At 36.9% G+C, this 139,113-nt stretch overlaps 17 protein-coding genes, 2 long non-coding RNA genes and 4 pseudogenes across 28 annotated transcripts in view; 9 read left to right on the forward strand and 14 right to left on the reverse strand.

The window, feature by feature from the left end:
- Positions 1-3,084, forward strand: part of LOC137748674 (protein STRICTOSIDINE SYNTHASE-LIKE 5) — a 3,979-nt gene extending 895 nt beyond the window's left edge. Inside the window, exons 2-4 of the mRNA XM_068488843.2 lie at positions 1,931-2,238; positions 2,385-2,517; positions 2,638-3,084. Of these exons, the coding sequence (XP_068344944.2) occupies positions 1,931-2,238; positions 2,385-2,517; positions 2,638-2,919 (723 nt within the window). The 3' untranslated portion in view covers positions 2,920-3,084. The remainder of the gene's footprint in view (positions 1-1,930; positions 2,239-2,384; positions 2,518-2,637) is intronic.
- An 8,900-nt stretch (positions 3,085-11,984) lies between these two features.
- LOC137746409 (protein STRICTOSIDINE SYNTHASE-LIKE 5) lies at positions 11,985-14,207 on the forward strand. The gene is given in 5 exon segments (XM_068486431.2): positions 11,985-12,319; positions 12,322-12,491; positions 12,961-13,268; positions 13,470-13,602; positions 13,773-14,207. Coding segments are annotated over 5 exon segments (1,140 nt in total). The 5' UTR covers positions 11,985-12,042; the 3' UTR covers positions 14,025-14,207.
- Positions 14,208-14,872: 665 nt separating this feature from the next.
- On the forward strand, positions 14,873-19,004 carry LOC137748604 (uncharacterized). 5 transcript variants are annotated; one of them, XR_015957614.1, is made up of 6 exons: positions 14,873-15,020; positions 15,346-15,491; positions 15,613-15,675; positions 15,985-16,126; positions 18,007-18,051; positions 18,664-19,004. It is a non-coding gene; the product is annotated as an uncharacterized LOC137748604 (long non-coding RNA). The 5 variants fall into 5 exon arrangements; XR_015957613.1 differs by having other exon boundaries at positions 14,881-15,020; positions 15,325-15,491; positions 15,974-16,126; XR_015957612.1 differs by having other exon boundaries at positions 14,881-15,020; positions 15,325-15,491.
- A 317-nt stretch (positions 19,005-19,321) lies between these two features.
- LOC137747146 (protein STRICTOSIDINE SYNTHASE-LIKE 5) lies at positions 19,322-25,673 on the forward strand. Its single transcript, XM_068487175.2, has 4 exons — positions 19,322-20,051; positions 24,180-24,487; positions 24,686-24,818; positions 24,989-25,673. The coding sequence occupies exons 1-4, from the start codon at positions 19,599-19,601 to the stop codon at positions 25,268-25,270; spliced, it is 1,176 nt and encodes a 391-aa protein (XP_068343276.2). The 5' UTR covers positions 19,322-19,598; the 3' UTR covers positions 25,271-25,673.
- Positions 25,674-26,720: 1,047 nt separating this feature from the next.
- Positions 26,721-29,401, reverse strand: LOC137748901 (isocitrate dehydrogenase [NAD] regulatory subunit 1, mitochondrial-like). Of its 2 annotated transcripts, none has more exons than XM_088687392.1 (4): positions 28,784-29,401; positions 27,967-28,194; positions 27,377-27,455; positions 26,721-27,230 (listed from the first exon to the last, which is right to left on the reverse strand). In XM_088687392.1, exons 1-4 carry the CDS (start codon positions 29,306-29,308, stop codon positions 26,956-26,958), a joined length of 1,107 nt encoding a protein of 368 aa, XP_088543518.1. In that variant the 5' UTR covers positions 29,309-29,401; the 3' UTR covers positions 26,721-26,955. The 2 variants fall into 2 exon arrangements, with proteins under 2 accessions (XP_088543518.1, XP_068345194.2); XM_068489093.2 differs by having other exon boundaries at positions 27,967-28,206.
- A 5,401-nt stretch (positions 29,402-34,802) lies between these two features.
- LOC137747190 (serine acetyltransferase 2) lies at positions 34,803-38,322 on the forward strand. The gene is made up of 10 exons (XM_068487240.2): positions 34,803-35,478; positions 36,042-36,239; positions 36,341-36,400; positions 36,513-36,608; positions 36,707-36,731; positions 36,919-37,013; positions 37,105-37,271; positions 37,386-37,459; positions 37,628-37,687; positions 37,782-38,322. Exons 1-10 carry the CDS (start codon positions 35,215-35,217, stop codon positions 37,817-37,819), a joined length of 1,077 nt encoding a protein of 358 aa, XP_068343341.2. The 5' UTR covers positions 34,803-35,214; the 3' UTR covers positions 37,820-38,322.
- Positions 38,323-38,799: 477 nt separating this feature from the next.
- LOC137747291 (protein GRIP) lies at positions 38,800-45,464 on the forward strand. Its single transcript, XM_068487375.2, has 21 exons — positions 38,800-39,544; positions 39,667-39,782; positions 39,887-40,056; positions 40,178-40,271; positions 40,471-40,557; positions 40,673-40,753; positions 41,184-41,309; positions 41,541-41,649; positions 41,742-41,821; positions 42,251-42,379; positions 42,514-42,614; positions 42,995-43,128; positions 43,271-43,368; positions 43,451-43,570; positions 43,655-43,682; positions 43,828-43,886; positions 44,163-44,234; positions 44,308-44,355; positions 44,587-44,692; positions 44,839-44,897; positions 45,023-45,464. The coding sequence occupies exons 1-21, from the start codon at positions 39,139-39,141 to the stop codon at positions 45,131-45,133; spliced, it is 2,334 nt and encodes a 777-aa protein (XP_068343476.2). The 5' UTR covers positions 38,800-39,138; the 3' UTR covers positions 45,134-45,464.
- Positions 45,465-46,390: 926 nt separating this feature from the next.
- LOC137747122 (phosphoserine aminotransferase 1, chloroplastic) lies at positions 46,391-48,095 on the reverse strand. Its single transcript, XM_068487136.2, has one exon. It carries the CDS (start codon positions 47,888-47,890, stop codon positions 46,598-46,600), a length of 1,293 nt encoding a protein of 430 aa, XP_068343237.2. The 5' UTR covers positions 47,891-48,095; the 3' UTR covers positions 46,391-46,597.
- Positions 48,096-48,725: 630 nt separating this feature from the next.
- On the reverse strand, positions 48,726-52,252 carry LOC137748514 (G2/mitotic-specific cyclin-2). The gene is made up of 11 exons (XM_068488674.2): positions 51,844-52,252; positions 51,589-51,724; positions 51,426-51,482; positions 51,228-51,270; positions 50,945-51,136; positions 50,726-50,851; positions 50,104-50,193; positions 49,745-49,966; positions 49,527-49,625; positions 49,263-49,441; positions 48,726-49,161 (listed from the first exon to the last, which is right to left on the reverse strand). The coding sequence occupies exons 1-11, from the start codon at positions 51,896-51,898 to the stop codon at positions 49,014-49,016; spliced, it is 1,347 nt and encodes a 448-aa protein (XP_068344775.2). The 5' UTR covers positions 51,899-52,252; the 3' UTR covers positions 48,726-49,013.
- A 1,965-nt stretch (positions 52,253-54,217) lies between these two features.
- Positions 54,218-59,374, reverse strand: LOC137748229 (uncharacterized). Its single transcript, XM_068488344.2, has 15 exons — positions 59,127-59,374; positions 58,966-59,047; positions 58,735-58,845; positions 58,450-58,547; positions 58,261-58,344; positions 57,958-58,103; positions 57,758-57,830; positions 57,583-57,628; positions 57,365-57,474; positions 57,135-57,242; positions 56,943-57,005; positions 56,333-56,394; positions 55,761-56,073; positions 54,531-55,344; positions 54,218-54,441 (listed from the first exon to the last, which is right to left on the reverse strand). Exons 1-14 carry the CDS (start codon positions 59,196-59,198, stop codon positions 54,562-54,564), a joined length of 2,151 nt encoding a protein of 716 aa, XP_068344445.2. The 5' UTR covers positions 59,199-59,374; the 3' UTR covers positions 54,218-54,441; positions 54,531-54,561.
- Positions 59,375-61,082: 1,708 nt separating this feature from the next.
- On the forward strand, positions 61,083-63,747 carry LOC137747763 (ubiquitin domain-containing protein DSK2b-like; annotated as a pseudogene).
- A 9,703-nt stretch (positions 63,748-73,450) lies between these two features.
- On the reverse strand, positions 73,451-78,550 carry LOC137747762 (peroxidase 44 pseudogene; annotated as a pseudogene).
- A 1,933-nt stretch (positions 78,551-80,483) lies between these two features.
- LOC137747761 (peroxidase 15 pseudogene) lies at positions 80,484-82,367 on the reverse strand (annotated as a pseudogene).
- A 783-nt stretch (positions 82,368-83,150) lies between these two features.
- LOC148698749 (uncharacterized) lies at positions 83,151-84,645 on the forward strand. Its single transcript, XR_015957630.1, has 2 exons — positions 83,151-83,525; positions 84,089-84,645. It is a non-coding gene; the product is annotated as an uncharacterized LOC148698749 (long non-coding RNA).
- Positions 84,646-90,904: 6,259 nt separating this feature from the next.
- Positions 90,905-100,220, forward strand: LOC137748327 (phosphoinositide phosphatase SAC7). 2 transcript variants are annotated; one of them, XM_068488468.2, is made up of 21 exons: positions 90,905-91,252; positions 91,429-91,601; positions 91,714-91,797; positions 92,123-92,250; positions 92,386-92,477; positions 92,554-92,611; positions 92,753-92,809; positions 92,913-92,946; positions 93,130-93,210; positions 93,734-93,840; positions 93,973-94,059; positions 94,151-94,228; positions 94,474-94,544; positions 94,635-94,733; positions 95,267-95,366; positions 95,572-95,680; positions 95,830-95,902; positions 96,096-96,189; positions 96,293-96,385; positions 96,486-96,552; positions 96,736-97,187. In XM_068488468.2, the coding sequence occupies exons 2-21, from the start codon at positions 91,454-91,456 to the stop codon at positions 96,864-96,866; spliced, it is 1,791 nt and encodes a 596-aa protein (XP_068344569.2). In that variant the 5' UTR covers positions 90,905-91,252; positions 91,429-91,453; the 3' UTR covers positions 96,867-97,187. The 2 variants fall into 2 exon arrangements, with proteins under 2 accessions (XP_068344569.2, XP_088543552.1); XM_088687426.1 differs by lacking the exons at positions 96,293-96,385; positions 96,486-96,552; positions 96,736-97,187 and adding exons at positions 99,877-99,969; positions 100,070-100,220 and having other exon boundaries at positions 90,920-91,252.
- On the reverse strand, positions 97,178-97,924 carry LOC137748328 (dirigent protein 19-like). Its single transcript, XM_068488469.2, has one exon. The coding sequence runs from the start codon at positions 97,896-97,898 to the stop codon at positions 97,326-97,328; it is 573 nt and encodes a 190-aa protein (XP_068344570.2). The 5' UTR covers positions 97,899-97,924; the 3' UTR covers positions 97,178-97,325.
- Positions 98,465-99,473, reverse strand: LOC137746430 (dehydrodolichyl diphosphate synthase 6 pseudogene; annotated as a pseudogene).
- Positions 100,197-101,036, reverse strand: LOC137749051 (dirigent protein 19-like). The gene has a single exon (XM_068489236.2). The coding sequence runs from the start codon at positions 100,945-100,947 to the stop codon at positions 100,375-100,377; it is 573 nt and encodes a 190-aa protein (XP_068345337.2). The 5' UTR covers positions 100,948-101,036; the 3' UTR covers positions 100,197-100,374.
- Positions 101,037-101,417: 381 nt separating this feature from the next.
- Positions 101,418-104,408, reverse strand: LOC137748450 (dehydrodolichyl diphosphate synthase CPT3). Of its 2 annotated transcripts, none has more exons than XM_068488601.2 (2): positions 103,726-104,408; positions 101,418-102,598 (listed from the first exon to the last, which is right to left on the reverse strand). In XM_068488601.2, the coding sequence occupies exon 2, from the start codon at positions 102,587-102,589 to the stop codon at positions 101,591-101,593; it is 999 nt and encodes a 332-aa protein (XP_068344702.2). In that variant the 5' UTR covers positions 102,590-102,598; positions 103,726-104,408; the 3' UTR covers positions 101,418-101,590. The 2 variants fall into 2 exon arrangements, with proteins under 2 accessions (XP_068344702.2, XP_088543561.1); XM_088687435.1 differs by having other exon boundaries at positions 103,295-104,196.
- A 1,461-nt stretch (positions 104,409-105,869) lies between these two features.
- LOC137748567 (putative serine/threonine-protein kinase PIX13) lies at positions 105,870-109,451 on the reverse strand. The gene is made up of 6 exons (XM_068488738.2): positions 109,292-109,451; positions 108,706-109,055; positions 107,244-107,379; positions 107,016-107,158; positions 106,616-106,739; positions 105,870-106,494 (listed from the first exon to the last, which is right to left on the reverse strand). The coding sequence occupies exons 1-6, from the start codon at positions 109,350-109,352 to the stop codon at positions 106,073-106,075; spliced, it is 1,236 nt and encodes a 411-aa protein (XP_068344839.2). The 5' UTR covers positions 109,353-109,451; the 3' UTR covers positions 105,870-106,072.
- A 16,813-nt stretch (positions 109,452-126,264) lies between these two features.
- On the reverse strand, positions 126,265-129,477 carry LOC137747760 (protein RKD5-like). Its single transcript, XM_088687441.1, has 5 exons — positions 129,130-129,477; positions 128,742-128,991; positions 127,520-127,764; positions 126,944-127,158; positions 126,265-126,640 (listed from the first exon to the last, which is right to left on the reverse strand). The coding sequence occupies exons 1-5, from the start codon at positions 129,203-129,205 to the stop codon at positions 126,428-126,430; spliced, it is 999 nt and encodes a 332-aa protein (XP_088543567.1). The 5' UTR covers positions 129,206-129,477; the 3' UTR covers positions 126,265-126,427.
- A 1,419-nt stretch (positions 129,478-130,896) lies between these two features.
- LOC137748214 (rab escort protein 1) lies at positions 130,897-135,775 on the reverse strand. 2 transcript variants are annotated; one of them, XR_015957654.1, is made up of 10 exons: positions 135,553-135,684; positions 134,241-135,080; positions 133,706-133,828; positions 133,129-133,228; positions 132,570-132,608; positions 132,216-132,459; positions 132,050-132,130; positions 131,614-131,815; positions 131,423-131,503; positions 130,897-131,303 (listed from the first exon to the last, which is right to left on the reverse strand). XR_015957654.1 is itself a non-coding variant. In XM_068488326.2 (10 exons), the coding sequence occupies exons 2-10, from the start codon at positions 134,957-134,959 to the stop codon at positions 131,196-131,198; spliced, it is 1,701 nt and encodes a 566-aa protein (XP_068344427.2). In that variant the 5' UTR covers positions 134,960-135,080; positions 135,553-135,775; the 3' UTR covers positions 130,897-131,195. The 2 variants fall into 2 exon arrangements, 1 of the variants encoding a protein (XP_068344427.2); XM_068488326.2 differs by having other exon boundaries at positions 132,046-132,130; positions 135,553-135,775.
- Positions 135,776-137,568: 1,793 nt separating this feature from the next.
- Positions 137,569-139,113, reverse strand: part of LOC137747468 (uncharacterized) — a 1,857-nt gene continuing 312 nt past the window's right edge. Inside the window, exon 2 of one of the 2 annotated variants that reach the window (XM_068487580.2) lies at positions 137,569-138,507. In XM_068487580.2, the coding sequence (XP_068343681.2) occupies positions 137,736-138,507 (772 nt within the window). In that variant the 3' untranslated portion in view covers positions 137,569-137,735. The remainder of the gene's footprint in view (positions 138,508-139,113) is intronic. The other variant, XM_068487581.2, reaches the window with a different exon arrangement.

Below are 139,113 nucleotides of genomic sequence, written 5' to 3' on the forward strand. Positions count from 1 at the left end.
ATGATATGAATAACATTACTCAATATATTTGCATGAATAGTCTTCAATAGTAACTTTAATGAATGGCCTCCAAAAATGCAAATTTTTTTTTTTGAACAGAAAATATTATCTATGCTAAGAGGGAAGAGGGGCTTAATCTCATAATGAACTAGTAATAATGTAGTTCGAATTAGCCTTTAACGAGAATTACATCTAAGATCTCTCATTTATGAGTGAAAATAAATATCACTAGACCGTAGTACTAAATGACACAAAAAAATGCAACTTTAAGAACAAAAAATGTGATTTCTAAAAGGAAAATGATTTTTCACTTTTTTTAGCTTTTCTTAAGTCTCTTTTTATTTACAGTCATCAAATTGAATAAGTTAAACAAAGCCAACAGTTAAGATTAAACAAGAGTTTGTAAAAGACTAAAGATCGTGTGTTAAAATCATTTTCTTAATTTATAATAAAAGAAGCCTACACATTATGTTTGTGTAAATAAAAAAGATTAAAAAAGAAAAATATATATGGAAGAGAGAGAAGTTGAAAAAAAAAGTGAAAGAGAGAGGGAGGAAGAGAGAGTTAAAAATGTTTTGATGATGAGGTGTGATATCCACATACCATTTTTTACTTTGCGCACACCCTTCTAATTTTCAGCTGTTGAACCGGACAAATTGAAGAAAATTAAATGATAAAAATTAACAAGAGGTGTATGAATAGCACACCCCTTAATGATATGCCGATGAGGGAAGAGAAAAAAAGAAGTTTTTTGTTCAAAGTTATTTTAATGCCCATACTTTTTCTTTTGTTGATAGAAAGTCTCCTATTAAAATATTAATAGGTAGTACAGATATGGTATGTGTTTTATTGTACCACATGTGGACCTCACTACTTATCTAGTTAGCCCACATGAGCTATGTAAAAGGATAGGGAAGCTCGTGTCCTGTTAAAGGGATCTCTCACCCTCATCTTAGAGATAGTCATTCATTCATAACCCTAGCACCTGTATTCTCTAAAAGGCAACAAGCCTCATTCACAGAGTGATCTACATTTACATGGTGAACCAGAAACTACACCATCGTGAAGCCCCAATTAACTCGGGGTAAACCACGTATTCTTGTGTTCCTATGCATTTGTATCATTTACGGTCAGATCTAAGTTAATCCAAGATAGACCCAATTTTGTGTATCAACATGTTTCAAAAGTTGTTATTCTTCTTTACATGATGGTATGACATTATTTCACTGTGCAAATTTATAATACAAACATTCATTCTCAAGATCATCTTTTTACACGTCACTTTGTAACTCCATCATCTAAGAAGCCAAACAATGCCCATCTAAATATATTAACGGAGAACGCTAATTTTATGAAGCTTTCGAAATTTACACTTTATAAACTAGAATTCTAAAAAATTACAAGTGACAAATTGTGGATATTGGCTTAGTGGATAGGTTATTCATTTTCAACCCAATGTTTCTCAAAGGTCCAAACTCTCCCCTCTTTTAGTATAGAAAAGAGTAGTGTCATCGCTTGTAATTTATACAAGTGAAAAAGATACAAATGGCTTAACCGGAGCTAAACTAGCAATTCAAAATAACTTTGTAAATTTCAAAATAAAACTCTCGATTTGATGTTTAGCTTCATTTCTTTCTTTGAATATTTTTTTAATAAAAAGCAAAACTAGTTTTTTTAACAAATATAATTTAACATTAAAAAAAATCAATTGACATGACAAACATGACCACGTGTCAATACACACCCCTCTTTACTTAAGGTAGCCGGATTGAATAAATCAAACTAAAACAATAAAAATGTGACATGTTCATTTTAAGGTATTTTATGGTATTGTATCCCAAGAAGGCGTAGTATGTTGTTGATAAAAAGGCATTAGACACTTTATCCATAGTATATACTATACAGAATAATTAAATGTAGTGTACGGCAGGGCTTGCTGAATGTAACAAGTGAGGGTGAGGTAAAGGTGCTGGCAGACAAGGCTGAGGGTGTAAAATTTTTACTGACGGAGACTGTAGATGTAGCAGTGGATGGCATGATTTATTTCACAGATGCTTCATATAAATACAACATGAAAGACCATGTTTGGGACATTTTGGAGGGCCGGCCTCACGGAAGACTCATGAGCTACGATTCAGCAACCAAACAGACCACAGTGCTGCTGCGCGATCTGTACTTCGCTAATGGAGTGGTGGTTTCACCGGATCAGAGTCACGTAATCTACTGCGAAACCCCAATGTACGTTGTCAACTAGTTTACAATTTTTGCATGCGATATGAGCTTGTCTGATTTATAAATTGTTGTTCGAGCACATCATGTAAACTGATAACCTAATAGTGATAGCGTAACATGTTAGACTATCTTTCTATTTATGCATTTTGCAGGAGGAGGTGTAGAAAATTTTACATACAAGGTGAGAAAAGGGGAAGCGTGGATGCTTTTATTGATCATCTTCCAGGCTTGCCAGATAACATAAGATATGATGGAGAAGGCCATTACTGGATTGCAATGTCAATGGTAATTAGTAAATTAAGACTGTTATAAACCACTTTGCAGCTATGCCCTTTAAGTTTCCAAGATTACCTAGTAAAGGGCTCAAAATTGATAGGTTTTTCTCGTGTGCAATTTTGAACGCAGGGGCTTTCATTGGCATGGGATTTGGCTGTTAGATATCCTTTCATAAGAAAAGTGATGGCAATTATGGAGAAATACAAATTAAGACCCAGTGTGGAGAAGAATGGTGGAGTTCTGGCCGTTGATATGGAAGGAAATTTGATTGCTCACTACTATGATCCAGGATTGTCAATAATTTCAAGTGGCATCAAGATTGGTAATTACATATACTGCGGTTCGCCGATTTATCCTTACATGCTCCGCCTTAACATTCAAGAAAACCCACCTATTGCAGCCATTATATGATCAGGAATTTCAGCCGAATGAGCGTTTGACTGTAGCAAAATCATATTTAATATCCCATTTTTGTGACGTTTGCTTTGGTATTGTTAGATAGAAGTCCTTCCCTTTCAATTAATAGTAGTTTGACATTCCTCAGTCAAATATCAAGAGACCAAATATTTCCCTTTGTTTCCTTCACAATCAAAAACCAAAAAGGCCAGATTTCAAAGCTTTCTTCAAAACTACAAAAAAATGTGTGAATGTCTCGGGTTCGAAACTTAATGCTGGTGTGGAAGCCAGACTTGTGGCAAGAGAGGCTGAAATGCCTCTGTGAATCTTTCCGGCCCCCAAAAGGGATGGACGTGGCTTATCACCAGTTGTCCTTCTTAAAATAATAATAATAATAAATAAATAAAAAACAAAAAAGTTCATCAGAACACGTTAGAAATTTTTTCACGAAAAAGGATAATTATCCACAAACCTAGGTGCAGTTATGCAATTACAAGGATAAACATACTTCGTCCTCTCTCCCCCCCCCCCTCCCCCCCCCCTCCTTCTTCTACCAAGAAAAGCCTACGACATTAAGAAATCGTTACTGCGATTTCACATCAAAAAATTGAAGGAGATAACTTCTTACCATCTTAGAGCATCGCATGACGGAAATAAGGGTTTCGATTAACGTGTTCTCTCTCTCTCTCTCTCTTTCTCTCTCTTTAACCTCTCTCTAAAACCTTTCCTCCTTTTTGCCTCTAGGGAAGAAAAAAATCCCCTAGCCGCCGCTCCTTACTCTGGCTTTTGGTTGATAGCAGCTTGACTCTCATCTCTTTCTAGCTTTCCTTCCCTCTTTCTCTTCCTTCTCCATCCTCTGCATATTCTCTCCTTCCCCCTTTTTCCCCCCATTTTCCCCCTTCTTCCTTCTTTCCCATCCATCTCCACTCTTTGCATCTTCCTTCTTCCCCCTCCTTTCCTTCATCCTTTCCATACCCTTCCACGCAATAAGTTTTTTTTTTTTTAATTTCTGCACCTTTTTCTCTTTTGGTCTTTGTTTTGGCTTCCCTTGAGCTTTGTTCTTTGAACTTCATCTCAATTCCCATAAGCTAGTCTCAGATCTGGACCTTCATGGCCCCCTTCTGCTCCGATGATACTGTTTGTCGCACATCCTCTACTACCAGCCTCTGCTAGTAGGCCCGTGTACTTCTCCTCAGGTGTTGGATGGCTATTACAGTGCTTTTAGCACTATTGGGTAAGATTATGTAAGCGCTCACTGTGCAGGCGGCTCGCTTACCCCCATTTTCCGTTGATCCTATTATTATGTTGGTTTGTTCTCTTGGTGGTGGTGGTGGCATTGCAATGGAGGTGCATCTAGTGGCTACTGATTTCCATTCCAGTCTAAGGAATTTTTTTTTTTTTTTTTTTGTGTTCAGCTGGCCACTTTTTAGCCTAAACTGTATTTTCTTATTTGCTATTGGGTTTGTATTTAGGTGATGGGCTACCTTTTTATATAATTAAAGTATTTTAGTTTGACCAAAAAAAAAAGTTTTGATTTTCTCTCTCCCTTCTTACTCATTCTCTGTTTGATTTTCCTAAAAAAAGAAAATTGCAAAAAATGATCCATTTTTCTAATCTTTGGACTCAAATAGGATGAACTAGCTTTTCACAAGCCACGCGCTCCATGCACAAAGGCCAAATGACAAACATACCCACATATAAATTGTAGAAATTCACAACTCCTTGCATCATTTTTCTGATTTCGAAGTGAGAGTTGGGAGCTCTTAGTGTTTGGGTTGAACTTATATCTATGAGCATATCATGTGCATGTTGTGTATATGTTATGTACATACAGTGAGTTTGACGGCCAAACTGGGCTATTCTCCTTCCCTTCTCATATCGCCGCCCTCCATCTTAATCTCTCCCATGGCAAAATCCCACTCTGGTGGTAGACAAAGGCATGTGATTCCAAAACTCAATTTCCAAGTTTGAGGCAATTTTGATTGAATTTTTTAGGGTTTTCGGGTGGCAGACAAAGGCATGTGATTGCAAACCCCTTTTCCCAAACCGTCGACGACAAGCCCGAACCCAACGAAATCGACGAAGAGAATGATGCAGACCATGGACTATAAGCATTATTATCCTTACTATTTGACAACCATTAACAGGATAGAGAACGCATTTTCCAAAGTAAGTAATGAATTTTTCATATCCGATGGCAATACTGAAAAATAGAGATTCAAGAGGCGATGCTCAAGAAGAAGCTCAATTACAGAAAATATGTTATGACCCTGATTAGCATAGTTAGGCATTGAATTAGTTAGTTAAATGGGACTATTACAAGTAATTAGGAAAGTTTGTTGGCTGGCAGTGGGTTTGGGAGTACTATAAATAGTCCAATGTGTATTGTGTAATGGCTTTGCCTAGTCGTTAATTTGATAAAAAAGAAATACAAATAAAAAATAAAACAATTCACGAACTCTACTCTTTCTCTTTCTCTCTCTCTCTTCCTTCCATCTCCATCTTTATCCTCTGTGTTACTTGTAGTTTGATTAAGGGAATTGAGAATTTGGTCATATCAAAATAGGGAAGATACTTGATATTCGGCACTCCATTATTGAAACTGCAGAGACCGACATCGCTAATTTCCTTTCCGAGCGGTGATGTGTTTAGCGTGAAAATGAGAAATGAGGCGTGAAGATTATAGCAAGAAAGGAACTAGAAAAGTTTAGCGTGAAGAATTTGCACCCATCGGGATCAAATTTTGGTGGGTTTTGTGAATTGGGCATCCAGTTTACGATGGTTTTAAAGAAGTGGGTTGTCGGTGATGTTTTTCTTTCTACAAAATGAGAAATGCGACTTGGAATTTATGAGTAACTTATTTATATAGAATGGCTTTGATAATTGTAAGTTTTAGAAAAATCATATTTCTATCATATTGTTGTTCATGTCGTGTCAATATACCAAAAATTATGAAAATGAGTCATTTTGATAAATAAAAAAAAATGAAGATTCTCTTGGCACTCAAAAGATAATCAAAACGTCCTTCATGTTGTAGGCATAATCTACTGAACAATTATGGAGGCCATAGAGAGAGAGAAAGGTGCTGCAATAGTAGAGAGAAAGAGAGAGATGTGTAATTGTGGGTGTGTTCTATTCCACCCATTGTGCCTTTATTTATAGTAGTAGGATAGGTAAAACCTTTCCCTTTAGGATTACAACTCTTAATAGGTAATCTACTCCTAATAGGAATGTAAGATACATTCTCATATCTACTAGGATTTACACAATCACATTCCTATTCTAAATATGACTGCAACACTTCCATTTTTATCTATTATATATAAAGAAAATACAAAAGGTGAATAGTGTTTTGGTGTCATAATGTTTTACCAAAAAGATTTGGACAAAAATACCCCCAAAACATAAAAGTTCAAAGACATCCCAAAATAATGCATCAAATAAGGCAAGGACATTTTCGTCATTTTAATAGTACTGTTTTAATAATTAATGATTTTGTGGTTTTTTTATTTTTTATTTATTTTTTAATTAGTACCTCACAATAGGCTAGCAATAATGTGATTCAATTTATCTATTTTTAAACATGTTTAAAACATCTTAAGAGGCGTGTAATGCCAATTATAAATTGGCACGCAGATAATAATGTGATTAAATTAGTTGTCAAATTATTATTATTTTTTTGTAATAAACGATATTATCTATATTAAGGGGAAATGAGGTGGACTTAGTCTCATAATTGGCTAGCAATAATGTGATTCAATTAGTTGTTATTAAATATTATTCTCTCTATTTTAAACACGTTCAAAACATCTTAAGAGACCTATAATGCATGTTATAAAAAAGTCTTTCGCACGTGGATAATAATGTGATTAAATTAGTTGTCAAATGATTTTTTTTTTAACAAACGATATTATTTACACTAAAAAGGAGGGGATGGGCCTTGTGTAACAACCAATCCAGGGATTTACAGAACAAAAAATGTATTTTTATATTTTCACTAAGTTTGGGGATATTTTCCTTTTAAAAATGGTTTTTGGGTCTTAAATGGTGTGCCCAAGGGAGCCCACCCCTGATTTGTGTCCCCGGTCTCTCTCTCTCCCTTCTCTTTCATGGCACGTTTACGTAAGGGTAATGGGAATAAGGAAAGGGAATTGAATTCTGATTACGGAGTATTCCGGTGTTTACTAAATACTAAGGAATCAAAAAAGTGGTGGAGCCCACAAGAAACAAGGAATCCGATTCCTAAAATTGGAGGAACGGGATTCCCTAGTTTTATGAGGTATTTGAATTCCCTGAGGGTAAGGGAATCGGGAATGCATCTTTTATTTATGCCCTCACTTGTTTCTTATTATCTCAACATTGCCCTTCATTTGACACTCATTATGTCATTTTTAATAAATAAATAAATAACCTATTTATATATTTTTATATAGATAATTTTATTATATAAATTTAATTAATTAGTATGAAAATAATTTATTTATGTAAGGGCAATTTAGTCATCAACTTAGTTTTCATTCCGATTGAAGTGATTTAGTAAACAACTTATATGGACTCAATATCATTCTTGCCATCTTTTAATAAATAAATAAAACCTATTTATATATGCTTATATATATATGAATTTTATTATATGAATTTAATTAAGAATTTAATTTAATTAATTAGTATGAAAATAATTTATTTATGTAAGGGCAATATAGTAATCAACCATTCTGATTGAAGTGAATTAGTAAACAACTTATATGTACTCAACATCATTCCTACTCCGATTCCAGACAGTTTTAGTAAACAACTTCAACAGGAATCTAATTCTGATTCCACCTCATTTCAATTCTTCCTCAATCCAATTCCCCCTTAATCCAATTCCTCTCAATTTGATTACATATTAGTAAACGCCATTAGTTCTCTCTTCTCCTTCATTATCCCTTATCACTCCCTCTCGACTCTCTCTATCTCAACCCCCTTCGATGGCTTTTCTCACCAACAAACAACACCACAACAATATTAATATCTCCATTAACACCCTAGTGAGCTTAGAATCGAAAGAGAACACCCGGAACCCTTCCTTTCTCTCGGCCTACACTGTTCACCGAAGTTCTCTGACGAGTTTCCTCCTCTTCAGGCAAAGGTAAGCCTTGAACCTCGTTCAAAAGTTGTAGATCATGTCTTAGTGTATGTTGGGAAGTGGTTCTAAGAAGTGTTATCGATGTTTGGACGTAGGAACCTCACAGGGGAAAACTTCCTCAGTTTTCTGACAAGCACAGCTTCTTTCGATGCAATTTCTGACCAAACCATAGTGATTTGGTCAGCGTGCAAGGTATCAATCCCTTTGTCTAGCTAAGTACTACAACTTTCCTTTTTTGTTTCACCCAATTTCATTGAGTATTGAAGAAGTTATACTCATTTGAATCTTACCCAGTTTTCGGCGACCTCCGCAGCTTTCGAGGCATTTTTCGACAAAACCAATGCGAGTTAGACGTCGTGCAAGGTACCATTCTCTTCATCTCTTCGAGAATTATGATTTTCGTTTTTGAATCACTCGATTTCATTGAGTATTGGCAAATTTATTAACGTTTAAGGTTTGTTCAGTTTTCCGGCCGAAATCCGGCCTCCTTCTTCTTGAGGTCCGGTGACCCACCAAACCCAGGCCCTTCGGGCAGTTCCTGTCAAGTCCAAAACCATGGGCAGCCCAACCCAACCCTTTTATTTCTTTTTGTTTCTAATTATTTTGTTAATTTAAAGGCCTTTGGGCCATTTCCCTTTAGGGCCTTAGGCCCGTGCACATTAAACCCTAAACCCTTTGGACAAAGGTTTTTAGGCCACACCAAATTGGGCCTCCAGACCGTATAATACCAAATCCTAAACCTATTTCCCTAAAGCCCTAAACCTAACTAAGCCCACCCCACCTATTTAACTAAACCCTTCAACCTTTCAAAACCCTAAACCTTTTAACCTTTTAAACCCAAAACCTTTTCTAGGCTTTAAGCCGTATACCCCCATGACCCAAATCCTTGTAACCCAAGTCTAGAACCCTATACCCTAGCCGGCCCAAACCCTATATGTGGAATATTCCATTAGGGAATATTCTTTGGAATATTCTTATGTTGACGTTTACGAAATTTAACCGGGATCCTTCGTAGGGTAATTCGACGTCTTGAATTCGTTTCTGAATTCCATTTTCCGAAATTCAATTGCTATTATATAGTTTTATTAATTGGATCCCTTTATGTGCTTAGGTGTATATATTGTGACGATTATGTGTTTGCTAATTTGCGTGGCTCTTCGGCGGCTAAGTATCTGTGAGTGAACTCCTTCTGAAAATGCATGTTTTAATAGTAGAAATGCATACATGGAAAAGCATGATTTAACAATTATGTTCTATGAAATGCTTTGAGATAACATGCTTACTGAGGCTATTTTGAATTATTACTATTTTTCTTATAACCCGTGTTCTTATAGAATATCTGATGGATGACGATATGATATTTAGGACATGTTTAGAACACCTCTTTATAGTATAGATGATGGATGATTTTATACTATGAAGTTGTTTTTCAAATATATGTATGTTCAATGATTTTGTACTTAGCTAGTGTTCCTAATTCTGCTACGGGACAAGGGATAGATTCTGGTCCGTCCCAAGCGATAGTTATGGTGTTGGCATAGGGCTTAAAGTGTGTTTCCTCTAACTATTAACACAGGGACGGGGAGCTGGCACGGGGCCTAGGGGTAATTTTCCTCTCACTATTTGCTCAGAGACAGGGAGCTGGCATGGAGCCTGGAGGGATATTGGACATTCACTAGTGATTACAATATATATGATATATGTTTTGAGACATTGCACGGCATGTTAGGTTTCGGAAAACTTTTTTTTTATCATGATATATGTGTTTTCATAAAACCTAGGGGTTAGTAAGTTAATAACTGTTTTATTATATCTATATCAACTTGGTCTACTCATGTTTGTTTTGCGCCCCATTCAGGAATTAGAATCGAGGCGTACAATCCCGGCGTCAAAGCACTTTTGCATCGATACCTTATAGTCCTCTCGGTGTAGGACCCATTCTTTTATTCATTCAATCTTTATTTTATTTCTTTTAGTGTTCTAGTTAGTTGTATGCTTTGAACACATTCCTCATTTGCATATTAATTATATTTAAATTTATAAGTCCTATTTATTCCTTTTTCTCCGCATTTGCATTCAATAAATGGTTTTAGTCACCCTCGGGTGTCCGCCAACACATGCCTATCCTGGTATTCGGGGAATATCAGGATCGAGGCGTGTCACTTTGCTTCACAATGGGTTAACAATAATGTGATTCAATCAATTGTTATCAATTGTTTATTAAATATTATTTTCTCTATTCTTAATGTAAATTCTATAGAGATTGATTTTATTATATGAATTCAGCTGCTTTAATTGGTTTATGAGGGGTTTCTTTTAGCATGATCTAAGATTATTCATTTACTTCAAATATTTGACTTTTCATTTAACATGATTTAAAACGTGTAGATCGCTCGTAGCATGTCGTAATTCAAAAAATGTATTTTGCACATGCGTGAGCGCATGCATGAAGGCTAGTAAAGAAGAAAATACAGTTGAAGAAGCCAATACGGCATTTCAAGTGTCAACGAGTTAGAAATATTACCTAACCAGATTTAAAAACTGTGCTAATTGCGTGATCAATAACTCCCCGAATCCATATCATTTATTCGGCAAACATTATATATGTGTTTCAAATATATTAAAAAATGTCTCACTTGCATGATGAACATGCATGTGTGAGGCCTGCATGCACGGGTTCAGAGTTTCCAAAAAATGATTTGATAAAAACTAAGAGTATTTTGGTCATTTTATTCTTATTTGATGGAGTTTTTTAAGGAATGACCAAAATGATTGATGGTGGACAAAATCAGGGTCCAATTCTATTGATTTCAAATCTCAATGATTAAAGCGATGAATTATACAAATCTCAATGATCATTTTGGCTAAAAAGCCCAATATAATTGAAATGAACAAAATTTGGCTGCTGAACAATGTGCATCAGCTCCTACTGTTGGCCAATCACAGATGAACACATGTCCAAGTAATTGATTTTTTAATCACAGATTAGACGCGTGTTCATCTATGATTGTCTAGTAGCAGGAGTTGTTCCTCATTTTTAACCAAGTAGTCACCAATTGAGATGAGCTTCATGAGACAAATTGAGTATGAAATTGAGTTTCAAGGGGTATTGATGTGATAAGCCATTTGGTTTTGTCGATTTTGTTTTTTTAGGAAAGAAGATCCTCTTTGGATTCATTTTGTGGGGATCCTAACGATCCCTATTTATAATCGTTCATCGTACATCATTCGTTAATTTTTATCAAATTTTATTTGTATTTAATTTTAAATAAAAAAGTTATGCATCATGAATAACTAAAATATGAACACAATTCCAACCCAAATGGAATCCAAATCGTTTTTCAGTAAGAGTAAATTTTTAGATTGGTCCCACCTCCCACGTGCATGACATAAAAACTAGACCATAACTGCAACCATAGGAATTTTCATAGAATGAGGATCCTCTCTCTCCGGATCTTTTTTCACTCTTCAGATTTTTTTTTTGTAAGGATTTTAAGAATTTTCAAATTATATTTGTTAATCATAAATTATACGATCAATTTTTATCAAATATTATTTACATTTAATTTTAAATAAAAATATTTAAAATAATTTTTAACTACAAACATGCATAATTTGAAAATTCTTTAAGATCCAAGAAAATTCGAGGGGGAACCTCATTCATTTTCATATCCTCGAAGTTCTACATTTCTATGTCCAGAAATTATTAAATAGACCTGCAGACTTAAATTATCGTGTTTGTCCTCTTATATTCAAATTTAAAATATTAAACTAAATTCGGATAAATTGCTTTGAAAAATTATGAATACCATATGCGGCAATCACAATCAACTCATATTTAACGGTTAAATTTATCATGCAGGCCGCGATCCCAGTTAACCAATTTAAGATATTTGTGCCTGAAACTAGTTACTCAAAAAGAAAATCGTAATTATATATAACCTACTTACTCTGATAGATACATAGATCTCTCTAGACCGAGTTACCAAACCTCACCGAGTCACTAAGCAATGCACTCCCCTTCTCCAGCCCAAGGTTCCGACGACTCTCATCCCACTCCCACAAGAAAAACGCCATGGCACTCACCTTTTCTCATCTTCTTAGTACTGGCTCCAGTAGCAATAGCCCTACTCATTTACCGACTCGACACCCTCGACCCAGCTTCTCTGCCACTTCACGAGTTGACTCAGCCAGTCGCAGCTGCTCCCAAGCGTAATGCTCATATGCTCAAAGGGTCGGAGTTTGTGGGTGTCGGGGCTTTGGTGGCACCGGAAGACGTGGCTTACGATCGAAGACGGGACTTATTTATACGGGATGTGCTGACGGGTGGGTTAAGCGAGTCACGCTGAACGAGTCGGCTGCTGACTCGGTGGTGGAGAACTGGGTTTTCACCGGCGGGAGACCGCGCGGACTTGCTCACGGCGCTGACAAGGAGGTTTACGTGGCTGACACCGATAAGGTCAGCCTGATCCTAATTCACAGCACTTTTTTTGTGTTTAGCGATAAAGTATATTCTGATTTTGTTCGTATGTTTATGTTGTCAATTTTCACGTACACATGGACATGTGAACTGAAAACGTAATCAAGGTTTACGTAAAGAGATAATGCTTGCACTGAGTATAAGACGTTGTGAATCACAAAATAAGTTGAATAACATACTCGATTAAGAAATGTAATTGAATTTGTGAAACTTTGATGATAAGTTTGTATTTCTTGAGTACATGTTATATGTTAGTGAGATCATCCTGTCACTTTACCAATGTAGTGATTTTCACTCTCGTTTTCGCCTGAACCCCTCATCTTATTTCAGTTCTTTGTTTTTTTTATTTTTTTATTTATTCAATCCAAGGGTTACAGAGGAAAAGTATTGAGAGAACCACTCATTTTCCATCAACAAACTTTTACTCTTTTTTTTGGGTTTTTATCAGGGGCTACTGCAGATAAGTGAGGAGGGAATAATCGAACTGCTGGCAGATGAGGCCGAGGGTGTAAAATTCAAGCTAACAGATTTTGTAGATGTAGCAGAAGATGGTATGATTTATTTCACAGATGCTTCATACAAATACAGCTTGGATGAGTTCATGTTGGACATTTTGGAAGGTAGACCCTACGGTAGATTTCTGAGCTACAATCCGATGACCAAAGAGACCAAAGTGCTCGTTCGCAACCTGTGCTTTGCTAATGGAGTTGCAGTCTCTCAAGATCAAAACTATGTCATCTTCTGCGAAACTGTAATGTATGTTTTCAGACTTACGCTTTTTATCGGTAGTGATTCTCACATTCTCAAACGTTTTATGCTTTTATGTATATTCAATCTATAGCTAAAAGAAAGAATGAAAAGTGCAGGGCGAGAAAAGAGGAGTGCGAAAATCACGTTGTTTTCTGTTTAAGTGTATGTGACAAAGTTTTAGACTATGCTACGTGGTTAATATTGCAGGAGAAGGTGTAGGAAATATTACCTGGAATGCACTAAAAAAGGGGATGTAGAAAACTTTATCGACCATTTACCGGGCATGCCTGATAATATCAGATATGATGGAGAAGGCCATTACTGGATTGCACTGGCCACGGTAAGATTTCTTCTTCTTTATTTTTTGAAAAATCACATCAATCTGTTAGTAATGAATAGAGTATCGCTCAAGTAAATGTTCTATTACTAGACAAATCCCGGTCTGTAAATTTCGACCACAAATTCTTGGATGCATCTTATTCCTGACATTTTTCTATGACAAATTGCCAGGATGTTAAACCATACTGGGATCTAGCACTTCGATATCCTTTTATTCGGAAAGTCCTAGCGATCGTGAAGCGGTATGCAGGAGGCAGGCCACATTTGGAGAAGAATGCTGGCCTATTTGTTGTGAATTTGGATGAGTTATTTCTCATTACAAGTGGGATCAAGATTGGAAAGTACCTCTACTGCGGTTCCGTCGTCTATCCCTACATTATCCGCCTCGATCTGGATCAACATCCTGCACATGCCACCACATGAGCTAATACCTAGCCCCTTGTTATAATCTTCAACACGTACGGAATGGTATTGTAGCTTCACTAGAGAAACTTAAGCATAGACTATAGATGCAATGGTGGTGTTTGGTTTATGTAATTTTGCCTTGGTTTATGATTGTGAAACGAATGTATTACACTTTTTGAGGAAATGAAATTTACTAATGTATTTTTTTTCAAAAGAAAAAAAATATTAACAATTCAATCGTTAAAAATCATATTATTTAGTTTACTAAATTTGATTTAAAATTTAGTTTACATAACAAAGTTGTTGACGTGAATAAACCATTTAGTTTTGATAATTTGACAATAATAGATTATATCTATACAGGCAATGTTAAGAAGACCATGCATGACATAAATAATAGACCATAACTCAAGTTCTACATTTCTATATCCAGAAATTATTAAATAGACCTGCAGACTTTAATTATCGTGTTTGTCCTCTTATATTCAAATTTAAAATTTGTATTTATTAAAACTCAGATTAGCACTGTTCATCACGTGAGAGGGTGCACTGTTCATAAACAGTGAAAGGATTCTGCTTTGGTTGCCGTAATGTTTACACTTTGCTACAGGAAAAAGTCTGTTTTGTCCTTTCCGGCCTCGTGTTTATCATCAGTATTGGATTCAGTTCTTATTACCTGCTTTGTACAATTAAAGGGATAAAGTAAGAAAAGTTTAATGAAAATCTCTTGATACTATTTAGTTTAATAAAAAATTATATTTTTATATTAAAAAATTAATTATAATACTATTTATTTTATCTTTATTGTTAAAATTCAATATTTTTATTTTTTTTAAATTCTTTGACGAAAAAAAAAAAGATTTAAAAAATGTAAGGGCTCCATCTGTCCCCCCACCCCCTCTCATCTCATCTGGGAAAGCAAGAAGGGTGGAAAAGTAGAACTCTTCCATTTGCTTCCACAGATATCTCGAGCTCTCTCTCAAGCCCGGAACCTAGCCTCCGCAAGCGAATAAGGTTCGTCTCTCGCTCTCTCCTTCTCTCACACATTTTTTTTTCCAATTTGGGACGTGCTGTCTTCTCCTTTTCCATCTCCATCCTGCGCAACATGCCAAATCTCTGCTGGGAACCTTCCACCATGTCGTTTTTTTATAGGAAACTAATAAATAGAGCTTAAAAACTTTGAGTTTTAACGATACGGATAAAATAAAAGGTAAATGAATAACACTAAAATTAACTTTTTAATGTAAAAATATGATTTTTCATTAAATGAATAATACCGGAGTTTTTCGTTAAACGTCCTGTTTTTTATCCGCATCAGTGGCTTCTTTTTGGTTAGCAGAGGGACGACTGTTCAAGGATTCACCATGTCCGCCGGTTGTATTCACCCTAACCCACAGAGGAAATGAAGGCACAAGTCCTTAGGCGCCTTGAAGCAAGTCTGGCACTCATCTCAGTCTACGCGTTTGCAAACCATTTGTGCTTTAGGTATATAATTTCAAGTTTTCCTTTTGATTTTCTATTGATGAGAGTTTTGATTTTCTGTGTGCTGTGGAGGTTAAATGTGTTGGAAACTAAAATTACAAATTTTGTTTTGTTTGGATTTCAGGCAAGAATCACTCCCCAAGACATTGCAGGGCACGAGGGTACAATTCGGATTGGAGATATGTAGGTATAAATTGATTTGATTTCTGTTGTATTGGTTGAAGCTTTGTAAACAGTACTAAAGTTGTTAAATTTGTCCACCATATACATTCTCCAAATTATGTCTCAATGTTGTTGTTGCTGTTACTCGGTAATGGGGTTTCTTAAGGTAGACTGTTATCAAGTTCGAATTTTCCAATTTTCTTTCTGCAAATTATTTTTTGTTTTAGGAACTGCAATTGTATAATTTTAAGTGATTGAAAATTGGATTTGGTGATTCTCTGTTTATTTTTTCTTTTAATATTTTTATTAATTGCCTTATACAGCATTTTTGTAGGTTTTTGTTGCTGTAATTTATGTTGAATTGAAAAGGGTTCAAGGGTTGCTGCTTCGAGCCATGAAGCACGCAGTGTGGAGCCATTTGCTGCTACTAGGGTTCTTGGAGAAATCATTCTGGAGCAGATTCGTGAGATTAATGGGTATTTTTCTTAACCCCTCTCTTTGTTTGATAAGTTGTGTGTTTATAAAATATGATAAAAGTGGCTATAAGAATATTGATTTTTTGGGAATTTTTTGTCAATGTCGTTTGAACTAACTGCAGGGAATACTTTGCCTTTGGGTTGTATATTTCACCAATTTAAGTTTTTAATTTAGGTGAGTTGGTGGTGTTAATTTATATCTTGGGTAAATGATTCAGTTCATTATTTTTATTGTTTAAATTAGTTCATATGAATATTGATTTCGATTCGACATTGAATTATATCTTGGATAAGCAACAGGTATATATTTGTCAAGAATACTAATTAATTACATACTACATCTCACCGATTTGTTAAATTCATTCAAGTGTTTTTAATTTTTTTGTGTCAAAAAAAAACTCAGGTAAATGGTTGTTCCTCTTCAAATTACATGGAATGGCTGCATATTTGTTACTTTTGTGTCAATTATTAGAAAGAATGCACTGGAGATGGACGTTCTTTTAGACATAATTAACAGGAACATCAAAATGGTTAATTATACTCTGCTTTCAGTTATATTTTTTCACCTCACAATTTACTTTTCCTTCTCTTGGCATGGTAATTTAAAAGGGTAGTGCATAATAGTAATAGTTATATATTTGATTTATCACTTGGAAATCTGGTAATTATTTGGGCAAACAACCGCGAGGTAAGACTAAAATGGGTTCGGTTATGTGTTCATTCAATAGTTCCAATAATATTTTTCTTCTAACACTGTTAACTTACCGTGGTGCTTAAAAGATTGGTAAGCATGTAGTTTTCAGTGATCTCTGGTCCCTATATATGCACTTTATTTGTATATTAGTTTCACTTAGTTGAAGATTTTGAAAAACTCCATTTAATAAATCCAAAATGTGTATTCCTTTAGGGGCAGTTTAATAACCATTTGGTTATTAGTTTTAAGATTGAAGTGATATTTCATTTTTTAAAACTTTTAATTGATTCATGTTTATGTTTGGATTAGGAAAGAAACGTTGCTAACGGTGTACCCGTGACGATGCAACGTTGATATGCTTCTGTGTCAATTTGTTATGGCTATTTACCATACTATATGCTGATTTTATTTTATAATTTTTGGTTTTTCTTTGATTAGTTGGGGATTTACAATCAAATGATGAATCTTCAGTTTACCTGGGTAGCATTTTTTCACATATAATTTGGCTGACCATTTTAACTGTCAAACCATGTTGTTTTAGTTCATGCTACTAATCATGCATTCGGTAGATTTATATATACAACAACGTTTAAATGCTAATCGATTACTAACATAATGCGGTCTTTACCGGAAAAGCAGTGGATTCTTTACAATGACTTGTTACCTATTCATTATTTTATATAATAATTTAGATAAAATATCAATGAGAAATCATATATATACCAAATAAAAATCTCTAAAATCTCTTTGTTTTGTTTCTACTCTGTTTATATTATAACACTGTTTTAATTGCTTTGCTTTGTTTTTCTCAGTTTCTATTAGATGTTCTTTGTAGATATGAATAGTTATTTTATTTATTTTTTTGGCTTTTAAAACGAACTAAGTGATTTTTAGTAAGTTTTTCCAGCTGTTGCAGGTTTGCCTTTTGTTGATGAGATCTAGGTTTTTAGGGATTTATGGGTTTTTTTAGCTTTTGAGTGTTGGGGATTTGTCCCTTTTTTTGGAATTTTTGTTTGCTGCCCTTGGATTTTTGAATTGTTAAAATTTATAATTCATCTGAATCGTTTTTAATAAATCAGTGTTATCACGTAGACCCATTTACATAGTGAAACTTTATGTTGGGGGTTTTTTTTTTTCAATCGTTCTTATATTATATTTTTTTTTGACTTTTGATCAATTTGAATAGGTCGATAAAGCTGCCGGTGATAAATGGAAATCGCTCTCAGAGGCTGTGAGTAATTCTCTGCTTTTAATTTATGAATGGGTCTTTTGTTTAAATTTTGTTATTTTATGATTTTGGGGGTTTTGTTTGTAGCTTTAGATTCCCAACATGCTGTTTAATTTTGTTTTGTTTTTGGCTTTAGGAAGTCATGGTTCCAACTGTTGAGAGGCCAGCATAAGATAGAATGCACCGGACTTAGGGCTAGTTTGGTATTGTTGTGTTTAAAAAAAAAAAAAAAATACAGCTTCTGATGTGCTGTAAAAATAATCAGCTGTAAAATAAAACAATTAGTGTTTGGTAAACTTTTATTGTAAAAGTGCTTTTAACCAAAAAAAAAACAGTGTTCAAGTGTTTGATAAACTTTTATGTAAATGGGTGTGATATCCACACATCTTTTTTTACTTCTCCCACACTTTTTTAGTTTTCGACCGTCTAATCGGATGACTTAAAAGAAAATCAACGGATTTTTTTTCTTTCTTAATTATATACAAAGTTTGAATTTTAAATTCTGGGTTGGATTGAGTTCTTCATTTAATTTGATGGTTTGAATTAAATGGAAGAAGTTTGCTTTCATTAATGCATAGATTATTGATTGTTTTAGTTAAGATGCTAATTTTGCAGGTATTAACAAACCAGTTCAAGTTGCTTTCAAGTTGATGAGGTTGTGATTGTGGATGCTGACATGATTATCCGCAAGCAGATTGTTCCTTGGGAACTTGGTACTGAGAAAAGCAAGACTCTTGCATCATATTAGTTAACCAGATTATAAATGATGCTAGATACTACTACTGCATCTTTTTTCCTTTCATATAAATGATGCTAGATATTGGTTAACCAGATTATATTAGGCAAGTGCATTATGAATGTCATGTAATTACCTATGATCGTTCGTGCCTTTAGCACGTGTATGTAGGCAATCTATATATTATTAAATATGTGATGCTAATCATTTTCTTTGTTTATTGGAAATTAAAGATGTAAATGTACTAAATTGGAAGCTCAAATATTGAATAACATAATGTACACCCAAACAAATGGTACAAATTGACACATTTTCAACATCTTCAACCATGTTTCAAACCAGCAGCAATACGCGGGTACAATTTGCTAGTATTAAACTAAAATTCGGATAAATTGCTTTGAAAAATTATGGTTACTATACATGGCAATCACATTCAACTCATATCTAACGGTTGAATTTGTCTTGCGCTGCGATCCTAGTCAATCAATTTAAGATATTTGATAAAGTAAGATTGAATATGTATTCGAGACCTACACGTAACTAAGTACTTAAAAAGTCTGAAATCCAATAATGAAATATTTGACGCAAGTGACGTTTTACACAGAGATAAAAATGTATTGAGCTCTTGTTGATATGGGTTCAAATTTAATCTTTGATTAATCTAATATTTAATTTAATAAAACATGCGTCGAGACTAGTTGCCTGAAACTAGTTACTCAAAAAGAAAATCGCAATTCTATATATACCTACATGCTCTGATAGATAGATAGATCCTTCTAGACCGAGTTACCAAACCTCACTGAGTCACTGAGCAATGCACTCCACTTCCCCAGCCCAAGCCTCCGACGACACTCATCCCACTCCCACAAGAAAAACTCCTTCATGGCACTCAACTCTTCTCATCTTCTCGGTACTAGCTCCAGTAGCAATAGCCCTACTCATTCACCAACTCGATACGCTCAACCCAGCTCCTCTGCCGCTTCACGAGTTGACTCAACCAGTCGCAGCTGCTCCGAAGCGTAATGCTCATATTCTCAAAGGGTCGGAGTTTGTGGGTGCCGGGGCTTTAGTGGCACCGGAAGACGTGGCTTACGATCCGAAGTCGGGACTTATTTATACCGGATGTGCTGACGGGTGGGTTAAGCGAGTCACGCTGAATGATTCGGCTGCTGACTCGGTGGTGGAGAACTGGGTTTTCACCGGCGGGAGACCGCTCGGACTCGCTCACGGCGATGACAAGGAGGTTTACGTGGCTGACACAGAAAAGGTCAGCCTGATCCTAATTCACAGCACATTTTTTTGTGGTCAGCAATAAAGTACTCTGATTTTGTTCGAATGTTTATGTTGTCAATTTTCACATACACATGGATATGTAAACTGAAAACGTAAGGTGATTTCCAATCGAACGACTTCGTTTAGCCTCCTTCTAAATTAAAGTTATGTAAGGTCATCTCTAATCAAAGGATCTAGAGGATTAGAGGGTCAAAAATAGTGCGAAAATCGTCTTTAACAGAAGACTAGGCTAGAAGACTTGTGGGCCTCACGGAATCTAAAAGGGCCAAAGAGCTGGCCAGAAGATTAGAGAAATCTTGTCGGATATAACCGATAGGAGGATATTTAATATAAATATATTTCTGTCGGTTATAACTGACATGATTGTTTAAAGAAAAATTTGAATCCAACGGCTAGTTGACGTCAGTTAGCCGTTATTTTTTAATTTTATTTTTTTATTTACAAAATTTGTTTTATATTTTTTTCCTATAACTTCTATTTTTTGCTATAACTTCTATTTTACAAAATTTGTTTCATATTTTTAATTTTTTCTCTATAACTTCTATTTTACAAAATTTGTTTCATATTTTTTTTTAAATTTCATTTTTTTCCTATAATTTCTATTTTTTAATTTTATTTTTTTCCTATAACTTCTATTTTACAAAATTTGTTTCATATTTTTTTTGTAAATTCTATTTTTTTCCTATAACTTCTATTTTACAAAATTTGTTTCATATATTTTTTTTTAAATTCTATTTTTTTATATAACTTCCTAAGCCATTATACAACATTAAATTAAATTAAGTAACATGAAATAACATTAAACAATATGAAAGAACATTAAATAACATTAATCAACATAAAAAAAACATTTAACAACATGAAACTTAAACAACATTTTTAAAAACATTTAACAACATAAAACATAAACACCTACACCATGCTTCTTTTGGCCCAAAGATGTGCAACAAGATCCTATTGTAGGTACTTGTTTGTGGCACGAGAACATATCATTTTATAGCTCCTCATGTACTCATTTATAGATATACTACTAGTTCTTGAATTGAATGGCAAATTAGGCCCATCATATATTTTTGCACGAGCCTTTTTTGACCTATTTGGATCTTCTTGGTCGTCATCGAACTCTCCATCAATATACTCATCTCGCTCATCCTCAACTATCATATTGTGTAATATGATGTAAGACATCATGATGGAATCCAAATTTTCTCGACTCCACCCTCTTGTAGGTTCGCTAATGATCTTTCACCGTTGGATTTGAATTCAAATGGTAGTTTTTAAATAATAAATTATGTTTGGCCCTATGACCTTTTAGCCCTAGGTTGGAGACTGTTTTTTGTGACAAGGCTAAAACGAGTCCTATGGCCCTTTGGCCCTCGGTTGGAGATGGAGGCAAATATGGTCTTGTACTGTTCATTAAGATGTTAATATCTTGGAGGGCCATAGTGCTAAAATAAGCCCTCTGGCCAGCCCTCGGTTAGAGATGACTTAAGAAATTATTTTTTAATAAACACTATTAGGCCATATTTATATTCAATCTACAACTGAAGAGTGCTATTTTTTTTAGCCCTCCTCAACAATTTATTATTTGAAATTTGGTCTTTAATTTTATCAGTTAATTGAATTAAACTACTATATTAAAATAGAAGATTAGTTTTAGTTTACTATCTTGATGTTTATTGATTTTCAACATTTGGACTTGAAGTTTTTTTCGTCCCAATCTGGTACCTAAAGTTATAATTCTGTGATACATTCATACATTGGTTAAATTTTTCGTCAGAACCTCTGTTAATTGGTGACGTAGCGTTCACGTGAACAATGACTAAGTGTCATGTGTCAATATGAGTTCACATGAAAATTTAAAATTGAAAGAAATAAAAATTAAAAAAAAACCTTTTTTTTTTTCCTATCCACCCATTTCCTACCTCATTGCCCCCTCCCTCCTTCCAATTTTTAAAATATATCAAAAATCTTGTTGACCCAAATACTTAATTTGGATATATTCGCAATTCCTAAACGATTCTTAAGCATTCCTAGCCTTCGTCGCCACGTCATTGGACTCCGGCAGCGGCATCGACACCTGGTGGCTACCTTGCCTTGGTGCTTCTATTCTTTTCTCTCCTCGACATTTTGTTGGGTTGGGTGTGCGGGAAGGGTGGGTGCGATTATAGAGGAGAGAAGGGAGGGTGGGTGCATGTTGTAGAAGAGAGAAGGGAAGGTGGGTGTGGGTTGCATATGAGAAATAGAAGGTAGGGTGGTGCGGGTTGCAGAGGAGAGATGGGAGGGAAGGGGGGGAGGGAAAGAGATCATCTTCGGTAGGGAGAGTGAGGTACGAAACGTGTGGGTAGAAAAAAAAATTTTCAATTTTTTAATTTTTTTTAATTTTCACGTGGACCCATATTAACACGTGGCACTCAGTCATTGTCTATGTGGGCAACAGTTAACGGAGGTTCTCACGGAAAACTTAACGAATATATGAAAGTGTCCCAGAATTATAACTTTAGGTACTAGACTAGGGCGAAAAAAATTTCATGTACCAAATGTTGAAAATCAAAAAACTTTAGGATAGTAAACTGAGATTAACTCTAAAATAAAGTCTCTGGACATATTTAGAGGGTCACTTGTCGCTAAATGTTGTTTTAAGTTCTATGTTATTAAATATTTAATTTTACTTGCATGTAAATAACTTAAACATTAAAATGAGGTAAGATAGTATGGAATGGTGAAAATAATGTGAGAACTAGTATAAAAATGACTTAGATATTTATAGGAAAAAATTAGAATTTTAAATTTCGTCTTAAAAAAAAACAATGCTACATGACATCAGCTAGCAGCACAGTTGGGCCTAACTTTCAAGGTTGGCTGGCTGGTTATGTTTGCTCAGTCCTCTGACCATTTGGCTATATTTTGGCCTGGTGGGTCCCAATTCTTCTTTTTGCCTTGCCCTCCATTAGAGATGGGTTTTGTGTCAAAACGGGCTATGTTTTGACCTGTAGCCCTTTGGCCGGCTTGGTTAGAGATGGCCTAACCAAGATTTGACATGGCCATCTTTGCCTTAACATTGGTATGTCATGTATCATAATATAAATGAAGAGTATATTTTTTTATTGTTTCTTCACTTTGTATTATGATATTTGATGTACAACATCATAATAGACGGTGACATGAACCGGTAATCTAAATATTGATTTAATATACGGCTCTCACAGACTCACACAGTATGTATTTAGAACATTGGATAGAAGGAAAACTTTGTTTTGTAAATACACGTGGTATGACTTACTAGATATAACCCGAGTAGATAAGTAACTCTTACCTAATATTAGAAAAACTTTGATGTAGAAAAGCTATAATTGGATGGTTCATTGATGCACCGGTTAGGTTTCTCCTATGTATTAGGGTAGGTTCGTTGTATGTTCTTTGAACTTAGGATTCTGTTGTAAATACCGAGTCCCAAATGTATATATGTAAGTGCATCATTATACATCAATGAACCGTCCAATACTATGAGAAACCTAACAGGTGCTAACATTTGAATTCTGTCAAAAATATTTTTAAAGAAAACATAAGTCATAATTGGATGAATAGTTGAAATTTCATGAACTAGAGAGTATAGTTAGGCGAGCTATAAAGCGGACATTTGTTCTTTATTAAAGAAGCAGGCTATTGATACATCATAGATAACGTATTATTATTCTCATCAACAAATTACCAATGTGATATCGAAGTTTGGAATTCCTATATGGAAATTTAGAGCGTGTACGTGAAGAGATAATGCTCGTACTTAGTATAAGCTACTGTTGAATCACAAAATAAGTTAAATAACACACTCAGTTAAGAAATGTAATTGAATTTGTGAAACTTTGATGATAAGTTTGTATTTGTTGAGTACATGTTATACCAAATGTAGTGATTTTCATGCTTGTTTTCACTTGAACCCCTCATCTTATTTTCGTTCCTTGATTTTTTTTTTTCTTTTCCTTCTATTTTTATTGATTCAATCGAAGGGTTACAAAGGAAAAGTAGAGAGAGGACAAAAAGAGTTCGAAAATCATTTTCCATCAACAAACTTTAACTTTTTTTTTTTTTGGGTTTTTATCAGGGGCTACTGAAGATAAGTGAGGAGGGAATAATTGAACTGCTGACAGATGAGGCCGAGGGTGTAAAATTCAAGCTGACAGATTGTGTAGATGTAGCAGAAGATGGTATGATTTATTTCACAGATGCTTCATACAAATACAGCTTGGATGAGTTCATGTTGGACATTTTGGAAGGTAGACCCTACGGTAGATTTCTGAGCTACAATCTGATGACCAAAGAGACCAAAGTGCTCGTTCGCAACCTGTACTTTGCTAATGGAGTTGCAGTCTCTCCAGATCAAAACTATGTCATCTTCTGCGAAACTGTCATGTATGTTTTCAGACTTACGCTCTTTATCGGTAGTGATTCTCACATTCTCAAACGTTTTATGCTGTTATGTATATTCAATCTATAGCTAAAAAAAAGAATGAAAAGTGCAGGGCGAGAAAAGGGGAGTGCGAAATTCACGTTGTTTTCTGTTTAAGTGTATGTGACAAAGTTTTATATGCTACGTGGTTAATATTGCAGGAGAAGGTGTAGGAAATATTACCTGCAAGGCAGTAAAAAAGGGAGTGTAGAAAACTTTATCGACCAGTTACCAGGCACGCCTGATAATATCAGATATGATGGAGAAGGCCACTACTGGATTGCACTGGCCACGGTAAGATTTCTTCTTCTTTATTTTTTGAAGAATCACATCAATCTGTTAGTAATGAATAGAGTATCATTCGAGTAAATGTTTTATTGCTAGACAAATCCCGGTCTGTAAATTTCGACCACAAATTCTTGGATGCATTTTATTCTTGACATTTTTCTATGCCAAATTGGCAGGATGTTAAACCATACTGGGATCTAGCACTTCGATATCCTTTTATTCGGAAAGTCCTAGCGATCGTGAAGCGGTATGCAGGAGGCAGGCCACATTTGGAGAAGAATGCTGGCGTATTTGTTGTGAATTTGGATGGGGAGCCGATTGCTCATTACTCTGATCCTGAGTTGTTTCTCATTACAAGTGGGATCAAGATTGGAAAGTACCTCTACTGTGGTTCCGTCGTCTATCCCTACATTATCCGCCTCGATCTGGATCGACATCCTGCACATGCCACCACATGAGCTAATTCCCAGACTCCCAGTCCCTTGATATAATCTTCAACACGTATGGAATGGTGTTGTAGCTTCAGTAGAGGAACTTAAGCATAGACGAAAGATGCAATGGTAGTGTTCGGTTTTATGTAGATTTGCCTTGCTTACATGCAATAAGGTGACGAAAAGATACCTTTCAGTGACACTTGTTACAACTTTGTTCAAGAGAGGCTGCCCAATGCCTCTGCTTTTTCTCTCAGAATAAAACTTTGAACCTTTCCGGTTGCGGTTTTTGGTATGTCATCGAAAATGACTGTCCGGGGAGCCATGTAATGAGGCAAACGATCACGGCAGAACTTAAGTATTTCTTGTACAAATGCACAAACAGTCTGTCCCCTATGGTTATAACTTAAGTGTAAGTCCTAATTCTTTATTGTTGTGCTTTTACAAGGAGAGATTCTCTCTTGCAACTAGTTCATACTTCAGTAACGTCATCGTCTAAAATGTAATGCCTTTACAAGAAGTGATTCTCTTGCAACCAATGCATAATTTCAGTGCCACAGCAGTCTAAAATACTAGTCGCGTGTTAAAAAATAACCTCTTTTTTTTCTTTTTTCTTTTTTTTTTTCTTTTTTTTTTTTTTTTTGGCGGAGAGCGCTAGGCACCGTTGCCACATTTCATTTCAACCTTTTCACTTCTTGTCCGGATTTGGGTAATGGTTAGGGGGTTTGGTAATTTTCATCTGAGAGATTATATTCACACACTTCAAATTTCTTATCCCACACCTTTGTAATTTTAAATCATACCAAATTTTATATGGTAAAATTATTTTTTCTTGAGAAATTTCCTATGTTACCTTATGATGGTCGAAAATTTCGCCCAATTAAAATTTTTTGGGTACTCAATCTCGGTGAACCCAACAAGATGACTAGAAGAGCCCATTGTTCCCCCTTTTTTTCGTTGTTTATTTATTTACTTTTTTGCCCTCCGGAGCCCAGTTCACTGCCTAATTCAATGTTAAGCACTCGCTCACCTTTCACCAACCAATGCTCAGCAAAGAATCACTAAAGAAGAAGATAATGATGAATCAGAAGAGATGACTAGAACTGGTGAGGCGAGAGATGAATTCAAATCGCAAGAAGAGATGCCAATAAAGGTGGTATCTGCATCGTTGTCAGGCTGATGAATGTGGATATGGTGGGGGCTTGAACAAGACTGAGGCGAGTCCAAGCAGTACCACCGTTGGCACGCCAGTGTATCCAAAGATGATAACAGTCTTAGTGGAAGGTATTCGCCGGAGGTTCTGCCATCAGCGTAGCAAGTACCTGTCTCAACACAACACTAATATGTATCTATTGTTGCCCTTTCAGTTTTCATACCTTGGAGCTGTGTTTGTATGGCGGAAGTTCGCATATAGTTGGTTATCTGAGAACTGCAATTGCATTTGCAAAGAGGGAAGTACAAGCATGGACACAGATGATTGAGCATAAACACGATAGATCGGAACTTTGTATTAAAAACACCAGAATCGGTGTTTATCTTTCAAAATTATTATTAAAAAAAAACTTGTAAAATATTTAGAGGAGGAAATCAAAGAATTATGTTAAAAGGTTTCAAAATTTATGGCAGGTAAACACTTTCCCTGCCAAATTGAAAAAATGATACGGGGCGATGAACTGTAGCTGAAGAATGGAAACCTTATCTTCTCTTCTCTGTCAATCTAAGGCAGCAATGACCGCATCAACAACCTCTTGGGTTGTGCTCTGTCCTCCAAGGTCCTTTGTCCTGCACTTACCCTCCAATATTACTCGTTTCACTGCAGTTTCTAGTCGATCAGAAAATGATGGAAATTGCAGATGTCTCAACATCATGGCGGAGGAGAGAAGGAGGGCCACTGGGTTTGCTTTCTTTAGGTCCATTATTCTCTGATTTCCAACATTTCCTGCTGAAGCACCTTGCTCGAAAATAGCATGATCAGCCCCAACATTGCCTGCAACCAAAAGACCACAACCCTCATCGATAATAGCCTGATACTCACCAAGCAAAACATTGCAGAACATATGGATGGGTTTATATTCCCTATAATTCTGTAATTTGAGAGGTCATTAGGGCAGGCAATTTAAAAGAAGACCTCACCTCCTGGCATAACTCCAGTGCCACCAGCAAGACCAGCTGCTGTATTGGCAACAAGATTGCCATAAAGATTCGGTGTCACCTGCAAAATCAAAATCAGCACGCTTTAGCCACGAAAAACAGTCTCGCCTCTTTGATTTCAAAGACAAAACCGAGATATTTCAATCTAGAAGATCTGTTAAAAAACAAGAATCTGTCAAAATTAGAAAGAAAATTCACACATGAATATTAATTTTACTCCTCCCGAAGTGGTTCGCTCTAAATTTTCCCACCTTCATTTCTAAAGCGAAACCCACTCCGTACTTTCTGTAATTCAAAACAGGCATCATTTTCCCACAAGAATCCACACGGGACAATGTTTTATTACAATCAAGTACTTAACAGAAAGAATGCAGTAACAAGCAAAATCGTAGTTTTGTCTATGATATAACAACGGAACTTCTAAACCTCACAACAGATGCCTCATTTCTGAGGCACCATGGAGTCTGAAAAGTGCTCCGGTAACTGAAGGCCCTGCTTTCCAGTGAATAATAGCATAGATATGCAGCATAAAATAAAACAGATTAACAATTGAATGAATGTAATTGGCATACCATGACATCAAATTGCTCAGGCTTCGAAACAAGCTGCATGCAGCAGTTGTCGACAATGATTTCATTATACGCAACGCTAGGATAGTTTGTGGCGACCTCACGACAAGACTCCAAGAAAAGACCATCCGCAAGCTTCATAATGTTTGCTTTGTGCACAGCAGTCACCTTCTTTCTGTTGTTTAGGTAAGCATACTCAAACGCATATCTAGCAATACGCTCCGAGCAGAACTTTGTGATCACCTAGCACAAGAGTAAGTATAAGTGACGAATATATCCCAGACTATGCAGTATGGAGGGGATACCAAGAAAATCCCTTCAAAATGGCTAGAAATTTAAAGGGCATTTACAAATAGTAATAAACCCATCAAGAACGCATGTTGGCTCCGCACACATTGTGAGAGGAGGTCCTATAATAGCACTATGACGCGAAACAAAATTGAGTGTCACGTGATGAGTGAGACACTGACATGAAGATATATCTCGGACATGGATAACAATCCTAAGCTAGGATAGTGTCAAGCAACAGTCTTTCCAATTGTTCCACAATGTGGGAGGGGCCCACACAGGTTGGTGGTGCAATACCAACAATCAGTCACAGGAGAGTATAATTTTACTCATTACCATTTGCCAAACATGTGTCAAGTTACATGCCTCACATTATATATTAATCATGATTACATTCCCAATTAGTGTTAAACATAGGTAATTAAACTAGAAAACGACAAAATTCAATCAAATAATCAAATAACAACAAAACCCAAAAATATAATTGAATTAAAAATGCAGAAATGCAAAAATCCCAGTGATTTGATGATACCTTAAGGCTTTCAACGACGCCAGGAATGACCTCGTGTTCGAGCCCAGAGTACTCGCCCTCAGTATTCTCCCTGATCACGACAATATCGACATTCTCGTGCTTCGTCACCAGCCCCGGCAGATTGAAGCAGTTGACGAGGGAGGCGTAGAGATCGAGCTCCCTCCTCAGCTGCAAATTGAGAGAGCTCACGCCGCCGCCCATGGGCGTCGCCAGCCCGCCCTTCAAGCACACCTTGTTCTTCTTGATCGACTCCATCACCTCATCCGGAACCTTCCGCATGTCGCCGTGGACCTCGAAGGTCTCGAAGTAGATTGGCGCATGCATTGCGTCCATGACCTGCTCGACGGCGTTGGTGACGACAGGACCGATTCCGTCGCCGGGGATTAGTGTTACGGCGCGAGGGGCGCCGTCTCCAGGGCGGGGCATGTAGGTTACGGATCGGGTTGGGTTGGAGGTGGAGGAGAGGGTTGGGGCGGTTGCTTTCGGGAGGAGGTGGCGAAGGAGTTGCACGGATCTGCGGGCCATGGCGGCGACTTCGGGGGTCCAGGTGGGAGATGGTGTGGGGTTCGTTTTGAGAAGTCGTGATATGATGGTGGTGATGTATTTATGCCCAATCAGAAAGAGGAGAGAGAGAGTGACAGAATTATGAGATTCTGGAGAATAATTACCTTTTAATTAAAAATTAATTTGTTAATTAATGGGGAACGGATTTTTTTCAAATCTTCTTTGTGAGTATTCCGGAAATCTTTTAATTGTGTTCATTTATTATAAATCATACGGTTAAAAATTATTTTAAATTTGTTATTTAAAATTAAATACAAATGGTACTTAACGAAAACTGATCATACGATTTACGATAAATGGACACAATTAAAGAATAGACTTAGATTGTCTACCTTCCCATCCTATATCCTTCTCATCCCCTCCTATATTTTGTAGTTACGGTTAAGTCACGTCAATATTTTATGTTTCTATTACTTTTTATTTTATTATTTTTATAAAAAAATTAATATAAAATATTTACGTAACTTAATCTTGAGTACAAAAATAAAAAATGATGGAAAGGATACCGGATGAAAAGGCCAAATCCTTAAAAAAATCTTAGAATTCTCATAAAAAGAATTGATTCAATGGACAAAAATGGGAAAAGTGATAGAGGATGGTGGGCCACAATTGGTGAGGACCGTTCATGATGGTGGGACCGCGAGCCGGGGGACGGCTGGACCGAGAGCGGAGGTCGACGAGGAGGGAAAGCAGGGGCAGAGAATTGGCGCGGGAAAAGGCGCCACTTTTGCGGAGATTCGTATTGACTAATCCTTTATTCGGGATGTTCAGCATTCGGGGTGCCCTTTATTCATTAGTGCCATAAGCATAAAGACGTTGCAATAAAAAAAGTCTAATTTCATTTTAGAGTTACTGTATAATGTTGAGGTCGAGTCTAATAACGTTAGCTTATAATTAAATATGATAATAAAATGATACGTTGTATAAAAAGAGATGAGTTTGGTTGGACCTTTACAAGGCACACTCTGCTTGCACTTTTGGTACGTAGTAAGAGCATCTTCCATGGAAGTTTCTATTTAGAAACTACCACCGTCAACTTTGATAACTCATTTAGGAACTTTAAAGGAATAATCCTTAAAAAGTATTGTCTGCAATAGGATGTTCTTATAGTATAATCTCTAAATATAAAAACTAAATTATTAAAAAAAATCATTTCATCGAGCATTGTAGCCATTTTGATAAGAGTCAAAAGATATCTCTACCGTTGGTTTTCCAACGGTTCAAACAAAAAAAAAAGGAAGCCACAGGAGAAAATCCACAATGAGAATCCAACATAAGTGGGTTCAAAAACCAAAAAGAGCAGTTGCTATGCAGTATTCCTTTCCCACTCAAAATCAACAAGGGTCCACTTTTTGAGTTCTTATATATAGTCCTTGCATTTGAGGGTTTATTTGAGGTATTCGACAAGTCTTTATATGTTGTGATATTTTGAGGACTTTAATTTCGACCCATTAGAAACATTTTGCCTCTATATTTGGGAATTATATGGTTGTAGGTTCTCCATTTTTAAGTCAAATTTTAACTAAGAAGGCTTCAAAATTATTTTAGAAACTCCCTATAAAATTTTAACTACAATCACACTCTCTAATCCATGAAGCCATAACAATAAAGAATCAATAGAACTAAAAAATCTAATTTTGTTCATAATAATTAAAGCTAGGAGCTCCTCTCCCATATAAGAAATAATTAATAAATTTGATTTGATAAGATAATACGAATTCAATTCTACTCTTAATCTCATACAGTTTTTTTAGTTTATTTATACAAACGATGTCAAAAGAAGAGTTGAATTTTACACGGAATATAAAAATCTAATCCTCTAACTTTTTGGGCCTATAGATGCTGACAAGTAACAAGTTTCCGTGGGTGAGTCGGAAATGCATCAGCTCATATGTATTTTTATATTCGTATGAGGAATTCAATTCAAATACCAGTACTCTCTCGTCTGATAGATCAAATGATCTGTTGAACAATGAATATATAGAGAGAGGGGAATGTCCCTGGCCGTTTACATGGCCATATACAATTGGGGAATGTCCGTGTCCCAATTGATTCCCTTAGTGCCTTTGCTTTTCGGCTTTAATAATTCATGTGCCTCTTCTACAGTGCTTATTCAGTAGGTAAGTGTAAAATTAAGTCTGTTAACATCTTGTTTTGAATTATTTATATATAGAAAAACAAAAAAGAAAAGTGTGAGAGGAGAATAAGGAAGGGAAGGATAATATCACGTGAGAGAATCCTACTCCTATTTAGTAATGCAGTTACAGAGACTTCGTTCGTCCTACTCACTTAACTTGTCACCTTGTGTTTATTCAGTAGGAGTTGGATTAAGTCACGTCAACATCTTATTTTGAATTTTTTCATATAGAGAAAAGGAAAAAAATGAAAAGTTTGAAAGGAGGGGAAGGAATGAGATGATAATAGAATGGGAGAGAATCCTACTCTTATTCAGTAACTCAGTTGTGGAGACTTCGCTCGTCCCACTCACTTAACTTGTCGCCTTGTGTTTTGCAGCGAGAAAGCGTTGTCACTCTTACAATAATTTATCAAATCCTGTTTCACTAGAAATAGAATTTCCAATGCAATGCATATTTATTACGTCTAATAAATACTAGTCACATACTCAAACAGTATATTATCCACTCAATATATATACATATATGTGTATATAATCACACAGTAAATTAGTGAAATGATAGAGCCTCTTGTCACCAAAACACATCACCAAGACACCAACACTCATCAAGTTTATTTTATTCATTTACATCGGTGACATAATTTACCCCTTAATTTAAAAAAAATAAAAAGACTATATTCTCCAACATGACGATCACTATCTTGTATGAGTTGTTTGAACACCTTAATCAATTTCAGCAATAATTAATGATAAATTAAATACATTAGATGTGGACCATCATTGCCCCTCATTCCCTAAGATCCAAATTATTGAGATTTGGACTTAGTAAACGCAACTTCTTGAACAAAATGCGTCATGAATTTGGGTTGAAAACAATATTGAAATATCATTGTCAAGATGTGGAATTCAACTCTTCGATACCTACTTGAAGTTGGCAAATCTTTTATGCTAGAAGCAAATTGACTAAAATTCCACCAAAGATAAGTTGTATACATTAGTATGAATTGTCTCAATAAATACTAAATAGAGGCAGAGGGAATTCGACTTCCCCTGGGGATAGGGCGAAAGGAAGTTGACCGTGGATTACTAATAAGTTTGGAATTGATTCTTCTTAGGTCGATGCTTGAGTGGTTAATGGGCAACTGTAAATTCGTTGGCAATATGCCTTCAAATCCAACTCGGTATGTGATCTAATATTCTAATGGATATGGTATTCGTTTTCCACTCATGCGTTTCCGGATTCGAAACTCCCCCTTTCTTAAATTATTGTAATTGAACTATGTTAAAGTGTCCAGAGAAGCTATAAGCTACATTCCTTGTCCCTTCCCCTTTCCTCATAAAGATAATAACTATTGTTTATTTTTAATTTTTTAGGTCATCTTTCAAGTTCATTTTTGAAAAAGATATACTGAATTGAAAATCGTTTGTCATTTAATTAATCATGACGAGAGAATAGGGGTGTTTAATCAAAACCCTAGTTCATTAAATGACTAAATGATGAAATCTTCAAAGTTTGCATATATTTATCAAGGAGGCATTTAAAGGAAGAGATTTTCATTTTTTTTCCTTAAAATTGGAGATTAGTTGTGGGCCCACATTACATCGAACTTTAACGATCCGAACAGTTTATTTTTCAAGTTGCACAACTTAGATCATCCTTGCAAAATATTAGCCAATTCATAAATATTTGAGACATCTAATTGAGTTAAAATAAATTTACTAATTTGTTCTATAACAAACAATGAAATTTCATTGTGATAGTTAAATAAGCAAATAGTTTCAGATTGAATTGAATTTTTGTAAGGATGACCTATGAATTCAGACTTACAAAATAGACGATTCGGATCATTAAAGTTCGATGTAAAGTGGATCCAACAACTAATCCCTATTTTTTTTTTTAAATGAAGATCTTTTTCCTTAAAGGGCTTGTATTTATCAAACCACATTAAATAATGGGAGCAAGATAGGTAAGGTATACCGTGTATAGGACGTGTGCATATATATATACGCATGTACTGGTGAATGGTTTAATTCCTCAACAATTATAGTAACTAGTTTATTTGGAAACCTTAATCCTCCTATGCATGAATCATTTCAGACGCAATGAAAGATACATTGACTTAATTAATTATCACACATAAACCTTCTTTTAAGGTTAATGCACATGGTTTTGCTTGAAGAGACCAAGATAAATGCTAAGACCATTTTCAACCCTGACCTATAACCTATTTTTTCCCTTTTATTTTTTCCTCAAATCCAACCCAACCCAACCCAAGCTTAAAATTGGACCTAAAAACCTAAAACCTAAAACAAAGCCGGAATTAGCTCAGGATTAGTTGGGCTGGCCCATCATATATGTATATTTTATTTAGTTTTATATTTATAAATTCATTGAATCCAACGGTTAAGATCTAATTTGATGAAATTCAAAGGTAAAAACAAAAATTTAACGGTCCAAATTTAAATCTAATGACTAAAGTAATTAAAAAAAAATCTTTTATGTGTTTCATATTTTTTTATTGTGTTTAATGAGTTTCATAGTGTCGGTTAGTGATTTTTTAGTATTTGTCAGAATCTAAATATCTTTAGGTTAAAATATTCATAAAATTAAATTAGGATAGTCTACATAATTTTTTTCTTTTAAAAAAGTTACTTTAAGAAAAAAATTAGCCTAAATTTATTCTTTAATAATGTGGGACTAAAATTTTAGGCAAAAAAGGTTGGAGCAGAAAAGCTATTTTTAAGTTAAAACCTAAATTTTCTAGGCTAAAAATTTTAGGTTTTAGGCCAAGGGTTGGAGATGGTCTAAGATGACTCTTTTTAAGTTGGACTCTTCATAGACTCTCTAATATCTTATGTTTTTAGCAAAATGTTTTATAATATTGACACGAGCATCGATGTTAAAACATAAAATGACAGAGAGTCATCAAGAGTCTTACTTTTGAAAAAGTCTCATCAGCATTTCTCATGGACAAAATTACGGAAAGTCATTACTCAACCCATAAGCCCTACACCATACTTCTATACAGTTAAACCTCTATAAATTAACAGTATTGGGACCAAAGAAGTCTATTAATTTACTGGAAATATTAAATAATCGATAATAGCTTACTAACTTATCAAGATATTCTTTTTTTCTTTTTTTATTTTATAATATTGTACTCATATTTAGTTTCTTGTTTATGAATTAATAATTCATATGCAGATGACACTTTATCACACTAAAAAAAATATTTAGACCTATGTACTTTTATGCTGATTTGATATCCACCGACTCTCATTTCCCTATCAAATAACTTTTTACCTAATAACGTTCTCACTTGACCCAAAAGAAAAAGAAATTAATATTCATAAATTTACTTATTTTTTTCAAAAACAAGTTTATACATTATTTAAAACCCACACCCACACATGATATGAACCATCCATTCTCAAAGTATTCATCAGAAACGCTCGCACCCTCCGCGTCTCAATCTTCTTCTCCATCTTCCCTTCCTCCCTTCGTTTCCATCCACGACAATTTCACGCCAAAAATATCCAAAAAAATATAACAAAAAAACGCAGCAGTTTCATCACACCACGAGGACCACGCCACGACTTTCCGCCACACACACACAAAACACCGCCCTCACTTTCTCTCTCCTCACTTTCTCTCTCTACCCCCACTCTGTTTTTCCATGAGGGATTCGATCCCTTCCTGAAAGCGCCGTCCTTTCTTTCAATCTCTCTCATGGCTTGCGTGAGCGATGAGAGCTGGGTACCTCTCCCCAAACTGCTCTCCGACCGCCTCTATCTCCGGGAAGACGACCGCCGCGACGACGACGACGAGGAGCCTGGGTTTTTCGGGTCCGAGTCCACAGCGTACCGGTTGGAGAAGGTTTTTCCGGTTTATGCATTGGGGATTTCGAAGCCTGCGTCCGACTCCGTTGTTGGACCCGCTTCCGTTTCTGGCGACCCGATTTGGGATGCAGTAAGGGAAGAGGCCAAGTTGGAGGTAATACAAATTGCAAAGCAATTTTTTCGCTGGAATTTTTTTAGTTAAACTCGAAAATTAGTTTGTTTCTGGAAGCACTTTTTGCTCAGAAGTGCTTAACTGAAAATACGTCGAAATTCAAGTACTTACCGGGAAAAAAAGAAGCAAATTAGAAGTATTTTCTGGATAAGCGTATGTCAGGTGCTTTTTCAGAAAGCATTTTCTAATGCTCAGGCACTTCTCTGCTAAACAGGAAAACATCTGCTCGTAAGCGCTTATGCTTATGCTCATAAGTGCTTTCGTTGAAAACATGTTGAGGTTCAAGTGTTTCCCGAAAAAGTAATTAGAAGTGTTTTCTAAATGAGCATTTGTCGTGTGCTTTTTCAGAAAGCGTTTCTATGACTGAAGCACTTCTAACTTTTTCTTCAAACGCATTCAAAAACGCTTTTAGCTTTTGAAAGCAGTCCCAAACATGACAGGTTGAAGCTTTTAAGTTATTAATGGAATCCCATTAACTATTTTGTTTTGAAATTTAGTTTTGTTTGGTGGGTTTTTAGTGATTTTTTGGATTTTAAACATTTCAGGCTGAAAAGGAGCCAATTTTGAGTAGCTTCTTGTATGCCAGCATCTTGGCACATGATTGTTTAGAGCAGGCGTTGGGGTTTGTTCTCGCCAACAGACTGCAGAACCCGACGCTTTTGGCAACTCAACTGATGGATATATTCTATGATGTGATGCTGCGTGATGAAGATATTCAGCGATCCATTCGCTTAGATGTGCAGGTAACTTCAAATTTGTTTCAAAAATGTTATGGTTAACTATGTTTCTGTTTGGATAACTAATGGAAACTTTGTTGTATTGTTTTACAATTTTTTTTCATCAGGCATTTAAAGACCGTGATCCAGCCTGCTTGTCATATTGTTCAGCCCTATTGTATCTCAAGGTATTCTGCTCTTGCTCTTTAGTTATGTCGTCGAAGAAAATGAAAATGAATGATATAATCAAGCATCCATCACTCTAATTTCTGATCATTTTTTCGCCTTTTACTTTTGCAGGGCTACCATTCTTTGCAAGTACATCGAGTAGCTCATTCGTTGTGGAATCAAGGACGTAAAGTATTGGCCTTGGCATTGCAAAGCCGAATTAGCGAGGTAGTTTCCTTTTTGGTATCCTTGTTTTGCATTACTAGCTGTTTTATAGGTTTGCGGTTTTCTGTTCTCCTCCTAATCTATAAACCATTTTATCCTAGGTCTTTGGAGTGGACATTCACCCAGGTATGCTCATTTCTTCTCTGCAACCTGTAGGCATCATGATGTTAAGTTTGTCACGATATAGTAATTGAAACTTAAGCACAAAACTTGATTTGTTTTCCGAAAATGGCTGTCATCTGTAGAATTTGCATCTAAGGGAGACAGTAAAACTAACCTTTATAATAATTTCTCTTTGGTGGTTTTTCTATAGCTGCAAAAATTGGAGAGGGAATACTGTTGGATCATGGTACTGGTGTGGTTATTGGCGAAACTGCTGTTGTAGGAAACAGAGTTTCACTGATGCACGTAAGTCAATATCATAATTCGTTTCTGTTTCAGTTTATGGGTTGGTTTGCGTTGTGCTGAGAAGAACTATGTATTCTGCTTTTATCAACAGGGTGTGACTTTGGGGGGAACTGGGAAGGAAATTGGTGATCGTCATCCAAAAGTAGGTGACGGCGCACTAATTGGAGCCAGTGCAACTATACTTGGGAATATCAAAATAGGTCGAGGAGCAATGGTAGCTGCCGGTTCGCTTGTGCTGAAAGATGTCCCTCCACACAGGTAGAATGTAATTTCGGTTTTTTTCAGTACAGTAATGTAACTAATGCTCCTGAATATGTAATATTTACTCCATTTACAATCATGAAAGTGACATTTCTTTCTCTGGTACTGAAGCATGGTGGCGGGAATACCAGCAAAGGTGATTGGATATGTAGACGAAATAGATCCTTCGTTAACAATGAAGCACGGTATGTCATATGGTTGGGAAGCTATGAATAATTGTTCTCATTCAGCGTTTGTGGTATACGTTTTATTTAGAATTAGGATACTGAGATTAAGGCGAGAAAGTTAGAAGGTAAACACATATTCATGATTATCATGTCTCACATGCAAATTTTCTTGTTATGTATGTGCAGATGCTACCAAAGAATTTTTCGAACATGTAGCTGTGCAGCGTAGAGATACAAGACCTGCTGGTTCGTGTGGCTGATAATTTTCATTTTATAGGCCCTCAAGAAACTGCTCCCTTTATTAATTCTTTGCCGCTCAAGATCTGGTAATTGTTTTCAGGGGGTCAGAGCTCGGGAAGAATTGATGGGAGCATTTGAAATATGTAGTTAGGCGTAGATCTTCGTTCCTAAATTGCTAGCGTGAAGGCAGTTTGTGGTCTTCGGAGGGGAAGATGACTTATTTTATCAGCTTGAAGTATACAATTTCATTAAGCATGTTCACCCTTCTGCTACCTATGCTGATGCTGAGGTTCTTGTACGAGCGGTTTAAAGTACTGGGGATTTTAATCTAAGCTCCTGGTTAACTTCTTTTTTTTTTTTTCTTACCAAAACAAACAGCGAGAACCAGCAGCAAGTTTCTTACCGATGATCCAGAAAGAATGAATCCCCTGATCGGATGAGGAGAAGTCGAAGGTAGTTGAGGGTCGATTATTTATGTTATCGTAGTCAAACTGAACTGCATTAATGTATTGAATGCATCAGAAGAATAGAAACTGATAGGAGTTCTGAGTCGGTCATATTTTTTCCTGTTGGCGGGTGAACAATGTAATCTTTCCATATGTGACAATGGCTCATTAATTTACCGCAATCTTCCTGAAGAACTCCGAACAAACATGCAACACAAACACGAAAATATCCACGACCCTTGTAATTGGCTGATCAGCTTGTTTATTTTCCCTTACTGCATCCAACCTCTCCCTCCCATCCCTTGTCGATTCAACAAGTGGTTTGTTACTTAGTTCTTCTATACGTGGAGTCAGATTCTCCAAGGCGCCAAAATTAGTTTCGTCAAAAACACTTTTAGTCATTCTAAAAGTACTTCCAAATGAGCTATTGTCTTGTTCGTCAGAGTGACACAACACATTGTGTCTACTTATACCTCCTATTAATTTAACTCTCCTACTAAGAATACAAAAAATTTGGTATTTGGGCCTGAAAATTTCAGAGCTTTGGGCTTGATGGTTGAAAGTGAAAACATCCAATTGCAATTCGGGTGCAAGGATAGTTTGGGTTATCATGTTAATTACTAAAACCCCCTTACCAACTTAAATTATTACGTCTCTCGCGACGATGACATCGGCCACGTCCTCCCGGTCCACCGTGAGAGATATAGGCTATAGCAGTCTATCATATGCAAGTCCGACCAAATACGGCACCATTTATCAGCCCCGCGCTGTGTCTGTTTGCGACTCTGTGTGCCTGGCTTGGCTAGAGTCGGACCCCCAGCCGAGCAACAACGGCGATCTCCATTTCCGCCCTGCGCCGAGAGATCTCCAATTCTCCGACCACCAAGACGGTACCGTTTAGTAATCGCTTCGGATATAAGCACTGCCGGTTTCGCTGAACTGGCTCCGCTGTTTGTTTCGGTTGGGATCTGAAACGTTTGTCTCCCTAGGATTGAAACGGAGTGTTTAAAAATGTCGACGACAGAGGTCGACGGCCAAATGGAAGAGCATTCGAATGTGGATTCGAAACCGCTGAAGAGCGGAAGCAACAGCAATGGAGATCTCGCGCAGGAGAATGGCGGCCCGGACTCGGGCGACACTCATGATCAACTCGTCCAGACGGTCATGGAGTTAAAATTGCAGAACGAATTCCTCAAGTCTCAGTTCGAAGGACTTCGGAATCTTAAACCGCCGGAGCCGGAAGGTGGCGAATCGGAGGAGGTGAAGCAGCTGCGGCAAACGATTGAATCGCTGAATGCGGAACTTTTGGAAGAGAAGCAAACGCGAGCTGCGGCGGAAGTGGCTCTGAAGCATCTTCAGGAATCGCACTTTGAAGCAGATTCCAGAGCTCAAGAGCTCTCTGTAAAGCTCGCTGAAGGTCGGTTTGTGCTTCTTCATTTGTACATTTCTTGTTTCCGTTGGAAAATTTAGCTAATTCCGAAATTCACTATCTTTCGGAATCTGCATATGTCGGAACTGTTTGCTGTTGCTTTTGTGTAGCTCGACAGAAGTTGGATCAAGAAATAAAAGAGCGGGAAGAGAAGTACTCCGATCTCGACTCGAAATTCACCCGGCTTCACAAACGAGCTAAGCAACGGATTCAAGATGTTCAAAAGGTAAATTATCTCGATTATTTCTATCGAACTTTTTCTTGTTGTGTTAACTGCCGTTTGAATTAAGCTATGTTGGTTCGATATTGTCTTCTTCTTGTTTTCCTCAGGAAAAAGATGATCTCGAGGCTCGATTTCGTGAAGTAAATGAAGCAGCTGAGCGTGCATTGTCTCAGCAGACGGCATTGCAGCAAGAGCTGGACAGAACCAGGCAACAAGCGAATGACGCACTGAAAGCAATTGATGCAGAGAGGCAACAACTGAGAAGTGCAAACAACAAGTAAATCTTCAGTTAACTTCCAACCGTGACCAATTCGTGTATATCTAAAGAAAATCGTAACTGTTCCTTTTTTTACTCTTTTTTTTTTCACCTTAACTGTGATTATGCTGCCGACATTCAGACTACGAGACAACCTTGAGGAATTGCGGAACCAGTTGCAACCAAAGGAAATTGCTATTGAGACATTGCAACAAACAGTTTCAGATAAGGAGCAGGTATGATTGTTTGTGCTTATCCTTTGGGATGTTCAGTTTCTGACTGCAAAACTATTCGGTTGATGGATCAAGAAGTCCATTATCCTCTTGTTTTTGTTTTCCGTCTGTGGATGTTTGCGTATGTGCTTGGGCCTTAGTGTAACGTCCATGTGAAACCGAAAAGAATATATATGTTATTGCTATCTTGCATTTGTCTCAGATGTTGGAAGACATGAGAGGGATGCTGCAGGCTGCTGAAGAAAAAAGGCAAGCTTCATTAGCTGAACTCTCTGCTAAACATCAAAAGGTGTATTTGCATTTGTATGCCTAATTAGCAGTCCTCTTTGTTTATAATTGTAGTCCCTGCCATTACATTCACCCATAAATTGTGTTTTAATACCTTTTGTCTCTGTTTCTTTCAGAATTTGGAGAGTTACGAAGCCCAGCTTGCTGAAGCTTCGACTGATAGAAATAAAGCAACTGAAACCATTTCTTCACTGCAGGTGAGAGCTTTAATCGTAATGTTCACTTCATCTTTGACAACTTATGTAGAATATAGATAGGGCTGAAATTTCTTTTTGAAAACTATTTCTCATTCACAAGTCTTCTAGGAACAGTGTAGCATGCTGAACCTTAGATTGTGTCTAGAAAAAAAACCATAAACACGTTAAATCAAGCTCGAGTCTTCCACTCCTTTCAATTGCAGCTCTTTATTATTATTATCTTTATAATCGAATGTTATAAAACCCCACTTGATATACAAGGAGCTGGAAAGTTGGCTTCAGAAACAATAAAGTAGAAGTGGATTACTAGCTTCTTTATCCTTTATCTTTGCATCAATATGGGATAATAGTTTTACACCATTATATAGTTTGACTGAATGTTTCTGTAATTGTAAAGGGATCAGACTAATTAGCGAATGTAATTCTCCAGATGCTAGTTGCTGAGAAAGAATCTAAGATTGCAGAAATGGAAGCAGCATCAACGGGTGAGGCAGCAAGGCTTAGAGCCACGTTGGAAACTGTTAAAGGAGAGCTTGCTCACCTGAAACATGAACATGTACAACTTGAACTTAGGATAAGTAAAAACTTATGCAGATGGATTATTGCATTATGGCTGCCAGGATAAGAATTTTGTTTCTTTTTTTGTGAAAAAAAAAGATCTTATTGGCAGACCATGACGTGTTCCTTATTTACTATCAGCCTTGCCTTGGGTTACTTTATAGCTTCTGGCTTTTGGGATATGCTGCTTCTAATTTTTTATATCCTAAAATTTTTATTATTATTTCAGGAGAAAGAAAAGGATAGCTGGGAAGCTGCCACCCGAGCTCTGAAAACAAAGTTAGAAATTTCTGAGAGCAACCGGATATGTGCTGATATTGAAGTAGCCAAAATGAGAAGTATTCTCTGTTCCTTGCTGAATTTCATCTGTTTAGATAAGATATCTGTGTATATATGTATATCAGTATCACATACTTTTCTTATTGGGCAGGCCAGCTGGAGTCAGAGGTGTCTGCACAAACACAAAAGCTTGATGCGAGGGATGCTGAACTTGCAGCCCTCAAGGAAGAGGTTTGAATTTACTCTTTTGGAATCCGCCTCTCTTCCGTTAACATTTGATGACTGTCGAAGTGTGCAGAGAGTATATGTTTTTATCTTTCCCCGTCTCCCTTTATTTTCAATGGGGTTACTTAGTGAATATATTGATGGTAATAATAACAGTTTTAGTAAATAACACTTATTTTCAGAAGCGGGATAACCATTGTTTGTTTGGGACACGTTTAGTTTAGAGCTAACAGCAGTTACTTAAATGCTCATGCATTCTTGGAATCTTCCATTCCGACATGGATATAGTTTGCAACCCTGGTTCAGGGGCTATGTTGTTGCATAACTTTACTGCAAATTTTGCTGTACTATATTGTTGAAAATGAAGTTGCTTACATTTAAGTATCTCTTGATCTGTCTTCTGTCCTCATATGTTTGACCTATTATTTCCTGCAGATCAACCGCCTTGAACGTGAGTTTTCTTCTTACAAAAGCCGTGCTCATGCGCTTCTCCAAAAGAAGGATGCAGAGTTAGCTGGAGCTAAAGACTCAGAGCAAGTCAAAGCTCTTGAAGAAGCACTGAAAGTGTGTGCCTGCAATTAATCTTTATTTTTGTAGCATGAAGAAAAATCTTGATCTGACACACTCATCTGAGAATTATTATTAATTACACACACACACACACACACATATATTTATATATATTTTGTGTTCTGTAGGATGCTGAAAAAGAAGTATCGTCTGTGAGTGCTGAAAGGAATAAGGCCCTTCAAGATCTTAAGGAGGCTTTAAAGAATCATGATAAAGAAATAGCAGAAAGGTAAAGTTATAATCTGCTACAGTTAGCTTGCCAAATTTGGGATTGTTTTCAAAATTTCCTAATAAGACCAATGCAAAGGGCAATATAATTATAAGGTAAGTCAATAAAGCACCGTGTGCTAGTACATGCTACTGCTCTGACAATTTCAACATTGCAGTGTTTTTAACTTGTACCCAATTTTTCACCGTTTTCATGACCAGAATTATTTTAATCATGGTGGCTGTTCCTTCTCAATGTAGTTTGAACTTTGAACCTTGTTTGTTGCTTTAAAGCCTTCCACTTTTCATGGAGCGTTGTTTGATTCTGCAGAGAGTTAGGTAATAAACTTCTGTGAAGTTTTGAGCAGTGATCTTGATCTTTCAGTTCCTTACTTGTTACAGAGATGCTGCTCTTTACAATGCCATGCAGCAGATCAAGAGCTTAGAATCAAAGCTTGAATCTGCTAATGCCCATTACCGATCAGCAAAAGAAGCATGGGAAGCGAACCTTAATAGTTTGGAAGAAACTTGGCGGGGTAATATTTCCTTGCTAATCTACTTACATATATTTTGTTCTCTTTTATTTCCCTTTCTATGCTTATCCTATTCCTTGGTCTAGGAAATACTTATTGTTCAAAGTTTGAGAGCAGTTATTCATGGAATAATCATTTTTTTCAGTAAGATGTGACAGGCTGAGAGCTCAAAATGAATCATCTTCTGGAGATGATATAAAAAAAGAATTGGAAGAGCTCAAATTACGGTATAAGAAGCTGAAGGTAAGTTGCGATAATCTTTCATATTTTTTTCCTGATACAATGTGAGTATTTGTTATCTCTTAATTGTGTTCACCATTTCTAGGAGGAGCACAGTTCATTTCGTGATCTTGCTGATAGAATGATTGAGGAGAAGGACAATGAAATTTCTAGACTTGTGGATGATAATAAGAATCTTCATCAATCATTGGAGTCAAGACCACGGGTAGGTTCTTTTTCTTGACTGACATCCAAACTTTATCTTTACACTTTATTGTTCTGATGGTGTTTTTTTTCGATATGACCTCAGGCTGATTGCAATGATAACTATAACACAGGTAGATGGATCCTGAGAACAATTTCTTATTATCTGTTCCAATTAGATAAAGAGTTTCTGTATTACTGCAATTATGGCAGTTTTGACCTTCTATGGTTAGTGGAGTTCTAACGTAACAATTTCTTTTTTGACATTGGTGTACTCAGGCATGAATAAACAGGACGCAGCAAGTATAAGCACTGCTGCTGCAGAACAGCAGATTCTGGTAATTATATAGTTTCTGATTTCTTTTACCACGAAAAAATATTGGGACATTCTTAGGGAACCTTGTTAGCATGGCTTGCCATGCGAGCGATTTTGTATTTGTTCTCCAAACTAAGACAAGTGGGCTCAATCAAATTAGAGTGTCCATGTGATTCATTTTTTGTTGTGATGAACTTGATGGTATATGAGTTATTACTATTGAAGACTTGTAAACTGTTTTTCTCCTTTTCGTGCTGTGGATCCAAATAATCATGTGCTGGCGTAATATGAATTTCAGATTTTGGCAAGGCAGCAAGCCCAAAGAGAGGAAGAGCTAGCACAGTCCCAACGGCACATTTTAGCGCTTCAAGTGTGTAATCCCCCGTCTTGATTGCTACTTCACTATAGTGTACTTCTGATATATGTTTATTGTTTCAACTCAGGAGGAAATTGAGGAGCTGGAGCGTGAGAATCGTCTGCACAGCCAACAGGTACCAAGAAGCCTGGTTTTTGCAGATTTTTGGCCCTACTCTTTTGGCTTGGTTGATTTCAAGTTGTTTGGGAATTGTTTTTTGTAATTTTGGTAAATTCATAGAATGTGGGCAGTCAGTAAATTTATCATGAATTTAGCATATCCAAAAGGAAAATGCTGGTATCACCAAACATATTTGTTTGCTTTTCTTAATATATATTGATCTGATGAATGTCATGCATATATGTAGGAATCCATGTTGAAGGCTGAGCTTCGGAACATGGAAAGATCGCAGAAGAGGGAAGGAGTAGATATGACCTACCTGAAAAATGTAATCTTAAAGCTTCTTGAAACAGGTACTTTTATGAAAGGTTTTTATAACAACCGAAGTCCATATTTTTTGTTATGTAATTTTATTTTTGCTACATTCAAACAATTGTGTAATGAGACGTGAACATACGAGTGGCGTTGGAAAGTCTGAATGTTTTTATTATTCAAATAGGTGAAGTGGAGGCTCTATTACCTGTAGTTGCCATGCTTCTTCAATTTAGTCCGGATGAGGTAAAATTCTGATCTCCTACTTGATGCCGTATAGTTACCTGTTTATGGCATTGTTAGGGTTCCTGTGTCATTTTACTAGATTATCAATTGCATTGTAATTTTATCCATTTTATATACTAATGCAGTTGCAGAAGTGTCAGCAAGCATACCGCACATCGGCAGACGTTCCTCCTAGCCCTGCTAGTGATACTTCAGGATCCGGTGTCTCTCTTTTCTCAAGATTCTCATTTTCATAACCGTAGACATGAAGATTGTGGAGAATTCTTTGCACGGAAACTAGCTGCGACAGCTAAACAACTACTTGCCTCCAGATTCAGAGGCAGTGCAGGTGCGGCCGTAGTATATCTTGTATTCTTTTATAACAGCAAACTTTAAATGTAAAGTACGACAGAATCATATACACTGTGAAAAGATAGCGAGAGATAGAGTGAACAGTTTCTGGCCGTGCCGGGTTATTCCATCCGGAAGGAAGCCCCCCTTCCCCATTGATTTATTGTAGAGTGTAACAGAAGCAAAGGCATGATTTTGGAGATGATATCGGAAATTTGAACGTGCGGTTTTACTCGACATCTGATATTACGAGTGATCTTTGCTAGTGAGATGGTAGTGTCATTATTCAGCTCAGCTCGTCGTTTCTTTTTCCTCAGTTCGCACTCTTGTACACAGCAATTGCATGTCATTGGTTTTGAAGCAGCCAAGTGATTATTTCTTTGTTTTTGTTTCCGTGGTTGTGAATCAATTTGTGAGTTGTGACCATCCATTTCACCATCTGGTGGTTCGGGGCAGGTATGCGAGGATGGGACTTGTCCACAATAAATATGTAGTCTCCATCCGTGATACTGTACAAAAGTAAACGCTCTTAAACAATTGGCAATTGAGCTAGAAGAGCATCCAGGACATTAAGATCAGCATCAGATCTCTCGGGCCGATTTTTGTCCGTGCTCGACGGGTGGGTCATGCATCATTTTTCCCACTGGAAGAATATCCGATATCCGATAGGACATTAACATCTATGCCTTTCGGCGTAACTTGCTCAAAGATTTTTGCAATTTTCCAGTGTTAGATATTTTTTTCTTCAAATAGCAAAGATGGAAAAGATGGAAAGTCAACAACGTTACCAAAGATTAAAAGCTACGTGAGAACAAGAAAAAACCAAAGAATGGTTACAAAGGGAAAGACCACCGAACACTATTGAAGAGCAGGCATAACTCGACAAGCAAACAACTTACCTTGCCTGGGGCAGCGTGGTTTTTCTACTTTTAAACTCGGAATTTGGATCTCCTTCAGATCTCACTGTCCAGACTCCGGAGGATCAAAAATCCGGACTCTTTGTTTGTATGAAAGAGATATCGGAACTGATAGTTTGTGTTAGGTGGACTGACGAAATGAGTTAATAGAGACTGTCGAATTCAGTTTGAGTGGTCCGAGTTGCCTAGTTCTTAATATTAGATTAATTTAAAGCACCGCTCGAAAAGTAAAAACAATTGACAAACTTTACTCACTGAAGAATTGTATTATTCATTACTCTCAGCTTATGACAACAAAAATTAAACATGAGAAATTGGTCTAAATCCCTAAAACTTGTAGCACATTGACTTGGTCCCAGACGACAATAATTTCATAAACATCAGACAACAAACACTTGGGAAAAACAAAAACAAATCTAGTAGAAATTAATGTTTCAAAACAAAATCGATGTTTTAAGCATGCTTTGCCTGGAACTCCTTCATGAAAGCAACCAACTTCTCCACCCCAGCCAATGGCATTGCATTGTAAATCGAAGCTCTCATCCCTCCCACCGACCTATGCCCTTTCAGCTGCACCATCTTCTCCTTCGCCGCCTCCTTCACAAACTCCGCCTCCAACTCCGCCTTCTCCAGCGTAAAAGGCACGTTCATCAGCGACCTCACCGACTTCTCCACCGGGCACCGGTAAAACCCCTTGCTCTCATCGATGGCATTGTACAGAATGTCGGCCTTCCTCTTGTTCTTCTTCTCAATCTCCACCAACCCGCCCTGCTCCAGCAAATCCTCGAACACCAATCCGCACATGTAAATGCCGTAGCACGGCGGCGTGTTGTACAACGACTTGTTCTCGTCGTGAATCTTGTAGTCCAGCATCACCGGCGTCACCGGCTGAGCATTTCCGATCAGATCCTTCCTGATGATCGCAATGGTGACCCCAGATGGACCCACATTCTTCTGCGCCCCAGCGTAGATAATCCCGAATTTGGAAACATCCACCGGCTTGGAGCAGAAATTGGAGGACATGTCGGCGATCAAAAGGCCATTTTTCGGATTCGGGTACGTTTTGAACTCGACGCCGTGGATTGTTTCGTTGGCGCATATATGCAAATACTTGGCGTTCTCGCTCTGCTCCAATTCCTCAAAAGCTGGAATCTTTGTGTACTTTTCGGATTTCCCAGACCAGATCACTTTCGGCTTCGAATACTTCTGCGCCTCCTTGAACGCCTTGTCGCCCCACGACCCGGTTACCAAGTAATCGACTTCGTCGTCGGGTTTGCAGAGGTTGAGAGGGATGGCGGCGAACTGGGTAGTGGCGCCGCCTTGGAGGAAGAGGACGGAGTATTCGTCCGGGATGTTGAGGAGCGTCCGGAGGTCAGACTCGGCCTTCTGGATTATGGAGAGGAACTCTTTGCCTCGGTGGCTCATTTCCATGACGCTCATCCCAGATCCGCGCCAGATGTAGAGCTCCGATTGAGCCTTGCGGAGAACGTGTTCGGGGAGAATGGCGGGTCCGGCGGCGAAGTTGAAGACCCGATCTTGGGATTCGGACAGGCCCGGCGAGCGATCTTGGATGTGGGTGGTGGTGGCTGCGCATTTGACGGATATGGGTTTGGCGGGGTTTAGGGGGGTGGTGGTGGTGAGGCGGGTGGAGGTCATGGGGATGGTGGCGAAGGTCGTTTTGGAGTTTCTGAGGAAATTGGTGTTTGGGTGGAGGAGGAGCGAGTGAGGTGTGGTTGCCATTGCCATGGTGTCGGTGTTACTGCTTCAGACCAAGCTAGAGAGACAGGGGGTGGTGGTGGCAAAGATCTTAACCTTGCTGGGGGTATTTATACAGGGCTTCGTTCTAGGTCCTTTCAAATTTAACAATACGTTGTGCCGTTGGTCTTTTTTACTAATGTCGTGGGTTTGTTTTTTCGTTAAATTTAAGAGTACATTAGAAAATTTATCCCACCTTATTAATGCCTTCGTTTGTTAGTTGTTCACCGATAATTCAATCTCTTACCAATTAAATGGAACAAATAGACGGAAGTAGTGAAAATGATCAATAGTACAAGTTTTTAAATTAAAAGACGGAAGAAATTAATACGAGAGTTAAGGGATTAAAGTAAAATAAAAGTAAGCATTTATATAATTTAACTATTAGGGGAAGTCTGTAAAATTGAATATTCGAAACAGAGAAGCGATACTGCCAAATCATTGTGGTTGGTGAAGGAGAAACAAAATTGTGGTTGGTGAAGAAAATGTTGGAAAACTTGGAATGAGCAGAATCACGTCGTTTAAGTGAAGCGACGTGGTACTCAAATTCTGAATAGTATAAGTTGGGGCGGCTCATAGGTCAAGGTAGGTTAGTGCGTCATGTAGAAATGTTTGGATATTTTAACCCTTTACAAGGACAAATTGGTATTTTGATATTATATAAAAACGGAAATGCAACTACTAACTAGCAGTCCAAAATAGTTATTATACATTTTTACAGACACGAAGGTCATAATGATTTTCAAAAGCGGCAGTAACTGCTCTCTATATTATGTCATCAACAACTATCGAAAAAAGTTCAAACATAAACTATGAGCAACAACAATTGAGAAAATGGAATCCATTTGTGTCATCAATTTATTTGAAGTTCAAGGTAAAAATTTGAAATGAAAAATGGAGCATGTTCAATTAGAACACACTAATCTGCTTTCTCAAGCAAACAACTTGAGGCTGCTGCAAATCCTAGAAATCTAGGGTAACCCAACTTTCCTAGGTGTGCAACCACAGTTGCTGAATTATTAAGTGCATTAATCTTCTTCTTCTTCCCAAATTACCCAATTAAACCCCAATTAACAAAGTCATCATATGTAATGTTTGTTAGTATATGGGCCTGCTATAGTTGTTGATTCTGCACCAGACACTTTGCTGGTTCTGAATTTGCAATGTAGCCAAACTTGGATGTACAGTACTTCCTGTGCACCCCTGTCAGCCTCCCCGTTGACGCCTTCTGGTGGAATCCCACCATCAAACTTGAGCATTCTCTGTTACCATCAAATTAGTGAGTTGTTAGTAAATTCTTCGACTAATTAAGATTTAGTTATTGTTTTATAGATGGGAGAAACTAATAAGTAAAAGTACTCACAAGAGCTGTTCTTCCGAGTAGTTTGTGTGCCACTCGCAGGTGCTGCTCCATTGCTTGAACCCGAGAAGAGTGCATTGAGCAGTGTAGACTGCAGCAGCAGCTAACAAAGATGGTGGAAACTTCAGCATTTGGTACTCCACGAGAGAGAGCTCGATTAAGAAGAACGATAGGAGTTCGATCTGTTTTGCGGACATTAAAGAAAAAGGAATCAGAATCTCGTTGGTGTGAGAAAAATGTTTTGATCTTCAATGAATCACTACTGACCTTCTTGTCGGATTGAGCAGCCTTGAGGAATCTATTCATGAAAACATACGGCGTTGGAACTGACATGTTAAACTGCAATGTGTTGAGCATCATGTTCTCCTGCAGCAGAAAGGGAAGGACAATTAGAACTACTACAACTTCAACAAGTAACTTTATTTCCAAAGTGTGCAAAACAGTTAAGCATAATCGCCCTCGCCCGAGAAAGAACAATGAATTACCATTTCCAGGACATCATTCCTTGTGTAAGCTTTATCCGATATAAGAATCAAATCCCCGACGATAGGAACAGAAACTTCCTCATATTTGCATGCTAAAAGCATGGCAACCAGACCAACCAACTGAAGTTTCTTTCTTACAACCGTATGCTGGGATAAAAATCTGTCTATAAGGTTCACAGTAAGAAACAATGTCTCCTTCAGTAGCTCAAACTTGTCGTGCACCTGTTGATTCGGATAAACAGATTAGTCATTTGTAATTCGTAAAAGAGGTTGATTGAAACAAACTGCACTGATGATTAATCGAGAGAAACCATTTGCCATTTTCGGAAAATTGATCGATTTATGAAAGAAGAGTATACCTCAATAAGCCAGTCAATTAGTATAGCCCTCATCTTCTCATTGATGTCACATTGTTGCTCCAAATAGTTAGGTGGGACACAGCTGAAACCCTGCAAATATGAATGTTGGTTAAGTTAGTCACACTTTGGTTGAAATGGATGTTTTCCCACTTTTGTTTTTCGTCGAAAAAGGAAAACTTCATTAATGGTTTTTGCTAAATGGGAAGCAAATCAAATTCCTCTGTGACAAAAATGTACAAACATTTTACAGAAAATGTTTAGATGTCGATTAAAATGCAAATGCCAGACAATTTGTAAGACGAAAATTTAAGACCTGACATAAATGCTTTCCATTTGCAGATATTGGTGTTCTGTAATGGCCATGGAAAGAGATCCCCAACAGATTTACTTGTCATTCGAGAATTGAGATATGCGACTCTTAAATGTGACAGGTAATTTACTAAATCAGTACAGGCACGTAGCAAGTTCTTCGCAGCACGCAAAGAACTTCTTCAGCGCGCTTTCGCGCGAATCAATCAGGTCATATATCTCAAGACATTTGAAGAATTTCATATCTATGATCATTTGACAATGAATTTGCTATATCTAATTGTTCAGTAATAAAACAGTGAGCAATTTTCACCTCCATTCTCCTATAGTAAGCATAGAGATCCTCTACATAGTCTACAACTGCAAGCGGATTCTTCAAATCGCCACCGTCAATATCCACAAGAGGCTCTTCCACAATGTCCTCCATTTCAACCTCTTTCTAAAAGATCAAATTTTTATGTGAAATCAGAAAATTGGGTTTTTCCAACAAAACACAATCCAAAAACTCGACATGTTTTTCAGAAAGATATACCGTATCATTTGCTTCTTCCGGCGTTGATTCTTCTTGCTCTAAGAACATGGGCTCTGCGTCCTCCGTCATTGCTTCTGCTTGGCCTTCAGGGGACTTGAATTCATCGTCTACGAATATACTAATGCAATCTCCAAAACCTGCTGAGTTGGTGGTTTCATCTGCTTTGTTTGGCACCTTGGGGATCTTGACTTCCTGATGATATCCATCACACCAACCCCATCAATCAAATAAGGAAAAACAGATAAGAAAAATTAAAAATCAATCTGGATGCGGATAGCGGTACCTCGAAACAAGATGGCTGAGTGCTAATTTGTGCAGCAAATTTCCTGTAAAAAGCGCAAATCAACATCAAATTTTGGTTAAATACGTATTAAAAATTTGACTTTCACGTTGGTTTAAGATCTAAAGATCAAAATTTTGAATTTCATACCCAACAATTGAAATAAAAAATGAAAAAACAGTAGAAGGGTAAAATTCAAACCTGGTGATTGGTCTGTGCGCTGGATCTGCCTGCTTCTTCTCATAAACTTCATGTTTTCTGAGAATAACCAAAAAAAAAAAAACTAAATAAATAAATAAAATTCAAGAAACCATGCCCGTGAAAGATGAAAAATTCGAAGGGCGAAAAAGTGTTTGAAAATTACTGTGTAAAGGGTCTCTTGTTAACAACACAAGGGTATGCTGGAGCTCCTAACAAGCTTTGATTAATGACTCCTAAAGCCCTCCTGGTCTGCCTAATCTGCCGCTGTCCAAGCTTGCCGGTACCCACCTCTAGTCCTCCTACATTTCGTTCGAAAAGCAAAAAGAGTCGGAATCTTTTGAAATTTTCATCATCAAAATCTCAAAATCCAGATGCCCAGAATTTAAAAAATCAACCCCATTGCAGTGACTTCATTCACCTTGCATATTTGTGGGTCTGATCAGATTAGAACGGTTCTCATCAGAAATAACCATTTTAAGCTTATGATTTCCTGAAGGAACAACCAAAATCAATCAATCCAAATCACACCCAAGTGAGCAAAGAGGCTAAGAATTCTCAGTCACCCTAAATTTCTTCTCCCCAAGAGAGCATCTAGAGAGAGAGAGACAGAGAGAGAGAGAGAGAGGGAGAGGGAGAGGGACTGAAATCTCTGTAAAATACAGTGAGTAGTAGTAGAAATAAAGACAGAGCTGAGCTACATAATAAAGTGACAAATCAGTGGGTATTTGTCCCCTGAGAGAGAGAGAGAGAGAGAGAGAGAGAGAGAGGACCCCAAAAATTACCCTTCTGCTTTTTTCAAATACAACGGCTAGTGAAAAGTGACCGTTAGATCATGCGGATTCAGATGACTTTCTATGTAATACCCCTCTGTCCTAACAACGGTCACCTTCGCATGTGGTGTTGGCCTGTGGGATTTCAAATTAATCAAATTCTTTTCACTTTTTTTTTTAATCAATTATCCAATGATTGGGGGTTGGACTAAAAATCCTATGCGCTCCTGCCCACCGGATCCTTCTTTTTTTTTTTGGGTACTATTAAATCAAATTAGGATAATGGTTACCTAATTCGATTGGTTATATTTAGAATTAGAAGATTAATAAATTTTGGATATTTTAGCATCTAATCAAATTTATGTGTGGCTTCTTATTTGTTGGGTGGACCAAATATTTTATTGTTTAAATTATAATTTTGTATTTATTTCCAAATTACAATATTTAACGTTGCTTAAATGTCTACTGGGCGAAAGTTTCTAATTTACGATGCTAAGTAGCTAATGTTGAGTTTCTTTTATTAAAAGGTTCTCAATGTACTCTCGTGGAAAAACGGGGGAGAGTGAGAAGAATCGTGGGAAGGTTTGTAGGAGCATGAATAACTCGTGAGACTGCGGGAATTGCTTATAAAAGCATTAACGGTAATTTTTGCTAGATTAATTTGGAAAATTAACATTATAACGATTTGGCAAACAAAATTACATTTAAGGAAGTTTGAACAAATAACTGACATAATTGTTGACACACGAGATCATTGCAAAAATTAACATTATAATGATTTGGCAGACTATTGTAGCTGAGATGAAACCTAACTGTATTAAAGAGTGTGTCAGCAATGACGTTAGTTTTATGTGTCTTGCTCAAATGAATGAATGAATGAACTATAAGAAATTATGATGTGAACATTTTGGTGGCACATTAAATACTTTCCATTAATATAAAATCCAAGACAAAATAGAGGAAATAGGTAACAAGATAACATAATAGCGAAAGCGTTAAAACAAATATTAACCAAACAATTAATCGTGAAACAAGAGTGAGAGCGTACTGGTTTTTTTTATTATTCCATGTGGCCCCGTATGTACCAGTGGGCCTACATGCGCAGTAACATAAATTTTGCCAAATTTGAACAGTAGAAATGGAATATTGTCTTTTTTATTTGTGCAATTAAGTTCAAAATTTTCTTCGTTTACAAGTGATAGATTTTAGTTTGAATTTGGTAAATGATGAACTAGATTCCAATTTATTCTGTTAAACCTTAATGTAAACATGTCGTCGTATAAAAACAAATTCATGTAATTTAAATTAGTTTAGTATAGATTTTGTAAATAAAAAAGAATTAATTTGAGGAGCACAACGTGAAGTAGTTCAATCACTGCGAAGTAGACGTAGCAAATAGGTCATGTTTGTTGTGTTCGTGTTGTTCCCGTGTCAAACTTGTTATCGTAATGGATCATGTCATGTCAAACCTGTTATAATGACAAGTTTTAAACTTCAAACCCTAAGTTGAACTGTTAAATTAACGGATTATCCAATCCAATCCGTTATACCTGTTAAGGACAATATATTACTTTAATACATAATCAAATAAATAAAACTTCATACTAAATTATTAAACATTAACAGCACGTAAACTTGAATCAACTTGTGATTTAACGAGTACTTAATGGGTTGAACCGATAAAACACCCGGCCTCTTAATTCCGATCCAAAACTTATTTTTTCTATGTCTACTACAAAATAACTACACAAGTCAGAATCCAAAGTTGAACATTTATTTCGATACCTCAAATGTTACTCAATTTGCTAACAGGAGATCCAGCCATTTGAAGTTATACTTCAAAAGCAAATTGAGTTTTACACACCACCTCCTGCAAACACATTTTTTTTGGTCGATTGATCCTCCTTTGATTCATGCAATCGAACTAAAATTAAACAGGGCTGTGTAGAAAAAATATTGGCGATACCTAAAGCTTTCCAACGTTGTTAATGGTCACCCATACGCATCCAAAAGACGATCCTCGAACCTCGAACGAATCATTAAATAAATACAAATTTTGTAGCACAAACTATTTCACACTGCTCCTTAACCAACATGATTTCGTAATGCCTAAGGCTAACCAAAATTGTTAAAACCGATAAATGAAAGGGAAATGAGGAGGGGGAAGCAAAATGTTACAATGTGCAAAACCTGGGCGTATATCTGAGGACTTTTCCTCCAGCTCCTAGGACTTTTTATGGATACACCTGCAATGCAGAAAGAAAAGGAAGAATTATTCATGAAAACTGTGAGTGAGAGAGAGGGAGGGAGGGAGGGGAAGGCACAATAAACATACATGTCATTTTTGTTAGTTTACGACAATAGTTTCACTTGAAGAGACTAGATAGTCGACGGAGACTGGATATTGGCTTTTCTCCTACTTGTTTGCGTTTCTGAATCTCCTCAACACCCCTGCTGAAAATACAAGAGAGGGGAGGTGGACTGCCTCTCTCCTCGTCTGTTTCTTGTCTAAGGTCCGTAATCTTCTCACAGATCACTTTCCGTTTTACAGGATACCCTCTCTGCTCTAACATATTTTCCAGCTTAATAGTCTCCTCCTGACTTGAATTACACTTCTTAGTATTCTTCTTCTCCTTTGTCTGGAACTTATCATTCTCAGAAAGCTCTTGCTTTTTCTCAGTCACCTCTTCTGGTAACTGATGTTTTTTCTTCTCTAACATATTTCCCAGAACTGAAATCAACTCCTTCTGTGGTGATTGAGTTGTTTCAACAACCTCTTGATTATCGGTAGCAATATCTGGATCAAAAACTACTTTCACCCTATGTTTCTTGGACAACTCTTGTTTTATTTCAGGGGCATCAATTGCACGTTTTCTACCCTTAGTGAAATTTTTGTCAATGATATCCTGCTGCAGGTGGTAGTTGTCCTCCTTCCCCTGAACGGCTTCCTTCGCTCTCAAAATCCCACTGTCCATGGTTTCTAGAATAACTTTTCCTAAAACAAACCTAATCTCGCGCATGTGACCTTTCCCAAGTGAGTAGTAATCAATCTCAAAATTCTTCCTTCCTTGATTGTAATATTCGATGTCATTGGTCAGGACTTCAACAATTGCGGCAACATGTTTAGCCATATTCTTGGGTAAAAATGCCTGAACGAATCACATTTGTTTTAAACGAATTAGGCACATGTGAAACAATATATAAGTACTCCAACCAAAGAACAACTTTATACAAGCACAAAAACAAATATTTTAAAATTAACTGCTAAATGGGATTTGACAGTAACAGCACATAGTAGGCATGATATGGTAAAACTGTCAAATGTAACACTTAGTCTATAATCCAAGGATTTGTGACATACTCCTGTGATACAAAATCAAGGCACGATATGGTAAAACAATAAAAGGGAACAAAAATTCATATAAAAATTGTGCAATGCGGTTGAATATAAATACCAAATTCCATAACAGCGTTTACTTATGGGATGAGAAAAATGCAGATAAGTGATATGAGAGACACATCAAATTCCAGCTCAGGAATTGAATATCAAATTAGACGTACTTACCAACTCAGAGAATGGCAAAACAAGATATCTGGACATTGATTCATCAGGATCTTTTGTTGCAGTTAAAGCGGCAATATGATCTAGCATAAAAGAAGCTAACTTGGAAACTTGTTTTGCAAGTTGTTCCTCTGATTTAAATCCACATGAGCCTGAGATCTCAGGTACATAGTTAACTATCGATGCAGCATTGTCTCTGGAAAATTTTACCCCTTCTTCCCATTCTTCATGATACAGAACAGAAGCAAAAGTCAATACTACAAGAGCATCTTGTGGGTTATTGACTAGTGCCAGGTGAAATGCCAACAGTCCGACCCTGTAGTAAAGACAATTAATCAGCAGTGACATCTGCATTACATATAGAAAGCTGAAACCCAACTATTTATAAAAGACTGAATTCCCAATGTGACTAGACATAAGGCACGGGGCACAGCTAGCATAGGCTAATTGTCATATAAACTGGTTAAAAAAATTTAAACTAGTGCTCAGAACCAAGTTTATAAAAATAAATAAAATGAAATGCCATGATGTGTTGGATATTATAATCTAACAGAAACAATAAACATTTATCTCACCATAAAGAGCAGTGACCAGGCCTATCACAGCTAACCACTTTATCCATATTCGAGAATAGTTTCTGTTGAAAAAGAAAGAAAAATCAAAATCTAACTAAATTGCTGCGTTGGGCATAAATTAACTTGGCTCCACATCAAATGAAAAAGAGTCGAAGACTAGATACCTACATTTTGAGTAATACAAAAACAAATACCAAAAGCAGACACAAAACTGTTGTGGAAGAAAAATTAGAAAACTCTCAATAGCTCTTGTTCCATAAATTCTAATTGAGAGACGTGACAAAAGTTCTAACATTATTAACAGTTTAACATATTAAAAAATAATTTTTTGATTTTTGATTTGAGAAAAGAAAATTGAGACCCTTCTAGATCATAATATTGAAGAATCCAACTTAGAAGTATCTCTGTAAATGATTCCTCTTCGAGCTCTTGCAAAGATACTGAATCAAACCACACTTGATTTGGGATGCAAAAAGATCCTTCTGTAGTTTTCAATGCATTGCTTTATATAAATCCTTTTTTTTCTTGCACAATCTCTCCAGGATTACGGATTTAAGAAATCTCTTTCGGTTAAATATTAAAATTGAAGAAACTTTTTGTAGTGTTTTACCATCAACATTGAGGAACTCTGAGCGCCTTTCAAGTTTTCACTCTGTTGGTCAAAGTATGCGGCCTGCAATGGTATCAGTTTGTGTCAGATATACACCTAATGACTATGGATTTATTTGTAATGAAAAAATTATTTGTAATATATTTTTCATTACAATAAAGGATTATTTTATAATATGAAACGAGCACGTACATGAAAGGGAAACAGAATTCTGATCAGATCAAATCTCCACAGCAAACATAGTGACGCCTCAGCAGCTCCATAAGAAAGCATATAGTCCATCTCCATCATTTTTCTGAACTGAATGGACAAAGAATGTCAGTTTGAACAAGTGGTATCGGACATTATCCCTCCCAAAGACAATTGGAAAATAACCGAGCCAGCATGCAATCTTATGCAAATAAAGTTCTTTCAGAAGGTACCTTACTCAAACTCAAAATGGATGAAGAAAGCTTATGCATTGCAGTTTCAGTTTCTTTTGAAATTGACAAGCTCAGACGAGCAGCAATTCTTAAACCCCTCAAGATTCTTGCTGTATCAGAGAGTTTGAATATTAACAAGTAATGTTAATCTGATACACTCACTTAGCTGTTGCATTCAAATGGTATCAAAAGTTTGCATAAAAGATGGGAACACCTACCACAATCCTCTTCAAATGACAACTTAGCAGGGGCTAGTGTCCGTAGCTAAGTCCATGCCACCCAAAAAATAATTCATCTTAATAAACTTCAGATGACATGTTGAGAAAAAAAAAAAAAAAAACTATTTTATAGGAAGGTGAAGATTTCCATAAACAAAGGGAAATTGGGAGTTACCTTTAAGTGCCTCAAGTCCGCCATTCCATTGGCATAATCATAGATCTTATTCATAAAAGGATCAAAGAATAAACTGCTCGCACAATTTCACAAATTGTGTTGTTAAATGAAATTGAATTTACACAGGTCAAATGAATAGAGAGAGTATTTATAATGCTAGCATAGCACATGGTATAGTGAAAAATGGTAGATAAGGGTACCTGTTAATAGTGAAGTCCCGATGCATGCTGTTTTTCCAACGGATGAAATCTTTCTTATCACAGCCAGGCGGCCTAAAAGATAAATTATCTCTCTCTTTCTCTTTCTTTTTACCTGCATCTCTTGCCACTGTTTCAAAACTCGATACCTGTTACAGGAGTCAAAGGAAGAACAAAAGAACATCAAGATAGGATACTAAGGGCAAGTTGAAACAGCTGCATACTATTTGCACAAGAAAATGATATCTCAAACAATAAAAATAGTCACGCAAGAAGATACTATAATTAAAAGGTTCACCAACCAACCTCAATGACAGTGCCTTTAACATGCACCCTGCATATAGGAAACCGTTGCCCAACAACATCTGCATGATGAAATTTCTTCTTGATCTGTAATAGTGTTAAACAACCAAAGAAGTCTGAATTTCCCCGCCTAGCAATTTATCACAATCTACAGGAGTTGAGAAGAAAACTTTAAAACAAAGCGTTACGAACCTCTTTAAGATTAGCTGTAGTGATCACATCGAAGTCTTTAGGTATCCTTTTGAGGATTAAGTCTCTAACACATCCACCCACTAAGTAGGCCTCAAACCCTGCATACATTAAAAGATAAGCAAACCATCCAATTCAGCCAGTCAAAATAACCCCCTTAACTGAATAATTCCTATGGTTACTGGACTTCGGTGAGGCATATAAATGCTTAGCTCTACACAATCACAACAACAACAACAACAACATACGTACATCAACAATGAGAGAGAAAATGGAACAAGATGTTACCTTCAGCCTGAAGAAGTTTCAACACAATCCAAGAGGGATGCGAAATCATGGAGGGCTTTATCCCGAGGGCCCTCGCGTCGATCTTTTTCCACTTATACATATCAATGAAACCTACCCAATTCATAAATCAACAAAAGTGCATATTACACACAACGCCAATGGCTAATAGCTATAACAAAAATCAACCTTTCCTTTCAAATTACACAAATGTACAGACTTTAATGCACATACCTTGGTCCGGTACCGAGTCCGGGACGGTTTTAGGGTGAACTTGAGCTTGCAATCCTCCCTCAGACAATGCGTGGACGAGTCTCTGCGCATTGAGGAAACCCCAGTCACCAAATGTTCGACGAAATGCCTCAAAGAAAGTAAAAGGTTAGAGAGAGAGGGACCTGTTGCGTGATTAGGACTCCGAGGCGAGATAGCAAGAACTTGTTGGAGCCTCGCGGAGATATCATCGCCATGGAAGATGAATATCATGGCGCGCTTTCTGGCACCTTTTTTTGTGCGTTGCAGCAGCAGCAGCAGCAGCAATTTTTTCGGGCAATTTTCTTTGGCTTCTCTTATAACCCCTAGTGATAAGACCGCCTAGCTGTGAGCGTGTGCAGTCACCGCCCCATCTTCTACTGTTGTTTTGAGCGGGTCCCACTTTGAGTTTTATAGATATAAAAATGCTTACTTGGCTCTGTTTTGTTTTTTTTTTTCCCCTTAAAGCCTACATGTCACATTAAAAGGTCGCACACGTAGAATTTTTTTTAGTTGTACCAGAACACGGTTTGGTATACAAGGTTCATAATATAAGTGATTGAATTTTTTATTAATAAATATTTAACTATTTGTATTATGACAATTTTTGTTAAAAAATAAAATCAAAACATTAGATATGTCATGGTCGTTCATTTTGCCACGGTCATTAATTTGGTTTTTGTTGGCTCCATCTAACCGAGAGATGGACTTGGTGCGTCTATGATTCTTGTGTAGGTTTTAGTAAATCGAATTCGAGATTCAATTTTTACATACAACGACGATGATAATTTATGTTTATAAACAATTGAGAATAAGATATTCAGCTTTGTATTCACTCAAATAAAAATTGGGATGACATTTAGAGCTTCATCTTCTTGGGATAGCCTAGAGAAATCAAAAGTAGAACTAAAATTACAATATCGAAATCCACGAGTTGATGTTGCAATCGTTTGCTATCATAGGAAATAATTTATTTTTATATGTAATTTATTTTATATTTATTTATTGGGTTATTTTATACACACCTCACAATTTTATGAAAACACTCCCACATCAAAAAACTTTATCGAAAATTCCAACTTTGTCCCTCATTCTTCTTAAGCTACCCCACATCCCCACTCCAAAAAACAAAAAGCACACTCGGCAGTCCCAATTTGACAACCAAGTATATCTGATTGCCTCCATAAACATCAGCCGGAAACTCCCATTTCTTTGGTTACAATCCAACACTTCGACTCACCAACCTGGATACTCCTTTACCTTTATCACCTTCATCGTCGAAGTCGTCGTCACGCACAGGCCACCTCGTCGTGGCTCCTCTTTGTCTCTCACTCTCAAAAGAACATACAAAAAAAAAAAAAAAAAAAAAAGCAAGACATTTCTTCTAGAGTATCAGATGCAAATGCAATAGAGAGAGAGAGAGAGAGAGAGAGAGAGAGAGAGAGAGTTGTGCTATCGTGATGAGAAATTACGACTGGTTGGGCTTTTTTGCCTCTATTTGCATGAGGTGTTGATGCCGACAAGGAGTAGTTAGGTGGCTGGGGTTTTCTCTTTGTCTACTAACTTAAATTAAATAGGGGTAAAGGAGGAAATTTAAGTGAAAAAATTAAGGTGTGGGGTTGTGGGGTGTTAATAGAATGAGTGTTGTTAAACCCATCTCATCATCTTATTTTGTTCACCCACCTTACGATTCCACCACCATAAAAATTTTAAAATTTAAATCTTATTTTCCCACCCACTATTATTCCTAAAATAACCTTTATACCGGCACACCTCCAATGTTCTGTTTCCACCACCAGTCCCTTCCCCTTAACTAATTTTACACCAAAATCAAGATTGCAAATCTCTAATAGTACTGCTTCCTCAATTCAACTAATTTTGTTCGAATCGAAGAATTAAATCCAAAAAGTGAAAGTAAAAAAATCAGAAATAGTAAAAAAATCCTAAAGCTGAGATTTGATTCAAATGAGCTGGAAGCTATCAAATTAAAGATGCAATTCAAAATTGCATTAAAATGTCGAAAAGTTAAAAATTTATTGGAAAACACTACAAATTGATTAACATATTTGGAATTGGAGCCCTAGAAATCATAGAAACGAACAATGAGAAATGCTAGCTATCGGCAGATTCTTGAACTTCTTCCGCTGCCGGAAAAATTGGATCTTTCTCTCGGATGGAGAGAGATGAAATGGAAGAGAGAAGAACGGGGAAGAAAGACGGTGGTGGAGAGAAATGGGCAGGGATTTAAAAGTCTTTTTCTACAAAGATAAATATGTCATTAACATTTTCATTAAAATATGGGTGGAAAAATAAGACTTATATTGGAGCAAATGTGAATTATTTGTTTGATTCAAATAGGTTTGGAGGCATATCGCACTCTTCATATGGTTCGTGGTTTTGCAACACCTGCCTCAGAAGACACAGGGGTTGCAACCAATGGTGGAGCTGCTAATTCTATCCAAGCAAGGGGTATTGGATCTAGTGAAGGCGGTGGGACATTGGGAGGGTCTGGGTTTGGAGCTCGCCATTCCTTGGACTTGGACTTAATGGAAATGGGATGGGTGGCACTGGTGGTCTATTCGGAGATGGGTTTCCTGACTTTGAACAAATGAGTCAGAACCCTAATGTGATCAGAGACATAATGAACATGCCTGCCATTCAAAATATTATCAGCACTCCGGACATAATGCGGAACTTGATTATGAACAACCCTCAAATGCGTGAAATTATGGATCGAAATCCCGAGCTAGCACACGTACTTAATGATCCTAGCACTCTTCGTCAGACACTTGAAGCAGCAAGAAACCCCGAGCTTATGCGTGAGATGATGCGCAACACTGACAGAGCCATGAGCAACATCGAAGCCACTCCAGAGGGATTTAACATGCTCAGACGCATGTATGAGAACATACAAGAGCCGTTAATGGATGCAACGACAATGGTTGGGGATGCTGGAAGTGAGGGTTCAAACCCATTTGCAGCTCTTTTGAGGGCCCAAGTTGGCAACCAAACCAGAGCTCAGTCCACTAACCAGTCGACAGTTAGTTCTGATTCAGCAACTGGTTCACCTGCTCCAAATACTAACCCACTTCCCAACCCATGGTCCTCTGCAGGCAGTAAGCGCTTGCTCACTTGCTTCTATTGTGCAACGTTTTCGCTTTCGAGCAGCACGCTTAAACTTTGTTTGCTTTGAGTCCCTTATGCTGTTGGGACATAGTGCACAATCTTATGGCATAATCGATTTTTTTGTCATTCTATGTTGTCCGGATAGAGATGCGGTATTTCCGCTCTCAGTCAATGGCACAAAGTTACGCAGCATGCTCGATACCAATTCTTCTTTAAGAGAAATGATGCAAAACCCGGAATTTCTTCATCACTTGGATTCTCCTGAGACAATGCAGGTATATTTATTCAGGGTGCCTAATGTTTTGAATTTTGAAGTTTTTGTTTGTCCAAGCTGCCCTATTCAGTCAAATCTTGTCAATATGAATCAATAGTAATTCTTGTCGTTGTGGTTCTGAATGATTTTAATTTGGGAGGCAATGTCCTTAATGTTTGCATGGGTAATGAGGTGCGTTGGATGTCTTAATGATTAGTGGTACCTATTTAATTTTTGCTTCTGTATTGCCTTTGTTTTTACTTTTCTATCATGCAGATGCTCTTGACTTTGCAGCAATCACTTCTGTCGCAACTTGGTCGGCAACAGCTACAGTCAACCCAGTAAGAAGTGACATAATTTTTTATTTGATACATCTGATAGATATAGCCTGAATTGATATATCTCCCTTAGCTGCCTGAGGATTCCATATAGACCACTATGGATCAGTTATGCAACTCGATCGAAGATTGAAACTGTACGTCAAGAGTTCTTGCCCAGTTGATTTAGACTATTTAATTTCTTCCTTACTAAGTGTTGGATTGCTACTGACGTTTGGTGTGTCCTGGCTTGGATTTCGTTGTTAAACAAGTTGGGAAATGGTCATTGTTTCATTGCTTGAACAATAACATATGCAGTCAATAGTTTAGAAATATTGGCGCAGGGTCATTGAATCAACTCCTATTGGAAATAAGAGACAACTAACTGTGCATGTTCATTGGTTAGGCTTTCGTTTTTGCATTGCTTGTGTTGATTAGCTGTCATTTCTGGTTTTTTCTCACCGAGTTGTACTAAATCCATGTTTACTTGCAGGGAGCCAGGTCAGACTGGTGCAGGAACAGGTATCCAAGTCGATATCCATTTTATTTGTCTTTATTTCGAACTATGGGCACAATGGGTTTGGTGAAAACTTGGGACAGAATGGGTTATCGTTTCTGATTTTCAATGAATGAAAAACATGCTGGAAGTGAGATTCCAGAAACAGGTTATGGTAACAACCTAATCTAAAAGAGTACACTCGCGTATTCTGTTTTAAGGATATTCATTGTGGTAATTGGTCGCATGTTAATGCATTCGTTGAAACATGATTATTCAATAACATGGGGTTAGACACACTGATGAACATGTTTGGCGGGCTTAGCACTGGCAGCTTGGCTGTTCCCAATCGGCCTGATGGTTCCTACTTACCTTTCATTTCTTATATAGAAGGATTTGTTTTGTGTGTTTTGTACTAATTCTATCCCGTGTATTTCAGTGCCTCCGGAAGAACTCTATGCTGCGCAGCTTTCCCAACTTTCTTTGACCGACAAGAGAACATACGGGCTCAGATGGCCACCGCAGGAAATGTCCACGCAGCAGTCGTGCAGCTTTTGGGGAATTTGGGCAGATAGGTTATGTTTTCAATGTTTCCATTTATCTGGTTCTATCCGTGTGGTGGCTGCCAAGATTAGTCATGTTAGACCTGAGATGTAATTGAGTGCCCATTTCGGGTGTGAATTCGCTGATATTCTGACTACACGAGCCCTATGTTAGTGGCGGCGCAAATCTATGGTCATCGGATTATGGTCTCCTTCCTCGGAGGGCTGGCTGTCCCGAGTGTACATACTGGTGAAAAGAGAAATTCATCACATGAATGGTTTGGCAAAGTTGTGTACTTTGGGAGATATTCCATACCCTTTTCAAGTACTTGTAGACGTAACTGGTTAAATTTCCCTGTGTTTCCCCCCTTTCTTACCCAAAGGAAATGTCAAATTCCAACAAACAAATTACAAATGATGCACATGTGTGGCAATTTGAAGTCTTATATTAAATTTTGTATTTCTTCAATCGAATTGTCAAATATTATTTTCTTATTAATATAGAGCTTTAAATGGTTGTATTTATTAAAAATAAATTTGTTAAAATAAAATTTTTATTGGGTAAAATGTTGGTGAAATAAAAGGATTCACTATTAAGATTAATTAAAATAAATTTGACATTGATATTAAATTTAACTCTTAATCACAAAAATTTCAAATTCAGTTAACAAATAAGTTTAGTCATATTTTCAAATAATTAACGAAAAATTAATAACAGCTCAAATATTTGGACTTGGATCAAAGTACCTTGCTAGAGAACTACCATCTTTTTTTATAAATTTTAAGTGGATAAAGGTAAGGCTGAATTACCATCTTACCATTTTGTTCTGGTAGGCCATGCTATTTGTATGTGAAATCCAATTATATTAATTGAGTGTAAATAATATTGCTCTTCTCTCTAAGAAATACATGGAATTAATTCAACAACTTCCTATGTTTACTTAATCCTAATTAGTTAAGCTAATCGAATTGTTAACGACCTAATCCAATTCAACCAAACATGAGTTGTAGTAGATTTTCTATAAGAAATTGCATGCAGTAGATTAATCGTACATTGTACTTGAATTTAGCCACCTCATTATTTCCAAAGTTTTTTTTTTTTATTTGGATAATATATGTGTCCACCAATGAGATTTTCGAAATGAGGCGCTTGTTACTCATTTACAAATACGAGTTAGGTCTTGATAACGATAGAGTGACCGTCGCTTTGCACTCAAATTTAAATCTATGTTCCCATAAATTAGAACTATATTTTCTTTAAATAAAAAATTACATGCTCTCACCAATCTCCCGAATTTGAATTAGAGGTGCAATGTATCCTAGATTGTTAGAAAAAAATAATCCAGCTTAGATTTTGGCTCACATATGAACAAATATGGAAGCCGTTTCATGATTAAATTTTCATGTTTTCTCTTGCATGTCGTACCATATCTGCCCTAATGTCAATGAATATATTTGGGTTCGTCGGAGGACTCGGACCTCAAGGTCAAAATCGTCATTTCGTTTACTCAAGCTTCGTTCCCTCTCGCACCAACCGGTACAGTTCCCTGCTCCTTGGAAAGCCACCCAATCGTGATATGCAATGTGGCGGTACCTTCATGCATGAAAACCACCGAGCACCGTCCGATGGGTTTACACACGAACATCAACGTCCGATGTTCAAAAAACACGACCCTTGGTGCAAATGGCGCGCTGCATATGATTCCCAGAAGTTACCATTTTTCAGAGACGAAGAGTCGCATGCATTGCAGGTTGCAGTGAGTGCCCTTCGAAGATTGAGACGCATCTTTTTGTACAGAACAGTGCCAATCTGGAATTTCCGAGAACCCTAATTATATAAACTGCATCCGCTGGACATGATGAACACTTTGCCGTTCGGACACAGTGTTTCTTTCTCTCTCTCAGGTGACAAATATCAGTATGACTAACCCCAAGGACACCACCACCGCCACCAACCAGGGCTCCTCCGCCGAGGGACAGCAACCACGTAACGAGAACATTAGCTCCAACGTTACTGGGGCTGCTCCTACTGAACCACCAAGTCCTCCTGCGCCGACTCCTGCCCCTCCTAGCACTGGTCAAGTCAATATGGGATCAGGAGGGTTCGGTGGATTCGTTGTCAGAGGGTCCTCTGGGTCTCCTCCTGTTCGTACTCCTCCTACCTCTGGTCAATTCAATGTGGGAGGAGGGTCTGCTACCGGAGGGCCCTCTCTGACTCCTTCTACACCCAACAGAGGACTTCCTGGTCGTGCGTCACCCTCTCCTGGTAGGGGGACATCCACCCCAAGAAGGGGCGCACGCTCTGGTGGCCGGAGGAGTCCCAGCAGGGGATCACCCTCTGGCGAAAAATCTCCTCCTAGCGGGAGAGGATCGCCCTCTTTTGTAGGGAGAGGGTCGTCCTCGGCCCCTCCTTCTCCAGCGGGAAACATCACTCAAATTGGTGGGAGTAGTTTCGCTCCCGTCAGCGTTGAAATATCTTTAGGAGTTGGACTTGCGGTAGCGGGGAGCACGGCCGCCGGTGGCCAGCCAGGCAAGCGCAAAGCCGAAGTCAATGCCCCGGAAGGAGTGACTCCGACTTGCCCCGTGTGCAAACGGTCGGATTTCAGTTCGTGGAAAGCATTGTTTGGGCATCTGCGTAGCCACCCAGAGCGTGGCTATAGGGGCGCCTTCCCACCCCCAGGACACCAACAAGGTAATTAATTAGTTTGCCCTTAATCTAACAATTAAGTCGCAACGAAATTAACTTTTCATTTTTTGTTTAATTTGCTTGTATCATAGATGATGATATTGGTATATAATTATATCAACATTGTTTATGTTGTGTACGTAGAGGAAGCAAGTAATGCTGCTGCTAATGTTATACGTGGATTCGATCTCAACGAAGCCGTCGATGTGGAGGAGGACAATGAAGGCGGCGGTGGATTTGACCTGAACATGCCCGCGGTGGAGGATGATCATGGTGTTCCTGATGACAACGTGGATGGTGGTGACGCTGGTGGTGCTGCTGAGGCTTAGAAAATTACTTATATATAGTATATCATGGATTGTAGTACTAGTAAGACAGCGCATTTTGGTGATTAATGGCAGGAATTAGGGTTAAGGCCGGTAGAAGTATGAGATTCCTATATTAATGAAGTGTTTAAGTAATCTCTAATGATAATTATGAAATTAAGTTCGATTCATGTGTGGGAAGTTTGAATATATCTTTGTTGATGATATATATGTTTTCTCCATTTTTTTTACTATTATGCTTGTTACGTACTTACGTCATCTAATTTTAGCACTTATCATTCCATACAAAATTTTAAAAGTACATTATGGTGCATGGAATTGTAGGATCAAATCTGAATTCGAATCTTCAAAGCTGATTTGAAATTGCATTTAAAATTGTTGAAAGCACTCTTCTCCATGAAATCATAAGTTATGCTCCTAGCCTCCTAAAATGTGATATAGATTATCAAATACAATTACATGTGCAAGCATTTTAAGGGTGTTTATCTACCTACATCATAGACTTTAATTTCCAATTTTAATTTTTTCCCTCCGCCATAAGTTAATTGTACTTGTCATCCTATGTTGTAGGGAATCAGGATCCTCGTCAGATCCTTTTTGTGAGGATTTTGGGGATTCGTGAATCATATCCGTTCATTGTATATTGTGCGGTCAGAAATCATTTTAAATAATTTTATTTAAAATTAAATATAAACAGTACTTGATAAAAACTGACTGCACGATGTATGATGAACGAACACGATTTACGGTGATAAGTATATTTGGAAGCTCCCTTGATGACATTCTAATCTTTATGTAGTCAATGATCTAAATGATGGACCCAATCGAAACTTTTCGTGTATATATTTATATATATATATATATATGAATCTAGTTATGAATAATAACAAAGATACAAGTGTTAGATACCTAATTGGACTTGACTAACATTATAAGTATATAAAGTCTATGTTGCCACTGAGTAAAGAGTTGTAAGCGTGTAAAACTAATTCCTTAAAGTGGCTGGAAGTTGCATCCTTGCTGTTTATGAGTCATCTGTCAGTAAACACATGCAGTGGCCTTGCTGTCCACTATGCATAATCATACATGCTTATGCGTGGGAACCATATTCCAGTCTGTAAAGCACAATGCACTGCATGTGGATCATCATGACATAGAGTGGATGAAACAGCAGATTGACTTGGGTTAACATTAACAACTGCAGTAACTGATTTCCACGATAGATGGAAATCAGATGAAATCTGTGTATATAAATAATCCAATTCCCTGCTTGTGAAGAATCGTTCTGAGATTAAGGGTTCTATCACCTTTGGAACATAAGGTCTTAAACAAGTAGAAGAATTGCATTTCAACAAAGAAAGGATGACTGCTCCAGGTATCATATATAAACTGTAATGGTTATGTAATCTGGGATACTTGTTATACATCAAAGTTTATATTTATATCAGTTTCTAACATTGGGTATCAGAGCCAAATAACAAGTCCCAGATTCGTTTTACTGCTTTATTATTATGATAAATGTATAATGATATATTTGAAATGTATTTTATATATCTCTCGAGTAGTGCAGTACTTGATGTACTTCTGATATTCATCAAAGTGAATATTGTTATTGTGTTTCGTGGCTATGAAGGGGTCTTAAAAGATTCATAGCATGTTCATATATTTCTCAAAAGGGAAATATATATAAATTGCATGAAGGTTAATAAATTGTATGAATCATTCCCTGTAAAAGTTTGCAATTGTCTAGTCCAAAGACTTGATGTATCATTGCGATTGTGGAATATTATGGCCAATATATGCAATATGGAAGGCAGTTTATGATTTTCACTCAAAAGTGCGATGTAAACTTGCAGCAGTAACTGCATACTCTTATTTGTAACTAACATTTCTATGACTGCTCCAGCGAATTTGTCTGCTCTCAGTCTCTCATCTGTCGAACCATTAAGTGGTGGCAATTTCAAGAAATGGAAGCAAGATATAGAGATCTTGCTGGGACTAATGGATCTCGATCTTGCACTTCGTGAGGATGAACCTGCTGCGCTGACAGGTGCCTCAACTGCTGAAGAAAGGCACAAGCATGAGAAATGGGAGAAGGCTAACAGGATGTCACTAATGGTTATGAAAAGAACCATGAGCGATACTGTTAGAGGTGGTGTTACTGGATGTGATAAGGCGAGAGATTTTCTTGATGCCATTGGAGCAAAATTCAAGGAATCTGAGAAGGCTGAAATGGGAGAATTGATGACAACACTTACATCTCTGAAGTTTGATGAAGGAAAGGGTGTTAGAGATCATATTCTGAAGTTGGTGAATACTGCAGCAAAACTGAAGGACTTGGACGTTCCAGTTGATGAGGCTTTTGTGGTCCACATGGCACTGACTTCTCTGCCTTCGTGTTATGATCAGTTGAAGGTTACTTACAGTACTCAGAAAGAGAAATGGTCCATGGATGAACTGATTTCAATTGCTGCTCAAGAAGAATGCAGGCTTAGGCGCAATGTCAATCATGCTGCAGTAAACTTTGTGCATGCTGACAAAAGGAAGAAACCATTTTTCCATTCTGGTAAGGCTCCTAAACTGACCTCCAATAATAGTGCTGTCATGATTGCATCCTCCTCCAAAGGACCTGAGAATTATAAGGAAATAATGGACAACATAAGGTGCTATTTTTGCAAACGAACTGGTCACATGAAAAGGGATTGTGAGAAACTCAAAGATCTGAAAACTAAGAAAGGTATTTTAGTCAAAATTTTTGTGTGTTTTGAATCTAATCTTGTTGAAATCCCTCCAAATTCTTGGTGGTTTGACACTGGTTGTTCGGTTCATATCACCAATTCGTTGCAGGGTTTCACAAGAAGAGGTTCAACAACAAGAAATGAAGTATTTCAAGTCTATGTTGGCAATGGGAATAAAGTGGCTGTGGAAGCAATAGGCGACCTCAAGCTCAAACTGTCTAGTGGCTTTGTTTTAGATTTAATTGATGTTTTATATGTACCTTCACTTAGAAGGAATTTACTTTCAGTTTCGAAACTTGTAAAAACTGGCTTTGCTTTCGATGGAGACAATGAAAGTGTCAGGATTTACATGAAGAATAATCCAAGAGTTGTACTTGGAGTCTGTTTTCTAGTTAATGAATTATGGCAAGTGCTTTGTTCGGTTTGCAATGAAAGTATTTGTTTTAATACTGAATCATTTACATCAACTAAAAGACTTGTTTTGAATGAAAAATCTTCCATGCTTTGGCATAGGAGATTAGGGCACATATCCAAAGCACGAATGGATCGCATGATTAAGGATAAAATTTTGCTTGCTTTGGATTTCTCAAATTTCGAAAACTGCATTGAGTGTTTTAAGGGGAAGATGACTAAAACTACGAAAAAGACTTCAGTTCGAAGTCAAAAACTATTAGAGATTATCCACTCTGATGTTTGTGGACCTTTCCCAACTAAAACAATCTGTGGAAACATTTATTTCGTGACTTTTATTGATGATTATTCAAGGTTTTCATACCTGTATTTGATCTCAGAAAAATCTTCAGTGTTGAATTGTTTCAAATTATTTAAAACTGAAGTAGAAAAACAGTTGGAGTTGTCCATTAAAATTCTAAGGTCCGATAGGGGAGGTGAATACTATGGCAGGTACACTGAGGCAGGTCAATCTAAGGGGCCTTTGGCTCTATACTTGGAGGAGTGTGGTATTCAAGCACAGTACACTACCCCAGGCATGCCACAACAAAATGGTGTGGCTGAACGGAGAAATAGAACTCTGATTGAAATGGTAAGAAGCATGATGAGTTGTTCAACACTTCCACAGTTTTTATGGGGTGAAGCCGTGAAAATGTCGAGCTACATACTGAACCGAGTTCCAAGCAAATCAGTTTGCAAAACTCCTTTTGAATTATGGGCAGGGAGAAAGCCAAGTTTGAATCACATGCATGTTTGGGGTTGTAATGCGGAAGCTAGGATGTATAACCCTACTGAGAAGAAATTGGATTCAAGGACAGTTTCATGTCACTTCGTGGGGTTTCCTGATAAATCAAAGGGTTATAGATTTTATGCGTCAAATCTCCCAAACAGAATTTTTGAAACTAATGCTGCCAAGTTTATTGAAGAAACGGAAGCATCGAGTAATTTTCAGGCAGCAACAGTTTTGGAATTTGAAGAGCAAGGTGATATATTTGAGGGCAAAAGCTACAGGGAGTTTATTGTTTCACAACCATCTGTGGTGGAGTTTCAAGTTGAAGATTTTAATTTGCAAAGTGGTATACCCATTGCAAATGTTGACTCATCCATTGCAAATGTTAATGCAACCTCAACTCCATCGCATGCATCAACTAGTCAACCAATGCAAGTATCTGTGAATCAAAGAAGGGTGATGCCGCAAAGAGTTAGGAGGTCAGCAATACCTAATGATTACTTTGTGTACCTTGAAGAAGTGGAACTAAATGAAGGCATATCAGATGAACCTGTTACTTATCAAGAAGCTATGAGTAGTTTGCAATTTGAATTGTGGCAGGAAGCAATGAGTGATGAACTGAAATCCATGCAAACAAACAACGTTTGGACTTTAGTTCATGCACCAGATGATATCAAGGTAGTGGGGTGTAAATGGGTGTTTAAAACTAAAAAGGATTCGAATGGGAGAATTGAAAGGCACAAAGCCAGGCTGGTGGCTAAGGGCTATACACAAACTGAGGGAGTAGACTACTCAGAAACGTTTTCTCCGGTATCGACTAAAGATTCACTTCGGATTGTGTTGGCTCTTGTGGCTCATTACAACCTTGAACTGCACCAGATGGATGTAAAGGCAACCTTCTTGAATGGTGATTTGGAGGAAGATATTTATATGGAACAACCTGTTGGTTTCATTAAAGAAGGCGAGGAGAACATGGTTTGTAAGTTGAACAAATCGTTGTACGGTCTAAAACAAGCCTCGAGACAATGGTTCTTGAAATTTGATGAAAAGGTAACTTCTTTTGGGTTTTGTTAGAATAAGATTGATGATTGTATTTATCTCAAGGTCATTGGATCAAGATTCATTTTGCTTGTGCTTTATGTGGATGATATTCTCTTGGCAAGCAATGATCTCAATCTTGTGCTTGAAACTAAGAGATTATTGTCTAAGACCTTTGAGATGAAGGATATGGGAAATGCATCATATGTGCTTGGTATAGAGATCAAAAGAGATAGGGCTCGAGGTTTGTTGGGACTTTCACAAAAGTTGTACATTGAAAAAGTGTTGCACAGATTCAATATGCAAACTTGTGCTAATGGAGAAGTACCAATGGGAAAGGGAGACAGGTTGAATAAGTCTCAATGTCTGAGGAATGAAATTGAGAGACAAAGCATGGTCAATAAGCCTTATGCGTCTCTAGTAGGTAGCTTGATGTATGCACAGGTCTGCACAAGACCTGATTTGGCATTTGCCATCAGTGTGTTGGGTAGATATCAGTCGAACCCCGGTGAACAACATTGGGTTGCAGCCAAGAAAGTGTTAAGATACTTGCAAAGGACAAAATCCTTTATGTTGGTTTACAAGAAAGTAGAGAACTTGGAACTAGTTGCCTACACAGATGCTGACTTTGCAGGTTGTGTGGATGACAGGAGATCCACGAGTGGCTACTTGTTTTTCTTGGCAGGAGCAGCTGTATCATGGAAAAGTGCTAAACAAAAGGCATTAGCCACATCAACTATGGAGGCCAAGTTCATAGCATGTTTTGAAGCTACCAAGAGAGGTTTGTGGTTAAGAAATTTAATCAGCTGCATGACTATTGTTGATTCAATTTCGAGACCACTAACCATATACTGCGATAACAAAGCTGCAGTATTTTTCTCTAAGAATAACAAGAAGTCTGAGGCAACAAGGTTGATGGACATCAAATATCTATCGGTGAAAGAACATGTGAGAAAGGGTGAAATCACGATTGAGCATATTGAAACAAATTCAATGATAGCTGACCCTTTGACCAAGCCATTGGCAGTAGGAGTATTCAAGGATCATGTCTCTAAGATGGGAGTGCTTGAATCTCTAGAATCTGCTGAAGTGTGGGAGTGAGAAAAACTTGATGTAAGTCACATGTATATTTCAAATATGTCTTCGAATGTTATTTATGTTGTTCACTATCAAGACCTATTGGATCATATGCGCTTGTTGAGCCTATTGGCTGTCTGAGTTGCTGACTGTATGCATGTATATGTCTATTCTAGTGTCTTGATGATTGGACATGAATAATTCGAGGGATGCAATTCGATGAATGCATCAGGATCTTCCAAAGTTAATCCAAGAAATGACTGTTTTGAATGAATGAAGGAATATAAATTCATTGAAAAGTCTAAAGTTTCTTTCTACATATTAGTTTTAAGTATTTGTGGTTTCAGGGTGCTTGTGTTGTCTATAAACACATGATTTTCTGAAGTTCAAATATTTAAATTAATTATAGTAGTTGAAAGGAAGTTAGTATGCGTGAAACTTGATGTGATCACATGAGGTATCAGTGTTGTGAGAGGCATGACTTTGATTATAATGTTTAGTCTGTGTCCATGTGGGAGAATGTTAGATACCTAATTGGACTTGACTAACATTATAAGTATATAAAGTCTATGTTGCCACTGAGTAAAGAGTTGTAAGCGTGTAAAACTAATTCCTTAAAGTGGCTGGAAGTTGCATCCTTGCTGTTTATGAGTCATCTGTCAGTAAACACATGCAGTGGCCTTGCTGTCCACTATGCATAATCATACATGCTTATGCGTGGGAACCATATTCCAGTCTGTAAAGCACAATGCACTGCATGTGGATCATCATGACATAGAGTGGATGAAACAGCAGATTGACTTGGGTTAACATTAACAACTGCAGTAACTGATTTCCACGATAGATGGAAATCAGATGAAATCTGTGTATATAAATAATCCAATTCCCTGCTTGTGAAGAATCGTTCTGAGATTAAGGGTTCTATCACCTTTGGAACATAAGGTCTTAAACAAGTAGAAGAATTGCATTTCAACAAAGAAAGGATGACTGCTCCAGGTATCATATATAAACTGTAATGGTTATGTAATCTGGGATACTTGTTATACATCAAAGTTTATATTTATATCAGTTTCTAACAACAAGGAAATAAATCAGCCACCTCTAATCTTTATATAATCAATGATCTAAATGATTGACCTAATCGAAACTTTTCGTATGTATATTCAATGATGGACCTAGTTATGAATAATAACAAAGATACAAGGAAATAAATCAGCCATTTTGACTGCTTTTTTTTTTTTTTTTTTTTTTTGTAAAGAAAACCTCAGCAGTATAAGGAAACAAATCAACCATTCTAAATGATTTCAATTTTATGAATTCACTGTAATTATTCGTTAAACACACGTGATAACCATCTATGGAAATTGAATATGATTTTTTTACAAACAAATCGAAATGATTAATGTAATGCAGGATAAGATCAACAGCCTATAAATTGATCTGCAATGTGGCTGGATATTTGGAGTTGATCTGATCCCAATCTAGAGAAAGGTTAACAAGGTTATAATATTTGTTTGTGGATCAAAGGTGGCAGTTGAAATGAACAAATTTTTGGTGATTGGAATTGCACTTCTGGTGTGCTCCGTGCTCCAATGTGAAGAAGTCCATGGGAAAGAATATATAGTGGGAGATGAGAAAGGATGGAGAGTTGACCCTAACTTATCTCACTGGACTGATGGAAAGAAGTTCAAGACTGGAGATGTTTTGGGTAAGGTATATACTTTGCTTTTCGTTTCAATTATTTGTTTTCAAGATTAATCACTAGCTAGCTATAAAAATTTTTGTTTTGTTTACTTATTTTTTTTGTTTTGCCGATTTTGGAAATAGTTTTCAAATATACAGATCCTACTCTCTTCATAGCTGGTATACGAGACAAGCATTCTTATGAAATTTGTGACATATATAATGGTGATACAATCACATATGGCTCAGGAAATGATCATGTGGTATTAAAGGCAGGCACAAAATACTTCGCAGCTGCTAATGTAAACTATTGTAGAGCCGGAGCGAAAATTAAGGTTGATGTAGAGTAGCTAAATAAATTTAAACATGATGCGTGTTACATTATTATGCTCTAGGGCTGGACAAACGGGCCCTGAGCCCGTGGGTAAGGGCGGGTATAGGCGGTTCGGGGTGGGTATGAGACGGGTCTTGTTTTTAAATAGGGGAAACGGGGCGGGGTGGGCCAGGGCAACGGCATTTTAGGGTCGGGCTGGTTCCAGATGTATAGAAAAACGGGACCCCAGACCGGCCCATTTGTAATTGAAATGGATGGCCCATATTGAAAATAAACATACCTTCCAATCATGACCATTGGTTTTTACCCTAGTTGAATCTGATCGAGTGAGTCTCACTCTCTCTCGACCTCGACCTCTCCGTCTTTGACCTCGTCCCCTCCCCTCCCCTGAGCCCCTCCCTTCCACGATTCCGCTACCCACACTCCGTCACTCCCCGTTAGTCATCTATTTGCCCACCCCCAACATCATTGTCGTCATGAGTATGGGCCCTGACGACCACCACGGCTGATCTTCTTCTCGATTGTTCTCCTTGACGACATCTCACCCCAGACCTAGAGAACCCAAGCACCTGCACCACCCATCTTCTCGATTTTCCTTCTCTCCTTCCCGACGACATCACCGCTGTCGCGATCACCAACACTCCATCATCGTCGCCAGTTCAGGTGAATTCTTTAACCTCTTTTTTTATTTTTTATTTTTTATTTTTATAGGTTCTTTAATCTCTAATGTTTGTAACTTTGTAGTTTGAACTTTGATTTGATCTATTGGGATGTATCATGTATGTAATATGTGCTCAATCTATTGGGATGTTCATGTTTGTTCTTGCTAATTTGGTGGATTTTCTGATTTTTTTTTTTTTTTTTTTTAGCTTGTTTAATAGGTGTTTTCAGAGTTAATACTTAATTGAGCTGAATTTTCGTACCTGCAAAAGAAGCAAAAATTGTACTAAATTTTTACTCCAAAGGTTCATATTAAGGTTAACAATGTTTTCATAAATTTTTATTGTCACAAATTCACAATTATGTTCATACAAACTCATGTATTGATGATGAATTGGCGGGAACTGTGTTCTACTTTAATGGTAGTATGGTACCAATTATATATATGTAGATGGTTCTCACTTGGGATCAGTCTTCTCAGTTGTGTAATGGTTGAGTTAATTATCATTGGATTTTGTTAGTGTCATATTATACATGGACCAGTCTTCTCAATTTGTCGTATTCTTTAGTTTCAACATCACTACTATATTTGGATTTTGTTGTTGTTATCTGGTTTTGTTCTTTAATTTTGTTTTTCTGGTCTATGCTTAGAAAGTTTAAGACTTTATGGTTTTGTTCTTTGGTCATGTCTTTGTGTGTGTGTGTGTGTGTGTGTGTGATTTGTTTTCTTTTCCAATCTTGGTGGTTTGTGTGTTCGATTGTTTCTGTCCTGGTTTTGGTATGTATTGCAAGAGTAATGACATTATTTGTGCTTTAAGGTATATCAACTTGGGAATGCTCTTCTTTTTTTAATTAATAGCTTCTGCTTTTATATTTTGTGTTGTATTGAACGTTATTTGAAAGTGGTACTTTGCATTCGAAGATAATATGTTTTTCTAGTAAGAACAGTTCCCACACCCAAATATTTGCATAGTTCGGTATGTCCTGATTTTGTCTTCCGTTAGGTTTGATGTGAACTTCAAATTAAACTTGCAAATCCATGATTACTTGCCCTCAATCTTAAGAAGATAAAAATAAGAAGTAAATAATGAATGTTAAAAAAGTTCCAGTGGCTTGTTTCTGTTATAGCTGTGTTGGTTTGTTTTTATTTCATTGAATATGAAATGTAGGGTTTTCTGTATGGTGTTGTAGACTTGTAGTTCGCAGTCGCACGATTTTGGGATTGGAAAGGGTGGCGCTGGCGCCAGATTCTTGAGGTTAGTTTCTGGAAAGTTTAGCATCTCTATTCTCTACCAACTACAAGTCTGCAACATGTATAATTAAACGTTCTCCTATCCTTCTATTAGTTGGACTGGACTGGACTGGATTAGCTATTAGTCCAATACCGTGTTTGTTCCATGCTGGGACTAACATTAATGAGACTAAAAGGGACTAGCATGGACAAAACCCTTCACTAAGAGGTCTTAGCGAGACCCCTCAATAACCGTGGGACTAGCTAAGACTATCCTCTCTTTCTCGTCTTCGTCATGCTCAACGACCACTCTCGACAGACTCCTCGTCATCTCTGGTCACCTAGATCAATCATTAACTTTCTGACTCTCTTTTAGATCCATTTCACAACCAACTTTCATACAAAATATACCAAATTGAAGCTGGGAGTGACAAGATTACGATTTTACCTGAATCGAGGCCAAAATGTGGTCGAATGTGGCCGGAAAATGGCCTGGAAGTCTCGGCCTGTTTGGGCTTCTTCAAATCCATGACAGATTCGAGCATGCAAAGCTAAGATCTCGGTCCAGGGATGGTGATGAATTTTTTGGCGGTGCTAACTTCATCCAATTTAACGAGGGTTAGCTGGAAAACACATCGGGAAACCTGCAACTCATTGGGAATATTGGAGCCGTGAGGTTCCGTTCGAACAACGCATAGCTAGAGAGGGAAGGAGGATAGAGAAATAGAGACTGGAATCAATAAGGAGTTTGACCAGGAATGAGAAAGAGACATGAATTGAGAGGTCTGAGAGGAAAAAAAGAGGGAGAGGGAGGGACGATGAGAGAAGAGGAAGAGAGTGGGATGGAAACGGTAGGAAAAGATGGAGAAAAAGATAAGATCATAATAAAATATTAATAATTTAATATTAAATAATATAATATTAGAATTTGTTATTATCCAGCTTCTTAGTCCAATACTGCACCAAACGCTTCACTAAGTTAGTCCAGTTTAGTCTAGTCTAAGCCAGTCCAGCTTAGTCCTTGAAGCTAATCCAGTCCGAGATAGTCTGGCGCAACAAACGCCCCATATGGATACAACACATTCTTGAATTTGAAAGAATAAGTTAATGGATTCATGAGATGATTAATATCAGGAGATCCTGACCCTTGAAAATCTGAAAGCCTATCTTGGAAAAAATTACAATGGGCAAATCCAACCGTGTGTGCACCCAATAGGGTCACCATGTCATTTAGGGTTATTCCTTTGGCAGTGAAAGCTTGCAATGCCTCAGAAACTGAAAATGATGGATCAGACAAGTTAACGTCGTTAGGGTTTGATACGAGCCCATCACGGCGTCCAGTTGGAGCAGCATAGTTTGGCCCTCCTGCAAGAACCACTGAATCTCGGGTTGCTAGGGTTACTATATCGGCACAGGATACAGTTGAAGGGCATGCAGCCTCCAAGCTTTTCTTAATCTCGTCAATAAGCTCGTATCCTCGTACAGTCAAGTTTGGCCCTGCCAATTTTTCAGATGGCTTCCTTGTTGTTGAATCTGTAAGTATGGATGCATCACAGCCCTGCAATACGTATAAAAGTGCATTGGTTAGTTGTGCACGTACTTATCAACTTCCTTCTTTCTCTTTCGATGAAATGGTATTTAAGGAAAAATAAAAGATTAAAATATGCGTTTCAATGTAAAATGTTGCTTACCCTGACAAAACAATCATGAAAGTGCATCCGGAGCAACGCCCCAGTGATGGAAGAATCGGTTTCAAACATTTTCTGGACAAATTGACACACTATGGACTCAGCTCGGGGGCAGGTAACATTGTCGAAGCTGACCCTAAGGTCAGCCGCTACCAAAGGGATGAGAAAGAAAAGCAGGAACGAAGTGATCTTCATCGATATTTGGTCAATTTTTTGTCTCACACTTTTATGTTTATTAGGACTAAACGTTAATTGAGTAAGGAGATTAGAGGGTAATATTGTAATTGTGATTGTGATTTGTTAGTACATATAGTCATTTAATCTTCCTCATGAAGTAAGAATAGTCTTGTAAGAATTCTTCATTTTACTAAGAAATCTGAGAATCCTTTACTCTTCCGTTTTGCTCTTAATTTTTGTATTCTTTAGAGATTCATATTTCTGTTAACATGGTATCATCGCCTATAGACTCTGAAATATTATTTAAGGTTGTCTCAATTTCTGAGCTAGCTGTTTTTGGGTAGAGAATGTCAAGGCATGAGTGTGACTTTCTTCTCAAACTTTGTAAGGGTGGGCGGAGTAGGTTTTATTATTCATGCAAAATAGGTTATGTTCACATTCTTATGTTCACATTTAATCATGCAAAATAGTTGAGTGACTTGTACACTTGACAAAGAGTTGAAAGCTGCCGATAAATATCATCTATAAGTATGGAAATATGTGCACATGTATATGTATTACTGCAAATCATTGGCTTGAAATAGATGTGAAAGGATGAAGATTAGAAGCCTTTATTTAAGATTGACATAGTAACTTACCTGCCTATATTTTTTCAATAAGGATTTGATTTTATGCATATATGTATGTATTTTTGCAAGTCATTAGCTTCATAGAGTAATTTCAAAGAAGAAGAATTGGTGGTGACAAAAATTACTGAAAAGATGTTCAAGTTTGAGGAAAGTCTTAATTAGCGATCAACAATAATAGTGGTAGGCACTTCATGTAGTCGAACAATTTTTCTGATGAAGAGTTCCGTCAAGCAGTTCAAAGTATATATAAATAAGTCGGTCGATGATCCCCCAAATGTAATCATAGCCTTCATGTGCACAAAGTAACTTGTACATGAAATCCATGGTGATACTCTCCCACTTCTAGATTAGAATTAAAAATGGTTGAGACAACCTGAATGGTTTACGTCTCAAATTAGAAATATACAGTTTTTGTGACCATATGATGGCAAGGGTGTGACAATCCATACGTATGTGAGGACGCAAAGGGTGAATACTAACATATGCATGTACCTATTAATGCAAGGACAATGGTATGAGATGGATAAACTAGAAAGAAGACAGGTGCTAGTATGACCAGAAAATACGTCAATTGAAAGAGAGATTCAATTGTTCTTAATTAAATTAACTAAACCGGACAATTATTCTTATAAACCAAAAACCAAAAAGACCAAAAAATGTGACATTTGTCGACATATTAATCCAATTTTTTTTTCCTCCTTAGTTCGAACATGTAAGACTAAAATGATAAGTTTTACTGGTTAATTATTAATTAAGAAATAATACTGGTGATTGGTTCTGTAGGCCAGCACAACACCGTGACAAAATTAATTCATGTTTTATAATATTAATGGATATTAAGGTTTTTCCTCTATGGATGAATTAATTGGGAGTTTTACTTTACTAAATGACACTAATTTCAGGGGTAGAGCTAGGATTCATAGTTTGGAGGTAAAAACTTAACAATTTAGAAGAGATTGAGCAAGATATTAATCCTAGAGGCAGAGCTAGGATTTGAAACCTTGGAGGTGAAAACTTAACAAATTAGAAGACATTGGGGAAGATGAAACAATATATGCACAGATCATAGTAAAAATAAAGTACGAATGGAACTTAGAAACCAATTGGTAATCAATCGGAAAATTTTTACTCAGAAAAAGACCTGAGTATAATTGGCTAGTTATTCATTATGTAATATGAAAAGACAGACTAAAATTACTAGAATGACAAAATACTTAGTGACCTATATATAATTAGTGAGGAAAGAAAACCAGACCAAAATGACAAAGTACCTAAACCTCAAGCTAACATATTACAATTAATTTAGGGCACTTGGTGACCTATTAATTATTCACTCTTTTGCAATCAGACCTAATCTCTTTGGCGCTCCCTGTCAAAGGTCTTATATTCCCCAATTTGATTATGGACTGAGCAAATGTATCAAAGAAGTCGCTTTGGTTATTAGAAAAGCGGTTCACAATGGGAACGGTGTCTATGCCACTTGTTGAGAACAGCTCCTGATCTGTTTCAAGGAGCCGTCGGTTGTTTTGAAGATTTTTGTAGTAGTAGTTGTCGAAGGCATCAGGAGTTGCTTGGTCAAGGTTGGCCAAGGTGCTTGGTTTGCCACCTTGACGACATGTTTGGCGTAGGGTTTCTAAATAACCGGCATCTATGGTTAGGTCTGATTTGCCGGTGCCGCTGAAATTGTAGAGGCGATCAATGAAAAATCTACATTTTGCCCGGCCAAATGTATGAGCATCTAAGAAAGTAAACAACCACATTTATATCTATGAAAATAATTAACCTGTTGCTGAAAAATGATGAAAACTGAGAGAAACATTGCTAGAAATAAGGGCATCAGGCACTGCTCTTTTTCTCGGCACAGTTGCATCGTTGCCCTTTGCTTAACATGGCCCACGGTTTGTAAATGAAGGGTGCCAAGTAAAGCACTTCGAAGTGTGCCCAAGTAGCCCAGATGAAAGAAAATGACGGCCCAAGTCAGCCCAAGAAAAGGGAAATGGGTACCCAAGTCAAATATTTATTGTTATATTTTTATTCATCACCCTCTTACTCACCACTTTATTTATTATTGTTCGGTGAGTTTAAATTTTGAGATTTATGTAGTTGATAGATACCAATCTCGAAATTTAAACTCATCCAACGGTAGTAAATAGGGTGATATGCATTACCACCACTTGAGGGTGGTGAGCAAAAATTCACCCCTTTTGTTCACTCACCCACAGACAAGGATTGTCTGCCCTTCCACTTCCGGTGCCCTCCTGTTTGTGTGGTCATGGTTAAGCCACGTCAACATTTTATATTACTATTCATTTTTGTCTTATTATCTCTCTAAAAAAAATAATATAAAATGTTGGCGTGGCTTAACCGTGACCACACAAAACATGAGGGCACGGGAGGGCAGACAATCCTTGTTCCTCACCCACACCACGATAAACTTTTCAGCCTGCTAAGTATAGGGGCGGTACATCATATGTCATTATACAAGTGGATGAACAATTGAAGAAAAAAACTTTCCTCCACTTATATAATGAAGTATATCTGATGCACTGCCTCGTATTCCAAGCAGACTGTACAATGTTTACATACTCTCTCTCCAATAGATGGGAACCTCGCTTATATGTATACATGAGCAATGCGGTTAGTAAATAATATGGTCTAAATAGCATGAGCTTGACATATTACCTGGTGCATGCATACCGATGATTCGATGTTACTTACACATAGATACCATATTGCTAGGTTATTCATTTGGCGTTTTTTTTATTGTGCAACAAAAATTGTAATGTTATTGTGGTCAAATGTATGTATCTGACAAAGCAACCAGATCAGTGGAATCTAATCCTTTGTTGCGAAAATTTTCAGTAATTAGCTTAAGGTTATCCTGAGGGGTTGGAATGTCATGATCGGCACCTGTTCGATATGCTGTCCTACCGTCTCTCCTCCCCAATTGAACTTCCCACGGTGGTCCTCCATTCTATATAACAACATTTGATAAAAGCATTAGAATATAATGTTATTTGAACCAGTTTTACTAGCCAATATGTTAGAACTTTTCTAATACAAGTGAACGTCATATATATACGGGACAGATTCATGACCCTACATTTTTTTTATACAATTTTTTACGCTTGTTTTTGTGGGGCTCACTTCGTAATGTATTTTAATGATCCGAACCGTCTATCTTTGAGCCTTACCTCAATGATCATGCCTACCAAAAATCATCCAAATCTAAAACCATATGACTATTGGATAAGGGGTTTGGGTTATTTATTGAATCGTATTCGTCTATTTTCTTCATTATAATTATAAATGAATGTCTTAATGATTTTGGATTTGTCTAATTTTTTGTAGAGATGGTCTATGAGCGATTTTCTGATAGATGATTTGAATGATAGAGTGTGCTCCACAAAAAATATTGTGCTAATAACATATAAAATATTGTGCCAACAACATGAGGTAACCGAAAGTCCATGAAGAGTCCCACTTTGAGGAAGTCTCCTAGCATTTCTCAAAAAATATATATAGTTATTTTACACAAAATGATATTTAGAGCATCAAAACAATTTTCTTAATTAATTACGTACATTTACAAAACATTCGTGAAAATGGAACCAATAAGTTTGACACCAACCCGAGTATCATTATGTTGGGCTTGCTCCACCACACTACCAATATTGCTTGTCACGTTCGGGCTTGTAGTATCGTAGAAAGTTGAGCTTAGTTGAGTAGAATTTCCTAAAACACTGGTAGGAACAAGAACAAGTATTGCTGCTACAATTGAAAAGGAATGCACGATGCATGATTCATCTTTCTTTTTTGCTGATGGTGAAGCTTCAATGAACCTCCAAAGGGGGAGGGATATTGGATATACATGCCACATAGGCAACTGCAATGTCAGCAATAGTTTTAGAATTCAGTAGTCTTTGAAATACATTATATAAATATATTTTCCCTCTCATTTTGTAGTCGATTGGTTATATTGTAAAAAACACTTTCTCTCTGAAATATATTATGAGCTCTATCTTCTCACACAAGATTGCTTTTCATGTTTTTCCTTTTCTATCAAGATTTATAGTTCTGCAATTCATACAAGATTAGTTAAGATGGTGTCGAGCCAGCTATGATTGCACGTTGATCTTGGCTGGGTTTTCCACTGCTCTATTCGGCAAAGTTTTATGGATCTTTTCTTCAATTTTTGGATTCTTGATTTGTTCAATTTGCTTTGGGAATTTTTTTTTTCGGATCTCGAATTCGTGTTGCAGATATCATTGATTTTGATGAGCCTTCAACCTTTAAAACAGTTTCTCAGATTCCACAATGGCAGGTGGCTATGCAAGAAGAGTAAGGTGCCCTTCAAACAGAAGGTACATGGACTCTAGTACCTTCTCCACCTGATAAAAACATTATTGGTTGTAAGTGGGTATATAAACTGAAGAGAAATCCTGATGGAACTATTTCTAGATATAAAGCTAGATTAGTTGCCCAAAGTTTCAGTCAAGAAAAGGGCTTAGACTATATAGAGACTTTTAGTCTAGTAGTTAGGCACACTGCTGTAAGAATGATCTTGGCTTTAGCTACAACGCATAAGTGGTCACATCGACAACTTGATGTGAAAAAATGCTTTTTTGCATGGGAAGTTACATGAGGAGGTTTATATAAAACAACCTCCTGATTTGTTGATTCCAAATGTCCTACACATGTTTGTAAGCTAGTGAAATCCCTTTATGGTCTTAAATAGGCTCCTAGGGCTTCAAATGCCAAGTTTACAAGTTATCTGGCAGCGATTGGTTTTCAATTTTCTCTTTCAAATTCTAGCTTATTTGTGAAACAAGTTGGGTTTGATGTCATTATAGTACTACCCTATGTAGATGATATAATTCTTACGTACTCCAATTTTGTTTTGATTCAATTGATGTTGATGATTTAGGAGGTGTGTTTGATCTTAAAGATATGGGCAAGATTACCTATTTTCTCGGTTTGCAAATACAGTACAAATCAAATGGGGATATCTTTGTGCATCAAGAGAAATATGTTAAGGATTTGCTTCACAAAGTTGGAATGTATAATTGTAAACCATGTGCCACACCTTGTAAACCTCGTACTTCTGTGTTTCTTGCTGAGGGTGAAGTCTTGTCAGAACCAACACAATATATGAGTCTTATTGGAGCATTACAGTATCTTACTTTCACAAGGCTTGACATAGCTTTTGTAGTTAATGATGTTTTTCAGTTTATGAATGCTCCCACTGATATGCATTTTGGTTTGGTTAAAAGAATTCTTCGATACTTGCATGGTACAATGAAATGTGGTTTAACATTTACTATTGGCAGTGGGATTGATTGTAAATGATATAGTGGTTCGGATTGGGCTGGTGACAATCCTATTTCCTGGCAATCCAAGAAACAAAGTTTCGTGTCTCGAAGTTCCACTGATGCTGAATATAAAGCCTTTGCACATGTTGTTGCGGGTATAGCTTGGATTCAACTTGTACTGAAAGATATGTGTGCTATTCTTCCTAATCCTTCACTTTTATTTTGTGATAATCAGTCAGCCATAGTCTTAAGTATGAATCATATTCATCATTCAAGGATCAAGCATTTGGAAACCGACTTCCATTTTGTTCGAGAATAGGTGCAAAGGGGTGATCTTGATGTCCAATGTGTGCCTACACATAATCAAGTGGCTGACATCCTTACAAAAGGACTTCATGGTTCTGATTTTCTCTAACATCGTCACCATATTAATCTGGACTATCCCTGTTAAGATTGAAAGGGGGGGTGGGGTGGATATTGGATATTCATGCCACATAGGCAACTGCCATGTCAGCAATAGTTTTAGAATTAAGTAGTCTTCGAAATACTTTGTATAAATATCTTTTCCCTATCTCTTTTGTAGTCGGTTGGTTATATTGTAACAAACACTTTCTCTCTGTAATATATTATGAGCTCTATCTTCTCACACAAGTGTTGCTTTTTATGTTCTTCCTTTTTTTGTCAAGATTTATATTTCTGCAATCCATACAAGATAGTTAAGAAGGGAATCCGAGAACAGGAAACAAATAGAAAATAATCAAAGGTGGTGTCGAACGTACACAAGAAGGATGCAAAATCAAGCAGAAAAAAGAGACTAATTAAACCCCCTCTAGCTCCAGAAAGGTTTTAGGATAATGAAACAAGGAGGTTGCTATATATAGCTGTTGTAATTTGAAAGGTATATAATTCTTTTAGTTCGAATTATCAGTTTGGTTTTTGTTTTAATTTGATGTTTAACTGATAATTTATTTACACAATGCTTTGAGGAATATGAGAGTTTCAAATAACATAACCAATAGTTTAATTTCTACATTTTAGTGTGTGGACGTTACTATTTTTTTTTTTTTTTAAAAATTTGGCCACAAGGTCTATCCCACTCCAGCATTATTATCATGGGAAGAGACTTTGAGGAGAATTTATTGATAAACCAAAAAAATACAATATGTCAGGGGGGGCGACATGAGGCCAAACCCAGACCATTAAATAATTCATAACAACAATTGAAAACCTTTTTTAGCAAAACCTATAACAAGGAAGCTTAGAAAGGTTCTGAGAATAAGCAGCTGCAGCATAAGGAGGGCATGAAGTTGTCAGTATACGTACTTGCACATAGGGAGGCTGCAATGGCTTTAGGACACCGTCTTTGACGTGCATATCACACAATGGTTACCCTATTAGACTAGGATCAGGGAAGCAGGTTATGAAGATTGAAGAAGAAGCTTGAAGAAATCGAAGAAGAAACTGTAAAGTTTGAACAAAAGAGAGCTTGAGAGTTTGGAAGATGAAATGTATTTCCTTGATTGTCAAGTAATCTTACACTTAGCTATATGTATTGGTTTATTACATGGCTTGTAATATAAGCTAAGACTATGTCTAATATTCTCTTCTAACTTCCTTAACCACTCTTGACAAGCTATAAGAACTTTGTAACAATCTTTATAACTCCCTATCTTATCTTATGACAAGTGGTAATAACTAGACCCTTGATATATCTTCACTTGGATCCTTAGCTTTGTCTTTGTCTTCACTCTTACATCCCCTTCAATCTCATGCTTAAGTGAAATGAGCATGAGATTGCCAAAGTCTTGCTGAAACAAGGGCGCAGAAGACCCTTAGTGAGTGTATCAGCTGATTGATCTACATATGAAACATGTTGCACATAAAGATCTCCTCTAGTAATTCTTTTTGGGACAAAGTGGTAGTGTATCTCAATGTGTTTAGACTTATAGGATTAGTGGATAGAGCTATAACTGAGACATTATCACAATGTTATTATTGGTGGTTGAAAAAAAGGAATATATAGATCACAAAACATCACAGAACAACTATCTTATTCAAGCAATTTTTGCAGTTATGATTGCAAGGGCTCTATATTCAGCATCTGCTGATGATCTTGAAACAATGTACTACTTCTTTGATGTCCATAAAATTGGATTCGAACCAGGAAGTACTACAAACCCTGAGGTGGATCTTCTATCGTTTGGGTCACCAGCCCAATCTGCATCACTAGTGGACTGTAAATGTATAGGACATGGTTTAAAATGAATATTATAAGTTGAAATGCCCTTAAGGTATCTGAGAATTCTTTTCACTATAATAACATGAGATTCCATAGGATTATGCATAAATTGATGATAAGCTCGATTCACAAAGAAGGCTATGTCAGGCCTTGTGAATGTGAGATACTGAAGTGCTCCGACTACACTTCTATATATTCAAGTCTATGATATGGCTTTCCATCATTTTTAAGAACCCTGTGATATGGTAGGCATGCATGGAGTAGCATAGGGTTTACAATTATGCAAATCAACTTTGTCAATTAACTCATTGACATATTTTGACTGTGACACAAACAACCCTTTTGGTGTGTAACTGATTTGCAGCACAAGAAAATAGTACAGAGTGCCTAAATCCTTCATTTCAAATTATGTAGTAAGTTCTATAATCACATGTGATATTAACAGTGAGGAGCTATCAGTTAGAATCACATCATCAACATAAAGAACCAAGACAATAATGCCTTTTGGAGAGTGCTGAACAAATAAGGATTGATCAGCTTGAGAAGCTTTGAACCCCAATTATGGTAAAAGCTAGTGAATCTCTCATTTAATAATCTTGGAGGTTCCTTAAGTCCATACAGTGACTTTTGAAGCCTGTATACATAGTTGGATGGATATTATGACTTTGAAAACTGATGAAACATAAGTGATGAGAAGAAAAGAAAACATAATGATGGGTTGCCCCTAATATATAGAAACCTTTGATTAAATATCCAATTAAATAATAATATAGTATCAAACAAATGATAATTACCTTTTTTTTTTTTTTCCAAGTAATTTCATTTAAGTTTCATATGCGTTTTTTTTAACCCGATTAAGTTTCATATGCGTTGAAGACGTGTTGAACATATTAGGACTGATTTCAGAAGGGTTAATTAAATGCAAATTACATTAGTAAACAACCACATGTATATCTTTGAAAATAATTAATCTAGTACTTCCAGTGATGAAAATTGAGAGAAACACTACTAGAAATCTGGGCATCAGGCACTCTTTTGCTCAACAGTGTTGCATCGAGTGCCCTTTTTCTCGGCAGTTACTCAGCATGACCCACGATTTGTTAATGAAGGGAGCCCAGTAATTCAGTTGGCACTTCTAAGTGTGCCAAAGTCGCCCAGAAAAATGAAACAGAGGGCCCAAGTCAGCCCAAATAAAGGGAAAAGGGTACCCGAGTTTTTATTTTATTATTATTATTATATTTTTGTTCATCACACTCAAGTGATGACGAAACTCACTATCATCATTTATTAAATTACAAATGTGTTTGTAATATAATATTTAACCAAAAACTTTAAATAAATGGAAAAAATGGTAGTGGCGAGAAAACAATACCGAAACAAAAACTCAATAATATTTGTAAAATGTCTTACCTTAATTTACAAAATGTCAAGGTGTGGTGAAGGTGAAAACATATAAATTTTATGTCGATTTTTGTACTGTTTTGCAAAACTGCCAAAAAAATAGTGCTAGTTAGCTCACGTTTTTTGAGAAAAATGTTTTTTTTTTTCAAAATATTTTTGGTCATGTTTAAAAAAAATTCTATATAATTTGGAAGCAGTTTTATCATTTATGAAGCTATAATTGTATTTTAGTGTAATATTTAAGTCGAAAAATGAAAAAATAGTAGTGGTGCGGGTGAAAAGAAATTCCAAACTCAAGAATATCAACGAAAAATCTTAGATGAGTTTTCTAAACCTCACATTACAATGATGATGAAAGCAAATAGATTTTATGACAATTTTGTACAAAATTTGCAAAATTGCTTGAAAATCATGATGGCTAGTCAATATTTTTTTGAGAAACTTGCAATTTTTTTTTTTTGGGAGCATATTTTTTGTAACGATTACGTAAAACTTTTGAAAGACATTTGAAAGCGTTTTTACCATTTATTGACCCACAAATGTATTTTAATATAATATTTCAACCAAAAATTGAAAAATAAATGGAAAAAGTAATAGTGGGTAGAAAACATTGCTGAAAAGGAATCCCACACTCAAGACTATCAACGAAAGTCTTGCATGAATTTTCTAAACCCAACGGTGCGGTGAAGGTGAAAGCATATAGATTTTGTGACGATCTTTATACTATTTTACAAAACCGCGAAAAAATGGGATGCGTAGCCCACATTGTTTGAGGAAAAGGCCAAGTTTTTTGGAAATATTTTTCCTCATGGTTTAAAAGGAATTTGGAAGTGGTTTTACCATTGAATGTTGATAAACTCATCTCATTGTCTTATTTTCCCACCCATTTTATAATTTTACCCACTATAAAAAGTTAAAAAAATTAAAATGCTATTTTCTCACCCATTATTATTCTTAAAATAACCTTTAATATATATTTAAATTTTTTAATATTTTTTATATATATTTCATCCTTAATGGCAGCACCACAGTGACTCATGGCGACAGCCAAAGCCTCAACCCGCCCGCTCACTCACCCTCAGCTCGCAACCCATCCACCACCACCTCCCAATAGAACATGTTTCTCCCCTATCCACCACCACACTCTCTCCTGATCTCTGCCTCTCCGCCACCCAAAAACCCAGCAACCGAAACCATGAAATGATAAACTATTGACTGAACCTTCGTTCTTCTTCGCATGCACACTTTATCGTGGAAATAGAGCCTCCACCACCTAAGACCACTAATCCACCCAAACATGTCCCCCCTTTTATGCACAACCAAATCATTCTCCAACTACATAGCCAACCCATAACCGTTTCTCTAGACACCCCCAACCCCCATCGTCATCTGGGTTTTCAATGAATCTCATCCAACCTAAACCCTAGAACGCAACAATATTTTTGGTGCAAATCTATACGGGTGTCTAGAAGTTTTTCCATTGAAATGGTTATGGTAGTTGATGGTGGTGCAACTTGTATATGTCAACTACCCATTTGTAAATAGGGTCTAAAAGTCTTTTTATAAAAGGATATATATGTTACTAATATTTTTATTAAAATGTAGGTGGAAAAATACGACAATGGGATGAATTTAGTAGCACTATTACCATTTATAGAGCCAAAAATGTATTTTCAAAGTAATATGTATGCCAAAAAAATAAAAAAATAAATGAAAAAAAATAGAGTGATACGAAAACATTGCTGAAAATGAATTATAAACTCAAGAATATCAACGAAAAGCCTTAGTGGATTTTCTAGACCTTACAGTACGGTGATGGTGAAATCAAATAGATTTTATGACTTAAAATTGTGATGGTTAGTCAACGTTTTTTTTGAGAAACATGCAAATTTTTTATTTTTGAGAAATATCAAAATATCTTCAGTCATAACTATTAGAAGTTTTGCCATTTATTGTTCCACAAATGTGTTACATGAATTTTCGTATTGATTTGTGATCTTCGATTTAATGCTTGGTCTTACGAGAGATTTTTCAATGTGATCAGAAAACGAGATAGTATATCACTGTACCACGATATAAAAGATGGAATATATGTGTTAAAAAGGTAATAACTTAAAAAATAAAAAATTTCCCTCCGCTTATATAAAAACACATGGTGTACCACCATGTTCCGTTCACAATAGAAAATTTCTTTGGTCTTACAAGAGAGATTTTTCAATGTGACCAGAACACATGGTGGTACAACACGTATCACTATATAAATAGTGGAATGTGTGTATTAAAAAATTAATAACTTAAAAAAATAAAATTTCTCATTACTTCTATAAAAACACGTGGTGTACCATTCATATTCCGATCACAACAAAAAATTTCTCTCAATGGATGCCCATAAACATGGACCTATATAAAAGCATTCTTAAACATAAAAACAGACGACCATTTATAGCATCGTCTTAGAGCAATAATACATGTAATTTTAGTACTAGTTTAATCCCACCGATCGTTCTCCTCTAACATTTAACACTTGAATTGTAGAAGAAAAAAAGATAAAATGGTATAACAGAAAATAATTGGCTTTATAACCGTGCAAGATCAGCAAATAGTATGCAGATCCAACGGTCTCAAATCCAAGCTCAATACACGACCGCATTTTTGCCCAGAAGAAAGAACAAGCGACTACGTCTGTGGGTCCCCATGTACTAGAGTGATGCCCAATCACCATCTTCCACGTTCGCTTTTTTTTTTTTGACTTGTTGCTAATATTCTGATTAATTTATTGGAGAAAGTTCCTACCTCCAGCACTGATTTGGGCAAAAACAGTTGCTAGTTTCCGCCCAAAATACCGTTAAAGCTTTGGAAGAGAGAGAGAGAGAGAGAGAGAGAGAGAGAGAGAGAGAGAGAGAGGAGAGAGAGTCCTTTACCGACTTATGCGTTTTATTAGACACGCACGCAAGCACGGCCTTAGCCTCACAACCCCATCTTTCTTTTACTTTGTCAAATTCTCAGACCAACCCCAAAAAGGCTCTAGCTTTGCTCTTTGATCTTCCATTTTTTCACAAGAATTTTGAGAGAGATTTGGATCTCAATTTCTGCTCTTTAACTTTTCCCACGCCAAGTGCACGTGGTGATCTCTGAAAAGGTAGTTCTTTAGTAAATTGTAATGCTGTTCAATGTTCATGACTTTGATTATTCCTTACTTTTTGGAATAAAGATTTGAAATTTATGAAATTTGAAATATTGGGTTCTCTTTCGATTGAATTTTAATGCTGTTCTCGGGTTTGAAATTTATGAAATTGAAATTTTGGATTGGTTCAGTGATTTGGATTTTTACCCAAGTAATATGATGGAGAAGGCAGACTCTGGGCAGAAGCTGTACACACGAATGAGGCTGTGGGAGTTTCCGGATCAGTATGTGATCGAGCCCACTGATGGCTCTCAGGGCTCCTCTTTGGCAGTCAGTAGGGTCGACGGCTCTATGCAGCTCATTGGTGGGTTTTCTTTGTGTAAAAGTAACAATCTTTAATTTTGTTTCTTTGGTTAAATGCTACAGATTTTACTGTCATTTTACTGTTTGTGTATTTGGGTTTTCCGGCCTTGCAGATAAGCTTCCAGATTCCAGCTCGGTTCGGGTTCCTAAGATTCGAACTATTTTCGGTGTGGTTGGGATTCTAAAGCTTTTGGCAGGTAACGTTGCCTTATTCAAACCAGTCAGAGTCCAGACCTTCACGTTTCATCTTGTGTATTTGAGATCGGCATCCTAATCTTTTCGCAATCGACATCATACACAAACCAATTCATTACATAATGTGGAAGCTGAGGCTAGGCCTTAGATTTACCAAATCTAATATAATTGCAAAGTTCTACAATTTAAGAAGCGTAATAGGATAACATATTATAATATGGCGGTTTTGAATTTTAAAGTATTGGATGAGAAATTGTGTATTCCTTTCTAGCCCTGGAGTTGCAGCTTCTCCATTTCATTGATGTTGTTAGTTCATTATGATTTCAGGGTCATATCTAATGGTTATAACAGACTGTGAACATGTTGGTTCTTACTTGGGGCATCCTATCTTTAAAGTTTCATCTTTGAAGGTTTTTCCCTGTGACCATTCTTTGAAGAATTCCCCGGCAGAACAGGTGAATCCATTGTTGCTCTACCCTTCACCCCTGCTTTAGTCTTCCTTATGCGAGTGCCTATTGATACTTTTCTGCTTTCCTTAACCAAGTAGTGGCTACTGACATGAAATTTATATTGTTGTACCTTTTTGGCAGAAAAAGATGGAGACCGAGTTTTCTGGGCTGCTAAATATAGCAGAGAAGACTCCTGGTCTTTATTTCTCGTATGAGACCAATTTAACACTGAGGTGAAGTTTTTTCCACATTAAGTTGTTGAGGTGAAATTGTGCTATTCATTATATTAAAAAGTTTGTGTAATTACAGTGCACAGCGATTGCATGATTTGGGCGATGAATCTAAATTGCTTCCACTTTGGAGACAGGTATCCCTTGATTTTGCAATTGAAGACTGAAATTGTTTCCTAATATTTTCTTGTTGCCAAAGTTATGTATAAACTCACATAGCCATGTTTTATGTTTATCTTCATGGTTTTAATCTCATGTCTCCAAATGTTTTTCCACAGTCAGAGCCTAGATTTCTTTGGAACAATTATATGTTGGAAGGGATGATAGATAACAAGGTCCGGTCTTTGCCAACCTTTTAGTTTTACCTGTTCTGTTTTCTGACGAAGTATTAATTACCGTTTACTAACTTTTGAGCATTTATATGGTCTTTGATTGCAGCTCGATCCATACCTACTTCCTATTGTTCAAGGGAATATCCTTATTTCGTTCTTCCTTTCAATTTATTGCTGTTTCTCATGTGTGCTTGTGTGCCTGCCCTGCATACATGCATACATTTCATACTTATGTATTATTTAGTTTGTTTAGTTCATTTGTGTGGTGGTGTTCGATTTATAAACTGTTTTTCCATTGAAAGGTTCTCCTTAATTGACATCACGCTTTCATCACTTTCAAGCAGCCATTGGCAAAGATATTATCGATGTTACTCTGATTGCAAGGAGATGCACTAGGAGAAATGGTATTCAAATATTGCCCTGCTTTTTCAGTTGTTTGTTTATCGCCATGCTCTGTATTTTAACAGTTATCATACAATTGCAGATATGTGGGTAATACAGATGTTGGTTTTAGTACTATACCATCTATGAGGAGAACTAAGGATTTGTCTATTTAAAAAATTATATTTGCATGGACGTACAAGTGTTTGAGCCATGGACCAACTACCCTTCATTTCAGTAGGTAACATTGAAATAGGACGGTTGAATGGTACAGGTAGAAAGTACTATAACATCTAGGGTGATTTGCCTAACTCAACTCTGTTGCAACTGTTCAGTGCAGTAGGAAGTAGAAGGTCCAGTGATTTCTGGTGTGCATCTATGTAAAGAGTATATGCATTTCCAGCAGAATAACATTCATGCTAAATTTGGGAATCGTAGAGTTTATAATATCTTATCAAGTTAGGGCCACTATATCCATCGGAAATAGGACTTATGTCCTTGTTACTCTAGTGAGTCTCGTCAATACTAATTTTCATTTCTTGGAAGGCACCCGGATGTGGAGAAGAGGAGCTGATTCAGACGGGTATGTAGCGAACTTTGTGGAAACTGAGCAGATTATGCACTTGAATGGGTTTACTTCATCATTTGTCCAGGTAAAATTGTATAGCTGTGCATGTATAATTATGTTATGGACTTTTGTTTACGTGGTTTTATTTATTTTTTGCCCCTGATTAACTGTCCTAAATAGTTTAGTGCATCATTAATGCTTTTTTCATTTTTTGCAGGTTAGGGGGTCAATTCCGTTGCTTTGGGAACAAATTGTTGATTTAACATACAAGCCCAAGTTTGAAATTGTGCGACTTGAGGAAGCTGTGAGTTGGTGGTTACTTGTTTTTAAATCCTAAGATTCTTTCTATTTCATTCTATCTTCATCTGACTACTGGCATACTACATCTTATGCAGCCTCGAGTGGCAGAGCGGCATTTTCTGGATTTAAGAAAAAAGTATGGGGCTGTATTAGCTGTTGATCTTGTTAACACGGTGCGAACTCCTGTCCCAAACTTTGTGGAATAATTCATCTGATCATACCCAGCCAATAGGCAATCTTGAGGACTATCCACACGAATGCATGTATATATGCATATAAGTATAGATTGTGTAATGTGCACTTGTCAGTGTAATCTTAGGTTTGCACGCTATTAAACTTTTCATTCTTTGATGTTCTATATGTGGGTGTGCGCACAATTTTGGGTGTTATGTCTCAATATACTTTATTATCTTGTCAGCATGGAGGTGAAGGACGCTTGAGTGAGAAATTTGCAAGTGCAATGCAGCATATTGTTAGTGAGGATCTGAGGTAGAATTTCCCTTCACCTAACCCTTTTACCCTTCTTTTCTTCTTCTTTGGTATGGATCTGTTTTATGTTGAGACTTCTGAATATTGTAGATATTGGCACTTCGATTTCCACCATATCTGTGGACATGTCCATTTTGAGCGCCTCTCTATACTTTATGAGCAAATTGTAGATTTCCTGGACAGAAATGGGTATGTTTTCCATCAAACTGTAATAAGCGTTTAATTTCTTGACACGCCTTTTGGTATATAATGCTTCATTATTCATTTTTCCCTTTCAAATATCATTTTACTTGTTGAGGGTGAGTTCAGCAGAAGTAGATTAATCCTAGACACTTGCATTGCATCACGCAGAGGAACGTATTGGCAATGGTATCATTTTCTAATTAATAGGAGTATCGCCACAGATAAGCTTTTTCAAGATATATTCTGTGATATTTTGCAATAAGGAGCAATTTACTAAGTGTTAGACTACCCATATACCACAAAAGTAGTACACCTCAAAAGTTTAAATGGTCAGGGATGGGATGACATACAACAAGCTAATGTCAACAACAAAGTTGATGAAGTAATTTACGGAGCTTATGTTTGATTTATACTTATTTGCTCTCCTGTGTATTTGTGTGAAGATGCATTTATCATAAGTCCATTACGTACTCAATGCCTAACAATTGCAGGATGTCATCTTAACCCTTATTTGCTTATTCACCACGATTGAAATCTAGGTATCTTCTATTGAACGAAAAGGGTGAGAAAATGAAGGAGCAACTGGGAGTTGTAAGGACCAATTGCATTGATTGCTTAGATCGTACAAATGTTACCCAGGTAAGTTAATGATCTGCAAATTGTTTGTAGAAAATGCCAAACCCTTTATCTTTCTCCTTTTTTTTTTCTTCCTGTCGTCGCTACTACTTCTTTCAGTTATGCAGCCAAACCCAGACTACTATTTTATTATCACTTTATTGATGGTTCTAGTTGTATACCTTTTTTTCCCAATGTTTGTTCCCTAAAAGAGTATGATTTGTTGCAGAGCATGATAGCCCGAAATATGTTGGAATGCCAACTTAGAAGGCTTGGAATTTTTGCTGCTGAAGAAACTATTAAATCACATCCCAATTTAGATGAATGCTTTAGAGTCTGTGAGTACATCCTTTTCTCTTTTCTTCTACCGTCTCTCTTTCTCTCTCTCTCTCTATCTAGCATATAGAGGTTGTGCTTAGAGGGCTTACCATGTCTGCGGGTGCGTATTGCTTCTGATTTATTGTTTTTTTTCTTTCTGTTTTCCCAGTGTGGGCTAATCATGGGGATGATGTAAGCATTCAGTATTCTGGAACTCCTGCTTTGAAGGGGGATTTTGTAAGGTACTTATACATGGATCTACTCATACATCTAATGCATTCTTACCCTAGAAAATGTGATTCTGACTTAGGAAGCCGGGGAAAAATCTTTTGGAAGGTTTCGGAGCATGTTTATGTTTTGCTACTGACATAAGAATAAGATACAAAGTTTTAGTTTTTTGGTGTGGTAATTTTTGTTTATTCGGCTGGATCTTAGATGCGGACAGCGGACAATGCAAGGGATCGCTAAGGATGGAGTCAGTGCTCTCCTACGTTATTACTATAATAACTTTTGCGATGGAACAAAACAGGTTGGTACACAAGTGTTGGATCTCTTTGTATGAAAGCAATATCACCTCTTCTGCAACTATTTACGTACTGATTACTTCTTTGTTTTGGTGGAAATGCCTGAAGGATGCAATTGACCTTCTCCAAGGACATTACATCGTCTCGGTCAGCAGAGATATGACACCGTCATCACAAAAAGGAGGACTTGAGGCTGTTGCTGTAAGTCAAATTAAGATGTGTATTCATGTTAACTTTGTTTTTTTATTTCCCAACTCCTGACCTTAACCGGTGTCTTAACTCGCATTATTTTGTTCTGCAGTCATTTCCACTGGCTTTGTTTTTCGTTTTGATGGGGTTCTTTTTTGCGACATTGTCATTGAGGCAAGGTAAATATAAACATGTCATGTTGTGACAAAGATAGATTTGCAGAAATCATGGCTTCGGTGGTGAAGGGGTGGGATGGGACCGGGACAATGTTGGTTCATTTTCTTGAGAGAAACAATATCTGATCGTTTACATCTTTGCAAATCTGCAACTAAATGATGATTTTGTCTCCAATGCTTTTTCAGTTAGGTACGATCTACGGCACTTGTTCTTCTCAGTTATATGGGCAGGTCTAAGTATTGCTATAGCTGCATTCGTGAGGGCCAATGGGCGTATTTTCTGCAACAGACCTCGTCTACACAAGCCTCGGTCTTAATTCTGTGCTCAGAATGTTGTGGCCGATTCATTTTGCTGTGAAGCTTTTCCTGCTTGCTTCATGATATTTGATTCTTTGATTCGTACCCCACACGGAGTCTTGAATTCTTGATCAGTTATACACGAAAGTTAATACGACATGTAAACACCTGCTTCTTTTGGTAACGACTTATATTCTTATCGTCGTTCTTTTTTTCTGTAAATGCTTGCGCCTTGTTCAAGCTTTTCATGGACATGGTTTGAAAATTGTAACTTGAAATTTTCTGTATCTTCGCTATGACGATTAATTAGAGATTGAAATTTTGATTCCTGTTTCGTGAAACCACATTTATTTTTTTACATCAGATTGATTCATCTATTTTCGGTTTTCATCGTGGATTTAACCGTGATCTAATCAAATTACATTTCAATCTTAGATAGCGATAACATAATAAGAAAAAGTGGAGATACAAAATCACTCTTAAGAAGATTGAGTTACATATGGAGGCCAGTAAAGGTGAAATGCAATCTTGTAGACAACAGTTAGGCCCCTGAGATCGACAGGGGACGATGTCACGTAGCCTTGAACAAACAGGAAATTGCCGGTGCCTCCCACAACAGGATGATCGGTGGGCTTCACATTATGCATGTCTCCGACTATAGAAACTGAACCAGAGTGGTTCTTCAAGCGCAGAGTGATCTTAGCCACTGAAATGCTCTGAAGCCCATCTAAGCTGGATGTGACGGTAGTTCCTTGAGCTATCCCAACTGCTTTCGAAGATCGATTGGCTGTCACAGTCATCGGATCCTGGACAACAAACACGGTGCCAAAAGGGGTAGTGGTTTGACTTACGCCTGGTCCTGTTAAACCATTCACTACAATATATCCGGTTCTCTTTATGGTTTTGTGTTGAAAGAGAGTGAAGTGGAGGGACTTGAGATGATGGTGGTGACGGTCATGGTGGCGACGAGACTTAGAGGCGGCTTTAGTTAGGAGGAGGGCGGAAAGTAGAACCATAAGAAGAACTATATCAAATCGCAGAGCGAGAGCCATGGCAGTTCTAGCATCAAGAACTTGGAGAACACTGAATTTTACATGGAAGTCTAGTTCTAGTATGGAGTCTTATACAATGGGAGAGCATAAATTCACATTTGGTAGGTAATTTTTTTACTCAATATCTGCCGTCCGAACGACAAAACACAGATTTTGGGGTTTTGATCAAGACCATCCAAAGAGGGGTTGGTTGATTATCCAGAAAAGTGGCCCTTATCTCTGTTTTGAATTTTCATGCAGCAACCATGATAAAAAAGTTGAATTGGTTGCTGCATCATTTTCAAAAGCTATAGCCGCCTTCAACTGTATGTAGAGTTACATTGAGTGTGAAAAACATATCACAATAATAAAATCATCGAGGCCCAATCTTCTACTGAGTTCCGATTCTTCTAAACCGAGCAGTAGAAGATTGTTATACACGTGTTATAACATGAATGATTTAGTAAGTAAGAAGCATATATTATTAATTAAGATCACCAAATATTGACACTGTCATGCATAGTATAAGTTAAGAATCCGGGAAAATATAAGCTGTTTGTTCAACATTTCCAAGCTTCCAGAGGAATTGTACGCATGATCACATGATTTACAAATCTCCACGGCGTTATGATCGTTACATCTGCTTCCTTTTCTTCTCCAAATAGTAGTGGTTTCTCTGGAAGTTCAGAATTGCCCAAACCAAGTGCCGCAAACCCAAATCCGGCCACAGTGCAGCAGGGGAGTACAACGGGCAGTTAGAAGTTTGCCGAAGCAGAAAATTGCTTAAGCGTGTCTCACCTGAAGTTCGAATCAAAATGTCTGGATCAGGTGCCACTGACATGTACAAGTGCTTCTCAACATCCACTACCTTTACAACAGGAAGCTGCTTCTCACTCTCTAGAAATTCCCCTTCATCTTTTTTGACATGTTTAACCCTTGTGTTTTCCTTCTCCTCCCCCTCAACTTTCTCATTGCAAGCTTCGCTAGTATCTAACCCCGCTTCTCCATATACTGCCATTGCGGCCACCCTTTGTTCCGTTAATCTGTGCTCGAATTTCGCTCTTTTTCACGTTGCAGGATTCTTCAACAGCATGGACAATCTCATCACAAGAAGTACAAGCCACACAGATCAAAAGCACAGCCTTTGAATTATTGGCAGTGGCCTTCATTGCCTTCTCAGCAGCAACCCTCACAGACTCGTTCAAAAGCTTCAAGTTACCGATAAAGTATACCCGAATGCCAAACTGGTTTACAATGCTTTCTTTCTCAAGCAACCCTTTAATCTTCTCCTGCAACAAGTCCATCAGAGTTTTCACCTCGTCGGGCCGCCTCTTGAAATTGTCAATGCTGAAGGCATAGACCGTCACATACTTCTCTCCCAACTCGTAGCAGTACCGGAGAATCGACATGAGAGACAGAAATCCGGCTTTGTGGCCTGGAATGGGACCCACAGAGATGACACTGAACAAGCATATCCTCAGAAAAGTGCCTAAACCCCCCAACTTTTGGCTTGCAATTGCCCTGCTTTCGCTTTCACTAATCACACTGTTTTTCTCCATCATATGATCCTGCTGAAGAGAAATGAAACTTCAAGTGAACACGAAACCTTAAACACCCTCCATATAAATACAAGAACATAAAGAAAATGAGTTGAAAGATCTGAGACATGATTGCTTCCTCTTTACAAATCTATCACCGTTGGAGATGTGCGTTGTGCTTTTATTAAGTTAATTATGTATATATTTTAGTACATGATTCGCAGGTAAGAAATAATGACTTTTTAACTGTTGTCGCTACCACTTCGTTCGGTTATGCAGCCGAACCCAGAATACTATTTCATAACACTTTATTGATGGTTCTAGCTGTATACCCTTTTTTCCCAATGTTTGTTCCCTAAAAGAGTATGATTTGTTGGATCTCTTTGTATGAAAGCAATATCATCTCTTCTGCAACTATTTATGTACGGATTACTCCTTTGTTTTGGTGGAAATGCCTGAAGGATGCGATTGACCTCCTCCAAGGACATTACATTGTCTCGGTCAGCAGAGATATGACACCGTCATCACAAAAAGGAGGACTTGAGGCTGTTGCTGTAAGTCAAATTAAGATGTGTATTCATGTTCACTTTGTTTTTTTATTTCCCAACTCCCGAACTTTACCAGTGTCTTAACTCGCATTATTTTGTTCTGCAGTCATTTCCACTGGCTTTGTTCAAGCTTTTCATGGACATGGTTTGAAAATTGTAACTTGAAAATTTCTGTATCTTCACTATGACGATTAATTAGAGATTGAAATTTTCTGTATCTCCGCTATGACGAATAATTAGAGACTGAAATTTTGATTCCTGTTTCGTGAAACCACATTTATTTATTTTTAATTCAGATTGATTCATCTATTTTCGGTTTTCGTCGTGGATTTAACCGATGATCTAATCAAATTACATTTCAATCTTACATAGCGATAACATTAAAGAAAAAGTGGAGATACAAAATCACACTTAAGAAGCTTGAGTTGCATATGGAGGCCAGTAAAGGTGAAATGCAATCTTGTAGACAACAGTTAGGCCCCTGAGATCGACCGGGGACGATGTCACGTAGCCTTGAACAAACAGGAAATCGCCGGTGCCTCCCACAACAGGATGATCGGCGGGCTTCACATTATGCGTGCCGCCGACTATTGAAACTGAACCAGAGTGGTTCTTCAAGCGCAAAGTGATCTTAGCTACTGAAATGCTCTGAAGTCCATCTAAGCTGGATGTGACAGAAGTTCCTTGAGCTATCCCAACTGCTTTCGAAGATCGATTGGCTGTGACAGTCATCGGATCCTGGAAAACAAACACGGTGCCAAAAGGGGTAGTGGTTTGACTTACGCCTGGTCCTGTTACACCATTCACTACAATATATCCGGTTCTGTTTATGGTTTCGTGTTGGAAGAGAGTGAAGTGGAGGGACTTGAGATGATGGTGGTGACGGTCATGGTGGCGATGAGAGGTAGAGGTGGCTTTAGTTAGGAGGAGGGCGGAAAGTAGAACCGTAAGAAGAACTATATCGAATCGCAGAGCGAGAGCCATGGCAGTTCTAGCAGGAAGAACTTGGAGAACGCTGAATTTTACATGAAAGTCTAGTTCTAGCGTGGAGTCTTATACAATGGGAGACCATAAATTAGTGTGGAGTCTTGTACGATGGGAAACCATAAATTCACATTTGGTTGGTAATTTTTGACTCAATATCTGCCGTCCGATCGACAAAACACATATTTTGGGGTTTTGATCAAGACCATCCAAAGGGGGGTTGGTTTTATCCAGGAAAGTGGCCTTTATCTCTGTTTTGAATTTTCAAGCAGCAACCATGATAAAAAAGTTGAATTGGTTGCTGCATCATTTTCAAAAGCTATAGCCGCCTTCAACTGTATATAGAATTACATTGAGTGTGAAAAACAGATCACAATAATAAAATCATCGCGGCCCAATCTTCTATTGAGTTCTGATTCTTCTGAACCGAGCAGTAAAAGATTGTTATACACGTGTTATAACATGAATGGTTTGGCAAGAAGCATATATTATTAATTAAGATCACCAAATATTGACACGCTGTTATACATATTATAAGTCAAGAATCCTGAAAAATATAAGCTGTTTGTTCAACATTTCCAAGCTTCCAGAGGAATTGTAAGCATGATCACATGATTTACAAGTCTCCACGGCGTTATGATCGTTACATCTGCTTCCTTTTCTTCTCCAAATAGTAGTGGTTTCTCTGGAAGTTCAGAATTACCCAAACCAAGTGCCACATACCCAAATCCGGCCACAGTGCAGCAGGGGAGTACAACGGGCAGTTAGAAGTTTGCCAAAGCAGAAAATTGCTTAAGCGTGTCTCACCTGAAGTTCGAATCAAAATGTCTGGATCAGGTGCCACTGACATGTACAAGTGCTTCTCAACATCCACTACCTTTACAACAGGAAGCTGCTTCTCACTCTCTAGAAATTCCCCTTCATCTTTTTCGACATGTTTAACCCTTGTGTTTTCCTTCTCCTCCCCCTCAACTTTCTCATTGCAATCTTCGCTAGTATCTAACCCTGCTTCTCCATCCATACCGCCATTGCAGCCACCCTTTGTTCCATTAATCTGTGCTCGAATTTCACTCTTTTTCACGTTGCAGGATTCTTCAACAGCATGGACAATCTCATCACAAGAAGTATAAGCCACACAGATCAAAAGCACAGCCTTTGAATTATTGGCAGTGGCCTTCATTGCCTTCTCAGCAGCAACCCTCACAGACTCGTTCAAAAGCTTCAAGTTACCGATAAAGTATACCCGAATGCCATACTGGTTAACAATGCTTTCTTTCTCTAGCAACCCTTCAATCTTCTCCTGCAACAAATCCATCAGAGTTTTCACCTCGTCGGGCCGCCTCTTGAAATTGTCAATGCTGAAGGCATAGACTGTCACATACTTCACTCCCAACTCGTAGCAGTACCGGAGAATCGACATGAGAGATAGAAATCCGGCTTTGTGGCCTTCCCCAACAGGCAAGTTCCTCCTCTTTGCATACCTTCTGTTTCCATCCATGATGAAGGCTATGTGTTCAGGAATGGGGCCCACAGAGACAACACTGAACAAGCATTTCCTCAGAAAAGTGCTTAAACCCCCCAACTTTTGGCTTGCAATTGCCCTGCTTTCGCTTTCACTAATCACACTGTTTTTCTCCATCATATGATCCTGCTGAAGAGAAATGAAACCTCAAGTGAACACGAAACCTTAAACACCCTCCATATAAATACAAGAAAATAAAGAAAATGAGTTGAAAGATCTGAGACATGATTGCCTCCTCTTTACAAATCTATCACCGTTGGAGATGTGCGTTGTACTTTTATTAAGTTAATTATGTATATATTTTAGTACATGATTCACAGCTAAGAAATAATGACTTTTTAACTGTAAGTGCTCAGCAATGTTCACGAGACCAAAATGGAAAAGAAGGCAAAGAAAAGTCCACAAGCATAGACTTTTATGTTGAAAATCAGGCTAAGCAACGAAATTCAAAATATAACTCGTAAAGACTACACTTTGACTAATTTGTTTCTCAAATTAAATTACGAATTATATTTATAGCAATATAACCTAGAGAAATCTTAATGCGTAAATGCCAAAAATACCCTAATACAAAATCAAATCTCTAATTAATTTCCTAAATAAACCTAAGAAATTCCTACACTTTATGGATGAAGTAATTTGTCAAACAGAAGAGAGGTCATCCCTAATTATAATTGGAGTGCATGACCCTTAAGTCAAATTATACATTATTTCTCACTTATCAATTCCATGTTCAAAAGAATTAGCTTAAACAACAAAGATTACATATCAAACACAGTATATAGTGCATAAAAACAGAAAGAAAACAAAAATCAAAAAACCCACCTCAACCAAGCCAAAAAAATACCATCAGAGCACTGAACTTTATTGTTAGCAGTCAAAAATAATTTTAGGTTCCAAGTAATGACACAAAAAATTCAAAGTTTGGGACTTTTTTCTCCCTTCCTCAGTTTTCTGAGCAGCCAAATGCAGTACAAAAACGAAAGAAATATTCTAAAACTCATTCACACCGCACAAGAAACTAAATAAACATTTATATACAAGTACACATATGAGGAAAATAATTTCGACACGCTCTTTTTCTCCCTCTACACACCCTGCTTAAAATCATTTATCAATTCTCCATATTTGATTCGATTCGATTCAAAGACTAGAAATAAACGAAAGTTTACAAGACGAGAAAAAAAAGATGCCTACAAATCATTTCCCATCACACAGAGAAAAAAAAATCCCAAAATAAAGTGTTAAAGACTTACAAGAATTTGTTGATGAATGAGTCGAGCACTGGCTAACGAATGAAGATTGAAGAAAATTAAGACCTATATATAAGCGTGGTTAGGGAGCCACCGAGCCACAAAAACATGAAATTATCTTTCAAAAAATATGAGATTAAAAGAAAAACATGGATCGCAGAAAATGGAAGATAATTGAGAAGAACACAAAAGCCACGAAAAATATACGAATGCGAGAAAATCAGAAGAGTTTAGAAGAAAGTGATGTTTGCTGGTTTTAAAATATGAGATTAAAAGAAAAACATCGATCGCAGAAAATGGAAGATAATTGAGAAGAACACAAAAGCCACGAAAAATATACGAATGCGAGAAAATTAGAAGAGTTTAGAAGAAAGTGATGTTTGCCGGTTTTTTGGCATGAAAGTAAGAAACCAAAGCAAAATAGCCATACGTATGCACACACAGAGGAACACACAGACACAGTAGTTCAACTGTAATCTGCAAAGTTACAAAAAAAATATTGAAAAGAAAGGTGAAAGGGAAAGGGCACCCTGTGCATTGCACAGTCACCCCTCTTTTTATCATTTTCTTCTGCTTTTTGTGGGGGTAATTTTTTAAGGGAGGCTTCCTTTGTCCTTCTTTGAAAATGGCAAAGAAGAAAGGATATTCTTTTCTATATTTTTTTTTTATTTGAAAGAAACAAGAGTGCTCACGTTTATAATAATGAATGATGTTTATAGAAAATGTTATTTACAAAGTAAACTTTAACGGTACATTAACAACGTTTATAAGACACAAAAAGTGCTAAAGTAAAAAGTAACTATCGAATAAAATTGAAAAATTAGAACAATAAAAATCCTAACTATACATTCGTTACCACCATGAATCGAATAGAATCTAGCATTAAAAGCATTGACGAAATAGTATTTGTGAATTTAGTCTGGATCTTCAACTATCAAACTGCGTATATATGAACCATATGATATAACTGTAAGTTTTCATTAACAGTCACATCATCTGATCAACTATTATAATTAATTAAAAGTTTGGTCTTTTTTTTCTTTTTATTGTAATAACGCAAATAAAAATATCACGAAAATTAAATTCAAGACCTCCTCCAACAACACAAATAACGTAAATAACTAAAAACTTCTATACAATGATCTCACCATCTCTTGAGTTATGTTTTCATGTTCTTGTAGCTGATTTTGTCCCAGTTGTTCCTTGGGTTTTTGTTCAAAAGTGGACTTGGTTAAAAGTATGTTTATTTTCTCTTCTTTGAAAAAGATTTTCAAACACTTTCTTCTATTTTTACTTAATTATTTTTTAGTTTATTCTAAAAGTTAGAAAATAGCATGGTTATGATAGGAAGATAAAATATGTGTGAAAATCACTATCTACATATTATGTTATCATAATGGTGTAGCTACAACTAGATATCAAACTAACGTAATCACTTATATTAAAGAACGTTGTTCATCTTCTTTATACATGCATGAAATGCTCTTCACCTTTCTCCATTATAACATGATTATGATGGAGAGAAAAATTGTGTGAAAATAATTTTCTACAAATTACGTTATCATAATAAGGTAGCTACAACTAGATATCTAACGAATGTAATCATTGATATTAAAGAACGTTGTGCATCTCCTTTATACATGCGTGAAATGCTCTAAGTGCATCTGATCAGTTGGTAAGGATCATCATTTCCCTTTGCAGTTATGAAAGTCACACTATCTGCCTCAACATATTAATTTCGTATGCAGCATGCAATTAACATGAACTATCTACTTTAATATTTCCATGTATTATATATTATGCGCTTTTTAATTATGATTAACCTATGTGTGACGAATAATTGATCGACGCGTGGAGCTTGATAGACTTGTGCTGTGTTTAAGAGTCGAGATCATTGTAATATTGCTTTGGAAAAAAACGGATTGAGATCCTCTACGGATCTCACTCTCCCGAGCATGTGGATAGAGTAATCTGGAAAATTCAAGAGAGATGTATGGGTGTTGGAGAGAGAGATTGTATGTGAGATAGACCATTAAGATGAGCTAATGAAAACCGCAAAATTTAAATTGAACGGTCCGAATAGCTCGATGTGCAGAAAGAAACCATCTGAGCCCATATTATAAACTACTTTGCTAATACTACTAGTATGGTTTAACAAACAATTCTTTAATTCAGCACAAATGGTGATTACAAGAACAAAATTTGTTATGAATTTCAATATTCAATCGCTACAATTAAATAAAAAATCAATATGGAAACTGACAAAAAGAAAAGTGATTGTTCAAACATTCTCAATTTGATGTTTGAACGTCAACATACGTACACCTTGTAGTATCACTATCACACTTTATCATTGAGAGCTATGAAACCTAGAATCATACGATGAACGGCGAATCGACTGTTTATTGGCTCCAAAAGTAAAAGTGGCTTGCACAGATGTAAGTTTGGATTGTTTTGGTTGTTCCTTGATTGCTCGAATTTGTTTCAATTGCTCCACGATTTCTATCATGGAAGGCCTGCTTTTAGGGTCCGGCGCTAAGCATTTTTCAGTAATCTGTGCTGTCTGCATTGCTGCCTTGAAGGCATATTGGCCTTCCATCCGCACATCCAAAATAGTTTTCAGCTTTCTTTTGTTCAGTAGAAGTGGTTTAGCCCATTCTACAAGTTGTTGTTGTTCCTTGGGACGTTTCAGATCAAGTGCTCGTAGCCCTGTCAGAATTTCAAGCAAGACAACGCCGAATCCATACACATCGCTCTTCACGTACAAATGGCCTGTTGGTTTAGGGTATAGTACATGTCAGGAATATGTATCAGCTGATTTGTGAAAACCAACAGAGGGAATGTTCATATCTAAATTCCAAAAGATCTTCCTTTTTTGTTAGAGATTGATTACCTGTTGCAATGTATTCTGGAGCAGCATAACCATATGTTCCCACGACCCTAGTCGAAACATGTGATTCTCCACCAACTGGCCCCAATTTCGCCAAGCCAAAATCTGAGATTTTTGCATTGAAACTCTGCATAAATAAAAGAGGAGATTAACAAAATAGACAGTTTAATTATATCACATACATGCAGAGTGGCTGTAGCCACATTAGCTAGAGTGGATGTGATCCTCCCCATGCACCCAATTTCAAATCGCTCTGCAGCCGTTCAGATTAGTATAAAGAATAATATCGCTTGTATAAAAAAAATTAAATCACATGGATGGTTACAGTTGTAGGTTCTTAGAAAGATAATGCAGTATACATAATATATATGTATGACAGAAACGCTTAGGTAGAAGTACAAACCCCATCAAGCAATATATTTGAGGCCTTAAAATCTCTGTAGATGATTTTCTTTTCTGAACTGTGTAAGAAGGCCAGGCCTCGGGCTGCTCCGATAGCTATTTTTAGTCTTCTGTCCCAAGAAAGTGGTTCAATGCCCGCACTCCCTGCTCGAAACAAAAGTTCTAAAGTTAACAAAATGGTATAGAAGCAAAATATCTTAAGTTCCATGGTTTCACATTGGTTTCTTACTTCTGAAAAGATGATTCTCCAAACTTCCTTTCTGCATGAACTCATAAACAAGGAGTAGTTCTTTGTCTTCCCAACAGTAACCTAATAGCTTCACGAGGTTCGGATGCGAAAGCCGACCTAGAAAATTCACTTCCGACTGCATTGTCAAATATGATCAAGAGAAGAGAAACATATTTAGCTTCAAAAGAAAGAGTGATGCTGAGAAATTATGTAAGAAGAAGAAATAGGGTTATGAGGCATGACAGACTGGTATAACGAGGATAGCATCATAGCAAATCACAATGTAACATTAAAACCACACCACCTACTTGGATTGGGATTTTAAAGAAAGATATGAACTCCAACTAATATGATCTCCCATGACAAAAGTGGTGCTTTCCAAACTAATGAAGTGTGGAACTAAAAAATACAAGTTTAAATTTCTCACTTTCTGTACCAAAACTTAAACATATCTTACCCTAGTTTTGAATTAAAAATAGTGCTCGAATAAATAAGATGTAATGATCAATGCATAGTGCAAGAGTTACATAATGAATGGTTCTACTATTAATCAACACATCGAGACATTTTTTTGATAAAAGCCTAATCTGCAATGCAGATGCAAGTTCGGGACATTTTCGACAAAGTCTTCATTCAAATATTGTTGACAAGAGTAAACGTCTTCAGTTCGGTCGAACTCAATTCATGGCTTGATCTTAGCACGATTGAACTATTCCCTTCCCTCGTAACGAATCTGGATCTCTTTGTGAGGATTTCGATAATTCAATAATCGTGTTCGTTCATCGTAAATTATGTGATCAGAAATTATTTTAAATATTTTTAAGTTACACATAAATAGTATTTGACAAAAATTAACTGCACGATATATAATAAATGAACACGATTCATGAATCCTTAGAATCCTCGCAAATTAAATTGAGGACCTGTTGACCTCATGACTTGCTCACGATCTATTTCTATTTCTTAATTTGTAATGAACAAGAAAACGACAGATATTTCTTCTAAAGTGGGGCCCACGTCCTGCTGAACTCCACTGGAGTATAAAAAATAATAAATACTGTGAGGTAGCAGGCTTGCCAAATCATGACATGTTATGGAAAGAAGAATCTTTTTTTGGATTTTCTTGGTGAGATTTTATGAATTCCGACGTGTATACCGTTTATTATGTATCGTGTAATTAATTTTAGTTAAATATTATTTATATTTAATTTTAAATAAAATAATTTTAATTGTACGATATACAATAAATAATTAAAATATAAGAATCTTTATAAATTACATTCGGATGAAACCCAAATTCATGTTATGATTAAAATTAAAAAAGATGCCGTCTTCGATAAATTATACTCTTTGACAAAAAAAAAAAAAATTATAAATAAATAAATAAATAGCAGAACAACTGGTCCTGACTAATTAAAAATTCATAATAATAAATCAAAGTTGAAAAAATAAATAAAAATACCTGCCACTCTTGAAATCCTTGCCCATTTTCCGGGTTCAATTTCTTTATAGCAACCATCATTCCAGTGCCAGCTTTTGAAGGCTGAAGTGTTTTGTCATCCACCCAACCTTTGAAAACTATCCCAAATCCTCCCTCACCAAGAACTGCATCTGACTTGAAATTTCTGGTGGCAGCCTTCATCTCTGCAAAAGTGAAGACTCTCAAGTTTGGGGACTCCAAAATCTGCCCATTGGGTTGTTGTGATTGTAATTCTTCAATTTTTGGGCTTGATGATGCTTCTGAAAACTGACTTCTTCCTACACTGCTGCTTGTGTTTGATAATATGTTCTTGCTGTGAGTTCCCGATGTCCCTAGAAAAACATAACACATGATTAATATGCGTGAACCGTGTATGAAATTCAATGACCGTTCTCGTCTGAAAATACGACATTCTAGATATTCGAGAGGGTGATATGAACTTGGAGTACCAGGGCGGCAAGGCTGATGGACTGCCCTGGCCAACTGACCTAATATGAATATGAATTTGTGAAAATTTTGATGACCCTTTTTTTTTATTAAAGTGGTCTAATGTTGGAGTAAACAGTACCTGGAGTTGAAGGTATGTATTTGTTGGGATGAGGATCATGAGATGTCCAGCAATTCCCCATGATTCAATTTTGTCAACTAGAAAAAAGATCTGTGTAATTTTGCAAAGGTGGGGAGACAAAAGGAGAGATCTTGAAGGAGGAGAATGGAAGTGGAATTTATGTGGTTGGAATTGGCATTTTATATAGTTGGAGAGTTGGACTTTCTGCTCAACTGGGGAGTTGCCATGAACCCACTAGGTTGCTTCATTTTTTTAATTTCTAACAAAAAGATTTAAACTTTAATCTTCATATTTAACGCCAAAACATAAGGATTAATTGGCTGTATCCTTAATTCCATTTGGTCAACTGTTTCTTTTTATCCAAAGTTCCAAACCCTTCTATCTTTCACTTGCTTGGCATCAGCTGTGAAAACGAAATATTTAACTAATTTTAACAGTCAACCCCCAATATTTAACTGATTTTAACAGTCAACCCCCAATTATTAACGACGTCATATAACAGCACAGTTTTATATATGCATGCAGCAGCAGTCATCCGCCTTGTATTTATTGGATACTAATAGAAAGGGTAAAATTTTAAACTAAATTTATAAATCAAATAATATATAACTAATATAAAATATACATATGACAATTCGTTCCAAATTTTACATTTTTATTTTATTTTAAAAACGTGAATTTACGAAATTGCTCTAGAGGCAAGAATTTTGACTTCCGTTGACCATCGACTTGAGAGATGTGAGACTTATTCTTTTAGCATATCCTCGTAGTACTCATTGGTACGAACGTATAAGCGAAAGTCATTTGCGAGTCCGGATTATAACGGTATAGTTACGGACGTTCGAAATTGGTTATTCAATGTTTAGTGTTTATTGAAAGCCCAATCAGAAATGGAGGGAGGAAAGAATAAAAAAAAAGGAAGTGGTTCCCGTCCACCCGCACCCACCACGGGTCCATTTTCCAAGGCCGATTCCGGCCAACTCCGGTGGAGTTTTTCGATGCCACCACCACCATCTTGAAGCTCTCATTCCCCTCTACAAAACCCACCCAAGAACCACCTTGATTAACCATGGTATGGGGCGGTTTGAGGCCACGAAAGTTGACGAAAATCAATGGTGCTCCGGCCACCCTTTTCGATTTTCCGGCAAATCGGCAAAGCGATGGCCGATGCCACCACTTGGGCTTTGTAGCCCATCATCCCAGGAGCAAAACCCAACCAACCTTGACCCCGTTGGACCACCGTAGACGACGAATCGACGTCGGGAAGTTTTAGGCACCCGCCGGTTTTGTGGGAAAAATTGACCATCTTCCGTCCACTTTTGGACTTCGTGGCAGGTATGAAAGTTGCTCCACTCACTGAGATCTTAATTTCTGTTAAGTTTGAGAATTTTTGGAAATAGTTGGATTTTCCGGCGAGTTGGGGCGGCACGTGCGGCGGTGCGTGGCCAGTGGGCCGCCAATGCTATTTTTAGGCTATTTCAAATGTCTTGAATTCAGTTTTTTCATTTGAATGACGTAGGTTGATAGTTGGAACCTAAATTCGTTACGATACGTTACTTGATAAAAATGTGAATCGATGATCCGACCATTGGATCGTCACCAAAATTGGATACATTATAATACGTAATATTTAAAGATCATAGGATTTTATGGATCGGGAATCCGACGTACGGATCTTCCTGAATTAGATTTGTAAGTTAGTAAAATAAATGTTCACGGCCACTTGTTTTAGGCAATTGGCAGAGATCTGACCGTTGGATCGTAATGAAATTTTAATATGTTATTCTAGAAACATATTGTGGATCGCTGGGAGTTGCGGATTGGAAATCTGATATGCGGATCTTCCGGGTCAAGTTATACAGGGTTGTAAACCCCACCGTCGATCAAAGATCGACGGTTGACTTGTGGTCAATGGGTCTCAAACTATTTTAGAATGTCGTTGAGGTTGTGTTTTATGTGAATTACGTATTCTTCGGATAAGAGTTATGAGATGTGATTTGATAATTGGTCACAGGGACCAATCATTCAGGACGCATCGATGTGTGCGCTAGAGAATCATAGCGTGGACTCCAGGTGAGTGGATCTTTTCCTTTTTATCGTACATATTGTTGAGAGTTCTATCGACACTTTTAAATTTATTAGGTATATTACCTTCGTATAATTATTGTGAATACTTGAAGTACCTATATGAACTATAAATGGCTTGATCCCTGTCTAGGGTACGTAGGCAGTCTAACGAGACGTTAGATGCAGCCATAAAATATTTGAGACAAAAGTCTTGCTTGGAAAATTGAGTAATGCGAAGGAAATTGGTAAAGGCAAGTTTTAGTTTTATGAATTAGTTTGTTAAATTAGTGTTAATTGGGTTGTCATGGATAATTATCCCTGAAAATAAGTAGTTTGGGAGTAGGACGTTATTGATTGTACACTTCTCACTGTATTATTTATAATTGAAAATGCTACGACATGGTTGAGTATTAAATTGCATCATGGTATATCCAAATGTATATTACTTGCATATAATTATTGGGAATGCTTTCAAGTGCAAAGGTGAACTCAGGACACCCAGGTAAGTTCAGGTAAGTTTATGGTATTAGTTGAATCGATTGAGTTATAGCATGACTACAGTTATGTGTTAGGCAACTTCAATATTGTCGTACTGGTTGCCATGAGTTCCACATGTTATATTGAGATGCATTGAGAGCTCATAAACCTGCACCCCGGTGTTAGTGCTCCCGCCCGTGGCCAGGGCACAGTCCTTCACGTGATGTTCACCTCCCGCACCTTACGCTCACCTTGGATTCAAGGTAGGTGCACAGTCCTGTCGTACAGACCACTTTAGGTGGTTCCGACTCGTAGGTGACCCGCAATTATTCGCCCAGTCTTCACGTGATCGTAGCACTTGAGCGTATTTATTTACACCCAGTCCTGTCGTACAGACCACTTTAGGTGGTTCCGACTCGTGTGCAGGTATACTTATTGAGCTATTGGCTAGCCAGGGTTGATGAGATATGGATAAGTCGTACATGTCACTATAAGTGACTCCGACTTATATGCTAGCCATGATTGATGAAATATGGATAAGTCGTACAGGTCACTATAGGTGACTCCGACTTATATGCTAGCCATGATTGATGAGATATGGATAAGTCGTACAGGTCACTATAGGTGACTCCGACTTATATGCTAGCCATGATTGATGAGATATGGATAAGTCGTACATGTCACTATAGGTGACTCCGACTTATATGCTAACCAGGGTTGATGAGATATGGATAAGTCGTACAGGACACTATAGGTGACTCCGACTTATATGCTAGCCAGGGTTGATGAGATATGGATAAGTCGTACAGGTCACTATAGATGACTCCAACTTATATGCTAGCCAGGATTGATGAGATATGTATAAGTCGTACATGTCACTATAGGTGACTTCAACGTATATGTTAGCCATGATTGATGAGATATGGATAAGTTGTACATGTCATTTTAGATGACTCTGACTGATATATCACTTTGCATTGATTTAGTTCATTTGGCCTACTTATTAATGTATGGTGGAGTTAATGGCAAACCGTGGTTTTGGTCATTTCTGAGTATGGTTTGGATATGTTGTACTGTCTTATGGAAAACGATACGGGTTTTACATTTAGGGGCATTACTTTTAGAGAGGTAATAACTTTGGGAAGCTTGGTTTTATTACTTACTCACACCTTCTGTTTGGTGCCCTCCAGGTTTTAGATGCTGAGTTTGTATCGATAAGAATCTGTGGCGAATCTTAGTATTGATGGATATTTCTGAGGGTATGATTCTTACCCACACTATTGTACCTTACTTATGCTCTGACATCGCGTGTGAAATGGGTTTGCTCCCACTCGTAGCGCACTATGGTACTTAGACACTTTTAGATTCAAATTTATTCACTTTTTATACACTATCACATTTTATGGCTTCGTCACCTTCCAGGTGTCGGCCAGCACAGCTCGATTCAGGGTCCAAGTGGACTTTCTGGGTCGGGGTGTGTCATACATATGTATCAACACTTAAATAACAATCAAATCATAAAAAAAACATATCATTTGGTTTATAAAATTTAGTTTAAAAATTTGGTTTTCCTAACACAACCATATCATAATACAAGTGATTAGATGCTTGAAAAAAAAAATTCAATCATGTGTATTATGAAACTTCTGTATTCAATTGAGAATTTGAGAAGATGTGAGATTTGTAGAGATTCCATATCAAATTTTGTAGAGATTCAATTCCCTTGAAATCTCATGCGAAGATGTGAGATTTGTGGATGCTTAAAATACACTACGAAATCTCTCAAATTCCCTCTAATTCCTCAACTTTCTCAAATTCTTTAAAATCAAATTCTAATTGAATACACCTGAAATGTTATAAACTTATTTAAAATTCTAATTGAATACACCCAGATTTCTAAGGATTTTAATAAACTATCTTAAAATTCTAATTAAATACACCTTCAATTTCAGAAAATCACTTAAAATCTTGATTGAATACCCCTAGATTCATTAAAAGAATTAAAATCCCTCAAAATCTCAATTGAATACACCCCCCTTAGTATACTAAGCTATGTTTTTTATGCACAAAACTTTCTCCAAGGAATGGGGTTTGTTTATGCTAAAACTTATAATTAGAGAGGAGCACTTGATTATTATTCTTGTTGACTACATCGACGCCAATTGCTTATAGGTAAGAAATGGCTTGACGTTATTAGACTCCTCCTGTAATGGTTGACCTAAGTTTTTTTTTTTTCTCTTACCCTCAACCGCGAAGGGTTTTGTAGCTCAAACAGTCCAAGAACACATATTCATGCATCTGCAATTCTGTGTGCGGTTCTTTCTCCTCACCCAATACCGACTGTAAAAAAGAACATAACTTTGAAATTTTTATTTTTACATATAGAATAATTTAAAATAATCAAAGAGAAAATCATCTACGAAAACCACATATTAAAATTAATTTTAAAAGTTTCGTAAAAAATTATAAAACCAAAGTTCATATGCATGATCATAAAGAATACAATGATCATGCTTTTTTTTTCTTTAATTAGAACACAATGAATACCTTAAAATACATTTACGATACACCTATGGTTAAATTGGTGAGAAAAATAGCTCCCATAACAATACAATGAGTACCTTAAAATTTGAGCCTTTGACTGCTTAAACCTAAAAATACATCATAAGTTCATAACAACCTATATTATTTAGCATATCTCCTTGATTAGAGCAATGTTAATGGTCCCTCAAGCGAAAGTAAGAAATAAAAAATAAAAACTTTGCATATACATTTACTAAAAAAGAGATAATTGGAGCAATGATCCCTCAAGTATAGTTTAAGTGGAGCTTTGTTTCATGAACTAAAAGTTCATGAGTATCCCTGAACTAGTATTCATGTAGAGTAATGATACTTTTGGCTAATTACATTAGAACTTTCATCAATTTTTTGCCCTTTTAAACCTTTTATTTTGGATATAAGTTCGAACGGAGTTAGCAAACAAGATCATTGCTCCACATTAGAACAAGCTCAAAGACCATATATGCTCAAAGATATTCAGCTTATAAGACTATACTTTAATTAGACCAAAACTCAAAGACCATTGCTCTAATTTTCTCGAAAATAAAAGTGACTTTGCATGCATGGCCACTCAACTTATAAAGGTGGCTTACAACACAGCAGTCTTACTCTGCGGGGGACACACGGACCTCATTTCGTACAATCGATTAATCATGGCTTTAGTGCTGATTGGGAACTCGAAAGCATTTGTGTTCGTAAGTCTTTGTGCTACAAGTATTTTTATTGTAGATTTTTTTCTACCAAACATGGTTTGAAACATTTTTAGTAGTTAGAAAACACTTTTAGCCCATCGCAAAGTCTCAATCATGCATTTAACATGTATGCACGGGGTAATGTAATTTAATAATTTATACGTGATTTGAGCAATGAAGATTCAATTTTGTAGATTTAAACGAACTTAGATAATAATGCTCAATGGGATATGTAACTCCACCTAGAAAAAATGATTAGTAGTTCTCCTAGCGTTGTATATTTGTTGAAATTATTTGTTTGATTTCAACTAGCTGTAAGTCAGAATAAGTTGCTAGAACCCACTCTTAATTTGTTGAGTAAATGTCTTCTATATGAGACGCTATATTCTTATATATGTCTACTTGCAACAACCGTGAATTAGTCGTTTGTAGTTGTGGTTGAAGAAAAATCTTATATTTTAGATGTTACCTATCATAAATGTATTAGATTGTTTGAAGCGTGAACGATAATTGAAAAAAGTTCTTTCAATCTATTAACGATTTAAGTTACAAAAGGGTATGTCCATTTTTGTAAAAGAAATCACAGTAGATCATTGTGCTTTTGAGTTTCCTCAAACGAATAACATTGAGGCTACTTACTTCTGCTCGTGAAAGAAGAAAAGATACAGAAACAGCTAGACCGAGTGAGCCAAACCGAGTCGCCAATAAAACCAAAGCAAAAGCAGAAAAACAGAAGCAGCCGCAAGTGTCACGTTTTACACACCTTAAGGTAACAGGGCATGACACTTGGGAAAGCCACACGCTAGCACACAGTCCCTGGCCAAAACCCCAGATGCGAAGAATCAACAAAGTGTCCAAAGCACAAAGTTAAACATGCATTTTCTATGATGCCCGGAATATAAGATACCACGAACTTTTTTACTCTTGAATTTTTAATTAAAAATTAAAATTTTAAAATTTAACAGTTAAAAAAAAATCGAAGTGCTTTGATTAGAGAGTGTCTTAAACTTCGAAACACTATATAATTTTTTAGCAAAACAAGATTTCGCAATTCGCAAGTTTGCAGAAAAGGTGCCTGCAGGTAAAGGCAAACCTCCGTGCCTGACCTATCGACCAGAAGTTAACCTACCCATGGCATAACGAAAGTTTCTATGAATTCGTGTCAGCCGCATTTTCTGTTTGACATTTAGGGCATGAGACAAAGCAAAAAGTGCAGATCAGTTTAAGATCAAGGGGGAATGAATTCATGTTTCATGCTTGGACAGAAAGCTGAGATTTTACAGTGTTTACATGGAAGCAAGCATACATACATGACTCTGTTTGACTGGAAGATGAATGGTAATTCATACAAGTAATGAAAGGACGGCTAAATTTGTAAAACTTCTATATCATTTAATTTACAGGTGACACATCATTTAGTTTACAAATTTTATTTATAAATTTAGTCTTATTAGCATTACTCAATTCATAACTAGCATGTTTTCTTACTCAAAATGAAAAGTCGTGAATTCAGAAAGTCATGAATCTGGAAAAGGAGAATAATGAGATAAACTACTTCCCACAATTAATCTAAGGGTAACGCTAGGAAAGCTAAATATGTAGACAAAATTTTGTAAACTATATGACATGAAAGTTGATTATTAAACTATTACTGAAAGTGCAGATCAGTTTAAGATCGTCAAGGGGGAATGAATTCATGTTTCATGCTTGGACAGAAAGCTGAGATTTTACAGTGTTTACATGGAAGCAAGCATATATACATGACTCTGTTTGACTGGAAGATGAATGGTAATTCATACAAGTAATGAAAGGACGGCTAAATTTGTAAAACTTCTATGTCATTTAATTTACAGGTGACACATCATTTAGTTTACAAATTTTATTTATAAATTTAGTCTTACTAGCATTACTCAATTCATAACTAGCATGTTTTCTTACTCAAAATGAAAAGTCGTGAATTCAGAAAGTTATGAATCTGGAAAAGGAGAATAATGAGATAAACTACTTCCCACAATTAATCTAAGGGTAACGCTAGGAAGACTAAATGTGTAGACAAAATTTTGTAAACTATATGACATGAAAGTTGATTATTAAACTATAACTGAAGTATTGATTAACGTTCTTATTTCTTATCGGCGACACATAATTTAATTTACAAATCTAATCTACAAATTTAGCCTACTAGCATTAGTCTTAATTTAATTCCCGGTTTTTTAGGTATTGTAGATCAAACAATTAAAGGACGTATATTCATACATTGTGTGCGGTTCCTTCCCATCACCCAATTCGGCAGTAAAAGAAAACATAACTTTGAAATATTTATTTTTAAAGTTAAAATAATTTAAAATAATTACAGAGAAGATCATCTACGAATTTTTATACCGTACATTTTAAAATTGACTTTAAAACTTTCGTAAAAATGTTCCCCCATAAAAAAATACAAACGAGTACCCCCGTTGCTATTTTTATTAGAATACAATGAATACCTTAAAATTTGAAACTTGGAATGCCAAAACCTACAAATACAACATAAGTTCTTAACAACGTATTTACTTATTTATATATTATCTCCTTGATTAGAGTAATGTCAATGATCCCTCATTTCATGAAAGTAGTGCAACCCACACATTTATTTTTACTTCTCGCACACTTCTCTTAATTTTTGATCGTCAGATCGAATAAATTGAAGAAGACAAATTATAAAAAATTAACATCGGTGTGTGAGAGATAAAAAAAATAGGTGTGTAAATAGCACTATCCTTTCGTAATTGTGCGTCTCTCATCATGGAGTCAAAGCAAAAATAAGAGAATAAAAAATAAACTTTGCACATATTTTACCAAAACAAAATAATTGGAGAGTTGATTAAGCATCATTAGTCACTAAGCTTTATTAGGAAAGTATATAAATAGAGTTGTATTTTCCTTATTCATTAAGAAAGAAATAATACAAGGCTTATTTCTTATATGGTATCAGAGCCTCTCTGCTTCACTGTCTCTCGATCCTTCTTTTCTCTGCGATTTCTTCGTCGATCAGTGCGATTTCTTCTCAATTTTTCTTCGATATCTAATCTTCGATCATGGCATGTTCAACTTCGTCTCCGGTGCAACCTGAAGTTGTTGCTCCAAAACCTGCAATTCCTTCCCCCGATTTTGCAGCGATGAACCCTAATTCCTCGATCTCGTCAATTTCTTCCATCACTATTCAGAATATCAGTTGTATGGTTCCTGCGAAGCTTAAGCGTGATAATTACCTTGTCTGGAAAACTCTTTTCGCTCCAATTTTCCGACGATACAAACTTACCGGAATTATTGATGGCTCCGACGCTTGCCCGCCGCCTTATGTTCTTGATCAATCTGGTCAAAACTTTGGAATTCCAAATCCTGATTTCGACATTTGGTATGAAAAAGATCAGAATATACTGATCTGGTTGAATTCTACTCTATCTTAGGAGATCATTCCGTTCACCGTTGGTGTTACATCGTCTCGCGAACTCTGGTTAAATCTCAAGCAACGATTTGGTGGCGTCTCTGCTGCTCACATTCATCAGCTTCGTTCTCGTCTTCACTCAATTCACAAAGGCGATCTTCCTATCTCAGATTACTTGCAAAGAATTAAAAGCATTTCTGATTCTCTCATGGCTGCTCGAGCTCCTGTCTCTAATCGTGATTTGATTGCTGTCACATTAAACGGCTTACCTGATGAGTATAAGTCATTCATTGACTCCATCATGCTCAGGCTTTCCACCACAACACTAGATGAACTTCATGGTTTGTTGCTCAACAAGGAAATCTTCCTGAATCGCAAAAAGAAAGGTGTAGCCTCATCTAGTTCTAAGCCTTTTCAAGCTTTTGCAGCGTAGTCACAACCTCCTATTCTCCCTACACCGCCACAATACTACAGTTCTCCTTAAGCTTATGCCGCTCAACAGTTTAATTCCAACGCTCCACCAAAGTTTCACAACAACAATCGTGGCTGAGGATCTTTTCAACGCAATAATCGTGGTTATTTTCCTGGGAACTTCAACAATCCTCGAGGTAACTTTCACAATTTTGGTGGCAATCATGGCAACTATAGAAATAATTCTGGCATTCCTCACAATTTTGGTGGAAATCTCTTTAATTCTGGTGGAAGAACTCCCTGTCAAATATGTCATTCCTTTGATCATGAAGCTATTGACTGTTATGAGAGAATGAATCATGTTTTTGCTGGAAAAATCCCTCCTGCAAAACTTGATGTTATGTGTGCTCACACTAGCTCTCAGCAATCTCCTCCCACTTGGTTGATGGACTCGGGTGCTACATCCATATTACTAATGACATATCTACCATTCAATCTCCACATCCATACTCTGGAGAAGACAAAGTGTACATTGGTGCTGGACAAGGTATGGCTATCCATCACATTGGTACTTCTCTCATACCAACTCCACATTCTACTTTCCGATTAAATAATGTTCTTCATGTTCCACTGATGAAATTCAATTTACTCTCTGCCTATCAATTCTTGAAAGATAATCATTGTTCTTTGACCCTTGATTCTGATGGTTTTGAAATCAAGGATCATTCTTCGAGAGGATGCTTTTTTGCGAACCAGTTAAAACAGGGTTCTATCCATTTCAAGGTTTCTCCAATGTACCTCCTTTACATTCTGCTATGTTCAACACTAAACCATCTTTGAAGACTTGGCATGACAGGCTCGGTCATCCTTCTTCTACTATGTTTGGAAAAGTATTAAATAAGCACAATCTTGTTCATAATGGTGCCAAGTTTGTATCTTTCTTTTGCACGAATTGTGCTATAGGCAAAAATCATAAGCTGCCTTTTTTCTTCCAGTACTAGTTCTGTGTCCACTAGTTTAGAGGTACTACATTGTGATGTTTGGGGTCCATCTCCAGTCCCTTTTGTCAATGGCTACAAGTTTTACTTGTTGATTGTGGATGAGTTCACCAAATATACTTGGTTGTTTCCCATGAAAACTAAATCTGAAGTTTTCTCTATATTTGTATCTTTCAAGGCTTATGTAGAGAACATGATTGGCAATAAAATAAAAATCTTGAGATCTGATTCAGGGGGTGAGTTCACCAGCTCTATGTTTAACTATTTTCTATCAAACAATGGCATTTCTCATCAATATAGATGTCCTCACACTCCAGAACAAAATGGATGTGTTGAGAGAAAGCATAGGCATCTTACAGAGACTACATGGATCCTATTGGTTTCTTCTCTGGTACCACACAAATTTGGGTTGAAGCCTTCTTTACTGCTCTTTATCTCATCAACAGACTACCAATTTCAAGGCTGGACAAATCTCCATGGGAACTCCTCTTTCAGAAACCCCCAGATTATTCCAAATTAAAAGTGTTTGGCTGCAGCTACTACCCATGGCTCAAACCATGTTTCCTCAAAACTAGAAGGCAAAGCAAACATTGTGTCTTTCTTGGTTATAGTCTTCAGCACAAAGGATATCGGTGCTTAGATCTTCAATCTCAGAGACTCTACATTTCAAGATATGTTTTGTTCAATGAGGGGCATTTTCCCTTCCATGATCTCCAACAGTCTTCCATCTCATCAACACCACAGTCTCCAACAAATGATTCTTCCATAGACTTTAATCTCTCATTTCTTATATCTACATATGTTTCACCAGCTTCCCAAGTCCCTGCATCCCAGTCTGCAGCTTATCCATCACCTGCCCCATCTCAATCATCTCTACCTGTCTTATCAGCCTCTCCCCTATCATCTCTGCAGCCAGATTCTTCATCCATTCCCCAATTACTTCCTACAAACTCTCACCCCATGATTACAAGGTCCAAAACAGGTATTTTAAACCAAAAGCTCTCTTTGCCACCAAACACCCAATTGATATTGATACTTTTGTGCCTACTACTTATCTCCAAGCATCTAAGCATGCTCACTGGACACAAGCCATGCTCAAAGAGTTTCAAGCTCTTCAAAACACAGGTACTTGGACATTAGTACCTCCTTATCCACATCAAAACATTGTAGGCTGTAAATGGGTGTTCCGGATTAAACGCAAACCTGATGGTACAGTTGACAGATACAAGGCTCGTCTTGTAGCCAAAGGATTTCACCAACAAGTAGGCATTGACTTCAAAGACACCTTCAATCCAGTTGCCAAACCAGTGACCATTCACATTCTATTAACTCTTGTTGTTCAACATGATTGGTTTCTAAATCAGTTGGACATTAGTAATGTCTTTCTTCATGGTACACTCAAAGAAGATGTGTTTATGCAACAAACTCCTGGTTTTATTGATGCCTCTCAATCTTCATTTGTTTGCAAGCTCAATCGATCTCTTTATGGTTTAAAGCAAACCCCTCAGGCCTGGTTTGATAAGCTTGGTCATACATTATTGTCTCTTGGTTTTACTCATTCTCAATCAGATTGCTCCTTATTTATGCATACATGTCCTTCTCTTGTGATTGTCTTGGTCTACATTGATGACATCTTAGTCACTAGTCCAAATGCATCTGATTGTCAGGCTTTCATTCACAAGCTCAGTTCTTTGTTTCATGTCAAAGACTTGAGGCCTCTCCACTATTTCCTTGGCCTTGAAGTTCATAGATCCCCTAAATGTATTTTCTTATCCCAAGGCAAATAAATCATGGATCTTCTTGTCAAAACCAAAATGGAAGGTTGTAAACCTTGTGCCACTCCTCTTGGCACTGATAAATTGGATCACATTGGAACCTTGTTGTCTGATCCAAAGGAGTATCGATCCATTGTTGGTGCTCTTCAATACCTAACATGGACACTGCCGGATATTTCTTTTGCTGTGAACTAAGTGTGTCAATTTCTTCATTGTCCTCGAGATACTCACTTTCAGGCAATGAAACGCATTCTTCGATTTCTCAAAGGTTCCGTTGATCAAGGACTCTGGTTTAAAAAGGGTTCTTTACAACTCACAGCTTTTTCAGATGCTGATTGGGCTGGCTGTGTGTTTGATAGAAGATTTACCTCTGGATATTGTGTCTACTTGGGTTCAAATCTTATCAGTTGGAGTGCAAAAAAGCAGCCGACTGTTGCACGATCTTCAACTGAAGCCGAGTATCGCTCTCTTGCTCTCACGGTTGCAGAACTTACATGGATTTGCAAGATTTTCAAGGACATCACCTTTCCACTTTCTCATGCTCCTACATTGTGGTGTGACAATGTTTCTGCCATATCTTTAGCTTCAAATCCTGTGTTCCATGCTCGTACAAAGCATGTCGAAGTTGATTGTCATTACATCAGGGAGCTTGTTCTTGCAAATCTCGTCAAAGTTTTGTATGTTCCCTCTGAACATCAGATTGCTGACATTCATACTAAGTCCTTGTCCAAGGCACAGTTCAAGTATCTTCAATCCAAGCTTTATTTGGGTTCCCCTCCGATTAGCTTGAGGGGGTGTAAAGGGATAACTCATAGTTAGCAGTTTTGTACAACTGTATTTTACAGTTATAGTTTCATTTGTAACAGTTTATGTAACTATCTCTGTAATTAGAGAGTTGATTAAGCATCATTAGTCACTAAGCTTTATTAGGAAAGTAAATAAATAGAGTTGTATTTTCCTTATTCATTAAGAAAGAAATAATACAAGGCTTATTTCTTATACAGTGGACCCTCAAACTTAACTCAATTGGAACTTTGGTTCGTGAACTATAAGTTCATGAGTATTAGTCCTTGAATTTGTAATAATGTGGAGCAATGATCTTTTTTACTAAATCCGTTAGAACTTTCATGCATTTTGTGCCCCCTTAAACCCTTATTTTGGACGGAATTACTAACGGAGTTGGTGTAAAAACTCATTGCTCCACATTATAACAAACTCAAAGGCCAATATTCATAAATTTTTAATTCAAGAACCAAAGCTCCAATTAAGCTAAAAATTCAAATACCATTGCATCAATTTTCCAAGACAAAAGTACCTTTGCTTCCATGGCCACTCAACTTATAAAGGTGGTTTACAAGACAACAGTCTTACTCCGCGGGGGACACACGGACCTCACTTTATACAATCGATTAATCATAGCTTTAGTGCTGATTGGGAACTCGAAGGCATTCGAGCTTGTAAGTCTTTGTGTTACAAGTGTTTTTATTGTAGAAATTTTTCTACCAAACATAGTTTAAACACTTTAAGTGATTAGAAAACACTTTTAGCCTATCGCAAAGCAATCTCAGCCATGCATTTAACATCAATGTGCGCATAGCACAATTTTTACGTGATTTGAACGATGAAGGTAAAATTTGGTAGATTTAAACGAATTTAGATAAATGTTCCATGGGATTTGTAAGTTCACTCCGCCTAAGCAAAAATGAGTAGTAGTTCTCCTAGGGTCGAATGCTTGTTGAAATTATTATTTTGAGACAAATCAGAAGTTGCAAAATCTCACTCTTAATTTATTGTGTAAGTGTCTCTATTGACCCATTGCGGCAACTGTGCATTCGTTTGTGGTTGTAGTTAAAAAGAGACCTTATATTTTAGAAATTATCAATTATAGATGTATTAGAGAGTATCAACGATAACACAAAAGTTATTTCAACCTTTTTAACCATTTAAGTTATACAAAGAGGAAAGGATTGTAACATGCAATATGTCCATTTTTGGAAGAAAAATAACAGGTGATCATTGTCCTTTTGAGTTTTGAGTTTCCAAAAACGTATAAAATTGGGACTACTGACCTTGGGACTCGCTTCTGCACATCAAAAGAAAAGCGACAGAACCTCCTCCGACCGAGTGAATCAAACCGAGTCGCCAATAAAGCAAAAGCAGAAAAAACATAAGCAGCCGCAATTGGCACGTTTTACACAACTTAACGTAACAGGGCATGGCACGTGGGAAAACCACACCCTAGCACACAATACCCGGCCAAAACCTTAGGTAATCTCTAACCGAAATAGCTAAATATAGTTCCGTCCAAAATTATAGCCCTTCAAAAAATTATTTTCAATTAAATAGTGTCAGGCTATATTCATTATCATCTTTAACCGAAGAGGCTAAACACAGAGCCTCTCAATGATTTATTAGTTTGAAGTTTAAACTTTAATTTGATTGATTAACTTAGTTAAACTACTGTTTGATGTTTTCAAATCTAACCGTTGAATTTGAATCAATTATTACAAATAAAGAACTGGACCCTTAAAAAGGAGCTAAGAGATGGGTTGTATTTGAGATGGCCTTAGAGGCCCAAAATCAAATGTCTAAAGCACGAACTAAAACATGCATTTTCTATGGTGCTTCGGAATATAGAGTACTAAGAACTTTTTAACTTATAGATTAGGTAAAGAAAAATGAAGATCTAACGGTTATAAAAATCCGAAGTGTTTAAGTCAAGAAGTGTCCTATGTTCTGGAACACCAACCAAAACAGGACGATATGATTTCTTTGCAAGTTTGCAGGAAAGGTGTTGTGCAGGAAATGGTTGAAGGAACTTGAAGTTCCACCATAAAATCATTTCGCAAGGTTTCACCGATTATTTATCAGCAGATGCAACGTTTTTCCTCTTGTCAACGCTTGGAAGAGATTCTTAGCAAAAGTAAACCTACATGCTTGACCGGTTGGCCAGAAGTTGACTTACGTATAGGACAACAAAAGTTTCATGTATGAATTCGTGTCGGCCGCCTTTTCCGTTTTGAAATTTAGGGCAAGAGACAAAGCAAAACGTGCACAGATGTTTAAGATGCTCAAGGGGGATGCAGGCATGTTTCTTGCTTGGGCCAGTTGGGTGACAGAAAGCTGAGATTTTATAGCGTTTACACGGAAGCATATATGGACAAAGATTGTATGTCCTCCTGGTTTCGGTGTCCTCTCATGCTCTTTTATTTGTGTGATCACGGTTAAGCCACATCAACATTTTATATTACTATTTATTTTTGTCTTATTATCTCTATAAAAAAACAATATAAAATGTTGATGTGGCTTAACCGTGACCACACAAAACAGAAAGGTACAGGAGGGCATCGAAACTAGGAGGGCAGACAATCCTTATCCAGCATATATACATAAATCAGTCTGACTGGAAGTTGAATGGGAAGTCATAACTATCATGTTTACTTGCTCAAAATAAAAAGTCTTGAATTAGAAAAATCATGAATTTAGAAAGAAGAAAAATGAGACAAACTACATATCATAATTAATCTAATTTCTGGCTTTGGTATGGAATTATTATGAACTATCGTTAGGGGTGATGAAGGAAGGCTAAGTGTTCACATGGAAGCACGCTTGAAGCTATGCTGGAGCAAAAAATAATTTAAAAAATCATGAAAGCGATACATAGATTTTTGGGTTAAAAAGACAAGATTATTCTCTAGACACATCGAAATTCTCATGCGCACGCAACGGACAATAACGGCTCAATAAAAAAAGTGTCAAAGGTGATCAATATGGTATTTATTCAAATTTCTTTCATCACTCCTTATCAATCCCTTAGTGATTGATTTTGTTCAAAAGGTAAGTCCCAAAACTTTATATTTAACTTAGCAATAAGTGGCATGTTAATTGCAAGATATGATTTCACATAATATATTACAATTATTCTCCAATTACTACCATATATGGCCGACCACTCTCCACCCAAAGGGCCGGCCACCCTCCTATAATAAATATCCATCTCCTCCCACTAAATGCTAAGTCATTTGCTACCCACAAACTCCTAAATACATTCTTTTCAGAATTCTAACTTCGATATCGGAGATTCTTCGGCCAAAGCCCCCATTCATCATGACCGCGTGAGGCTTTTTGCCTTAATTTTAGGTGGTATTATCTTGCAGATGCATTTTTGTCAAGGGAGAAGATGACGGAAATTTGCATCCATAGCTATGGCTTGTAAAGCAAGAAAAAATTGACTGGAAGATGTAAGGAGCTCCAAAACCTCAAATGGAAATCGACTAACTAATAAGTTTGTTTACTTAGAAGAGATGTCGTGAATCAGGAAAGCCAAAAGTAGGCAAGAGCAGGAATGAGAATGAAATCAACTACTCCCCCTTGATCAATCTAATTCATGATATTTCAGGGATTGGATTGCGGTTTATAATTTATGAGCCACATAGGAAGTCAGGAATCAATATTTCAAATACCCGTGTGCTCCGAGAAGTTAAAAATTAGAACAACTCCAAGATTCACTCTATCTCGTTTCAACTTAAGTGAACATGTCATAAACTGTCATCGAACACAAAAGCAATACCAGAACTAGGGATAAAATTTATTGATTCACCAAAAGTAATATCAGAAACTAAAGGGAGGAGCTTTGAGCCATGAACCCCAATGCAAGAAATGCAGAATTTGGAAGTTCTTATAATTTTGAAATGCGTTCAAAAGCTCTCCTAATACTTTATACAGATGCTTTAATTGGAAGAGGTTGATAGGCCCTGGCTTCTAAGAGCTCTAGCTCTGTGCCTTCTCTTGAAAACATCTTGCCGGAATCTTTTGGTCTCAGTCTTCATCTCCAAGAAGGGTCGCCTCTCTATACTTTCTCTTTCCCTCACCAGCATCCTTTGCCTCTTTAGAACTGCCAAGGCTGCGGCTTTGTTCTCCTTTTGTTGGATCTCTGTCTCTTCCTGCACATTCATATATATATATATATATATATATAAACAGCTGAACATGTATAATACGTGCCAATATATGTGACTGTGTGCAAATACATCGGTACATGCATACGTCATATTCAAGTCTTCATTCCTTACACTTATCTTTCGTCTGCTTTACGTGAACTTATTGGTGCTCATTTTCTGCCCATTTCCAGTTAGCAAAGTAACAATATCTTTGAGTTTGGGAGATATTCCATTTAGTACAATCATGTCAATGTTCACTAAAATGGAAAGTGAGTGAACATATCAGGATGGGGAAATAGGACAGACCTGAAGATCACGAATGAGACTGTCAAGCGATTTAATCTTCCTATGTGGCCACCGTGGAATGCCAAATTCTCTGCATTTCTTTTTAAGTACGGTGAGTCCAACATTCAGATTTCTCGAAGCTTCCACAATTGGTAGATCAAAATACTTTGCCAGATCTGATAAAGCGATATTTGCTATGCGTCCACTTGGCGCCCTTTTCTTCTTCTCTGTAATACCTGCAACCTTGCACCTAACCTATGAGATATCAAATTCAAATAATGCAGAAGTATTTTAATTGGGGGACAAACATTGAAGAAAAAAGATTTTACTCCCGCATACATTAACAAATGATAGTCAGAATTACAAGATACGCGTCACTTTTACGTAGCAGCATTCTTAAGTAAGCTGCTGCTAAGAGAAACTCTAGCCTCAGTTCCATATACTCCAATGCCATTGATAAAAAAATAAAATAAAAACCCAAAGGATGCATACCGCATAGAAATTTGAACATTTCTACCCTGGCAACAACTACAAAAATGAATCTGAAGAACAGAAAGCAATGTGTGGCAACAATAATTGAAAGCCATGGCATCTAACCTGGTGAACTTCTTCCACTTTCTTGATCCTTGGATGATTCAGACATTGTGATGGAGCTAGGAAGAGAGTTCAGATCCAGATCAAGTATCGGCGACCTCCTTGATTTGTGGTGACTGTCATTACTCACTTGGCTTGTTTCCTGCTGTGACCTTTGCAATGATTTTTTGTCATCCGTTGTGCAGCTCAACTCAAAAATTATCTGAAGATCATTAGACAATCTTGGAATTGTCTTCAACTTCGGATTTCTGAAAGATTTGGAGAAAATATTGTTAGAATTAGGATTAGGATTAGGATTGCATCTTCAGCAAAGATCAATTGTTTTGTAGGGAAATGTGAAAAAAAAATATGGAAAACGGAGATATTTACCAAATATGTTTTCATATCCTATGGTAACGGATAAGTTATTCTGTCAAAATCAGTTTTGACACACATATCAATCAATAGAGAAACGGAGGAAGAGATCACTCGATGAACTCTAAGACTCTCTTGGATAAATTTCAATTAGAGAATTTTCATATTGAACTGCTAATACCTCAGGGGATGCACATCAAATTCTACAGTAGACCCTCCTGATTAAGTTTGAAAGAGCATAGACGTTGCAAGCATATCTCAACACTAATGAAGTTTCCCACTTGACTATCATTCAATCTCTTCAAGCCAAGCTGGACGAATTCTAACATAAAACAGGTAACATGACCAGCGCGTTACGCTTCTCATAATAACTGATCACGTGACCAACACGCGCAAATTTGAAAGGGGCGTTCCACGCACCCCTTCTAAAGCACGCAAGGGACAAATGCGATAGGGGCGTTTCACACACTGCCTCCTGTAAGAATTTCTCGGGCACTAAAACCCGATAAGATGTATATCTTTACTCATTTGTCAGTACCTAGTTAACTAGGATTGGCAATGCCTGAAAAAGGAATATAAAGCTGCACAAAAACAAAGAGTTTCAACAAACCACCAACTCTTCCAACAGCGAAATGAGGAGACTACCACCATGAATTTCTTATCTAACCAATCTCCTCTACATTTACAGGCTTAGACATCAAGTTAATCATTCTAACGACATGTTACAAATCCGTAATCGGTTAATACTGCAATTATTGCATCTCAAACACAAATACAAACAATGTCAACCCCAACCAAAAGAACAAGAGCATGAAAAACATCAAAAACAGAGAAACAACGTAAGACTAAATTCAATAGAATGAAAGGGTACCTGGAGACTGAAAGTATAGAGGGAATGCATGTAAAATCAGGAGGTGAATTTTCATGAAATGCTAAAATGCAGGCCCAACAGCCATTGACATGCCCTTGGAGCACTTGGGAAGCTGGAAATTTCATCAATCTCAGAAGCGGCTCAGCTGGCAGCTCCGCATACAACCCATTTTCTCTGAACACAAACTCCCTCTCCACCTCATTTCTCTTCCCCTCATCCAATCCGTACACATGCAAGCTCCTGATCAACTCTGCCAAACGAAAAAAAAAAATGAAAAAAAAATGAAAAAACAAACAAAACCCAACAAGCAGAAGGGCAGAAAGATTCAATCTACGGAAAGAAAAAGGAAAAACTAGAAAATGGGGATGGTGGGTTTTGATAAACTCACCGTGGTTGATTGTGTTCTTGAAGACGAGGAGCGATCTCAGCAAATGGGGGTCACAATCACAGTCACAGGAATCCATAAGAAGGGAGAGAAGAAGATCATAGTGCTGTGGGGGTGGTAAAAGTAGGGAAGAAGGGCTAGTGCATTGCTGCTAGAGTAGTGACAGCTCAAAGCGGTGAGCAAAGAGAGAGGGAATGGAATGAACGAATACAAAAACCCAGGCTTTGAATTTTGGAACAAGTTCTTAAATTTGTAATTTTCTTCTCCTACTTTCTTTTTTTGTTGCCTTTTTCTATAATTCCAGGTTTTTTTCTCCCTGAAATTTGTAATAAAATTAAAATGGCCTCGATCAAACATGGTACGACTGACTGCAAAAGTTAATGTTCTCAAATCTAGAAACCTCATGAATTAAATACAAAGTTTTAAATTGCGTTAAATGTAATACTTGTCTTATCAATATTAGAAACGATCCAAATTCGTAGTTTCCTCATTCGCTAATTAAACAGAAAACTTATAATTTTTTTAATAGTTTTATGGTAATAATTATTAACGTAACTTAAGCGTTTAAAAATTAATGCTTTTTTTTTTTTTTTTAAAGTTACTTATAATAACGTTTTTCCTATTTAATATTTTCTTCAAACATAATCCGTACGCTTAATATTTGTACAAAATTTTTATTTAGGAAAATATATAATTTTTCATGTGAATGGTTTTTTAGTTACAACAATATTTTCAGATTAAAAGAGAGAAAAAATTAGGCTAAATTGTACAATAAATTGATTTATTTTTTCTATAAAAAATTAGAGAATATAATGTTTTGTCATGTAGCTACTTAATACACGCGGACTGCCACGCCAACCTCTGTTCTCTTCTTCACCAAACCTCTGTTCTCTTCTGACCTGGAAAATGTCAATAAATTGCATCATTCATCCCTCAAAGTACCTCTTTGTGCCATCAAAAGCTCGCATTTACCGATTAAAATATCGGCATCGGTTAAAATACATACATGTCGATATCGGTTTTTCTTGGACATTTAAAATGAAATTTTAGAACAAGCGGTTTTTAATCAGATGGAAAGAAGTTAAGTTCTTGTACGATGGTATGAGTTCGAATTTTGTTAGTGACTAATTTAATATTTAATTTAACAAAATTTATGGTTTAATAAAAAAAAAAAGAAATTTAGAGAATGTTATATAAAGTTCGTCGATATTAAATCGTATGTCGAAAATATCAACCAAATTTGTGGATTATCTGAAAGTTAAGAATTTCTCTGATATCTTGTGAAGTTCAGACTTCATCTCTGTTTTCATATCTTTCTAATTTTTCCTATATTTTTACGAAAGAGAAATGCTAAGGAAATTTTCTATAAAGTGGGATTATTTATTAACTCTCTATATTTTTTATATAATAGTTTATAATATTAACACGGTAATTGACGTTAAACTATAAAATGCTAAAAAATCCACGAAATATTTCACTTTTGTGAGAGTTCTCTTCCCTTTTCTTCCACGAAAGTGTACCATATAGAAAAAACTTCAGACACTGGACATAATCAAATAGTTGGAAAAAGTGACAGGGACATCCTGGTCAAAGTAAAATAAAACTGGGTCACGAAATCCTTAGCAACTACTTCTGTGCTTATTTTTTTTGCAAGTAAGTCCTTTCTATTTCTCTAAATTGCAAATTCTACTTAGATCAGACTGCCTGATCAAATAACTGATCCGACCAATATGTTTGTTGATGCTTACACATACCATATGAACAGCCAGCTTGACGAAAGATCTTTCCTGAGCCAGAAATTTCCTATATACGTTTTCATTTTCAATATCTTCTTGTCACCAAAATTGAAAGCCAAAATGTAATCTTGACAAACAATGTAAGTAGGGAATTGCAAGAATCTTGGAAGAAAGAATCTCGGAAGAAAAAAGGGGCATTATTTTCTTGCTTAGAGTACAAGATGCTACAAGTCCTATTTCCACAGCTGCAAATTCATGTGGCAATGAGTTGAGGGGATGATTTACTGACCCCCAGTCTGCAGTATACACTGACTTGAGTCCGATAAACCGCCATTAGTCATCTAGATTAAGCTCGGTATCATCCTCCGGATTCTCAGGCTCCTCCGGCGAGGAGGGTGTCTCCGCAAAGAATGCCTCATCGGGATACATCTTCTGGAAAAGCTGTCGACAACCAGCATCAACACCAAGATTCACAAGGGTTAAAATTAGGTGTGAAAGGTAACGTGTAATTAAGCATAAAGAGCTATGAAGCAAAAATAGTCCGTTAAAAGAATATGTACCGCCACAGTTGAATCTACGAGATCATTATAGTTAAGATTTCCATCTGGCACGGAAGTGAAGAAGATATTTTCATGTTCACCCTGAAATCAATGTAAATCATAGCTCGATAAGAAACAGTGCCAAGAACAAAACAGCATCAAACAAGTGCAAGACAGAATTTACGGTGAAACAAACTTTAGTCCATACATACATTGTGCACCATTGTGAGCTCCTGAATGTATAACGTACTCCAAAGTAGTGTGGGTTTTACTTCTGCATCTTCACTTTGAACTGTGGAACCACTTTCGGGATTTGCAGAAATAGGAAGAGTGAGAAGTGCGTTCGTGGCCGCATGTAGTAACCTTTTCCCATGCTCAGCATCATCGCATAAACCAGAGAAATATAATACAAACCTGAAGTAGAGAAGGCAAACAAAGTCAAACTTAACGGATTCCTCAAAAGTTTGAGGGCGGGTTAAATTTTTTCGCCATTTAAATCTAATCCATACGATCACTAACAGAGAAAGAGTGATAACTGTTAATAACTCCTTTTAGCTCCCTAAATTCAGAAACATCTAGGCAGTAGAACCAAGTAATTAGACAGTTTCATATTGTAACTACAGGAAACCAGAGCATAAACATACATGCCTGACGGACAAACAGCCAATTTGTCTGAACCGCCACCTATCTGGATAACCCGGATTGAAGTATCCTGCTCAGGAAACAAAGCTGGGGGAGGAATTGAGACAAGCAATTTTAATTCTAATACTCGTTTTCAAAGAAGTAAAATAACATAACCAGAGTTAAGTCTTACATCTAGGAGGATATACAAGCAATAAATTTGATACATCTGGCTTCAAGGAACAGGTCGTAATACATATTCCCCTGGCCACCTTTCGTTTATCATCCTTCAGATTTAAAACTTGAAGAGTTTCTTTCAAATCTGGTGAAGATGAAGCGGGGGGCAATTGGACCGTCAAGGTTGGATCCAAAACCAGCTGATGACTAAGCATTTCCTCGCCTGAAGCTAATCTAACACCCTTATATTGCCCATTTTCCTGCAAAAGCTCGAGCGATGATACAAATCAACTATTTGTAACTTTCTGGTAAATATAGTTTATTTCAGTAAATATGTTATAGTATGAACAATCACTAGTACACACATTACCTTGTCCATAAGCAGGGCAGTCACTGGCATTCGCAGAACCTGGATGAAGGATGTTTCAGATACAGATAAGAAATGCAGCGGTATAGATGCATGTTTGTGCATATATACTTCCAGTGAATGTCGTGCTTTGACTCATTTTAGCAGGAATTAATGCACACATAAGTCCATCCCATTTTAAAGTGAGTCAATAGAGCTATAACATCAAGCAACTTAATGTTCTTTCTTAAAAGTAATATAATTTACAAATTTGCAAAATACAGTCAGCGACAAACCGAAAATTTTCAAGAAAGTAAAAACATATTGAAAAAAAGTTAATTAAGAGAGCACATGTAGGTGCAACAATAAATAAAGAATTAAGACAGATAGATACGAAGAAGTACAGACAGGCCAATAACAGTTTAGGATACTTTGAAATCTTTTTTACATAAACAAAAAAAAAAAAAAAAAAAAAAACAATCTGATTATGGGTTGCAAGGCAATATATTATGGGTTGTAAAGCAAAATAAAGTATACAGATAAATCCTCGAAATTAGGTAGCAATACTTCAACTTGAACTTACTTGGATGCAACCCTTAACAGCGGCACGACGGGAAAAGCCTTGTGACATCTCACCATGACCATAAAGCGGATATAGCAAAGCCCCAGGCACATTTGGAAACCTAAGAAGAAAGAATGATAAAGAAACTACTTGTAGCATACAGATTTAAATATCTTCTTTGGTATATATTTGAAGCTCGTAATTTTGAGTCAAGGGATACACTGAAATCATTAGGTTCATATAAGAAAAACACTACCTTTGAACAGTCCCTATTCTTACATATAAGTTTCGATGACATCATCAGGATAATACCCATTTCTACTCCTTGTTTCCCCTTCTACACAGATGGACTCATTTTCTATAATCATAAACCATGGCTGTCAAAGACTGTACTGTTTCTTCAAATTTTTTTTATTACTGAAAAACATAACCCTTAGCAATCTTCAAATTGTCGCTAGATAATCAAAAAATCAAACACGTTTGGTACATAATATCAATAACATACAGGTACTAGGTCGAGCATCATTACAAAAGTACTTCATACAGAAACTAAAACATGATAGAGTAAATGTTTAAGAAACAAAATGAGACAACTAACCTTCCAACCGATTTTTGGTAGAGATCTAAACGATGCATCCCTTCTCTTGTCTTAAGTAAAGTTTTACAAACTTCCAAGTTGTCCTGATCGTCATCTGCCAGGGAAATGGCATACAGAATAATCCTATATGGAAGAAAATGACACAAGTTCTAAGAATAATGAAAACAAGAACTATCCAAGGCAGTGAAGGAACAGTTTCCAGGATATGAAGAGCAATAATAGAAACAATTTTCAGGATAACAAAGAGCCAGCTGCTTTCTTGATCTAGTCTACTAAAAAGACCACTTGTGCTTAGTTTGTTGGGAAAACAACGTATTAAAAAATAAAAACTCAATTATATTTTTCATTTTTACATAAAAACTATATAACAAGCATACTAATGGGGTATCCTATAAATGGTTCAATAGCCAGATACAGTACCAGCCTGCTGAAGCAATGGAAATATCTATAAACACAGCAAAGTAGAGTAATCTCAACAAGGCAATGGAACAAAGTACTGTCACTAACAGAGAGAGAAAGGCAATGTGATCTGTACGATTTAATCTTGGGTGGCAATCGCATCCTCTTTAAGAAGTCAGCAAAGGGACTCTCCAAATCCTCCTCAGAAATCTTTGAACTTTCACTCCCTCCATCATCGCCAGCGGAAGCTGCCAAATGCTGCTGAACAAGCTTGAAGAATCTCATCAACTGATTCTTCTCTATAAGACTCAGGCTCTTGTCTTTAAATATTGCTGATCGAGAGTCTGGCACATTGGATAACCCCCCACTCTCATCACAAATGAAGCTCACATCAATGCTCTTGAAGGTCAAATACGAGTCCACACCTGATTTAACTATAAGGTCAACGGCTTTGTCAGCACAAAACAAAACCCTTGGCCCGCCCAGGTCAACAAGGAACTTTGAGGACTGATCTGCAAGGATTTCTGGGCCATAGTTGGCAGTCTCAATGCTGGAGTATACTGATCGGAGGGTGACATCCAAGGCAGTGTAATCATGGCAACTACTTGTAGTGGTGGTATCGATGATGGTGGAGGGCAGAGTAGCATGGGTATTTATGAAGGAGGTGAGCTCATCAAGGTGAAGAGAGGCAAACTGGCTGCCATAAAAATGGTTCCGGTCAAGGTGGAGGACAGTTTTTCCGGCAGCAGAGGCTGCAGCGGCAATTACTGTTGCAGGGAGGCCTGTCCCAACAACAATAAGGTCAAAGGTGGTGGTTTCAAGTTCGATTGGATCGTACAAAGATGAGTCACTCATGGCACTGGGTCGATATAGTTGCAAATATCAGTTGAAGACCCTGCCTTTGCAAGGTCAGAGACTATAAATTTACTTAAAACTAACAGACCCGGCACGCCAATACGCACAATCCAAACCAAACCTATAAGATAACAAAGCAAGTAAACAAGAAACTCAATGTCAATACAATACTTATACAAAATTAAGCTCAGATATCTAACTTTCGAAGAAAAATAAGTTGTGGGTATTGAATATTATAGCAGATTATCCATTTGGGGGCCGTTTCGATATCGAAATTACATCACTAGCAGTTCACTTCATGCCCAAAAGAGTAGAAGATCTCAAACTCTCAGTGAAACAAACATGGGTTTATTAAAAGCACGTCAACTGCTTAGCTACTTAAATTAAAGATTCGATCTTTATATTTACTAAATTACCAAATCAGATTTGTAAGTGCAATGTAAGCAGTAACGAATCGGAAGATAAGAAATACAGATTACAGAGCAAATGGGCAGCTGAGATCAATGAAATTAGAGAAGCCGGAACCGAAAAATGGAAAAATAAAAGCAAATCGGTTTAAGGAAGACGGTGGATTGAAGGTCGTTAAAACTTACTGGGAAATCCGGAAGGAGGACGAAGAGTCGCAGCGAAATAGCTCGCAGAATTCTAATGCGAGATTGCAGGTGAAAATGATAAAAATATATTGCATGTAAACAGAATGAATGATTTTTTAGAATAAAAATATAATTTTTCGTTAAAATAAATAATAACGGAAATGTTTTGTTAAAGTTTTTTTAAAAAAAGATAAGGTTTTTAGTCAAAATTATATGTGCAGGCAACATGACGATCTGCACTCCACTATTTAAAAAAGATAAGATTTTTAGTCAAAATGGTTTGTGAAAGTGGCATAACTCTTTATTTTAGTTTCTTATATTTGAAATCGATATAAGTTATTTCTAAATTTTTTGCACCATCAATCATTTGGTCATTCCGTGAAATTTTTTTTTTTTAATGATGGAGAAAATGACAAAACTTAATTTAGTAAACAATTAGTCAAAACGATTTGACAAAATTAAGAATATTTTTGTCATTTTCTCTTTAGTTAAGGAAGGTTTTTCATGAAATGACCAAAGTGGTTGATGATGGACAAACTGAGGGATCAGTTTTATCAATTTCAAATCTTAGGAATCAAAGTAAGGAGTTATTTAAATCTCATGAATCATTTTGGTTTAAAAGCTTAAAAGTTATTGCTGTTAGGAGAAATGCTAGGAACTTTTGAAGTTGAATTTTGTATAAATTATATATCACCTCATAATTTAAGATTAATTCCCATTTCATTATTATAAAACATCATGCCAAAATTTAATGTGACAAAATTCAACTTTTGAGATAAGTCACCTTACCATTTCTATTGCCACTATTTATACAAGTGGGTGGGTCGAATACCAACGGAACTGAGGATTAATAAACCGAATGTCACCCCTTTTCACACGGGTGGACGGATTATGACCAAATCAAATTTGAAACATAAAACCGAACACGACTAGTTTTGCGTGGGTTGGCCGGGGTTGGTCGGGTAACCCGTGAGAATGCCCACCCATAACTCCGGGTGAAGAAATAACTTGCTCGGCAACATGTCGTTTCTCATTTTGAGTACCAGTGGGCTACAAATTGTGTGGTGTTGCTTACAAAGCAAAAACACCAATAAAAATACTAGCGCAAAGCTTAACATAGTCAAATAAAGTTTTGTTGGCTAAAACATCTTCAAAACATGTTACAGTGTTCTAAACATATTACATGTATTTTAAGACGTTTATGATGTGGCATAAATTTCAGCATAATATGTTATATGATGGTTATTGTAAAATTTGCATAACCACTTAAAACTCATAACTTCTTTTTTTTTTCTTTTTTCTTTTTTTTTATATGAAAAGGCGAGATTTGTGGAGTTTATGCGAAAGAATTATTTGCATGACAAGCATAATTTTATAAGTTATTTAGAAGCGGTCTTACAAATGACTGATTCACATATAATAGAAATTTTTTTTCAATGAATTTTTAAGCTTGAAAACAAAACATTAATAAGAATTATAGGGGGGCCTAGAACTCTGCTAGAATGAAATTCTTTTTGTCCATAACATTTACATAATACTCTTCTTGATGTGCATGGTTAGTGAGTTCTGTGCAAAATGAGATTATTGAAATTTCAAAAGACTTTGCATGTGCGATTAGAAATATATTATCATTCAGAAGCAGTCTTTCAATTTATTAAGTAAAAAAAGAGTATCGCTTTTATCAAATTTAATTTTTGAATTTGAAAACATACAAATTGTAACATTCCACATCGTACAGGGAAGTGGATTATGTAAGCCTTATATGTGACATACTGGAAAGTTCTCGTGTGAGTTCTCAGAAACAAAACCGAAAAATTCTCGTGTGACACAAATTAATAACACCTTGGCAATATTCCATGAAAATAGATTTTATGACGGTTTATAGATTTTCGCAAGGCGAGTTCTTTCTGAAAAATGTGACTGCTGAGTTTTCGCGAAACCGACGGTTTGATAACCAAGCACAAAAACACTAAGTAGGAGAAAAAAAAAACATAACCCAACAATTGTGGGAGGAGATGCTACGAAATAAAACGTCATCTTCCTTTTGTCCGCACAAGGACTTCAACTTAACCAACAATTATTGTTCGTTTATAAAACTAAAGAGAAAAATGTTTTAGCCCAAGCCACACAATGGAAATATCACATACAGATCTAAACCTTAAATCCGCGACCATAGCGCTTAATTACTGCCTTGATCGGGATTCAGCCCGTCTAGCTTCATCTGGTGTCGATGGAAAAAGCTCCACGTACCTCGAACCAATTGTCATCTTGTCCTTGCACATTGCCCTTTTCGCCTCTTCTGCAGAGACAAACTCCACATATGCCTCTCCGGTAGCTTTTCCATCCGGGCGGCAGGCAATATGCACCCTATCTTCTACAACCTTGAATTCTCCAAAAAACTCAAGAATTTCAGATTTTTCTGCTGAGAAGGGGAGGCCGCGCATCTTCAATATTTCAGTGTACTCCATTTTCTCCTTGTCGCTGAACCTCTTTGATTTGGTTGGAGGAGGGCTTGCTTGATGGTCATTATCATAAATTCCTTCATAGTTTACCTCCGCTGCAACAGCCTTGTAGTACTCCTGCCTCTTGCAAGTGAAAACTTCGACATACCTACGACCCATGTTCTGCCGATCTCTCTGTAGAGCAAGCTCAACCTGCATTGGTCCAGCAAAAACAACAAAGGCCTCTCCTGAGAACCGTCCACCCTTGTTGACCAGCAACACATCAACAATATCCAGTCCAGCAAAGAACTTGAAGATGTCAATATCCGTGCAGTTGAATGGAAGTCCCCTGAGACGGGCCACTGGAAAAACCGGGGGCTGAAAATTCCCACCATAGCCATAAGGATGAAAGCCACTTACGCCGCTGCTCACTGCGAAGTAGGGATCCATCATTCTTGGTCTCTTTGAGCCGACCTCGTACCCGTCCGAAACCCCCCCGCCTCCCAACATTGCCCTTAAATACCCAAAAAAGAGATAATCCCCCACTCAACCTGTTAATAAAACCGAACCCAACCCACACACTTCCCTGTCACCTAATATCTAAAACCCTAGATTTCATATTCCAACATAAATAATAATCATATCCACCAACCACATATCAAACATATATATCTAGAAATAAACCCCGATGCATGGTAAGGCAAAGAAAAAAGAAAACCCCTTTTTTCATATAAACAAGATATCAATCTACTTATGCTAACAGATGCAAGCAATCACATGGGATTTCACAAAGAGAAATATCGCACTCTCATTCACGCAATCAAATCTCTCATACATACTCTGCGGCTTTAATAATTCACGCCACCGCCTAATATATGAACTATTTGCACACGTCACATATTGCTCATGAAAATCATAAACTCAGCAACGTTTTCCCTAACCTACATTTCCAGTCCTCGAAAGACGGTTCAAGTTTCAAATTCGGCCTACTTATTCGATGAAGTACACATACAGGTCAATAACTAGCCAAGGTCTAGGTGTTCTACTTTGATTTCGAAAAAATCCCAATTATGTTACCTATTTGATTGAATTTTCTTGATCAATTTTATCTATTTGATTG

The sequence above is a fragment of the Pyrus communis genome, chromosome 2 (genome assembly GCF_041283825.1).
Source record: "Pyrus communis isolate YQ-2024b chromosome 2, ASM4128382v1, whole genome shotgun sequence".
In the NCBI taxonomy this organism is placed as follows: Eukaryota; Viridiplantae; Streptophyta; class Magnoliopsida; order Rosales; family Rosaceae; genus Pyrus; species Pyrus communis.

What these genes read in the sequence shown, in the direction of transcription:
- LOC137747146 (XM_068487175.2), top strand. Translation starts at nt 19,599, where the DNA reads ATGCACTCCACTTCCCCAGCCCAAGCCTCCGACGACACTCATCCCACT. An exon ending in ATCTTCTGCGAAACTGTCAT is followed by an intron (nt 24,488 to 24,685) that starts GTATGTTTTCAG and finishes TTAATATTGCAG; the next exon opens with GAGAAGGTGTAGGAAATATT. An exon ending in ACTGGATTGCACTGGCCACG is followed by an intron (nt 24,819 to 24,988) that starts GTAAGATTTCTT and finishes CCAAATTGGCAG; the next exon opens with GATGTTAAACCATACTGGGA.
- LOC137748901 (XM_068489093.2), bottom strand. Translation starts at nt 29,308, where the DNA reads ATGGCCCGCAGATCCGTGCAACTCCTTCGCCACCTCCTCCCGAAAGCA. An exon ending in CTGAGCAATTTGATGTCATG is followed by an intron (nt 27,456 to 27,966) that starts GTATGCCAATTA and finishes TTGATTTTGCAG; the next exon opens with GTGACACCGAATCTTTATGG. An exon ending in CACTGGAGTTATGCCAGGAG is followed by an intron (nt 27,231 to 27,376) that starts GTGAGGTCTTCT and finishes TTTTGGTTGCAG; the next exon opens with GCAATGTTGGGGCTGATCAT.
- LOC137747190 (XM_068487240.2), top strand. Translation starts at nt 35,215, where the DNA reads ATGGCTTGCGTGAGCGATGAGAGCTGGGTACCTCTCCCCAAACTGCTC. An exon ending in CAGCCCTATTGTATCTCAAG is followed by an intron (nt 36,401 to 36,512) that starts GTATTCTGCTCT and finishes TTACTTTTGCAG; the next exon opens with GGCTACCATTCTTTGCAAGT. An exon ending in AAAGATGTCCCTCCACACAG is followed by an intron (nt 37,272 to 37,385) that starts GTAGAATGTAAT and finishes CTGGTACTGAAG; the next exon opens with CATGGTGGCGGGAATACCAG.
- LOC137747291 (XM_068487375.2), top strand. Translation starts at nt 39,139, where the DNA reads ATGTCGACGACAGAGGTCGACGGCCAAATGGAAGAGCATTCGAATGTG. An exon ending in CAGTTTCAGATAAGGAGCAG is followed by an intron (nt 40,272 to 40,470) that starts GTATGATTGTTT and finishes CATTTGTCTCAG; the next exon opens with ATGTTGGAAGACATGAGAGG. An exon ending in TTCAATTTAGTCCGGATGAG is followed by an intron (nt 44,898 to 45,022) that starts GTAAAATTCTGA and finishes ATACTAATGCAG; the next exon opens with TTGCAGAAGTGTCAGCAAGC.
- LOC137747122 (XM_068487136.2), bottom strand. Translation starts at nt 47,890, where the DNA reads ATGGCAATGGCAACCACACCTCACTCGCTCCTCCTCCACCCAAACACC.
- LOC137748514 (XM_068488674.2), bottom strand. Translation starts at nt 51,898, where the DNA reads ATGGTTATTTCTGATGAGAACCGTTCTAATCTGATCAGACCCACAAAT. An exon ending in GCGCACAGACCAATCACCAG is followed by an intron (nt 51,271 to 51,425) that starts GTTTGAATTTTA and finishes CGCTTTTTACAG; the next exon opens with GAAATTTGCTGCACAAATTA. An exon ending in CTCAGCCATCTTGTTTCGAG is followed by an intron (nt 51,137 to 51,227) that starts GTACCGCTATCC and finishes GGATATCATCAG; the next exon opens with GAAGTCAAGATCCCCAAGGT.
- LOC137748229 (XM_068488344.2), bottom strand. Translation starts at nt 59,198, where the DNA reads ATGGCGATGATATCTCCGCGAGGCTCCAACAAGTTCTTGCTATCTCGC. An exon ending in CGGGACTTCACTATTAACAG is followed by an intron (nt 57,831 to 57,957) that starts GTACCCTTATCT and finishes TTGTGCGAGCAG; the next exon opens with TTTATTCTTTGATCCTTTTA. An exon ending in GTCATTTGAAGAGGATTGTG is followed by an intron (nt 57,475 to 57,582) that starts GTAGGTGTTCCC and finishes TCTCTGATACAG; the next exon opens with CAAGAATCTTGAGGGGTTTA.
- LOC137748327 (XM_068488468.2), top strand. Translation starts at nt 91,454, where the DNA reads ATGATGGAGAAGGCAGACTCTGGGCAGAAGCTGTACACACGAATGAGG. An exon ending in ATTGTTAGTGAGGATCTGAG is followed by an intron (nt 94,545 to 94,634) that starts GTAGAATTTCCC and finishes TGAATATTGTAG; the next exon opens with ATATTGGCACTTCGATTTCC. An exon ending in GACATTGTCATTGAGGCAAG is followed by an intron (nt 96,553 to 96,735) that starts GTAAATATAAAC and finishes ATGCTTTTTCAG; the next exon opens with TTAGGTACGATCTACGGCAC.
- LOC137748328 (XM_068488469.2), bottom strand. Translation starts at nt 97,898, where the DNA reads ATGGCTCTCGCTCTGCGATTTGATATAGTTCTTCTTATGGTTCTACTT.
- LOC137749051 (XM_068489236.2), bottom strand. Translation starts at nt 100,947, where the DNA reads ATGGCTCTCGCTCTGCGATTCGATATAGTTCTTCTTACGGTTCTACTT.
- LOC137748450 (XM_068488601.2), bottom strand. Translation starts at nt 102,589, where the DNA reads ATGATGGAGAAAAACAGTGTGATTAGTGAAAGCGAAAGCAGGGCAATT.
- LOC137748567 (XM_068488738.2), bottom strand. Translation starts at nt 109,352, where the DNA reads ATGGGGAATTGCTGGACATCTCATGATCCTCATCCCAACAAATACATA. An exon ending in ATACATACCTTCAACTCCAG is followed by an intron (nt 109,056 to 109,291) that starts GTACTGTTTACT and finishes ATGTTTTTCTAG; the next exon opens with GGACATCGGGAACTCACAGC. An exon ending in TCCAGAATACATTGCAACAG is followed by an intron (nt 106,495 to 106,615) that starts GTAATCAATCTC and finishes CTAAACCAACAG; the next exon opens with GCCATTTGTACGTGAAGAGC.
- LOC137747760 (XM_088687441.1), bottom strand. Translation starts at nt 129,205, where the DNA reads ATGGATTCCTGTGACTGTGATTGTGACCCCCATTTGCTGAGATCGCTC. An exon ending in CAAGAACACAATCAACCACG is followed by an intron (nt 128,992 to 129,129) that starts GTGAGTTTATCA and finishes TTCGTTTGGCAG; the next exon opens with AGTTGATCAGGAGCTTGCAT. An exon ending in AAGTGGAAGAAGTTCACCAG is followed by an intron (nt 127,159 to 127,519) that starts GTTAGATGCCAT and finishes GCAAGGTTGCAG; the next exon opens with GTATTACAGAGAAGAAGAAA.
- LOC137748214 (XM_068488326.2), bottom strand. Translation starts at nt 134,959, where the DNA reads ATGAGTGACTCATCTTTGTACGATCCAATCGAACTTGAAACCACCACC. An exon ending in TTGCCACCCAAGATTAAATC is followed by an intron (nt 133,829 to 134,240) that starts GTACAGATCACA and finishes TCTTCCATATAG; the next exon opens with GATTATTCTGTATGCCATTT. An exon ending in CTGCCCTGCTTATGGACAAG is followed by an intron (nt 132,460 to 132,569) that starts GTAATGTGTGTA and finishes GAGCTTTTGCAG; the next exon opens with GAAAATGGGCAATATAAGGG.